The sequence below is a fragment of the Mobula birostris genome, chromosome 5, assembly GCF_030028105.1.
Source record: "Mobula birostris isolate sMobBir1 chromosome 5, sMobBir1.hap1, whole genome shotgun sequence".
NCBI lineage: Eukaryota > Metazoa > Chordata > Chondrichthyes > Myliobatiformes > Myliobatidae > Mobula > Mobula birostris.
This window is the reverse complement of record NC_092374.1, coordinates 93,231,688-93,342,854: the sequence shown is the minus strand read 5'-3', so window position 1 is coordinate 93,342,854 and position 111,167 is coordinate 93,231,688. Positions and strand designations below refer to the sequence as shown.

The following is a 111,167-nucleotide window of genomic DNA, read 5'->3' as shown; positions in this document are numbered from 1 at the left end:
GGACCTCCCCATCATCCAGGACATGCCTTTTTTCATTGTTAGCATCAGGGAGGAGGTACAGGAGCCTGAAGGCACACACTCAGCGATTCAGGAACAGCTTCTTCTCCTCAGCCATCAGATTTCTGAATGGACATTGAACCCATGAACACTACCTGACTACTATTTTTCTCTTTTTACATTGTTTATTTGATTTAACTTTTGAAATATGCATACCTAATGTAATTTACAGTTTTTTATTATCTATTGCAATGTACTGCTGCCACATAACAACAAATTTCATGACACATGCCAGTGATATTAAACCTGATTCTGATTTAATGTAAAACTACACACAAAGATTGTCAAACGACGTCTGTGAAAAAGATGAGAAACTGTGCAAATACTAAATAATAATAAATAAAGAAAGAATACTGAGTTGCTTTTGATTTCCAGCATCTGCAGACTTTCTCATGCTTGAAACATGGCCAGATAAAAATCAACTCTAAACCATTTGATGAGATATTCAGGAAATAAGAGAGACTTACAGATGTGGGAATCTATAACAAAAAAAAATCAGCAGGTCAAGCAGCAAAAGGCACTACATGATACCCCTTCCCTATCCCCTCTCCATCCATCTCCACAACCCCTCTCCCTGTCCTTTACTTACCTGATCTCACTCAGAACCATGATCTTGTCCAGACTGCTCTTCTATGGAAGGACACGTTGGCATTGCAGAGGAGGAGGTTTACAGAATGATCCCAGGAATAAAAGCGTTAACATACGAGGAGTGTTTGATGGCCCTGGACCTGTACTCACTGGCATTTAGAAGAATGAGGAGGGATCTCATTGAAACTTACTGAATATTGAAAGGCCTGGACAGAGTGGACAGAGAGAGGATTTTTCCTATAGAGGGGGAGTCTAGGACCAGAGAGCACAACCTCAGAATGGAAAGATGTCCTTTTAGAGCAGAGATGAGGAGACATTTCTTTAGCTAGAGGGTAGTGAATCTGTGGAATTCATTGCTTCAGGTAGCTATGGAGGCCATGTCATTGGGGACATTTGAAGCAGAGGTTGATAGGTTTGTAATGAATAAGGGCATCAAAAGTTTACAGGAGGAAGGCAGGAGAATGGGGTTGAGAAGGATAATAATGAATTGGAGGAAAATTGCAGGAAAAATGTCCTAGGGTTGGATGTTGAGTCACGTTTTTCTCAACCCCGCCCTTTCACAATGACTGTTCTCTTTAACACTTTCCATTCTGCTCATCTCCACACCTACCCATCCCACCCTGTCCCCTGCAACTGAAGGAGACAGTGTAACACCTGTTCCTTCACCTTCCCCTCACCGTCACCCCTTCCAAGAGAAGTTCATCTGCACCGTTTCCAGTCTGGTCTGTTCATTGTCTGTAGATTAATTGCTCAGATGGGTGTGATTGGGCTGGAAAAGACTGTGGCAATCCAGTATTCTCAACAAAATACTGCGGGAGGAGAAGATGGCAGCGCGAGGCAGTGCGCGCGGCTCTCCGGTGAAATGATATCGTATCCGTTAAATAGGGGCCGTGGACAATTCTGATTTGATGGAGACAGACATGAAAGCACAGAGGAACATCTGGAGAAATTTCTGAAATGCCGGTTCGCTGCCGCTGTTACTGTGTGATCGAGAATCTCCGGAGGGAAGGCCCCAAAATCCCCGGCTTTGCCTGCTGCTGGCGACCGAGGCCGAGGTCGAAGCGTTTGGATAGAGATGGTGCTCAGTACTCGGTGTCGGAGGGCTGATCAGAGCTCGAAGTTTTTGGACGACTCAGAGTCGGACTGTGGTCGGGCATGGCAGGAAGAGTTTTCTTCCTTCTCCCGTCTGCATGAAATGTGGGACTTTTGAGAGACTTTGAACTTTTGTTACCGTGCCCATGGCCTGTTCTTCATCAAGTTATGGTATTGTTTGCACTGTTGTAACTATATGTTATAATTATGTGGTTTTTGTCAGTTTTTCAGTCTTGGTCTGTCCTGTGTTTCTGTGATATCACACCGGAGGAATATTGTATCATTTCTTAATGCATGCATTACTAAATGACAATAAAAGAGGACTGCGTGTCCTCAGTCTAAAAAAAATCTAATCTAATCTAATCTAAAAATAAAGATTGCCAGTGTATAGTAGTATGTTGGAGCACTCATAAGGATTACTCCTTAGTAATAATGATCAGAGGGGCACAGAGATAATCTGTATTTACCAACAAGTACTTTATTGTCTACACTAACCAGCACATGAATTCATATACTAAGTACCTGTGTACTCAGCCACAAGATTTCCTGACCCTCCTGAACAATCAAAGAATAGAAAAGGTAATACCCAGGCAAAGGATTCTACACTGGCTTGGCGTTCTCATAGTCCTGTTCTACGTAGGATTGCTCACACTTGTATCTCCGATGCTCATTCTCCGGAACCTTCGCTGCTTTGCACTTGAAGCCTTCGCTTTTATATTCTTTCCTTACCACTTCAAATATTACAGGAAACTCTAGATCTAGATTTGAAAGACCTCCGCCTATCAGAAATCTGTACTGGGAACAAACTGCCGCTGTAAGAATAGATGGAGAAGTGAGTCAGTTTATGAAAATCAAGAGAGGTGTTAGACAAGGGTGTGTTTTCTCCCCTGATTTGTTTAATGTATACAGTGAAACAATATTACTAAAAAATAAGAGACATCTTGGGAATCAAAGTTGCCAGTGAAAACATCAATAATTTCAGATATGCAGACGACACTGTGTTAATTGCAAGGACGGAGGAAGAACTACAAAACTTAATTGATATAGTTGTTGAAGAAAGTGCAAAAATGAGTCTATCTATCAATTGCAAAAAGACAGAATGTATGGTGATATCCAAAAATAAGGAGAATCCTATCTGCAGGCTGAAAATAAATGGGGAAGACATAAAACAAGTACAGAACTTTGGCTGCTTAGGAAGCTGGGTGACATCAGATGGCAGGTGTGACATGGACATCAAAAGGAAAATAGGGATGGCAAAAGACACCTTTACGAGAATGAAGAATATACTGACCAACACTAAACTAGGCATGACAACCCGCCTCAGAGTACTGAAACGTTACGTTTATCCAGTTCAGTTATAGGGATCAGAATGTTGGACAATATCTAGTAACATGAGGAAATGAATTGAAGCAGCAGAGATGTGGGTTTTGAGGAGGATGCAAATAATATCATGGATGAAACGAATATCTAACAAGGATGTCATGAACAGAGCAAGCACAAAAAGAGAAATAATGTATGAGATCATGAAAAGGCAACGTAACTTCATTGGATATGTGATTAGGAAAGAGGAGTTAGAATGCACGGTAATTATGAGAAAGATTGAAGGGAAGAAAGCAAGAGGAAGGCAAAAATAAATGATGATGGAGACAGCAGCCAGAGAACTGGAAATAAATACCAGTGAGTTGATCCATTTGACCCGAAACAGGAGTGTTTGGGCCATGGCAGTCAAAGCTCAAACTGGGCATGGCACCTGATGATGATGATGACCACTTCAAATATTGCATTTCAGTGTTATTGGCTAGGGGTCATCTGACTGACCTACAACCCCTGCCCAAGGGCTACACAATTTCATGCCTTAGGTGACCTCTTTTGTTCTCTTCGACTCTGGGTCAAACAAGCTAAACCAGGTCACCAAGACACTGGGCTGAGATAACGAGATTACTTCTGCAACCTGTCGTGGTACACAATACAGAGTTTATCTGAGAATGATCTCAGGCTTAGCAGATGAATAGCAGAAACTCCTGGTGTCCATGTTCAATTGCTCTGATTAGATTATTCCAGAGCAAGAATCCATTCTCAAACAGTTCCCAAGATGGAGGTTACAGAGCAGCTTCACAAAATGGCAACCTCTATTTCTTCAAGCACATGGCTTTCTTGTGGCAGCGCTTTATGCTTTGGCTCTTAGTAGGGTACCCTATGCCAAACCCGTCAAAGGGTAGAGGCCAGACTAAGGGTGGTCCACCAATTCTCCAGGTTTGGGGGTTCAGCTCAAGACTGGTAAAACACAATTGTTACAGAAACACCAGTGAAGGATCCTTCTACCTCTGTGCAATGGTATTCCTGAGTCTCCACCAGGGACTTGCATGACCGACAGTAGTGAAAACCAAGGGGAAGCTACTGACACAATGAAAGAAGCCCTGAACATCACCAGAGATGGAGGACCTTCATTGCTGCCCTAAACACCAGTGGCGAAATGGGCAGAGGGTAATTATGAATCAAGATTGATTCTAGTGTCACATGTAAACACGATAAGGTAGAGGAAGCAGATTTTATTCAAGAACACAAGTGAACTATGTGGAATTTTACAAACTTCCGATAGTTTATTTATTATTTAGAGATCAGCATGTTACCAGGCACTTCCAGCCCAATGAACCAGCACCGCCCAATTACACACGTGACCAATTAACCTGGAGACCCGTACGTCTTTGAAACATGGGAGGAAACAGGAGCACACGGAGGGAACCCATGTGAAAACGTACAAACTCCTTAAAGACAGTGATGGGACTGAACACGAGTCTCTGGCACTGTAATAGCATTACGCTGATCGCTATGTTACCATGTCACACCAAAGAGAGGAGAGAAATACTACCTTTATTTGTCTCAGGTACAGTGAAATGCGTCATTTTTCATCAAATCAGCCCGCGAGTGTCACCGCGCATCCAGTGCCAACTCACTGATGCCCACAGCTTACTAATCCTAACTGTGTATCTTTGGCATGTGGGAGGAGACCGAGCCCAGGGAGGAAACCCACATGGTCACAGGGAGAACATACAAACTCCATACAGGCAGCATCTGTAATCAAGCCCCACTCACTGATCGCTGTAAGACAATCAGAATCAGGTTTAACATCACTGTCAGATGTCATGAAATGTGTTGTTCTGCAGCAGCAGTACATTGCAATGCTATAAATATATCCTAGACTCTGAGGGTAGTAGTAAGAAGAGAGCCCGTCCAGGGTGCTGGGGGTCTTTAATGATGGATGCTGCCTTTCTGAGGCATGGCCATTTGATGGTGCCGCAACCTTCGGTCTTGGGCAAGGTTTAATTGGTGTGGTTAGTGAATTTGACTGTAGTTTACATTATGTGTTTCTGGTTTCAGATTCCTCCTTTTTTATTGCAATTTTGTGTGATTTTGATTGGAGCTCTGTGGCCTGCAGTCAACAAACAACACAGCTAAATTGAGCTGAACGGAACTGAACCCAACATTCCGAGACCGTTTCAACGACCCTGTGGTTTGTTTTTTCTTGGGTTTTGCTGTTTGCACAATTTGTTCTTCTTTTGCACATTGGGTGCTTGATGTTTTCTTGGCCTGGGTTCCTTGGTGCTTCTTTGTTTCGTGGCCATCTGCGAGAAGAAGATCTTAAGGTCTATACTCGGTCCATACTTTGATAATAAATGTACTTTGAATCTTTGGAATTAGTAGACTAACATAAAATATTATGGGCAGCATGGTCGTGTAGTGGTTTGCATAACGTTACACAGTGCTAGCTGTAAGATAGGGTTCGATTGCAACACTGTCTGTGAGGAGTTTCTATGTTCCCCCGTGACCATGTGGGTTTCCTCTGGATGCTCCGGTTTCCTCCCACATTCCAATGACGTACACATTAGGGTTAGACTGTTGTAGGCCTGCCGTATTGGTGCTGGAAGCGAGGTGACGCTTGCAGGCTGCCCCCCACCCCCCGCACATTTTCTTGGACTGTGTTGGTTGTTGGAGCAAGTGACACATTCGCTGTATGTTTCAACGTTCACGTGACAAATAAAGTTAATCTTTATGTAGCCCAGGTTAATTAAACCCAAAGATGTAATATTAGAAAGCTCCATTTGTGAAGGAATGAAAACAAGGGTTACCGATTAAAAATAAGAGAGAATTTGAAAAAAAAATGCGCTCTGCAAGAAGAGGCGTGACTGACACAGGCCGGACAAGGAGAGAAACGCAGCAATGATTAGGAGTTGAAGACATGAACTGTTCAGAGTGGAATTAGCAGTGAGTATCTTTACACTACTAACTTGAAAACCCAGGAAGAAACCCCTGGAGAGAGACAATACTGTAATGATAAAAGCTACGGCTATGACACACAGCTGCTTTAACAAGACAATATCGGCAGAGATGAGTGTCCAAGTTCCCTACCGTGTAGTCAGGAATTAGTTCTCTATCAATCATACCAAAGGCAACACACATCAAAGTTGCTGGTGAACGCAGCAGGCCAGGCAGCATCTCTAGGAAGAGGTACAGTCGACGTTTCAGGCCGAGACCCTTCGTCAGGACTAACTGAAGGAAGAGTTAGTAAGAGATTTACTAACTTCCTAGAGGTGCTGCCTGGCCTGCTGCGTTCACCAGCAACTTTGATGTGTGTTACTTGAATTTCCAGCATCTGCAGAATTCCTGTTGTTTGCGTTTTTAAAAATCATACCAAAGGATTTGTTTAAGTTGTTTGTACAAGTTTGTGTATTGACTTGCCATGGATGATAAACTACTTCATTCCAATAAACCAAAGAAGATGGCAAGCTACCCAAGGTTTGACGAACCAGTGCGGGAACGAAATGTGTAATGACGCAGAGGATTTAATACGGCTGGCTGTAAAAGTTGATTTTCATTCAAAGAATCTGAATTTGAATTTTCTGCAAGAACTGATTATTTTTCCAAAGACTTTGATAAGTTTCTGAATGAGATTTACTTTGTTTAAAAGTGGTGATGTTGGAGAATCATCATGAAAGGAGTTATACTGTGTATATATAATTTTTGAATTTAAACTTGTAGGTATACTGCCTGGATCTGAAACTGAAGTTAACTATAATACTTAAGAATAGGAGTTATATTTGGTTTTCCAACTATCTGGGGAAAAGTGAAAAGGAAAGTTTAGTCTGTAAGTTTTTAAATAGCGAATAACACTAGATCTAATTAATTAGAGAGATTAGAGTAATAAAGGGATCTCACTGATTCTAATTAAGAAGGAATTTGCTTTGTTTTGATATCTAAGATTTGGAACCTAAACAGAATGTTGGAATTTTGAATTGTTCTTGATCATGTAAATATTTTCTACATATTGTTTTTTTCTTATAAACAAACGTTATCTCCTGAAGTGTGAGGTTTCTATTCACTGCCTCCTTCCAATATCTCAAATCTTCTGGTGGCCTATCAGCACTTAGTGTCATTTGATTTTCTCAAAGAGACTAATCATATGCAATAAAACTGGTGCTACACAGGTGTTACATTTATCTTCCTTATCTTTAATCCAGTAATTTAACCAGTGCCCTTCCTTACACTTTAGAAATAAACATAGTCCGTGGATGGATTACAATAAAGATCATTATCATCATTATATGCCAGGTCATATGATGTGTGCAATCACGATCTTCCACCTGTCTTTAATCTGAGTTTATGCTTTTCTCCTTCTATGACCTTGATTGTTCTTAGCAATTTTTTCTGCAGAAGCGGTTTGCCATTGCTTCCTTCTGGGCAGTGTCTTTACAAGACGGGTGACCCCAGCCATTACCAATACTTTTCAGGGATTGTCTGCCTGGGATCAGTGGTTGCATAACCGGGACTTGTGAAATGCACCAGCTGCTCCTATGGCTTCGCGTGACCCTGACCAGTGTATGTAGGGTGGGTGGGGCTAAGCAGGTGTTACACTTTGCCCAAGGGTGACCTGTAGGCTAGCGGAGGGAAAGAGTGTATCATCCTGTATCATGTGCAATCCAATTAACAAGGTCCCAAGGTTGATGAGCATGTTCGATCTTTTAAGAAACTAGCAGAACAAACAATCTTGAAGTGATAAAATCTATCAAAACCAAAACTAGTGATATAACAAAATAAACAGTCTGAGCGTATTAAACGTACTTAAGTCTTTTCAACGTAAATAAGCTAACCTAGGCAATTTTAAATGTAATTATGCATCGGTAGATGAAGTTAGAATCAGATTTATTATCACCAGCATGAAATTTGTTAGCTTAGCAGCAGCAGTTCAATGCTATATAGAAGGGGGAAAAATAAAGTATAAATAAATAAATTTCAGTACATGGATATTGAATAGATTAAAAATCATGCAAAAACGAAATAATAAAAAACTGAGATAGTGTTAATGGATTCAACGTCCATTTAGGAATCGGATGGCAGAGGGGAAGAAGCTGTTCCTGAATCGCTGAGTGTGTGCCTTCAGGCTTCTGTACCTCCTACCTGATGGTAACAGTGAGAAGAGGGCATGCCCTGGGTGCTGGAGGTCCTTAATAATGGACACTGCCTTTCTGAGACACCGCTTCCCTAAAGATGCCCTGGGTACCTTGTAGGCTAGTACCCAAGATGAAGCCGACTAAATTTACAACCCTCTGCAACTTATATCGGTCCTGTGCAATAACACCCCCACCCCAACCATACCAGTGATGCAGCCTGTTAGTATGCTCTCCACGGTACATTGATAGAAGTCTTTGAGAGTTTTTGTTGACATACTAAATCTCTTCAAACTCCTAATGATGTATAGTCGCTGTCTTGCCTTCTTTATAGCTGCATCGATATGTTGGGACCAGATTAGGTCCTCAGAGATCTTAACACCCAGGAACTTGAAGCTGCTCACTCTCTACACTTCTGATCATTCTATGAGGATTGGTATGTTTTCCTTCATCCCACCCTTCCTGAGGTCCACAATCAGCTCTTTTATCTTACTGATGCTGAGTGCCAGGTTGTTGCACCACTCCACTAGTTGGCATATCTCACTCCTGTACGCCTTTTCGTCACCAGCTGAGATTCTACCAACAATGATTGTATCATCAGCAAATTATATATTTGAGCTGTGCCTAGCCACAATCATGGGTATAGAGAGAGTAGAGCAGTGGGCTAAGCACACACCCCTGAGGTGCACCAGTTAAGCAGACAACAAAAAAAGATCCCACCCCCTTAGCTCGCAACCCAAGAACTAAACTGACACCCAAAGACAAAGCACGAATGCGTAACTAAACTCTTGGCTTCTACCACACCCCCACCCATGTGACTAACTACCGTAATAACAAGCAACAGAAAATCCAATGCAGATAGAAAATGGATAGATGCACAGCTCTGACAACTGAGGTCAAATGCACAAACATATAGAAATCAGAAGCAGTAGTAATAGAGAATTTTTCCTTACACTGCTGGGTTAATGTTGGAAGTTTCTCCTCATACAGCCAGTTCCAAAAGTTGGGCAGATCTTTCAGCGTCTGGTTAATCTCTGCGGAGAATGGGGAAAATGGGGTTACTGTCACCAGCGCAATTCCCTATACGCATGCGCAGGTGCAATGAAAGGCTTACTTGCAGCAGCACTACAGACAGAGCGTCAGATAAGCATCCATCGCATCAATGCATTTGTTGCAACAAAGAACACTACTAAAACAAAACTAAGTCCTCGAGAGTGGAAGAAGTGCCACACCTGCCCCCACACCTCTCCCCTCACTACCATTCAGGGCCTCAAACAGCTTTTCCAGGCGAGGCGACTCTTCACCTGCAAGTCATTTACTGTATCCGGTGTTCCTGATGTGGCCTCCTTTATATCAGTGAGACCCGAAGTAGATTGGGAGGCTGCTTCACCGAGCACCTTTGCTCTGTCCGCCACAAAAAGTGGGATCTCCCAGTGGCCACCCACTGCTTCCCATTCCTATTTCAACCTGTCAGTCCGTGACCTTCTCTATTGCCACAATGAAGCCACACTGAAGTTGGAGGATCAGCAGCTTATTTGGGTAGCCTCCAACTTGATGGCATGAACACTGATTTCTCGAACTTCCAGTAATTCACACCCCCTATCACCATTCCCCATTCCAGCTTCCCTCTCTCACCTCATCTCCTTTTCCACCCATCACCTCCCTCTAGTGCTCCTCCCCATTCAATTTCTTCCATGGTCTTCTGTCCTCTATCAGATTTCCCCTCCTCCAGCCCTTTATCTCTTTGAACAATCAACTTCCCAGCTCTTCACTTCACCCCATCCCCCTATGCCAGTTTCACCTCTCACCTGCTGCCTTGTACATCTTCCTCCCTTCCCTCACCACCTTCTTCTGACTTTTCCCTTTCCTTTCCAGTCCTGGTGAAAGGTCTCGGCTTGAAACGTCAGCTGTGTACTACTTTCCATAGGTGCTGCCTGGCCTGATGAGTTCCTCCAGCATTTTGTGTGTGTTGCTCTGGATTTCCAGCATCTGCAGACTTTCTTGTGTTTCTAACTCCATAGAGTTGGTCATAGTGTTGCTATAGTAGTGATTAGGTTGGTTCAAGAATTAAATGGTTTAATTCTTATTCAACCATACATCAATACCCATGAATACAGCCAAACAAAACAGCATCTCTCAAAACACAGTGCCAACAGTCACACACAGCATAAAGCACATATAGCACATATAAGACAGCAGTAAGCATACATGACATCTTTAAAAATAGATTCATGCAAAAAAAAGGGAAGTAATCGCTCGCTAGTGAGAGAGCGTTTGTTTGAGATGTCGAAGTGTTGGGATGGACAGTAGATTCTGATGGACTCTAGATCATGGCCTCTGGGGCTTGGCTGTTGCTTGCAAGGTGGGCGGTGATGTTGGTGGGGGGGGTGTTGATACTTTTCATGGAGCAAGTGGGAGGAGGGGGATGGGGGTGGATTGATGTTTTGGTGCTGCCTGTGCGTGGGAGGGAAGGGAGGTTTTGGAGCTCTAACATTTTCTATCATTCATTCTCTGGAGTTTTTTGTTTCAAGGATGTCTGTGAAGGGCAAGAATTTTAGGCTGTATACCATACACGTTCTCTGATATTAAATTGATCCATTGAACTATTGAATTGAACCATTAATTGAAGAGACAGTTACACAAATAATGGTCATCATCTTAACTAACATCTGTTAAAAATAGATGAAGGAATTGCTGGAAGAACCAATACCTATAACACGAAGGATCCGATGCACCTTCTCTGTGATCATATTAGCAGATAGTTCATCTAGAAAGAAAATGACAGTCTTAGGAGTGAATGCAAATCCGAATCCTGCCACTACATGCCATTTTACATTACAGTAAATATCATTACCATCATCGTTATGTGCCATGTCGTATGACATGGTTGATCATGGTCTCATGATCATGATTGGTCTTGGCAAATTTTTCAACAGAAGTGGTTTGCCATTGCCTTCTTCTGGGCAGTGTCTTTAGAAGATGGGTGACCCCAGCCATTATCAACACTCTTCAGAGATTGTCTGCCTGGTGTCAGTGGTCACATAACTAGGAGTTTTGATCTGCACCAGCTGTGCATACCTTTGCAGTTTTAAAGAACATCACCTTCTTCTGCATTTAGACTATGGAGTCACAGGGAAAACGTAGAAACTCCTTACAGACAGTGGCAGGAATTGTCCATCGATCAGGTTCAATTCTCCGCTGTCTTTAAAGACTTTGTTCGTGCTCCACCTGACTGTGTGGGTTTCCTCTGGGTGCTCCAGTGTCCACCCACGTTCCAAAGACATACGGCTAAGGGTCATAAACACAAGAGATTCTGCAGATGCAGCAAATCTGGAGCAACACACACAAATGGTGGAGGGACTCAGCAGGTCAGGCAGTATCCATGGAGGGGAATCAACAGTCAATGTTTTGGGCTGAGACCTTTCATCAGGACTGGAAAGGAAGGGGCAGAAGCAAGAATAAGAAGGTGAGGCGGTGAAGACGTACAAGCTGGTGTTGAGGGCATGCTACGTTGGCACAGGACACACGGTAACACTTGCAGGCAACCCCCAGCACGATCCTCAGACTGTGTTGACTGTTGACACAAATGACACATTTCACTGTATGTTTCAATGTACAGTGACAAGTCTTTCACCTTTAGGCATTTGCCTGTTCTGCCCCCTTGTAGACAGAACCCCATCTGTTTCACTCCCCAGGACCAAACCTGGAAGTTCAGAGATCAAAGTATATCTATGAAGTACATATATCTTACCATATACCACCTTGAGATTCATTTTCTTGTGGGCATTCACAGTAAATATAAAGGAAGAAGATAGAATTCATGGAAAACCGGAAAAACAACCAGTGTGCAAAAGAAAATGAACTGTGCAAGTACAAAAATATGAGATGAAAAGTCCTTGAAAGTGAGTCCATAAGTTGTTGAAGTTATCCCCTCTGGTGCAAGAGTCTAATGGTTGAGGGGTAATAACTGTTCCCGAACCTGGTGGTGTGGGTCCTGAGGCTCCTGTACCTCCTTCCTGATGACAGCAGTGAGAAGAAAGCATATCCTGGGTGGTTGGTATCCTTGACGATGGATGCTGTTTTCCCGCAACAGCACTCCATGTAGATGTGCTCAGTGGTTGGGGGGGCTTTACCCATGATAGACTGAGCTGAATCCACTACTTTTTGTACAATTTTCTCTTCAAGGGTATCGGTGTTTCCATACTGTGATGCAACCAATCAGTATACTCTCCACTATACATCTCTATAGTTGTCAACCTTGCGAAATTCGAAGAACGTAGAGGCACTGTCATGCCTTCTTTGTAATGGCACGTATGTGCTGGACCCACGACAGGTCCTCTGAAATGATATCGCCAAGGAATTTCAAGTTGCTGACCCTCTCCACCTCTGATTCCCTGATGAGGACTGGCTCATAGACCTCTGGCTTCCTGCCCTGTAGTCAATAATCAGCTCTTTGGTTTTGCTGACGTTGAGTGAGAGGTTGATGTGGCACCACTCAGCCAGATTTTCAATTTCCCTCCTTACTGCTGATTCGTCACCACCTTTGATTCAGCCACCTACAAATCTTCATCTCTGTAGGAGATGAAAGGAACTTTTCAGTTGCTTTATATAGAATTTTCAGGAGGATATAGCCTTTCCCATTATACTGATAGGCAATATTAATGTCCTTTCCCATTCTCCTTCATCGTCTGAAGGATGAATCAAGTAAACAAATGATTGGGGTGGACATCCTGGATCTGAAAGAGACAGTGTCATCGACATGATTTAAAGAAAAAGAGGACATCATCTTAGAGAAATGAATGGAAACATAGGAGGAGGTAGCTGTCTGTTTTCTCTCTCCCTCTCTCTCATTGGTTTTCCTTCTTCCATAACAAAGAAAGAAAGGAAAGAATAAAGGAAAAAGGTAAAGGAAGAAAGGTAGACAGATTGAAAGAAGGAAAGAGAGAGAGAGAGAGAGAGAGGAAAGAAAAACATAAAACGAGACAGAAGGACAGAAAGAAAGACAAACAGAAAGAAGGAAAGACAGACAAAGTAAGACAAAGATAGAAAAGAAAAAAGAAAGGTAAGAAAGGAGGGAAGCAAAGAAGGAAAAAAGAAAGAAAGAAAGCCTTGTACATTGAAACATACAGTGAAATGCGTTGTTTGCCTCAAATCAACGCAATGAGGATGGCGCTGAGCAGTCCACCAGTGTCGCCATGCTTCTGGTGCCAGCTTAGCGTGCCCACAACCCACTCACCCGAACCAGTCATTTTTGGACTGTGAGCAGAATCCAGAGCAGCTAGAGGAAATCCATGTGGTCACATGGAGAACGTACAAACTCATTACAGGGAATTGAATCACAGTCACTGATCATTGGCACTGTAAAGCAATGTGCTTCCACGCTGTCATTAATTAGCTAGTTGTAGCTGGAGGACCATCAATGGTTTCTCATTCTATTCCCAGTCCTTTTTCTCTGGTGTTATGCCAAGCCCTTCCTATTTCACATCACATGCTGCCCATGTGGTGACATTACACACCTCAGTACAGATCCTTTGACCTTTTAACCTACATTAAGGTCAGTATAATGTTTCCCTCCTCTGTTTTCCTAACATCCATGTACCTATCTTAAATGCCCCTAATGTTTCTGCCTCCAATCCTAGGACAACTGTGTTAAAAAAAATACTTACCTCTGACATCCCCCTATACTTTCCTTCAATCACTTTAAAATTATATCCTCTTGTATTAGCCATTTCCACCCTGGGGGGAAAACGCACTGGCTGTCCACTTGATCTATGCCTCTTATACACCTCTATCAAGTGGCTTCTCATGCTCTTTCACTCCAAAGAGAAAAGCCCTAGCTCACTCAACCTTTCCTCATAAAACATACTCTATTCCAGGCAGCATCCTGGTAAATCTCTTCTGCACCTTCTCTAAAGCTTCCACTTCAGTCCTGTAAACAATCAACTAGAACTGAGCACAATCTCCAAAAGTGCTGAAGAAGGGTCTTGGTTTGAAACATTGACTGTTTATACATAGATGCTCCCTATCCTGCTGCATTCCTTTAGCATTTTGTGTGTGTTGCTTTGGATTTCCAGTATCTGCAGAATCTTATGTGTAGAATCTAAAAATATCATCCAACTAGAGTTTTATAGAACTGCTACATTGCCTTCAATCCCCCAACTAATGAAGGCCAACTCACCATCCACTTCCTCAACCACCCTATCAATTTGTGTGATAATTTTGAGGGAATGCTTTTGGATGTTGTCCCAAGATCCCTCTGTTCCATACTGTTAAGAATCCTGCCATTAACCTTACAATCTTCCTTCAAGTTTGACCTTCCGAAGTATATCCCTTCACACTTCATCTGCCGCTGCTCACCAGCCCTCCATCCTGTCAATGTCCTGTTGAAACCGAGGGGAACATTCCAGACTATCCACAATACCACCAACCTTGTGTCATCTGCAAACTTACTAACCCACCCTTCCACTTCCTCATCCAAGTCATCTATAAAAATTACAAAAAGCAACAGTCACAGAACAGACTCCTTTGGAACACTGCTGGTCCAGGCAGGATATGCTCCATCTACTACCACCCTCTGTCTTCTGTGAGCAAGCCAGTTCAGAATGCATGCAGTCAGGTTTCCCTAGACCCATGCCTCCTGACCTTCTCAATCAGCCTACCATGGGAAACCTCATTCAACCCCTTACTAAAATCCATACACACCACAACTTGCATCTCTGATTCTATTCTAATATAGATAGCCTCACCTAACTGAAACTTGACCAGGTTTGCCTCTGTGTACTTGGTGCAGTTTGCAGACCCTGTCAGATTCATGTATTCTCCACACAGCCTTTCGAACCTGTCCCGTATTCTCTTGTGGGGCAAAGCACAGAACATGCAGCCCTCAGACTCAATGAGGAGACCCAGCCAGAAGCCAGTAATCATCACAGCACCGGCTCCCTTCTTCAACAACATCTCAGTGAAGAACAAGAATTAAACACTGGCTTTCTGTCTGAATGAAAACAGAAAAGCTCAGCTTTACCCAGCAGCCTAGAGAATTCTGCTCTTTTATGCAGTCATAAGACTATGATGTCGGTAATCATGAACACTCAAGATTCTGCAGACGCTGGAAATCCACAGCACACACACAAAACGCTGCAGGAACTCAGCAAGCCAGGCAGCATCTATGGAGAACAATAAACTGTCGACATTTTGGGCATTTTGACTGTTTACTTCTCTCCGTTGAAGTCCTGATGAAAAGTCTCGGCCCAAAAGGCCGACTGTTTATTCCCCTCCATTGATGCAGCTAGCATTTTGTGTGTGTGACATTTTTTAAACTTTTAATTAAAGATACAGCACGGTAACTAGTCCTTCTGGCACCCCCAATTACACACATTTAACAAATTAACCCACTCATCTTTAGAAATGTGGGAAGGAACCGGAGCACCTGGTGGAAACCCACGCAATCGTGGGGAGAATATATAGCAGTGGACCAATCGATTCACAGAGAGAGAGTGAGAGAGAACAAGCTTTGCACAGGTCGGGGAGAAGAATTTTTAAAAGGAGTGTTTCATGGGGCTTGGCGTATTAGTGGCAGACCAATCAATTCACAATTCATTAGCAGGAGCAAATAAAAGTAAAGCAGGGTCAAAGAAGAGCAGCCACTGTGTGAGTGGACCAGTGTAGGGGTGGGAACTTGAGGCTTTGGGAGGAGGCACAGGTAAGTAGCAAGCAAGGCTTTTGTAGTGGTTGAATAAAAAGTCTCTAAATTACAGCTAATTAAATAAAGGGGTGATGCAGGATCAGGTGATGTGGTGTAGCTGCATGATGTGGGAGCTGGTGGACCCCATTGTGGTTCCTGGTGACCACATCTGCAGCAAGTGTTGGCTGCTCGAGGAACTCAGGCTCAAAGTTGATGACCTGCAATCTGAGCTTCAAACACTGTGACAGGGGGACAGTTACCTGGATCCTCTGTTTCAGGAGGGAGTCTGCCTCAAATTCAGTCTGGGACAAGAGGGTGTGACAACTAAGTGAGGCGGGTAGTGGGATTCAAGAAACAGTGCTGGAGGAGCCTCAGCCCTTGAGCTTGTCTAACAGGTCAGAGATTCTTACTCCCTGTGTGGATGAGAGTGGGGCTGTAGAACAGATGAGCAACCTGTATTTCAGGGAGCCATTCAAAAGTGGGAGGAATAAGAGAAATGTAGTGGTAATTGTGAATAGTATAGTCAGGGGAATAGACAGAATTCTCTGTCACAAGGATAGAGCGTTCCAAAGGCTGTGTTGCCTGCCTGGTACCCAGGTTCAGGACACCTTCTGTCATAAGGTGGGCGTTGATGGCGGACCCAAATGCAAGACACAGACACTGAAGTACTGGGAACTGGACTGGACTAGAGTTAGAGATGGGACTGGACACAGACTAGGAGCTGGGACAGGAACACAGACTTGGGCTAGGACTTAGACTGGGAAAGCAGGACTAGGACAAAGAACTGAGAACTAGGAGCCTGGGTTTAGACTCCAAGCCAGAGACTGGACAAGGACCCAGAACCTGGGTCTTGACTGGGGCTTGGACCCCGGAACTAGGCAAGGACATGACGTGGCTACAGGACTGGACATAGTTTGGGTTCTTCAAGGCTTGGGTTCTTTGAGACAGAGACTAGGCAAGGACCCAGAACCTGAGTTTTGACTCAGGCTCAGACTCCAGAACTAGGTGAGGACATGACATGGCTACAGGACTGGGCAAGGCTTGGATTCTTAGAGGCTTTCCTGGGTAGGGCAAGGTACTCCTTCTTGGAATGCAGGGCCAGGACTCTTCCTTGGATGCCAGGCCGGGATGCTTACTAGGACGCGGGGTCAGGATGACTGCCAAGGAAACTGTCAGGGATTCAGATAGAGAGGGAAAGAGAACAGTCCTGCCTCAGGGTAATGGCAAAGAAGGCCTGACTTAACCTACAGAGGCAAGGATGGGAAGGGACAGATCCAACCACAGGGTAACAGCAAGGATGGCATGACTTACCCCACGGAGGCGAGGACAGGAAGGGTGCTCAATCCAGGGTGGCTCCAAGTCTCAGGGCAGCCAGTAACCTTGGCTGGCTACGGAAACAACCAAATCCATATCTAGCTCAGAGTGGCAGACGGCCACTCAGCTGGCCCCAGAAACAGCCGAATCCATACCACAGTGACTGCTCCGACTAGAGACAACAAGGCTCCATGAAGCAGTGGTCCTCCAACCAAGCCTAGAGATCACGAATGGCTGCTCTAGCCTTCTACTAGCAGGTTGCTCCACGGGGATACTGACAAGACAAACCAACACCCACACTCGAACCCAGCGCCACTTATATTCCCAGCCCCAAGATGAGCATCAGGTGATTAAGATTAAGCCCAACTGAAACAAGGGACAGCCAGAAGACCCGGAGTCCAGAATTCACTGACTGGACTGTGAATCGGAACACGGACATCACGGACCGGACCGGACCATAACACCTTATCTGACCTGCATAGGAATTTGCAGTGGGAGGGAAAAGATCCAGTTGTCATGGTCCATGTGGGTACCAATGACATAGGTAGAATGAAGAAAGAGACTCTGCTAAGGGAATTTGAGCAGCTAGGGACTAAATTGAAAAGCAGGACCAAAAAGATGGTAATCTCTGGCAAAGGGTCAAGAAGATTAGAGGGTTAAGTATGTGGCTCAAGGATTGGTGGGGGAGAAGTGGGTTTGAATTCATGGGAAATTGGCATCAGTACTGGGGAAGAAGGGAGCTGAACTGTGATGGGACCTGGATCCTAGCGAATGGCATAACTAGGGCTGTGGATAGGGCTTTAAAATAAATAGTAGAGGGGTGGGTTCAACAGATTGGAGAAGTTAAAAAAGAAAACTGTAGATAGAGAAAAAGGAAAAGATAAAAAAAGAAAAAGGAAAAGTGGAGTGAAGAAAAGTCAAGTGCAAAGGAGTAAAAGATTAAGCACAGTGAGTGTAAGGGCACTTTACTTCAATGTCCGTAGTATTCCAAACAAGGTCAGTGAACTTGTGGCACAAATCAGTACACGGGGGTATAATTTAGTGGCCATTACAGAAACATGGTTACAGGGTGGAGAGGATTAGGAATTAAATATCCAAGGATATCAGGTAATATGGAAGAAAGGTAAGGTAAGGAAGATAGGGTTGTGCTCTTATTAAAAGATGAGATCAGGGCGATAGCGAGAGACAAATTGAATTGAATTGACTTTATTACTTACATCCTTTATACACTGGAGGAGTAAAATTCTTTATGTTACTTCTCCGTCTAAATGCGCAATGTGCAATTTATAGTAATTTAGTGACTGTACAACAGGACAGTCAATATAACATAAATACAAATGTATCAGCATGAATTAATCAGTCTGATGGCCTGGTGGAAGAAGCTGTCCCGGAGCCTGTTGGTCCTGGCTTTTATGCTGTGGCACTGTTTCCCGGATGGTAGCAGCTGGAACAGTTTGTACTTGGGGTGACTGAGGTCCCCAATGATCCTTTGGGCCCTTTTTACACATTTGTAAATGTCCTGAATAGTGGGAAGTTCACATCTACAGATGCGTTGGGCTGTCCGCACCACTCTCTGCAGAGTCCTGCGATTGAGAAGTACAGTTCCCAAACCAAGCAGTGATGCAGCCGGTCAGGATGTTCTCAATTGTGCTCTTGTAGAAAGTTCTTCAGATATGGAGCCCATACCAAACTTCTTCAACCGACTGAGGTGAAAAAGGCGCTGTTGTACCTTTTCAATCACACAACCGGTACATACAGACCATGTGAGATCCTTGGTGATGTATTTGCCGAGGAACTTAAAGCTGTTCACCCTCTCAATCCCAGATCCATTGATGTCAAAAGGGGCCTGTCTCCATTCCTCCTGTAGTCCACAAACAGCTACTTCGTTTTTGCAACATTGAGGGAGAGGGAGAGATTTTCTTGACACCACTGTGTCGGGGTAATGACCTCTTCTCTGTAAACTGCCTCATTATTATTTCGGAAAAGGTCAATCAGTGTAGTGCAGTCAGAAAATTTAATTAAGGAGCAGAATGTTGAATCCATCTGGGTAGAGATTAGGGATAGCAAAGGGAAAAAGAATCACTGGTGGGAGTTGTCTATCGGCCACCGAGTAATAACATTACAGTGGCACAGGCAATAAACAGAGAAATATCTGAGGCATGTAAGAATGGAACAGCAGTCATCATGGAGGACATTAACTTGCACATAGATTGGGTGAATCAAGTTGATTCATAGAATGCATCCATGATGGCTTTCTTGAACTGCATGTTACTGAACCTACAAGGGAATATGTTGTCTTAGATCTGGTCCTGTGCAACGAGACAGGTAAAATTAGTGATCTTGTAGTTAGAGATCCTCTTGGAAAGAGTGATCACAACATGATTGAGTTTCTCATACAAATGGAGGATGCAATAGTTTGATCTAAAACCAGTGTATTATGCCCAAACAATGGAGACTACAATGGGGTGAGGGAGGTTTTGGCTAGTGTAGACTGGGAACACAAGCTATTTAGAGGGATGGATGAGGAATGGTGGAAGACTTTCAAAGAGATTTTTCACAGTGCTCAACAAAAGTATATTCCAGTTGAAAGCAAGGACAGTAAGGGTGGGGACAGCCAGACTTGGGTAACTAAGGAAATTAAAGAAGGCATCAAACTAAAAGCTCGTGCATACAAAGTCACCAATAGTAGTGGGAAACTGGAAGATTGGGAAAACTTTAAAGAGCCACAAAGAACCACTAATCGAGCAATAAAGAAAGGGATGCTAAATTATGAAAATAAACTAGCACAAAATATAAAAATGGATAGTAAAAGTTTTTATAATAATATAAAGTGGAAAAGAGTGGCTAAAGTGAACGTAGGTTCCCTGAAGGACGAGAAGAGGGGGGTTTGATGTTGGGTAATAAGGAAATGGCAGAGGCTTTGAAGGATTATTTTGTGTGGTTTTCATGATGGAGAACACGCCTAACATGCCAAAGAGAGATGATTTGTATGCGATGGGAGGTGAGGACCTCGATACAATAGCTATCACTAAAGAGGTAGTACTGAGCAAACTAGTGGGCCTAAAGATAAACAAGTCCCCTGGTCCTGATGGAACGCCTCCCAGGGTACGGAAAGAAAGGGCAGAAGTTATAGTTCAGGCTTTAGTGATAATTTACCAAAATTCTCCAGACTCTGGGCAGGTCCCAGCAGATTGGAAGACAGTGAATGTCTCACCACTGTTCAAAAAAGGATGTAGGCAAAAGACAAGTAACTATAGGCCAGAGTTTAACATCTGTAGTTGGGAAAGTGCTTGAAGCTATCATTAAAGAAGAAATAGCAAGGCATCTGGAAAGAAATGGATCCATCAGGCAGATGCAGCATGGATTCAGCAAAGGCAGGTCCTGTTTGACACACTTACTGGAGTTCTTTGAATAGCAAGTGGATAGAGAAGAACAGATGGACCTTATTTACTTGGATTTCCAGGAGGTGTTCAATAAGGTGTTGCATAAAAGACTTATCCATAAGGATGCATAGATTTGGGGCTGATGTATTACCATGGATAAAGGATTGGTTAATTAATAGAAGGCAGAGAGTTGGGATACATGGGTGTTGCTCTGGTTGGCAGAGTCTGCAGAGAGATATAAATAGGTTAAGTGAGTGGGCAAGGGTCTGGCTCTGGCAGATGGAGTACAATGTTGGTAAATGCGAGGTCATCCACTTTGGAAGGAAAAATGGAAGATCAGATTATTATTTAAATGGTAAAGTATTGCAGCTTGCTGCTGTGCAGAGGGACTTGGGAGTGCTTGTGCATGAATCACAATAGGTTGGTTTGCAGGTGCAGCAGAATATCAAGAAGGCAAATGGAATGTTGGCCTTCATTGTGTGACAACAGACCAAGTTATCAGAAGATTGATGCCGATAAGAGAGATAAGAGAGAGACAATGGGGAAACATTCAAAATGCTAATAAATGAGAGATGAGAGAGATTAACGAAAAGAGACACAGTTCCGAGTATCGTCAGACCGGTTGCTTTGAACCTGAACTGTTTGAAGTTTGATGGACAGGCGATACCCCAGCAGGGGGATAAAAGGAACAGGTTCACTAAGGCAAGCGACACACCATGACACCACGAGATAATGAGACCCTGGAAGTGCGTTGTGCCCCCCCACAAGTTGGTGGGAGTTTGGAGGTCTGGTCGCGGGACCAACCATAGACTCACAGGGTGGAAAGGTACGATCGGCGGGAACCTGGTGTGTGTGTCCGCCCTTGCCTGGGTGCCAGGTTCACCACAGAAGAACGATCGTATCCGGAATGGAGGGGTCACAGTCGGTGACCTCAGAAGACACTACAAAGGGCTCACCCGAAAGCTAACTGCAAGGAATATCAAAGGTCTGTTTGAATCCGATTTGAATATCATCATTCGCTCGCTCTCTCTCTCCCCCCAACAGCACAACAGCAATTATTGCGAACTGAACTCTGTGTCATTTGAGACTGATCATTTTACCCCTAGACTGCAACAGAGCTTGATTGATCCTATTATCCTAGTTCTGTGTACATGCGTGTTTTATCATTGCTAATCTGTTGCATTCATATCCTTACGATTAGAGTACTGTGTTACTTATTTCTTTAATAAAACTTTCTTAGTTCCAGTAATCCAGACTCCAATTAAGTGGTCCATTTCTGCTGGTTTGGCAACCCAGTTACGGGGTACGTAACAATTGCTAGAAGGATTGAATTTAAGAGCAGGAGGTTATGCTGCAACTATACAGCGTACTGGTGAGACCGTACCTGGTGTACTGCATGCAGTTCTGGTCTCCTTACTTAAGGAAGGATATACTGGCTTTGGAGGCTGTGCAGAGGAGGATTACCAGTTGGTTCCAGGAATGAAGGGGTTAGACTATGCGGAGAGATTGAGTCCCCTGGGACAGTACTCACTGGAATTCAGAAGGAAAAGAAATCTTATAGAAACATATAAAATTATGAAAGAGATAGTGTCATAAGCTGGGCACTGGGAGCGGACCCAAGTGCAAGACACAGACACTGAAGTACTAGGAACAGGACTTGACTAGAGAGCTGGGTTAGGGACGTGACTGGATGCAGACTAGGAGCTGGGATAAGAACACAGACCTGGGCTAGGACATTGGCAAGGCAATCGGGACCAGGACGAGGAACTGGGAACTAGGAGCCTGGACTTGGACTCCGAGCTGGAGACTGGATAAGGACCCAGAACCTGGGTCTTGACTCGGGTTTGGACCCCAGAACTAGGCAAGGACATGACGTAGCTACAGGACTGGGCATGGCTTGGGTTCTTCGTGGCGAGGCTTGGGTCCTTCGAGGCGAGGACATGGCGAGGCTTGGTTTTGGACTCCGAGCCAGAGAATGGACGTGGACCCAGAACCTGAGTCTTGACTCGGGCTCGGACTCCGGAACTAGGCAAAGACATGACGTGGTCTTGGGAGACAGGACTGGACCAGGCTATAGGACAGAACGAGAGATTCCTGGGCAAGATGAGGGAAGTCCAGCACAGGACGAAGCACATCACCAAGAACATGAAGCCTTGACTTGGTCGAGGGAGACAGGAATGCAGAGCCTTGGTCGAGGGAGACAGGAACACAGAGCCTTGGTCGAGGGAGAACAGGAATGCAGAGACATGGAACATAGAGCCAGGACCACTCCTTGGGAACAGGACTTGGGGCCGGGGCTCTACACAGAGTCAGGACCCCTCCTAGGGAGCAGGACGTAGGGTCAGGACTCCTACACAGAACACAGTGAGAGACAGTTCCCAACACAAGGTAGTGGCAAACGGCCAGACCTACCTAGTGAAGGCGTGGACATGAGATGGATCCCAACACTAGGTAGCAGCCGGACCTACCTAGCGAAGGCATGAACACAGAGACAGTTCAAAACAACAACAGACGCTTCCTTTTCTTGCTCTGGCAATTGAACTTGACAGCAGTGCAGGCGAAGCAAGGCTCCAGATACTGGTTGCAGGGCAAGACTTCAGGAGGAAGGGGCAGAGAAGGGATTCAGACGGGGGATTGAACGGGAACAATCCAGCAACTGAAGCTGAACCAAGGAGCTATTTACGTAGCCAGCCCAAAATGTTAATCAGCTGCCTCAATTAGAGCACCCAACAGAAAAAGGGAAAACCAGAAAACCTGGAATAAGGAACGATGGACCAGACCGTGAACCGGAATCTGGACTTCATGGACCAGACCATGACAGATAGATAAGATAGAGACAAGAAAGTTGTTTCCACTGGTAGGTAAGACTGGAACTAGGACATAGCCTCAAGATTCGGGGAATAGATTTAGGGCAGAGATGAGGAGGAACTGCTTTTTCCCAAAGGGTGGTGAATCTGTGGAATTATCTGCCCAATGAAACAGTGGAAGCTACCTCAGTAAGTATACTTAAGACAAGGTTGGATAGATGTTTGCACAGTAGGGGAATTAAGGGTTCTGGGGAAAAGGCAAGTAGGTGGAGAAGAGTCCATGGTCAGATCAGCCAAGATCTTATTGAATGGCAGAGCAGGCTCAACAGGCCAGATGGCCTACTCCTGCTCCTATTTTTTATGTTCTAACCTCCTTACACATATCAGCGGGAACAGAACATCTGATGCTGACACTGTAAAGCGTTACGCTAACTGCTGCAGTATCATGTCACACCATTTTCTTAAAAGGCCCCCTTTATTCTCACTTTTTGCTTTCTACCATTCAGCTCATTTTATTTTTATTTTAAACAGTTTTAATATGGTGGATGTTGGTTAATTAGGACACATCGGACCAGTTCATTTTGACCCAATTAAGTGGCTGCCCCAATTAGTCAAAGTTTTACGGAAATAATTTAAAAGGTATAAAAAAAGGCAAACTACTATTGAACTGAGTAACAAATCATGTACTTAAATGAAATACAGAAAAAATTAGAACACTATCAACACTCTTACAGCACTATAAAACTGTACATTAATTCCTATCAGTTATCGACAGAGGAATTCATCCAGTGTGTTGATTTTGTATGTTCTTTTGATTGACTGTAAAATGAACAAAATCAGTGCAGACACCTGGTGTAGATAATGGACTGCCTTCATATAATGCTCAATGATTGCATCATCCAAATCTTCATTTTCATTGTAACATTCAAGATGATGTCAATACCTTCAAATTCTTTGTAGTTCCTAACATGTTGAAGTAGAGAAATAGTTCCATTTTCACTCCTTGAGCATTTCTGGCATCTCTAAGCCTGAATGCTTGAAACCGCAGAAAGCGAAACAGTTTTGAGTTGTCTTACTACGTATTTCTCACCAACTATCAGTGACAAAAATCACTGCTTTTTGAACACAAACACATGCAATTGATGCTATTTAAAAACTTTTCTAGCATAGTGTAGTGTAAGGGGGACACAAGTGCATGTCTGACACTAGTTAGAAACTGTTGGTAGTAGTCTCCTGTCCAATTACGGAGCATAGTGTCCCAAATAAATAAAGGGAATCCTAGATACTTTCTCAATTAGTTTTTCTTAAAGAGATTTCCAAAATAACTGGCTATCGCAATTAACCAGAATCCCCTGTATACAATACTGAGCTTAGGAGGGTTTGTCTTCTCACCCCTGTGCGGCATGAAGAGAAATGATCAGTTGATGAAGTTTATTAGCTCAGTTTATGATTTAGCACCTTGTACTGAGTGGAATCATACTGTGTATTTAAAAGTAATCCTGAGATTGATTTGAAATCTCTGCATTTTATTAGTCTGTGGACAGGTGTCAGTAAAGTATGTTGTGAAACTTCGCTGGAAGGAAAGTAGTTATTCTTTGCCAGAGCATTGCCTTCCACAGTATTTTGGTTTACAAAGTAGGGTAAATTGTTGATTGTCCTCTAAAGTCTTACTACTTATTTCTCACCAACTACCAGTGACAAAAATCACTGTTTTTCTTTTACACAAACACACAGAACTGATGTTATTTAAAAACTTTCACTCTAAGCATGGTGTAGCGTCACTGCCACAAAAGTGCACATCTGACGCTAGTTAGAAACTGGCCGGCAGCAGTCTTCTGATCCAATTAACCAGCATAGTCTCCCAAATAAATGAAGAGAGTCCCAGCTACTTTTGCAATTAGCTTCTATTCTTTGAGAGTTGGCCCAAAAAAGCAGCTGCCCCGAATAGCTGATGGCCCAATTAACAGGAATCCACAGTACTTTTTTTACCTAATATTTTATGTTATGTTATTTAATTTATTTTTATTCTTAATATTTTTTCTAAAATTAATAATGTTTTTGTATATAAACTATAAGGGTTACACTTGTTTTGGGATTTTCCAAAGGGAATTGGAATTTGTTTATTATTATTAGATGTTTCAAGGTACAGTAGAAAAACAGTTTTCCACGCCATCCACATATAAATCATTTCATTACAACAGTGCTTTGAGAAAGTACGAGGGAAAACAATAACAGAATGCAGAAAAAGTGTTCCAGTTACAGAGAAAATGCAGTGTGGGAGACAATAAGGTACAAGGCAGATTGTGTCGTCAAGCTAGTGAACATAAATGGTGATTCTTTGCATGCAGCTCCAATGGGAATCATCAAATATTCCTGTTTGGGACTACTGCAGCTGAGATCCACAGTCACAGCCATGGGTACTTCAGTAAGCAACATCATTTTCAAATGTTTAAAAAAAATCTATCGATACTCAAATCTAGAGATATTGGCTGATACCAGACAGCAGACTTTTGAGATTTCTTTGGGAAAATGGAAGCACGGAAGATGAGCTGGTCTGCATGTACAATTGAAACGCAGAGACCTTAGACCCCCCTCCCAACTATCCTGCTGGCAAATGTACCGTCTCTGGAAAAACTGGAGATCTCAAAGCAAGATTTGCGGTACCAGAGGGACATCAGAGACTGCTGTGCACTTTGCTTTACAAAAACGTGGCTCACACCCATGCACAGTGCTGTAGCCTGATGGCTTCACCATTCTCCACAAAGACAGGACAGCTCAGTCTTTTAAAGGTAGAGGAGGTGGAGTAGGCTTTACGATTAACTCATTGTGGTTCACAGATTTGGCAGTTCTGTCTAGGTCCTGCTCACACGACATGTAAAATCTAGTGGTCAAATGTCGTAAATTTTACCTGCCAAGGGAGTTTTCCACCACCATCCAGGTAGCAGTGTACATTCCCCCTCAGGCCAATGCCAAGCAGGCACTGGAGGAGCGGAGTACTGTGATCAGCAGCCATGAAACAGCACACCCGGATGCCTTCCCTGTCATTGTAGGGGATTTGAAGAAGTCTCTGAAGAACTATCACCAACATATCACCCGTGGAATCAGGGGAGCCAACACCCTTGACCACTGTTATATACCACCATCAAGAATGCTTACAGTGCCATCCCATGCCTTCACTTTGGAAAGTCTGATCACCTGGCTGTACTTCTACTCTGGGAGTATAGGCAGAGACTAAAGACCGCAGCACCAGTGGTGAGGACCAAGGAGGCATGATCGGGGGAGAGGTGGGGTGGAGGAGTGCTTATAGGACTGCTATGAGTCAGTGGACTGGATAATATCCAGGAACTCATCTTCGAATCTGAATGAATATGCCACAGTTGTCACCAACTTCATCAAGACCTGTGTGGGTGAGTGTGTGCCTTTGAGAACATACCAGACATACTCAAACCAAAAGCTGTGGATTTACCAAGAGATTCATAGTCTGCTGAGGGCCAAATCTGTGGCATTCATGATTCAGAACTATACAAGGATTCCAGACCTTAAGAGCGAAAAAATGCCAATTGAAGTTAGAGACGAAATCAGATGCATGTCAGGTATAGCAGGGTTTGCGGGCCATTACTTCCTACAAGGAGAAACCTATCATCATGATGGCTGTGATGCTTCACTCCCAGATGAGCTTAACAGTTTTTATGCACACTAAAACGACACCCGTGTGAATCCCTGCAGCAAATGGTGACCATGTGATCTCTGTTTCAGAGTCCTACGTCAGAACAACTTCCAAGGCGTCAGGCAGGGCACTGAAAAGTTGTGCCAACCAACTGGCAGGAGTGTACAAGGACAACTTCAATCTCTCATTTCTACAATCGGGGTTCCCATCTGCTTCAAAAGGGCGACAATCATGCCAGTGCCCAGTTGCACTCACATCTACTGTGATAAAGTGCTTTCAGAGGATGTTCACATCCAGAGTCAACTCCTGCCTCAGCAAGGAACCAGACCTGCTGCAACGTGCCTACCGTCACAATAGATTCCATCTCACTGGCTCTTCACTCGGCCTTGGCTTACCTAGGAAGTAGAAATACCTACATCAGGCTGCTGTTTATTGGTTATAGCTCAGCATTCATACCATCAGTTCCAATCCGGTACACCAGCCCCATTGATTAAGGTTGCATCCTAGCTATCTGTGCTGTTGGTGCAGCACCGTCTGTGCCTGACGAGACCAACACGGGCATGGCAGTCTCTGTTACAAAAGTCGCATCTAGAAATGCTCTCAGCCGTGCTGGAGATGCAGCGCTCCTTCCGTTTATCTTCTGCCCCTTTCAGAAACTTTTCCTTGCCTGACTTGTTTCGGGGTCTTCTCCAACTGGTGCGGTCGGCTGCAAGTTCCTCCCAGGGCTCAATGTTGGTGTCCAGCAGCTCCACATCCCGCTTGCCGACATCCTTGTAGCGTAGTTGCGTACGGCCAGTGATTTGCTTGCCTGGAGCCAGCTCGCCATGGAGGATGTCCTTTGGGGCACAGCCGCCCTGCACGTGGCAGACATGGCCCACCAGCACAGCCTACTCTGCCTGAGCAGGGTGTACACGTTCCGGAGGCTGGCACAAGACAGCACCTCAGTATGGAGTACTGTTGCTCCAGGAGAAGCCCAAGATGTGACAAAGGCACTTTAAATGGAAGGTGTTGAGCCTTCGCCCCTGCTTAGCATATGTTGTCCATTTCTTGCTGCTGTACAGCACTGTGCTGGTGACACAAGTGTTGTACACTGCCATCTTTGCTTTGACTGTGAGCTTGGAGTTCTCCCAGACTCGTGTGGTGAGGCAGCAAGAGTTGTTACAGCCTTCCCGATGTGCTTGTGGATTTCTGCCTCCAAGGAGAGGTTGTCACTGATAATAGACCCCAGGTATGTGAACGGATAAACAACATACAGTTTGTAGTTATCAATGGGAATGACTGGTGGTGCTTCCACATCTAGTCCCAAGAGGTTTGTCTTTTTCAGGCTGACGGTCAGAGCAAATCCTTGCAGGCCTCGGAGAAGTGATCCATTAAGCTCTGGGGGTTCTGTGGAGGGTGAGTTGTCACCGCTGCATCATCAGCAGACAGGATGTCTCTGATCCTAGCCTTGTACATTTTGGTTTTGGCTCTTAGGTGGGCGAGGTTGAAAAGCCTGCCATCTGTTCCAGTGTGGAGTAGATTGCCTCTGTTGCAGTGGCAAATGCGTGTCTCAGGAGAAGGGCAGAGAAGATCCCAAAGAGTGTTGGGGTGAGAACACAGCCTCGTTTATTATTGCTGCTTAAGCCAAAGGGCTCTGGAGAGCTGCCATCGTACTACACAGCCCCCTTCTGGTTGCTGTGGAAGGATTTGATCATGCTTTGTAGACTTGGCAGGAGCCTACCTTAGAGAGGATGTGAAAGAGCACGTCTCTGCTGACTGAGTCAAATGCCTTGATGAGATCAATAAATACAACGTAGAGGGGGTTTTGTTCTCTGCACTTCTCCTGCAGTTGGCAGAGGGAGAAAATCTCTGTGGACCTTCCAGCACAGAAGCCACTCCGTGACTCCAGTGATATTAAACCCAATCCTGATTCAAGAGTCCATCTTATCTTTGTCGTATGACAGCGGGCTAGAAGCTGCCACACACAAAATGCTGGAGGAACTCAGCTAGTCAGGCAGCACAATTGGAGGCGAATAAACATTTCAGACCGAGATTCTTCATCTGTCATAAACAACCTTGGCCTTCATGGGCATTGACTTTACACAAAGGATGGTATGAATGTGGAATGAGTAGCCAGAGGAAGTTGTTGAGGCAGGTACAACAGCAACAATACTTAGAAGGATGTGGGCCAAACGCCTTAGATGGGCATCCTTGGTTGTGATGGCTTCTATGCTGTATCATTCTGTGACTCAAAGTTCAAAGTAAATTTATTGTCAAAATATGTATATGTCACCATATACAACCCTAGGATTCTTTTTTCTTGTGAGCACACTCAGTGTCTCTCTATGTCTTCTCAACTGGAGTGCAGAAGACAACAAATTGTGCAAATATAAAAAGAAGAAATAATAATAAATAAATAAACAATAAATATCTAGAACATGCGATGGAGTCCATGGGCTGTGGGAACATTTCAATGATAGGGCAAGTGCAGTTATCCCCTTTGGTTCAAGAGCCTGGAGGTTGAGGCTCCTCGATATTGCACAAGGAGAATTATATGGGATCTGGAGGATGATATTTTAACTCACAACGACGCTGCCAGTGCAACATCAGATAACCGAGATCCATTCATTCACATCAGACAATGCCAATCTTGGCTATTGCAAGAGCTCAGTTGGCCACGGTGTCATTGCGCTTCCGTCAGAAGCGACGTGATGACGAAACAGCGGGGCACGCAGGCCGCTTTAACCCGCACCAAGATGGCGCAGGACGGGTTGCCTGGTGGCTGTCTCGGGCCTATGCTCCACGATCTGGCTGTCGGCACCGCCTGCCGGTGGCTGGCATGCGCGGGTCCAATAGCCGTGCTCTCGGTGGAGAGATACCGGCGGGACCCAGGGAGCGGCGGGAGCTTGCTGGAGGGCGCAGGTCCCGACATGTACGACGTGAGCCTGAGCGACGGCCACAACCGTCTCCGAGCCACCCTGCGGCCCACTCTCAACTACCTGGTCCGCCGCAACCAGCTGCACAGCGGCTGCGAACTGCGCGGGCTCCGCTTCGCGGTAGAGTACGACGAGAGGCGGGCCGGGGCGGGTGGCAGGAACTTCGTTGTTATGGAGGCCCAGGTGGTAGTCACTGCTAATGGCGCTCCCTCGCCCCTCGTAAAGGGAGCGCGCCGCATGCAGCTGCCAATGCTGGGGGAGGGCGCCGAACGTCGGGCGGGGCCAGAGCTGCCACTCAAAGCCCGGAGACGCTGCTATCTGCCCCTGTGGGACTCCCTCGACTACTATGGAGATGTTTGGCACCTACGGCCTGCTGACCATCCTATGGAAACTTCGCAAAGACGCCGAGGTGAAGCGGTCCCTTCCCTATTTACTGAGATCTTCACTGTAATTTACTTTTAATCAGGCTTGCCAAGTTCAAAGTAGACTTTATTATCGAAGTACACATATGTCATCACATACAACCCCGAGGTTCATTTTCCTGTGGGCATACTCAGCATATCTATAAAATAGTAACTGTATCAGGATCAATGAAAGATCACCCAGAGTGCAGTAGACAACAAAGTCCAGATGCAAATATAAATAAATAGCAATAAATAACAAGAACATGAGATAAAGAGTTGTTAAAAGTTGGTCTTGGGAACATCTCAATGGATGGGTAGGTGAGTGTAGTTACACCCTTTTGTTCAAAACCTGATGGTTGAGGGGTAGTAATTGTTCCTGAACCTGGTAGTGTCAGTCCTGAGGCTCTTGTACATTCTACCTGATGGCAGCAGTGAGAAAAGAGCATGGTCTGGTGGTGAGGATCTTTGGTGATGGATGCAGCTTTCCTACAACAGCATTTCATGGAGATGTGCTCAGTGGTTGGGAGGGCTTTGCCTGTGATGTACTGGGCCAAATCCACTACCTTTTGTAGGATTTTCCATTCAAGGGCATTAATGTTCTTGATGCAGCTGATTAATACACTCTTCACTACACATCTATAGAAGTTTGTCAAAGTTTTAGATGAAAGAAAAGCCACCATGTCATCCTGAAGCACCTTGCGGCTGGTGATATAACGTTTGGCTGCATTAGTTGATGTAAAATGTACCCAATAAGATTTGTTGACTCTTGTGGCCCCCATGTCGCTGGGAAGAAATGTCTTGCCCTCCTTTGAAAATTTATCTCAAGTCTTTTACATCCAGTTTCAACAATATGTTGATCTTCTATCTATCCAAAATGTGGCACTGCCAAAATTACTGTACTCTGTTCCGTATTGGGAATATCATTATGGATTTTGTGCATTCAAAAGCGGCATTTGAAAAGACAAGGCATTGAATGTAATGCTTGAATGAAATGGACAGAAACTCCAATTTGATAATATAATTTATTGAAGTCCCAGTTGGGACAACTTAAATTTCATTTAAAAATAGAGCCTCTCAGTAGCCCCAAAACTTTTAAGGAATAGATCTAGACATTTAAATGTGGTGTACACAACTTTGCTCTTTAAAGTGGATATTAAAGAAAAAGTAACTGATTGCCGTACTAACAATTTGGCAGAGTAGATGATCAAGCAAGAACAGTGGATTCCAGTTAATTGGGAAACATCAGACCAAGTGCATTTTACCCAATTAAGTGATTGCCCAATTAGCTGAAGTTTCATGGAAATAGTTAAAAATATATTTTAAAAAAAGACTAGCTGAGTAACAAATGATTTACTTAAATAAAATACAGAACAAATTAGAACACTAACAGTGCTATAAAACTGTGTATTAGTTCCTAGTGGTTATCAACAGAGGAATTCATCCAGTGTACGCAATGAACAAAATCAGTGCAGACACCTAGTGCTGATAACCAGCTGCCTTCATACAATGCTGTTGATGATTGTATCCTCCAAATCTTCATTATCATTGTAATATTCAAGATGATTGTTGAAACCTTCAAATTCTTCATAGTTCTTAACATGTTGAAGTAGAGAAATCGTTTCATTTAACTCCTGGGCATTTCAGGCATCTCCAAGTCTGAATCTTTGAAACTGCAGGAAGCAAAACAGTTTTGAATTGTCTTACTGCTTATTTCTCACCAACTATTAGTGACAAAAATCACTGCTTTTTGAACATAAACATATGCAACTGATGCTATTTAAAAACTTTTCTAGCGCAGTGTAGTGTAAGGGGACACAAGTGCATGTCTGACACTAGTTAGAAACTGTTGCTAGTAGTCTCCTGTCCAATTAAAGAGCATAGTGTTCCAAATAAATAAGGGGAATCCTAGATACTTTCTCCATTAGTTTTTGTTCTTAAAGAGTTGTCCAAAATAAGCGGCTGTCGCAATTAACCAGAATCCCCTGTATACAATACTGAGCTTAGTAGGGGTTTGTCTTCTCACCCCTGTGCGGCATGAAGAGAAATAATCAGTTGATGAAGTTTATTAGCTCAGTTTATGATTTACCACCTTGTACTGAGTGGAATTATACTGTGTATTTAAAAGTAATCCTGAGATTGATTTTAAATCTCTGCATTTTAATAGTCTGTGACAGGTGTCAGAAAAGTGTATTGTAAAGATTCACTGGCTTCCTTTAGGAAGGAAAGTAGTCATTCTTTGCCAGAGCATTGCCTTCCATAGTATTTTGGTTTACAAAGTATAGTAAACTGTTTATTGTCCTCTAAAGTCTGTTTATGGACGTTTCTATTAGAAAAACAATAGCATCTTAATCAGGACAAAAAAAAAGGCAATAAATGTGCCGGTATTGAATTACCTATAATACATTAACAATAAGTTGTATTTCCATAAGTGTTCATGAAAGTTGCTGATTGCAGAGTCACACAATCAGGATGCTGGATGAATGTTAATCTTTCTAGTTGAGAGATTATTTTCTTTAGGCCTGAGTTGCCTAAAAGAAAATGTAATACAGATGTTCAAAATCTGTAGGTTTGATAAAGTAAGAAAACTAACAATAGCAGTGAATGGAGTCATACAGCACAGAAACAGGCCCTTCAGCCCGTCTAATTATGTCAAACTGTTGCTCTGCCTAGACCCATCGACCTGCAATTAGACCATAGCTCTCCATACCACTCCCGTCCATGTGCATATCCAAACTTCCAGTCAATGTTGCAATTGAACCTTCATCCACCACTTCCACTGGGAGCTCGTTCCACACTTGCACAATCCTCTGAGGGAAGTTTTGCCTCATGATCCCTTAAACACTTCATCTTTCACCCTTAACCTAATGACCTCTTATTCTTCTCGCACCCAACTTCAGTGGAAAAGGCCTGCTTACATTCACCCTATCAATGCCCCTCCTAATTTTATTTCTCTATAAATTTATAATCTCTTCTCAGTCTCCTATATTCCAGGAAATAAAGTCCAAACCTATTTAACCTTTCCCTAGAACATACTTGTAACTTTTCTCTGTAGTCTTTCTAACTTATTGATATTTTTCCTATAGATCAGTGACCAGAATTACACACAATACTCCAAATTCGGCCTCACCAATATCTTACACAACTTCAACATAACATCCCAACTGCTGTACTTAAAACTTTGATTTTTGAAGGCCAATTTGCAAAAAGGTCTTTTTATACCCCTATCTACCTGTGACGCCACTTTCAAGGAAGATTGGATCTGTATTCCCAAATCCCTCTGCCCTACAGTACAATTTGAAGTGAAATATCATGTGAACTATGGAGAAGGAGAACTGAACAAGCATAGCAAGAAGAGAGGAGGAGCCAGGGGGTCCAGAGGAAAGGATTTATTAGCAAAAAAAAATCATCTACTCAGTGTGGGAAATTGGAGGAATTTAGAATATACTGCATGAAAAAATAATTATAAAAGGGATACGTACTTTTAAAAAAATGAATTGCAGGCCAGTGGAGAATACAAAAGTGAATACTTTTTCAAAGATCTGACATGTCCTTGATGGGCTGAGTGGATTCTATTGAGCATGTGATGAAGGAGGGGCTAGGTGAAGCAAGGGGACGTCGGTTGTAGTAAATGGATATCCACCTGACGTGACTTGTTTTTCTTGGATATTCACAGGATCTGGGAGCATTTTACTGAGCCAACTAGAGGACTCTATCTTACAAAAGAGAAAAGACAACCCACCGGTGGTCGTTCGTATCCTTCGCAAGTGCCGGCTTTATCATTTTGGACGACCTGACAGATATGCAGAATGCCCGTTCCAAGTAAGTAACGAATGATTGTTCCCTGTTCACTCTTGTGGGAATGTGATTTGGTATGCATGCACAGGACTTGATATTTTGACCTAATGGTTATAATTGTGTGGATGCCTGGATAATGTGACAACAGACGAGGTGACAGAGGAGCTACAGTGCAGAAACCCATTCTACTACCTCAAGCTCAATCAAATGCTTCACTGGTGGATTTTTGCATCTTTCTACTTGCTGCCATCACATTTTCCCTTCATTTCTAGCTGACTTTCACCATTTTCTCTTGATCTCTAGCAATTTGCTTTCAAATCCTTGATCCCCTTTAAAAGCCAGTTCATGGCTTCCCTCTGTTCTGCTTCAGCAGCCACCAACCCCATCCCCGTAATGCCTGATTTAATGTGCCTCACTTCCACCTTTAATTCTCTGCTCTTTTCCCTCCATCCTGATAACATATGGTTTATAAGTTTCTGCTCCATTAAATGTCCTGCTCAAATTGTTCCAGTGTACTTACTTAACTTCCCACTAGACAAAATATCTAGTAAGTTATGGGCATGCTGTGTTGCTGTCGGAAGCATGCTGGCACTTGTGGGCTTCCCCCAGCATGTCCTCAATGCATTTCACCATCCATGTTGATAGACATGTGACAAGTATAGGTGTTCTTTATGAGTAAATCATAATACATAGCAGAATTAGGCCACATGGCCCATTAATATGAAGGACTGTATTAATGAGGCATCACAGTAGTGTAGCAGTTAGCACAACACTATTATAGCTCGGGGTGAGTTCAGTTCCAACACCATTTGTAAGGAGTCTGTACATCCTTCCTGTAGAATGTTTGGGTTTTCTCCGAGTCCTGCAGTTTCCTCCCACAGTCCGAAGACGTACCAGTTAGTAGGTTGATTAGTCACTGTAGATTGTTCTGTGTCCCTAGCCATTAGGCTAGGGTTAAATGAGTGGTTCCTGGGCAGTGTGGCTCAAAGGGCCAGAAGGGCCTGTTTCCACGCTGAATGAAGTCTGCTCCACCATTTGAATATGGGCTGATTTATCTTCCCTGTCAAGTCCTTTCTCCTGCCTTTTCCCCATAATGTTGCCCTGACTAATCAAGAACCTATCAACCACCGCTTGAAGTATACCCAATCACTTGGCCTCCACAGTAGTCTGTGGCAATGAATTCCACAGATTCACACCCTCTTGTTAAAAGAAATTCCTCCTCATCTCTGTTCTAAAGGGACATCCTTGTATTAATTGTGACTCAGTGTCACAGTTGCTGTGTTTTGCATCTTTAACAGCTATTTGATATTTGTTCTTTAACTGTTTCTGGGCTTGACTCTTCGACTAGTGCTTGGCTTCAGGCTTTTACCCACAGTTTGATACTGCCCTGTAAAACCCCATTCATTGTGATCTTTCAGTCGCTAATGGCCTTCTCTCTGGCTCAGCATTCTAGTTCGGCAGTAACCCCATTGCCCTCTATGTGCTTTAAGAGATCAGCAGTGCCCAGTGCATATTAGAACAGTACAGCACAGGAACAGACCCTTTGGCCCACAATATTGTGCCAGACTAAATGAATTAGTTATCAAGTGCCCAACGAAACTAACCTCATCTGCTTAGTTAATGTCCATACCCTTCCATTGTCTGCACATTCATGTGCCTATCTAAATGCCTGTGTGTTACTACCACATTCCAGGCACCCACCATTCTTTGTGTAAAAAAACAACTTGCCCTGCTAATCTCCTTTGAATTTTTACCCCCTTTCATCCTAAATTGCATGCCATCTAGTTTTAGACATTTCAACATTGGGAAAAAATAGTGTATCTCTATCTGTGCCTCTCATAATATTAGAAACCTCTGTCAGAGCTCCCCAGCCACTGTCAGTCCAGAAAGAACAACTCATGTTTGTCCAATTTCTCCTTATAGCACGTGCTCTCTCAACCAGACAGCATTCTCCCTCCCAAAAGCTTCCACATCCTTCCTATAGAGGGGTGACCAAAATGAATGCAATACTCCAGCTGTGGCCTAACCGGTTTTATAAAGCTGCAGTGTAACTTCTTAAGTCCTTGACCAATACAGGCAAGCATGCCATATGCCTCCTTAACCACTCTATCAGCCTGTGTAGCCACTTTTGGTGAGCTAAGAACTCAGACCCTAGGATCCTATACACATCACCGTTGACCAGGTTAAACTCCATCTGCCATTTTTCTACCCATATTCCCTGCTGAATCTTTGCCAATCATCTGTGCTGTTACAGCACCACAAATCCTTGTATCGTCTGCAAACATAATTACTACACATCCACGTTTTCATCCAGGTTATATATCCCAAACAGCAGAAATCCCAGTCATGTTCTCTGTGGTACCCAGTGGTCACAGACTTCTAACCAGAATAAGTCCAATCAGCCACGGCTGTCAGTGTTCTATGGGCAAACTAATTCTGAATCCAAACGACCAAGTTACCGTGGATTCCTTGCATCTTAATCTTCTGGATGAGCCTCCCAGGAAGGGCCTTGTCAAGCACCTTACTTACATCCATGCAGACACAGCTCTACCTTCATCAATCACCCTTGTCACCTCCTCAAAAAATTCTACCTAGTTAGTAAGATTAGATTGCCCCAAATAAAGCCATGCTGATTGTCCATAATTAGGCCATGGTTTTTCAAATGCTCATACATCCTATCCCCAAGGATGTTCTGTAGCATCTTCCCTACCACTGACATGAGATTCCCCACTTTACAGATTACAGTATAATTCCTATTTTCCTTTTGTTGTTCCTTGGGGGCAATTATTTGATGAAACTGAGCCAGAATTCGTAGCTGAAGGTCTTAAGAGAGAAGAGTAGGGGGATTATAACCTGAAGTCATCAGATTTCTCTGCAGTACTTTAAACTTGAACAGCATTTTTTGAGATCATGGAATATGCTGCTAGGGGTGGTTGGTAGAGGCCGATACATTAAGGACTTTTAAGAGACTCTTAGATAAATGGATGAAAGAAAACTGGAGAGTTGTGTGGGAGGGAAGGGTTCAGAGGTTCCCAACCATCTTTTTGTCTTGGCCCCTTACCTTAAACTAAGGGGCCCATGGACCCCAAGTTGGGAACCCTTGGGTTAAGTTGATCTTAGACTAGGTTAGTGGGTCAGCATGACATTGTGGGCCACAGGGCCTGTGCTGTGCTGTACTGTTTTATGTTCTAATTTTGTTTGTGATTTCTTCCCATAGGCCAAATTCCTAGCAGCTGATAAATCAGGCTTAGTCACGTTAGTGTTGTGGAACTCCCTGTGCATGGATTGGTACAGATATCTGGAACCAGGGATGGTGATCCAACTGCGCAACTATGTTGTGAAGGAAAGTTATGCCACACGAATGGGGCTAGATCCTGGAGTTTCAAAGGAACCAGCCCTAGGTACCATAATGATGCAGTAAGGCACCTCAGTGAGGATTTGCACGCTGTTTTTCCTTTTAGGTATAGATTGGGTGAATGCATGCAGGCTTTCTCCCTTCAGGGTGGGTGAGACAAGAACAGGAAATCATAGGTTTAGAGTGAAAGGTGAAAATTTTAAAGGGAATCTGAGGAGGAACTTCTTCACTCAGAAGGTGGAGCGAGTGTGGAACGAGCTACCAGTGGAAGTGGAAGATGTGGGTTCAGTTGTAACATTTAAGAGAAGGTTGGTACATTGATGAGAGGAGTATGGGGGGAGGGAGCTGAGGTCCAAGTTCCAGTAGATGAGTCTAGGTAGAAAAGCAGGCCAGCACTGATTAGATGTGCAGAGGACCTGTTACGTGCTGTGACTAAAGCTCCTTCTGCACAAATACAGAGACAACATATGTTCAATTCAGAGTTAAGTTCCCTCTATCAGGGGTTCCCAACCTCTTTTATACCATGGACCAATACCAGTAACAGTGGACCTCAGGTTGGGAACCCCTGCATGGTCTCTTCACGCACTCCTGGGGAAGGATTATTTTCCTTGGTATCCTATCAGAGAGAGCCCACTCTGGATATAGATTAAGGCTCTGCTTTCTCCAACAATTTTGCCTCAATGCTCTCCTCAAAAAAAGTGCAAAAATGCTCATAATTTTGGTTTAATCCTTTGTTTCTGCCATCTTTGTGAACATTCAGGTTGAGAATGGTATTTAGTCCTGAATCTTGGAGAATTTATACCATGAATTTGCATTGCTTGGGCTCTGAAACTCAGCCAGAGTGTCTCAAACTCATCCTGGATATCAAATTAAATGCTATTGACATTAATTTGGACTTGATTTGATTCTAATCCATTATATCTTGTCACTGCAGTCAGGATGCTGCCATGGAGTGTTCTCTACCAGAAAACATGAGTGTAGAGTCATAGAAACAGAGCGTATAGCACAGAAACAGGTCATTCAGCCCATCCAGTCCATGCCAAACCATTTAAACTGCCTACATCAGTGGTCCCCAACCTCCGGGCCACGGACCGATACGTTGCCGCAAAGAATGCAGTGGTGCAGCAGTAGTCGGAACGCACCCAGCACATCTTTAAGAAAGAAGCCGAAATAAACAAGCTAATTAATTAGGTGCTGCCCGGCATGTAAATGTCAGCCCAGATCAGAGGCGACACAATTGGCAATCGCCTCTGACCTGGGCTGACATTTACGTGCCGGGCGGCAGCTAATTAATTAGCTTGTTTATTTCGGCTTTTTTTCTTAAAGATGTGCTGGGTGCATTCCAACTACCGCTGCATTCTTCGCGGCAATGTATCGGTCCGCACCTGGGGTTTGGGGACCACTGGCCTACATCCATTGACCTGAACCAGGACCGTAGCCCTCCATACTCCTCCCATCCACGTACCTAACCAAACTTCTCTTAAACGTTGAAATCGAGCTCACATGCACCACTTGTGCTGCCTGATCATTCCATATTGTCATGATCCTATGAGTGAAGAAGTTTCCCCTAATGTTCCCCTTAAACTTTCACCTTTCACCCTTAACCCATGACCTCTAATTGTAGTCCCACCCAACCTCAGCGGAAGAAGCCTGCTTGCATTTACCCTAGTGTAGCTTGTGATGTGAATTTGCTTTGCTCATGATACTTCTACAGTCAATCAGTCTATGTGTTTACGAGTCTCTATGACTCATGAGCAAATAATGCTCATATCAGCAAGGAACCAGTGAGTAAGCTAAACCATAACTGCTGTAGGTAGATTAAAAGTTGTACGTCTGCCCTTTCCACTAACATTTTGGCAGAGTGTTTTTTATTATAATTTCTGTAGCGTTTATTTGAAAACAGACCAGAACTGCTGAGAGACAAAGCCATGGTAAATAACACTGTATGACAAGCTTCCAAATAATGAATTTCCAAATCAAGAAAGCTACATTCGATCCTTTATTATGAAACAAGCAAAGATGAACAAGGGCAACACAGCGTAGTGGTTAGCACAGTGCTTTGCAGTGCAGGTGACCTGGGTTTAATTCCGCTGCAACTGCCTGTAAGGAATTTGTACACTCTCCCCATGACTGTGTGGGTTTCCTCTGGTGCCCTGGTTTCTTCCCACAACCCAAAGACGTGTAGGTTGGTAGGTTAATTGGTCATTGTAAATTGTCGCATGATTAAGCTAGGGTTACATCGTCAGTTGCTGGACAGTGCGGCTCAAAGGCTGGAAGGGCCTGTTCATGCTATATCTCAATAAATAAAAATAAATCTTGTAGTGATAATAAATTAATGAAACTAAGTTAGTGATTTAGCTTTCTTAGTGTTCGTATCAGCGTAACTAAGCGCTTTAATTAGCAATATAACTAAGCAATACTAAGCATAATTAGCAGCCAAACTAAATTCAATAGGTTTCAATAGGTACATTTAATGTCAGAGAAATGTATATAATGTGCATCCTGAAATTCTTTTTCTTCACATTCCAATTAGCGGTTAGCATATTCGACAAACAAATATCATTCCCTGTGGCTCACTTCCTCTGGCTAACAACTAACTAAAACAAAGCATGAATATGAAACTATACTCGTTTGCTTCAACCACACCCCAACCCACATGACAGATTACTGTAATACACATGCCACAATATATAATACAGACAGAAAATAGATATCTGGCTCCCACAGTCCAAAACTAGATACAATTTCATTGATAAATTTCTGTATTTACATAAGAAGTGGATTTTTAATTGTTGACTACATTTCACTTCTTCTGGTTTTGAACTATGAACTATGGTAATGTGGTTATGGTATACACAGCAAATCTGACAAGATATCTGAACGGTGTTAGCTTGCACCCTTGGGAGAACATCTCTGTTCTGTGAAAGATGGCCAGTGAACCTCTTCTATCCAGCTGATGATTTGTTCAAGTCTCACCCGGCAGGTGGTGCCCTTGCTGAAGCTATTTATGTCAATGTACACTCTCTGTCTGGAGTCCTGCCTCAGTTTTTACATATTTTCCTTGTTGGTATCCTAAATTGTATAATAATTGTGGCAATATAAACAAGAGCACACTGTCCTGAAGAGCTACAAGAACAGAGGTTATATTTCCATTGTTCATTAGGGGAGGCTGAGAAAGTGATTTTTAAAAATGAATCTTGGGCTTTATAAATGGAGTCAGAGAGCATAATGCTGAATCTTAAGAGAATACTGGTTCAGCCATAACTGGAGTATTTTGTCCAGTTCTGGGTACTCTACTTCAAGACAGATATGAAGACATTGGTGAGGATGTAGAATATATCTACCATTATGATTCCAAGCTTAAAGGTCTCAGTTATATGGAGAGCTTAAAGGTTGGAGTTGTTCTTTCAACAAAGAAGGTCACAAAGCATTCTGTAAAATCATGAAAGATACACACAGAATAGATGGAGGGAAGCAACACACACATTTGCCGGAGGAACTCAGCAGGTCAAGCAGCATCTATGGAAATGAATAAGCAGTTGACATTTTGGGCTGACACCCTTAATCAGGACTGAGAAGGAAGGGGAAGACAACAGAATAAAAAAGAGGGGAAGGAGGATAGCTAGGTGATCGGTGAAGTTGGGTGAGTGGGAAAGGTCAAGGGACAGAGAGGAAAGAATCTGGTAGGAAAGGAGAATGGACCATAAGAGAAAAGGAAGGAGGAGGGGACCCGGGGGAGATATTAGGAATTTAAGAAGAGGTAAAGTTCAGAGTGGGGAATAGAGGAAGGGACTGGGGGAAAATTCATTTACTGGAAGGAGAAGTCGATATTCATGCCATCAGCTTGGAGGCTACCCAAACAGAATGTAAAGTGTTGCTCCTCTACTCCGAGGATGGCCTCATCTTGGCACAAGAAGAGGCCATGGGCCGACATGTTGGAATGGGAATCGGAATTATAATGTTTGGCCACCGGGAATTTCCACTTTTGGCGGATGGAGTGGAAGTGCTCAATGAAGCAGTCCCCCAATTTACAATGGATCTTACCAACATAAAGGGGAGCTGCACTGGACACAATAGACTATCCCAGCAGATTCACAGGTCAAGTGTTGCCTCACCTGGAAAGACTGTTTGGAGCCCTGAATGGACGTGAGGAAGGAGGTGAATGGTCAGGTTTGTCACTTTGGTTGCTGGCAGGAATGAATGCTGGGAAGGTGGGACGAGTGACAAGGGAATCATGGAGAGAGCGATCCCTGCAGAAAGTGGAGAGGTGGGGAGATAAAGATATGTTTGGTGGTAGGATCCCTGAGCTATTTTCTATGTCAGACGGATCAAGAACCTAGGGACGAAAGAGATATGAAGAGAAATCTTTTTTTCCCTCAATAAGTGATTAAGATCTGCAATGCCATCAGGGTAAATGATCGGAATAGATTGCATTATTTAAAGTTCAAAGTAAATTTATTATCAAATTGCATATATATCGCCATATACCACCCTGAGATTCATTTTCTTGCAGGCACTCACAATTGAACAATGTTATAATACTGAAATAAGACTATCAAGGCTGTGGGGAAAGAAGGGGATGGCAGGAATCACTAGATTACTAAGTTGGTACCATTGCAATTGTTCCCTTCCATGCTGTAACCACCCATTTACTCTTAATCTTAAATAGTAATGTAATGTTCAAAGTAAAATTTATTATCAAAGTACATACATATCACCACATACAGCCCTGAGATTCTTTTTTTTGCAGGCATTTTTTCTATAGAATAGTAACTGTAAACAGTGTAAATGCAGATAATAAATAACAAGCATGAAAATAACAAGATAAAAGAGTCCTTAAATTAGTGTGGTTATCCCCTTTTGTTCTAGAGCCTAATGGTTAAGGGGTGTAACTGTTCTTGAACCTGGTGATGTGAGTCCTGAGGCACTTGAACCTTCTACCTGATGGCAGCAGTGAGAAAGAGCATGGCCTGGGTGGTTAAGATCTCTGATAATGTTTTAATAAAGTAAATGGAACATTAAAATCACCACCCAATCACATCATCTGTGGCCCAGTTATATTTTTATCCTGTTCTGTCTGAAGAGTATCCTTGTTGTTGACTCTCCCTTTTCTATTTATGGGGGATAAAACCATAAAATAGCTGACCAGTCAGTCAGTTAGCATTTGTTAAAAGAGAATTAACGCAAATGTTTCTCAGATCACAGATGCTGCCAAGTATTTGCACCAGTTCCTTTGCAATTTAGGTTCTAGAGTCTAGTATTTTGCTTTTCTGCCTTCAGAAGGGATAGCTTATACTTTAGAGTCAACCCGAAGCATCATCTTTTATTCATTCCATAGATGCTGAGTTCCTGCAGCATTTTGTGTGTATTGCTCTGGATTTCCAGCTTCTGCAGAATCTCTTGTGTTTATAGTTTATATTTCTGTTGTTTTTAAAAGGGATTAAAAAAATGGCATGTATTGTGTTGCATTTTGATCTTTGCTTTTTAACCATTATACTTTGCAGAGTTGAATTTAAACCCAAGGAATCCGGCAGCTGAAATCACTGTGGTCAGTGCCGGGTCTATGAGTGAAGAGTGGCAGGTACCACCACTGCAGTACTCCTTTGCCACCAGGTAGCTCCCACTTCTGCTCTTCTGCATGTACATCGTCCTTCCCCAGCTTCCAACAACTGGCAAGCATTTTGATCTTGTTCGATAAACCTACACGATTCAATTATAACATTCACTGAAGCAGCTTTAGTGCGATATGTGTAATGCCCCCAGTTGCCGTTTCACAGTGTGCTGGGAAATCACTGAAGGGATCGCTACAGCCACCCTCCAGTTTTCAGACAGGATTGAGATAGCGATGGGTATGGTGAAATCCTAGTCATGATCAAATGGCCGGTAGCACAGTGAAACAACTCGTGCAGCTGCTGTCTTTTAGCTCCAGAGACCTGCGTTCAATACTGACCTTGACCTTGGGGGGGGGGGGGTGTGTATGTGTGTATGCACACACAATTCTTGCAACTGTGTTGTCTCTGAACCAAATCACCAGAGAGACACTGAAGCTAGTAGATATCGAAGTCTTATTATCAGCCAACATACGGGAGACACTTTAGGAAGAAGAGGCCTCCAGACCCAATATTATATGACATATGCTAAAGATCAAAGGTAACAGCAGCACAATTCTATAGTTGCAATGTATCTACATTGCTTCCTTTGAATTACATATAGTTTTCAAACACCGAGATCTTCACATCCACCCACCAGGCACCCAAAATGGATGTTAATCACCACTGACTGGGCTGCATTCACACATATGCAGACATCTCAGGACAATGAGTGTTTTCTGGTTTGCAATCGACCCTAGTCTACAGCTCCAGGGAGCAACATTGTTTTCAACTCAATGTACAATCGATATTCAGAGTTGGACTGTTGTTGAAATTGATATTTGCTATATTTCACAACCCCAGAATACACCCTAACAGCAACCATGGGGGTTTCCTCCGAGTGCTCCAGTTTCCAGGCAGACTGGTGGGCTAATTGACTGCTGTGAAATGCCACCAGCGTGTGGGCATGTGGTAGTATCTGTGGGGCAGCTGATGGAAGTATGGGTTGTAGGGGTATAAGTTTACACTGTGAGCCAACATAGACTGGATGGGCCACACTGGCCACCTGTGTCACAAAGACATACGAAACACAGATGCAGTGGATGCAGTTGCTGTTGATGCTCGGTGAAAGTAGTTTGTTAGATAATTAATTTTATTTTTATTAACGTTAGGATTAGCCTAATGCATGATAACAGGCTCTTTCAGCTCAATGAGCCTGTGCTGCCCAATTACACCCAGGGGGCCAATTAACCGTATGCCTTTGGGATGTGTGAGGAAACCCACATGTTCATGGTGAGAATGTACAGACAGCAGCAGAATGGAACCCACGTCACCGGTGATGTAATAGCATCACACTAACTGCTACATTACTGTGCTACCCTTTCCTGCTACCTACCCTCTACCTGGATCCACCTCTCACCTGCTAGTTCTTGCTCCAGCCCTTCTCTTTACTTTTACACTTGCTTTTATCCTCTCTATCCCTCAGTCCATTCAATGGTCTCAGCCCTAAACATTGACTGTCCATTTCCTTCCACAGATTCTGTCTGACCCACTGATTTCCTCCATCATTTTGTTCTTTCTGCAGCTGAGTGTTTTAAGCTTTATTGCAGTCTTCCAGCTTCTACAGTATTTAATCTAAATAGTTAAATAACGTGAGAGGTGAAGCTTGGATTTAGACAACTCACCCATGCCCTCCTAACGCTAATAAAAGTAAAATTAATTATCTCACAAACTACCTTCGCCAAGCATCAACAGCAACTGCATCCACTGTGTCTGTGGTTAAAGTACCCTGTACTTTACCCTAACGATGTGCCTTGATCCTAACTTTTCTGTTCTACTCTGATGGGAATATAAAATGAGAATTGCTAAAAACTGACAGAAACAAGTGTTGACACAGACAGCAAATTGTTCTTGCCATAAGCGAACTCAAGTATGACTTAGAATATAGAACAGTGGGGCGTAGACTTTGGCCATGATATTGTGCCGACCTTTTAACCTACTCAAAAATCAATCAAGCCCTTCCCTCTCACATAGTCCTTCATATTCCTTCCATCCTTGTGCCCATCCAAGAGTCTCTTAAATGTCCCTAATTAACTGCCTTTATCACCACCCCTGGCAGCATGTTCCAAGCGCTCACCACTCTCTGTGTTAAAAAAAATACCTCTGATATCCCCTCTATAAATTCCTCCAATCATCTGAAATTTATGCCATCTCGTATTAGTCATTTCCACCCTGCGAAAAGTTCTCTAACTCAATCCACTCAATCTATGCCTCGTATCACCTTGTACACCTCTTATCAAGTCCCCTCTCATCCTCCTTTTCCCTATCAACCTCCAACTACCTGATAAACTTGTGTGGCAACTTTGAGGGATCTGTTGACGTGGATCTATGTTGTCAGGGAAAGTAAACTGAAAATCTGGAGCTGTCAGGGCTGGGGTAATGGTGAGGTATGAGGTCAGTTGAAAATTGAAAACTGAGGTTTAATTTTTTTTCAGAAGCAAAATACTGCATATACTGGAAGCCTGAAATAAAACAAAAAGTAGGCAGCAGCAAAAAGAACAAAATGCTGGAAGAACTCATTGGGTCAGGCTGGATATGTGGAGAGAAGCGTGCAGTCGATGTTTAGGGCCGAGACCCAGACAGTTGGGTTTCTTGATCTGAACTGAGAGATAGAGGGGAGAAAGAAGGGTAAAGAGGTGACGGAATGGGCAAGAGCGAGATATGTTAGGTGATTGGAACCAGGTAAGGGATGACAGACAAATGGAGGGAGAGAGAGTAGAAATGGTGACAGACACTGGGAGGTGAGAGGTGGAGGTAGCAAAGGGCCTGCCGATGGCGGAATCTAACCAGAATCAAGTTTAATATCACCGGCATATGTCATGAAATTTGTCTTTGCAGCAGCAGTACAATGTAATACCTAATAATAAATTACAGCAAGCGTGTGTGTGTGTGTATGTATATGTGTGTATATATATAAAAAAAAAGTAGATAAATAACTATGCACAAATTTTAAAAAGTAGAGAGGTAGTGTTTATGGGTTCATTGTCCAGTCAGAAATCGGATGGCAGAGGGTAAGAAGCTGTTCCTGAATCGTTGAATGTGTGCCTTCAGGCTTCTGTACTTCCTGATGGTAACAAATCAGAACAAGGCATTTTTAATGATAGATACCACCTTTCTGAGGCATCACTCATTGAAGATGTCCTGGATACTATGGAGACTAGTCATGATGAGCTGACTAAGTTTATAACTCTTTTGATCCTGTGCAGTAGCACCCACTCACCCACCCCATACCAGGAGAGGAAGGTGCAGAATGGCACTAAATAAGAGAGGTGGTGGGGAGGATAGATTGGAGCAGTGGGGAGGAGTGTGTGGGTGATGGAAAGATGCAGTGGGTGGAGGAGGGGAAAGAAGGGAAATTTGTCCAGTTTGCATTTAACCTCACCAGCAGTCAGCATCCATGAAAGGAGAGAGAGTATTCCAGGATGATAACCTTTCATCAGTACAGTATTGATGCACAGTAACGTTACAATTAGTTCAACACTTTACGGCTCTTAACATCACCAATCAGAGTTCAATTCCTGCTGCTCTGTAAGGAATCTGCCCATGACTGTGTGCATTTCCTTCAGGCGCTCCTGTTTCCTCCCACATTCCAAAGACGTACGGGTTAGGGTTAGTGAGTTGTGGGCATGCTAGGTTGACGCAGGAAGTGTGCCAGCACTTGGTGCCTGTCCTATAACACCGCAGGACTGTGTCATTGGCGCATTTCACTGTATGTCTCAATGTCTCTGTGACAAAGCTAATCTTTGATCTTTAGTGCACGAAGGTACAACTACAATTAAAGCTGTCAACAATCAAGAAGTTAGAATAGGAGTGTAGGACTTGAAGAAGTTGCAGATAGACTGGGACAAGCCTGAGAGGAGGGAATTTTTTAAAAATTCTTGGCATATTATCCAAAATCCAGAGGAAGGCATAGAGCACACTGGTGTTGGGTGAACAGGTTTTATCCCTTGAGTGTACTGAGGGAGTCTGACCGGGAGGCTGTTGGAGTAGAGGTAACAAAGACGTGGCTGGTGGTTTCAGAAACAGATAGTTTGCAGCAACACTCCAACTCTCATTCACACAGCCTCTTTCCTGAGTGCATCAAAACAGCATGTTTTGGAGGGTTAATTGGCCAATGTACAAGTATCAGGGTCAAGTCTGAGCCTGTAGTAACCCGGCACTTGGTGACCACCATCCTGTGCTTCTACCCCATGAACTACATCCGCCACGATTCAATGCTTGCTGTAGTCTGGAGCTGGAGCCCTGGCTCATTTTAATCTTCCTTCAGTCCTTCCCTAGTGAAGGGTTGATAAAACTACTGAATGCAAAAACTAGAGTCGATATCCAGATCTCCCAGTTTGAAACGTAAAACCATAGAATTCTTTATACACAACCTCATTAGTTCTTACTGGTCGGTTTGTAATTGGATCCTGTTTGATTGTTGGAACAGGAAGGAATTGTCGAACCTTCGCCCCGGAGATCAATGTGATATTATCGGCCTCGTTACATTTGTTGGGAGACAAGAACGCATTCGAAGCAAAGGTACATAATCCTGATTCTTCCACACACTTTCATCCACAGATACCTCCAGTTCCTGTACGTCGCTCCCTGTAACAGTCAGGCCTAGTACCTGTCCATCCCAGTACCTGTCACACCAAATATGTGTCACTTCCTGTAGCTGTCATATCCTATTCCTGTCACTCTCAGTACCTGTCATTCCCTTTGCCTTATGCTCAGTACTGGTCACTCACAGTACCTCACCCCAAGTTCCTGTCAATCCCTGTACCCGTCACTCCCAGTACCCGTCATTCCCAGCACCTCTCATTCCCAGCACCCGTCAGGCTCACCACGGGTCACTCTCAGTACCCTACCCCCAAGTACATGTCAACCCCTGTACCTATCACTCCATGTGCCTATTACTCACAGTACCTGTCACTCTCTGTCCCTGTTGTTCCCTGTACATGTCACTTCTTGTATCTGTCACTCCCCGTATCTGTCACTCCCAGCACACTGTCTATCCCAGTACTTGTCACTCCCACTGCCTTTATTCCTAATACCTGTCACTCTTTGTGCTTCACTCCCAGTACCTGAGTGTCCTTGTGCCTCATTCCCTGTACCTATCTCGCCCAGTACCTCACTCCCAGTAACTTTCCCTCCCTGTCCGTCACTGCCAGAACATATCACTCCCTGTACCTATCACTTTCAATACCTAATACTCACTGTATCTCACTCCCATTACCTGTCACTGTCACCTACATGTCACTCTCTGCATCTTTTATCTAGATGTCTGGGACTGCATTTTAATCCTGAATAGGATATCATTTTCCAGACTTTCTGTACCTCATTCCAGCCTCTTGTCATTTCCTGTGCACTTCTGCCAGAGACCTGCTATTCACCTTATCCGACTCCCTCTGAGACACAATGACTAACTAACCTTACGTTGATGAAGGCCTCAGACCAAAACCTCAACTGTTTTTCCCCTCTAAAGATACTGCCTGACTTGGTGAGTTCTTCCAGCATTTTGTGTCCAGTATCTGCAGAGTCTCTTGTGTTTCTAACTTCAAGCTAATTGGCAAAAGCTCTCTGGAATCTGGTGATTTTTCACAGATTCGTTTAGGAGTCCTGGAATGAATGAAAACTTGTAGCTTTGTGATTATTTATTTCAAGTTTAAACAAAGTAACAGATAAAGAGCATATGAAACTGAAGGAAAGAACCTCAGGAAAAGATAAAGACAAGAACTAAGAACGAGATGGTGATTTTTGCAGAGACTGACACTTTTGTACTGAAATGAGGCCATATAGTTAAAAATACAAATTTTGTGTGAGTAAAAACTACTAATTCAACCTTCCAAAAAACCTTATTAAAGCATTAAAAAAAAACAATCGATTCCAACAGCTTCAAGGGAGGAGGATGAGATATTTTTATGCAGCGAGTAGCTATGACTGGTGTGAACTGCTTGAAGAGAAGGTGGAAGCAGATTCCATAGGAGTTTTACAGTGATGAAGTGGGCCTGTTCCTGCATTTCATTGGATCCTGGATAAGCTTTATGACCTTACTCTGTAGGCCTTATGCCTTTAGCTGATGGAGCCCAAAGTATAAGAGGAAGTGTGTTTGCGTGAATTGAAAAATTGAAAACGGAGTTAGAATAAATGGGCCATATTCAGGCTAGAGGCATGTAACAGAGATCGCTTCTGAGTCCTGAATCATTTACTTTTTACATTAATGATCTGGAATAGGGAGGAAAATACAAGTAATCAGCCAACATCTCTATTGTTTCTTTAATTGAATTTACAAACTCAGATTTCAAAAGGGAATTTAATGAATATGAGCAATAAAAATAAATTGCAGAGCTATGGAGTAAGTACAGAGTTAGGTAGCTCAAAGAGATTTTGTAGATTAAATCAAAGTAACCGGATGCTATAATGATTGCTTGCATTGTTAACGTGACAAAGGGAAAGGGTCTGATCTTCCTCTTAAAGTAGTTTAACTTATACTTGCTTGCATGTTTGTATAATCACCCTTTTGTAAATGTTCAGTGGATTTTCAGTCATTTTTAGATCTACAGAAGTTTTTTGTCTGCAAGTGTTGTAGGGGAAAGAATAGTGAAGGCTAATAATGGAATTTGATAAATTGATAAGTAAGGGCATGAAAGGTTACGAGGAGAAGGCAGGAGAAGGAAAATAAATCAGCCATGATGGAGTGGCAGCAAAGACTCAGTGAGCTGAATAGCCTAATTCTGCTCCTGTGTCATATGGTCTTATGGTCTAAGAGCTTGCCTTGGAGTCGGAGAAACTAATTCTTAATAAAAGTGTGAATCACCAAATCATCATAAGCAAATCAAGAAGAAAGTAAGGGCAGATGCTTTCTGTCCTTAAGACTTTAAAGCAAGTAGATTACTGCATTATAGATTAGTGTTTCTACAAAGTTGTCTTGAGCTTGGAACTACACCTACCACTCTGCTGTTGGTCATTTCTCAAACCTCATTTGTTGCAATGATGCACTTACTTGTCCATTTCATCTTACAGAGCATGCTGACGAATTTTTGGTTTACCGCTGGGTCCACCTGATTGATGGGACAGCTTGTGAGCCTTTTGTGTTGAAGCTTTTCTCCACTTGCCAACCAGAGATCCAGACTCGAGTTTATCCATGCAGCATTTTGGATAATGCCGGTGAGAGATTTCACATCTTCCTGCTGTTTGCGTCTTTTTTCTTCTAAGCATAGGTGTCTCTTGTTTGTTCTGTTCCTGGAAAGAAGACTTGCATATATTGCAACACTTTTACTGACACCTGAACTTTGATTGCCAACAAAGGAAAATCTCCACTGAAGCCACTGCTGTAGTATACAAAATGTGGACAGTACAATCCTGTAATAACAAGATGATTTGGTTTTTATTTTGTGATGTTGCTTAGGGGTTTGAATTCATAATGATTTAAGAAATAGGATTAGGAGTAGCCAGCTACACCATTCAACAAGATCACGGTTGATCTACTGCCTCAGATTATTTTCCTGTCCTGTATCCATATTCCTTGATTTTTCTTAAATATCCAGAAATCCTATCTGGATACATCACGGTTTGGTATAGCAACTGCTTTGCCCATAACGGCAAGGAATTGTAGTGAGGTGTGGACACATCTCAACACATGTTGGAAACCAGCCTCCCTTCTATGGATTCTGTCTATGACTCTTCCTGCCTCTCAGTAAAGCAGCCAAACATAATCAAGTACGCCCCCCGGAGATTCTCTCATCTCCCCTCATTTCATCGGCAGAAGATTAAAAGCCTGAAAACACATACCACCGGGCTCAGGAACAGCTGTTTCAAGACTATTTGAATAGTTTCCTAGTATGATCAAATGGACTGTTGACCTCACAGTATACTTTGCTATGATCTTGCTCTTTATTGTCTACATACACTGCACTTGTTCTGTAGCTGTTTACACTTTCTTCTGCATTCTGTTATCTTACCTGGTACCACCTCGATGCACTGTGTAATGATCTGTATGAACAGTACATAAGACAAGCTTTTCACTGTATCTCACTACATGTGACAATAATAAACCAATTCCAATTCTAAATCTCATAAATGGGAATTTCAGGAAGCTGGTCACACCACAGCTTCAGCGAGGTAGTTGGGTGACTGTCAGGAGGGTAGCAGGAGATGCAGGAGTCCCCTGTGGCTGTTCCTCTCTCTATACTGTTGGGGAGAATAGCCTCTCAGAATACAGCCAAATCAATAGCAACTGATCTCAGATGTACAGTAGAGAAGGTCAAAGTCCAAGCAGGCAGTGGTGATACAGGGCACATTCAGGTGATCCTATGGTCACAACCAAAACTCTGGGATGTCTACCTGGTGCCAGAGAATGTGTCTGAATGGTGCAGGATATTCTAAAAGGAGAGAGTGAGTCCCTATTAGTACTAACGACAAGGAAAGGAGAGAGATGAAGCCCTGCATAAAGCTCTAGGGAATGAAGTAGGAAGTTAAAAAGAAGCCCTGGTGTTGGGTGGGGGAGCACTTTAGATACATGGATCATTAGGGTCCCTTCCACAGTACAAGAAGTATGGATGCAACTAAAGTGGAGGATCACAAATATCCTTGCAGGAAAGTTTGATAGCAATACTTGGGAGGGTTTACATACTGTGGTGACGGGAAAATCAAATTGCTAGGTTGGCAAGTAAGTGATTGAGGAGAAGATAGAGGTTAAATTATGGGTAATAGTAAGACTGGTCCTCAGGTGAAAGCACTAAATTGGGTAAACTAATTACAAACAAATTGTCTTGAACTGGAGGAAATAGATTAGGGGCAGCTCTTAGAGGGTAAATCCACATTTGACATATGGGAGTCTTTTAGAAACCAGCATGCTCCTTTTTGGATGAAATTTTCCAGATGGCAAGAGTTCAGAAACCTTGGATGACAAGAGATTTATAAACTTAGGCAAACAGGAAAAGGAAGCATATGAAGTTGGAGAGGGAAAGGAATATTTGGGAGATAGTGCAGGATATCCTAAAGTATCTTTAGCCAGAGAGTGGTGAACCTGTGGAATTTGTTGCCACAGGCAGCTGTGGAGACCAAGTCATGGAGCATATCTAAGGCAGAACTTGATAGATTACTGAGGCAAAATGGACTAATTCTGCTCCTATATCATGATCTTATAGTTGTAACTGTATTAACTTGCAGGTTGAGTTGGTAGTAGGGAAAGCAAATTAAATGTTAGCATTCATTTCCAAGAGGACTAAAATGTAAAAGCAGGAATGTAATGCTGAGGCTTTATAAGGCGTCAGAGCAATTTTGAGTCTTATATCAGAAAGGATCTACTGGCATTGGAAAGGATCCAGAGGAGCTTACAAAGCTCCCTTTTGCCCAGTTTTTGGAAAATCAGATCACTCTTCGATCCTGCTTTTGCCGATGTACAGGCAGAAACTGAAACAAGAGGCGACCATAGTTAAAACCGTCCATTGTTGGTCTGACCGATCGGTCTCCGTGCTGCAGGACTGCTTTGATGACGTCGACTGGAATGTCTGCCATGATGAAGATGTCTCCGAGTTCGCAGATGGAGTCATGTGCTTCATCCAGAAGTGCATCAGCAATGTTGTCCCCCAGAGGTCAGTCAGGGTCTTCCTGAACCAGAAACCCTGGATCAATAGTTCTGTGCGAGCAGCACTTACTGCACGGCACAGAGCTTACGCTGCCGGCAATCAGCAAGAGCTCAAGAAAAGCAGCTACAGTCTGCACAAAATTATCACGGCTGCAAAACAACAAAACAGGGACAAGATTGAGTCAAGATTCACAACGAATAGCACATGTGACTTATGGCGAGGGTTGCATACCATCGCAGACTTCAAAGCTAAACATAGTGGCGCTGCCAACATTGCACCCTTTCTCCTAGATGAACTCAATGGCTTTTACGCTCGGTTCGATGTCGCTAACTCTGCGCCTCCGAGGAAAGCCACTGCTACAACCTGCAACCTGGCCATCTCTGAGGCTGAGGTATGCAGCTGTTTCCAATGACAGTCACAAAGCTGCAGAACCGGACGGCATCTCAGGGCGAGTACTCAGGATGTGTGCGGCCCAACTGGCAGGTGTGTTTACTGACATTTTTAATCTCTCCCTCTCCCAGTGTTGAGTGCCCTCCTGCTTCAAATTATCCACTATTGTCCCTGTACCAAAAAAGACCAAGGTAACATGTCTGAATGACTGGCGTCCTGTAGCACTCACCTCAATAATAAGCAAATGCTTTGAGAGGCTGGTCAAGGACTACATCTGCAGCATGCTACCACCCAAACTGGACCCCCCCGCTACAATTTGCCTACCAACGCAAACCAATCCACAGACGACACAATAGCCAGTGCTCTACATACCGTCCTTACACATCTGAAGAAAAAGATGTTGTGTGAGAATGCTGTTCTTGGATTACAGTTCAGCATTCAACACCATAATTCCATCCGAGCTCGACAGGAAGCTCAGAGACCTCAGCCTTGACCCTGCCTTGTGCAGCTGTATCCTGGACTTCCTGTCAGATCGCTGGCAGGTGGTAAGAGTGGGCTTCCTCACCTCCAACCCTCTGACTCTCAGCACAGGAGTCCTTCAGGGCTGTGTACTAAATCGCCTCCTTTAATCCCTGTATATCCATGACTATGTCACCACCCACAGCTCTAATCTGCTAATTAAATTTGCGGACAACCAGCTTAATCTCAAACAATAACGAGGTGACCTACAGGGAAGAAGTAATCTCCCTGACAGAGTGGTGTCAAGAAAACAACCTCTCCCTCAATGTCACAAAAACAAAGGAGCTGAGGTGGAATGGAGACGAACTAACCCCTATTGATGTCAATAGATCTGGGGTTGAGAGGGTAAACAGCTTTAAGTTCCTTAGCATCCACATCATCGAGGACCTCGCGTGGTGTGTACACACCAGCTGTGTGGTGAAAAAGGCACAACAGCACCTCTTTCACCTCAGACAGCTGAAGTTTGGAATGGGCCCCTAAACCCTAAGAACTTTCTACAGGGGCACAGTTGAGAGCATCCTGACTGGCTGCATCACTGCCTGGTATGGGAACTGTACCTCCCTTAATTGCAGGACTCTGCAGAGAGTGGTGCGGACAGCCCAGCGCATCTGTAGTTGTGAACTTCCCATGATTCAGGACATTTACAAAGAAGAATATGAAAAAACGACCCAAAGAATCATTGGGGACCCGAGTCACCCCAACCACAATCTATTCTAGCTGCTGCCATCTGGGAAACAGTACCACTGCATAAAAGCCGGGACCAACAGGCTCCGGGACAGCTTCTTCCACCAGACCATCAGACTGATTAGCTCATGCTGATCTGAGTGTATTTCTATGTTACATTGTTCAATTTATTATAAATTACTATGATTACATATTATGCATTTAGATGGAGATGTAACGTAAAGATTTTTATTCCTCATATATGTGAAGAATGTAAGAAATTAAGTCAATTCATTCAATTCAATGACAATTAACCCAGGAATAAAAGGGTTAATGTATGAGGAGCATTCAGTGGCTCTGGGCATCTACTCACTGGTGTTTGGAAGAATGAGGGGGATCTTATTGAAGCCTCCCGATTATAAAGTGGACATGGAGAGGATGTTTCCAATAGTGGGAGAGTTTAGGATCAGACCAGTTTAGGGACAGCCTCAAGCAAAGTATCTCCCTTCAGAACAGAGGTGAGGAGGAAATTCTTTAGCCAGGGAGTTGTGAATCTGTGGAATTCATTGCCATGGACAGTGGTGGAGGCCAAGTATTTAAAGCAGAGTTGTTAAGCTTTTGATTAGTAAAGGTGTCAAAGGTTACAGGGAGAAGGCAGGAGAATGGGGTTGAGAGAGAAAATAAATCAGCCATGATGGAATGGTATAAGAATAGAAGAATTAGAAAGGCTAAAAGGGACCCCCCAGTTGTCCTTGGCAAGAAGGATTAAAGAGAATCCTGTAGCATTTTATACATAAACTTTTAATCTTCGCACTTTTCTACATTATACTCCATCTACCTTGTTGCATACTTAGCTAGTTTGTTTGTGATCCTCATTTATTTTTTCATTAGGACTCCCACTTTCTTCTCTCACCAGCAAACTTAAAACTATTACCTTGGCCTGCTCAGAGAAGTAATTCAGCATAAGTTTTTATATTTACAGTATCCCATTACTCTGCAAACCTGACCTGTTTATTCCTACTTTATTTGTCTTTTCTATCTGTTAGCCAACTCTCAATCCACAGTTGTGTGTTGCCCTCAATTCTGTGTATTTAACCTTATTCACAACCGTCTGTGTGGGACCTTATTGGAAGCCGCCTGAAAATGCCAATATGCCACATTCACTGCTTATCTCTCATCAGCTAGGCTAAATGTATACTCAAAGACGTCCAGCAGGCCAGACAAGTAGGGTTTCCCTATTATAAATCTCTGTGAACTATGCTCAATCACTATTACTTTTTAAGCCTCTAGATACTAAATATTCAAAGGTACATTTAATATCAGAGAATGTATGCAGTGTACAATCTGAAATTTGTCCTCTTCACAGACATCCACGAAACAAAGAAACCGCGTAGAACGTTAGAAACATCAGAGCTCCGAAGCCCCTGCCCCCTTTCTTTGCACAAGCACGAGCAAAACTATCAACCCCATCTGCGCCAGCAGAAGCACTAACCTCACTCCACCCTCCTACCATGCGAGCAACAGCAGAGTCCTTGATCCAGAGTCCATCAAAACTACAGTCCACATACCAACAGTTTGGTATCTCAGACAGGCTCTCTCCATCCAGTGAGGGAGAGAGAGAGAGAGATCGCTCCTGCAACAACGAGAGCAGAGACCAACAACTCGCTGCTCCAATGTTACAAACTTCCGCATTGCTTCTCCAAGCCTCCACCCGTCTCAGGGTCCTCCAGGCTCTCCATTGAAAGAGAGAGAAAGATAGGGATCACTCCGAAGACAGCTGGCAATTAGCAAGCACATACCTGCTGTCTCAGTGTTCCAGTTTCAATGTGTCGGTCTCCCACCATGCTCCAGTTGGCAGAACCACTCCCTGACTTCTACCCTCTCAGCCCCAAGGGTGCACATCTTTCACTCCATTCCTGGAGATAGCAAAGCGCTTATCTGAACAATTGGTCTGAAAACCCACCACTTATAAAGAACTGTAGATCACAACAGAACCACCACCACCTTGAAAAGAGAAGAAAGACATAAGAGAAAAGAGATTATTACAGGTTCCTGCATTTACTCAATTACTGATGTAAGGCTAACAAATTGGTAGTTCCTTGTTCTTCAAAAACTAGTCATGAAATCATTTGCATCCACCCAAAAGACTTAAGATTAAATCTATTCCTCTGCCTCAGCCAAGATCATATTAAATGGTGGGAAGGGTTTGCCTTTTACTCTAGTGCCTGCTTTCTTCATTTCAGCTTCCCAGTTCTAGAACATAGAAGAGTGCAGCACAGTACAGGCCCTTTGGTGCATGATGTTGTGTCGACCTTTTAACCTACCGTAAGATCAATCTAACCCTTCCCTCACACATTGCCCTCCATTTCCCAGTTCTTTTGAAGGGTCTCTGACCTGAAAAAGTCAGCTCTATCTCTGCCGCCTGCCCCCTCCAGTACTGCCTGGCCTGTTAAGTGCTTCAACTAGTGGTTTTGAAACTTCTTTTTATCTGGTACAAGGTAATACCATGGGGCATAGTATTAAAGTGATTGGTGGAAGTATAGTGGGATGTCAGGGGTAAGTTTTTTTTATATAGGGAGTGGTGGGTCGGTTGAAAGCTCTGCTCCAGGGGTGCTGATAGAGGTAGATGCATTAGGGGCATTTAAGAACATCTTGGATAAGCACGTGGATGAAAGAGAAAAACGGAAGGCTATGTGGGAAGGAAGGGGTAGATTGATCATAAGGTCAGCACAACATTGTGAGTCGAAGGGTTGAACTATGCTATAATGTTGTATAAGGTCTGTGAATACTTAATGTTTGTTACGCCACTGGTGTTTAGGGCAGCAATGAAAATCCTCTTTATCTCTGGTGGTGTTTCGGGCTTCCTTCATTGTGTTAGTAGCTTCCTCTTGGTTCTCACTATTGTCACTCATGCAAGTCCCAGATGGAGACTTGGGAATCCCATCACACTCAGATGTTGAAGGATTCTTCTTTGCTGTTTCTGTAACAAATTTGTTTGACCAGTCAGGGTTATTAACCCTGAGCTGAACCCCCGAACCTGGAAGACCGGTGGACCACTCTTAGTCTGGCCTCTACCCTTTGATCTGTTTGGCATGGGTGACCCTACCAAGAGCCAAAGCATAAAGCCCTGACTGCAGCCAGCATAGCTCTCTGGGTCATTGAGGCACATGAGCCTTCAAACCACAGCAAGGTTGTGGTCCTCTTGGAGGAAGGTGTGCGAATATTTTTGTTATCTGCAATAATGTATTGAACTAATGCAATTCCACACTAGCACACATATGTACATTTTTACTGAATGATATCTCTGTATTTTGAACCAACGTCACAGCTGCTGTGATGTTTGATGGAGAGGTATTATCTAAAGCTTTGCAATACCACCCCTTGTTTTTGAGCTAAGGCATGGGTTTATGACTGATGAGGTCTCAGTTTAGCACACTATCAGAGTCCTAACCGTAAAACTGCAGAGTTAAACCCGATCTAGCTTCAGCAGTTAGTTACAAACTCAACTCAGCCAAAGGACTGTTTCATACATGACAGACTGTGAACTGTGGGAATGGTTATGAGAGTGGTTATGTTACTGGACTAGTGTTCTTAAAGATCAGCTTTACTTATTTGGCACATGTACATTGAAATAGGCAGTGAAATGTGTCGTTTGCTTCAAAGACCAACACAGTCTGAGGATTGTGCTGGGGGCAGCCCGCAAGTGTCACCAAGTTTCTGGTGGCAACGTAGCATTCCCACAGCTTACTAACCCTAACCTGTATGTCTTTGGAATGTGGGAGAAAACCCTTGTGGTCACAGGCAGAATGTACAAACTCCTTGCAGACAGCAGCGGGAATGGGGCCCTAACTGGTGATCCCTGGTGCTGTGAAGTGTTGTGCTACTGCTGTGCTACTGTGCCATCCCTTGAGCACGCATCAAAGGTACAGAGGTTGAAATCCCACAACAGCAGCTGGGTAATTTAAATTCAGACACTTTTAAAATGTAGAGTTATACTGCTCCTCCAGCAGTACATTGTTCTCTCAGTAGTGTAACACTGTCTCAGTACTGTCCTCTACAACAATACTATGTCCATTCTGTACAGCCCTCCCTGCCAGTACTGTCCGTCCAACAAGACCAACTCAGTCCAGTTGATGTGTGAATCTGGATCTCCAACAATGTGCTTATCTCAATAATCCTCTGAGATATCCCAGCAAAATGGAGAAACGTATATGTGGGGTGTCAGAGGTTAAGTTTTTTTCTTACACAGAGATATGTGCGTGGATTTTTTCAATTTTTTTTATTGAGGTACAGCACAGAATAGGCCCTTCCAGCCATGCCGCCCAGCAATCCCCCAATTTAATCCGAGCCTAACCATGGGACAATTGACAATGACTAATTAACCTACCAACTGGTACGTCTTTGGACTGTGGAAGGAAACCGGAGCACCCGGAGGAAGTCCATGTGTCACAGAGAGTATGTACAAACACCTTACATGCAGCAGCGGGAATTGAACCCGGATCACCTGTACTGTAAAGCGCTATGCTAACCACTACGCTGCTGTACAGACCCAGGAATGCACTGCCAGGGTTAGTGGTAGAGGCAGATACATTAGGAACATCAGGAGACTCGTAGGTAGGCACTTGGGTGAGAGAAAAATGGATATCTAAGTGGGGAAGAAGGATTAGATTGATCTTAGAATAGGTTAAAATGTCAGCACAACATTGTGAGCTGATTGTTCCATGTTCTATGTAAATCATGTAGTTTAAGGGTGGTTGAATGTGGTTAACAGCTGATCTCACTACACTCCACACCACTTGGCATGAAGACTTGTCATCAGGACCAGAAAACACCCTCCTTGCCTGACATACATGAGAACTGCCGAGCCAGCTTGCAAATAGGTTTAGGCAGTCCTAGGTGACTGGAAGTCATGGTCATTAGAGATATTTTCCAGCTGATTCCACGCATTGCAGGTGGTAGCAAAATTACCGGGATTTGCTTTCTCTCAATGCTCACCCTTCATGGAATGGTTGCGTGCGTTCTTAAAGGGACAGGACCAGCTTATCGCTGAACATCTCAGACCTGCTGTTGGTCCCAAACCAGCCAACATGTATGTTCTCAACTTTACAGCCAGCTAAGATTGAGATAGTGATTAAACTAAAATGTAGAGAAATGCCTCTCAAGTGTTCCTTTCTTTTTCATTTAAGTGACCTTCCTCGTGTGTACCCATGTCAGGGTGGAAGGCAAAGTGACTGATCCCAATGGACCGACAACATTCCCTTACCTCCTCACCACCGAATACACTCAGGTGTATGTAAACGGTATGTATATGGAACAGCTAGTTATGTGTGCTGAGGCAGCAACTAAATCAAAGTTCAAAGTAAATTTATTACTAAAGTACCTATGTGTCGCCATACACAACCCTGAGATTCATTTTCTAGCAGTTGTTTGCAATAGAACAAAGAAATACAGAAGAATCAATGATAATCTTCTATAGATGTCTAGTGGAGAGCATATTGACTGGCTGCTTCATGCCCTGGTATGAAAACACCAATGCCTTTGAATGGAAAGCCCTACAAAAGGAAGGGGATTCATCCCAGTCCATTATGGGTAAAGCTCTTCCAACCACAGAGATTGTCTACATGTTGTAGGAAAGCAGCATCCCCAACAGAGATTTCCACCACCCAGGATGTGCTCTCTTCTTCCTGCTGCCATTGGGTAAAAGATACAAGAGCCTCAGGACTCATACCACCAGGTTCAAGGACAGTACTTCCCCTCAACCATCAGGCTTTTGAATAAAGGACGATAACTACACTCTCTTGCCCCATCATTGAAATGTTCCCACAACCAACTCACTTTAAGGACTCTTTATCTGATTGTCTCATGTTCTTGTTATTTATTGCTATTTACTTACATCTGCATTTGCACAGTTTGTTGTCTTACGCATTCTGGTTGATCTTTCATTGATCCTGTTATAGTTGCTATTCAATAGATTTGCTGATTACGCCCACAGAAAAATGAATCTCAGGGTTATATATGGTAACATGTATGTACTTCAATAATAAAATTAACTTTGAACACAGACTGAGAAGCAATCCATGTGCAAACAAGACAAACTGTGCAAATCCAAAAAAATTATAATTAAATAAGTATTACCGAGAGCATGAGTTGTACAGGGTCGTGGGGGGTGCAACATGAGCTGTTTAAAGAATGCCTACCTGACCCAGTCAGAGGTAATGGTACTGGTTGGTTCCAGCAAAAGAAAAGTACTGTACATAAAAATATAAAAAGCCAAAAAACTGACAGATTTTTGAAGGGTGAGGAATATGGGTTAGGTAGATGAATTGGTCAAACTGAATACTGGAACAAGTTTAAGTGACGGAATGACTTTCTGCTTTTCCTGTGTCACCATTCCTTCACCGTAACTCATCAGGGGTGATTGATAAGTTTGTGGCCTACGGTAGACGGAGATGAGTTATTAACTTCAAACTTTCTGAATAATCACTCAAAGGGTTGAACTGCATGTGCATGTAACGAGAGCCGTATAACTCATCTCCTTCTACCTTAGGCGACGAACCTATCAATCACCCCTGCTGTGGAAACTTTCTGGAGGTCCAAGATCCGCATGCTCTCCAACTGCTGTACTAAGTGTGTACATGTAGGAGGGGACTATGTTGAAAAATAAATGTGCTAGGTTTTCTAAAATTGACTCCTTCTACCTTAGGCCACGAACTTATCAAGCACCCCTCATATGCACTTTGAACTTTGAGATGGGTCCATTTTCCAAACTGAAGACAAGGAATTATGGATGCTGGAATTCTGGATCCACCAGCTCCTTTGCCTGTTGTCCCAGTTTCCCATTTGTCTCCATGTTCTTTTTCAGGTGGGTTTACAGTCAACCTCCCAGTGAACCTGCAGTGTAGAGGAATGGGAACCAGATTAGGCAGTATCGTTCTCAATGCAGCCACTGGGGGGAGCTACTGGATGTGCGTCAATGTTTATGAATGATACTCCAGGCAAGCAGAGATCATTCACACCTGCAGTAACAATTGTGTGTGTGTTGCTCTGAATTTCCAACATTTGCAGAATTTTTTTTAATAACTTTCCGGCCTGCTGTTTTTAACCTTCTGTTTCTCCTTTAGGCTACCATCGAGGAAAACCGTACGTGAAGAACCCCAAAGTGAAGGAGTTTATTCATTGGGTACAAACTGCCAAGGATAAGTACAGGGAGAGGCTGAGTCATTCTCGAATTGGCGGGTATTACACCTTTCCTCCCCTGCCCTGCAGCGAGCGGGATTATCGGCAAGAAGTGCTCGGTGAGCCACACTCTTTCGTAACTTCTGTTGTGCATGCATTCTTCCTTACCATGGTCACATTGCAGGGTTGTGAGCATGGCATCCAGACTAACAGTAGTGAGAGCTCACTGTACAGTCAGAGGTAACAGAAAGAGAGAGTGTCTAGGCAACACCCAGGGAGCACTGAGGACACACTAGAGTATCAGAGAAGCAGTGTTGAAGGTATTGCTGTATAGTCGAGGACCATACTGAGAGAACTTTGTACTGTTGGAGGGTGCAGTACTGAGAGAGTGCAGTACGGTCAAGAGCATGAGGGTGGTTTGTACTATTTGAACTATACTGAGGGAACTCTGAACAGTTACAGTACCAGAGGAACAATGCTGAGGGGGCAGTTAGATAGAACAGTACTGCTGGGACCAGGACTGAAGGAAGACCGTGCTTTGGGGTGGAAGCGTGTTCAATGATACTGTAATGCTGGAAGGAATTGTACTGAGAGAGCTCTTTTTCTATTAAGATACAACAGACTGCACATGTTGGAATCCAGAATGCCAACAATCTGCTGATGGAAGTTAGAAGGTCAAGAGGCATCTGTAGGGGGAGAGGAACTGTTGACATTTCAGGTCATTCTGCTGAGTTCCTGCTGTAGACAGTCTGTTGCTCCAGAAACTCTGATGTGGGCTTTCGATCTGAAACAATAACCATTCCTATCCACTGTTCCCGAAGGACAATGCTGAATTCACTGAGTTCCTCCAGTAGATTTTTGCTCCTTATCTTTCAGAAGGCCAATGCAGTGAGAGTGCAACAGTTTTAAAGGAGGTGGCACTAAGAGAGTGCCATTTTGTCAGGACTATTCTGTGGGAATGCTGCACTACATAGGGCAGAGTTGAGGGAGTCCATTCTGACAGGGAGGTGGATGGATAACCTCTTGCATCTAGGTCTTGCCCCCTTAGAACATAAGAACATAAGAAATAGGAGCAGGAGTCGGCCATCTGGCCTGTCGGGCCTGCTCTGCCATTCAATAAGATCATGGCTGATCTGGTCAGGGGCTCATCTCCATCTACCTGCCTTTTCCCCATAACCTTTAATTCCCTTACTATGCAAAAATAGATCTAGCCTTGTCTTAAACGTGTTTACTGAGGTAGCTTCCACTGCTTCGTTGGCAGAGAATTCCACAGATTCACCACTCTCTGGGAAAATCTTCCTCTTCATCTCCATCCTAAATCTACACCCCTAAATTTTGAGGCTATGTCCCCTAGTTCTAGTCTGACCTACCAGTGGAAACAACTTTCCTGCCTCTATCTTATCTATCCCTTTCATAATTTTATATGTTTCTATAAGATCTCCTCTCATTCTTCCGAATTCCAGCATGTATAGTCCCAGACAACTCAATCTCTCCTCATACTCTAACTTCCTCATCTCTACAATCAACCTGGTGAACCTCCTCTGCACCACCTCCAAAGCCAGTATATCCTTCCTCAAGTAAGGAGACCAGAACTGCATGCAGTACTCCAGGTGTGGCCTCACCAGTACCCTGCACAGTTGCAGCATAACCTCCCTGCTCTTTCCCTCTAGTAATGAAGGCCAACATTCTATTTGTCTTCTTGATAGCCTGCTGCACCTGCAAACCAACCTTCTGTGATTCATGCACAAGCACTTCCAAGTCCACCTGCACAGTTCTTCGATTTTTCCTTCCAAAGTGGATGACCTCACATTTGCCATCATTGTTCTCCATCTGCCAGACCCTTGCCCACTCACTTAACCTATCCTTATCTCTCTGCAAACTCTCCATATCTTCTGCACAACTTATTTTTCCACTCAATTTAGTATCAGCAAACTTAGATACACTACACTTGGTCTCCTCTTCCAGATTGTTAATGTATTATCATGAACATTTTGTGGATCCAGCACTGACCCCTGCGGCACACCGCGCACCACTGATTGCCAACCAGAGTAACAGCCATGTATACTAACTCTCTGCTTTCTATTAGTTAACCAATCCTCTATCCATTGTAATACATCACCCCCGACTCTATGCATCCTTATCTTATGGAGAAGTCTTTTATGTGGCACCTTATTGAATGCCTTCTGGAAATCTAGGTAAATAATGTTCATCTATTCCCCTCTATCCACTGCGCTTCTTATATCCTCAAAGAACTCTCTTCTCATTGCTACCGTCAGGGAAGAGGTACAGGAGCCTGAAAGCACACACTCAACATTTTAGGAACAGCTTCTTCCCCTCCCTTCCAAGAGGACCACAACCTTGACGTAGGGTTTAGAGGCTTGCATGCCTCAATGACCTGGAGAGCTAGGGTCAGGGCCTTGTGCCTTAGCTCTTGGAAGGGTCACCTGCATGCCAAATTGGTCAAAGGGTAGAGGCCAGAAAAGAATGGTCTACCAGTCCTTCCGCTTCAGGGTTCAGTTCAGGGTCATCAACCCTGACTCGTTAACAAAATCGTTACAGAAACAGTAATGAAGAATCCTTCCATACAGAGAGATGGAGGGCCTTCATTGTGCCCTAAGCACCAGCGGCGTTTATATATATCTGTGTGTGTGTGTGTGTGTGTGTGTATATGTATTTGTGGGTGTGTGTACATATATACACATAAATATTTCTTATCATAACTTAATAGTATTTATATATTTGCACTGTACTGCTGCTGCAAAACAACAAATTTCATGACATGCCAGTGATATGTGATATTAAACCTAATTCTGATTCTATCCTGACCAATCTTTTATCTGCCAAGTACTCTCAGGAGACCAAGTAATCATATTTAGATCACAGGCAAAACTCAACATCTGTTTGGAATGGCTGATTAAATAAACTTACTTCCCGTTTGTTCTGTGAATAAATCAATTCCATCTGGCTGTCTCTGTGTCAGCTGCTCTACGTGTAGCACGTTCACTGAGTGCAAGGATTTATTCTCATCTGATGTAGTCTGTGGCAGCTGTACCGAAGGAACAGCTCTGCCTGCAGTGCGCTACTGAGGAAATTTCAGGGGGTGAAGTACTCTGCTACAAGCAACCTCAGGAAGTTCATGAATTTTTTCCTCAGGTGGATCAGCCTTGACCACCATGTCAGAACTGAAACAGCTCCTGGATCAGCTGGAGTACAGAGAATACAGGAGGGTCACTGTCCAAGGGCACATCAGCGCTGTGAAGTACAAGCCACTGAACGCCGAAGATGGAGAGGTAATGAAGCTGGGCAAATCGCTCCTTGGCACCGGAGTTAGTGTTGGGGACAGTGAATGGTATCGGTGCAGAACCCGGTAGCTCGTTCAGGGTGATTGTGCACATCTGTGTGTCCATGTATGTCTGAACAGTTATGTCAGTGTGTGCATGTATCTCTCAACATATGAGTGTGTGTGAGAGAGTAAAAGTATATACTTTATAGTCGCCAAACAATACGTACAATCATCACAGCGATATTTGAATCTGCGCTTCACACTCCCTGGATTACAAATATTAAATATTAAGAATATTAAAAATAGTTAAAATTAGTAAATATTAAAAATTTAAGTTATAAATCATAAATAGAAAGTAGAAAAATGGGAAATAGGGTAGTGCAAAAAAACCGAGAGGCAGGTCCGGATATTTGGAGGGTACGGCTCAGATCCGTACTTCGAGAAAATAGTGGTATCGTTAGGAAGGAAATGCACAGCGTCCTCTCCCAGGCTGTAAAGTTGCGATTCTTTCCACCCCTTGAGTCTGAATGGTTAGCATCTAATTCCCCTTCAGGTTCCTTAAGGTCGTTATAGCCAGGGAACAAGCTCCAGCTACCTATTAAGTGTTCTCAATGGCATGCGTCTCAGAGAGCCTCTGATGACCGTCTAGCTTCTGGCCTTCACGTGTCTTAGCTACTAAGCCTAGTGCAACCAATTCTATTGACAGGATTAGGAGCAAAGGCAGGTTATTGGCACCTTAAAACCCATTGCTTCAGGCAGATAGGGCTCCTCAGCTGTAGTCAGCAGCTCACCTCGGAGAAGGAAAACTGATCTCAAACCTCTGCTGCCTTGCAGCTATACCCACTCATGGGGAAGGCTTCGGGAGTGAACCCCGAGGGAAAAATCCAGAGATGGAATCCCTGTGGCAGTCCTACATTGTGATCAACGCTGACTGGCAACTCCTGGGACGCTGCTGGTGCCAGACTTTATTGGTCTCTGCCATTCCTTTGGGTTCATCAGATGTGTGGAGAGGGGGAGCTTGCTACATGGGCAAGAGCTTGCTCTCCATATTGTACTGCCCTGGCTTGCATGTCTAGACAGCTAGGGTGCAACATTCATAATCGACCCTGACCCCGGAGGCCTCAGTTGCCCTTTAGACCTTTTTAGCCTGTAATCTGGTGCTGAGAAGTGGGCTGTACTTCCACAGGTGCCATATTTCAGGCAAGACTTTAAACCCAGCTGTCCTCTGCTCCCTAAGCATTGGTAAGACCCCAGAGAAATAATTCATCCTAGAGCTCAGACTAATTTTTATTGTTTGCCAACGTCATTGGAGACCCAATGACTTTGTTGTTTAAGGGATTTGCCTGTGCATTCATTGTCTGCCATGTTTCAGTAACTGGATTTTGGTCATAAAACTCTTCACAGTTTACCCCGAAAGGATTGTCTGTTTCTTCTAACAGTACGTGCAGAGAGGTCCTCTCACACACGGTGACAGATAGGGCAGAACAGTAGCATAGCAGTTAGCTTAATGCTATTACAGAACCAGCGACACAGGTTCAGTTCCTGCCACTGTCTGTAAAGAGTTCATAGGTTCTCCCTGCGACCCCGTAGGATTCCTCCGGGTTTCCTCCCATATTCCAGCACATACAGATTAATTGGTTAACTGGGTTAATCAAGTGGTGTGCGCTCATTGGGACAGAAGGGCCTGTTACTGTCTGTGTCTCTAAATCAGTTTTTAGCCACACCCTCTAAAGCACTTTCATATTTGCCAACGCCCCCTAAAACACCTTCATACTTGCCAACACCCCCCAAAACACCTTCACACTTGCCAACGCCCCCTAAAACACCTTCATACTTGCCAACACCCCCTAAAAACACCTTCACACTTTCCAACACCCCCCTAAAGCACATTCACACTTGCCAACACCCCCTAAAGCACCTTCACACTTGCCAACACCCCCTAAAGCACCTTCACACTTGCCAATGCCCCCTAAAACACAGTCATACTTGCCAACACCCCCAAAACACCTCCATACTTGCCAACACCCCCCCAAAACACATTCATACTTGCCAACACCCCCACAAAGCACCTTCATACTTGCCAACACCCCCTAAAACACCTTCACACTTGCCAACGCCCCCTAAAACACCTTCACACTTGCCAACACCCCCCTAAAACACCTTCATACTTGCCAACACCCCCTAAAGCACCTTCATACTTGCCAACACCCCCCAAAGCACCTTCATACTTGCCAACACCCACTAAAGCACATTCACACTTGCCAACACCCCCTAAAGCACCTTCATACTTGCCAACACCCCCCAAAGCACTTTCATACTTGCCAACACCCCCCAAAGCACATTCGTACTTGCCAACACCCCCCCAAAGCACCTTCACACTTGCCAACACCCCCTAAAACACCTTCACACTTGCCAACACCCCCTAAAACACCTTCACACTTGCCAACACCCCCCAAAGCACCTTCATACTTGCCAACACCCACTAAAGCACATTCACACTTGCCAACACCCCCTAAAGCACCTTCATACTTGCCAACACCCCCCAAAGCACTTTCATACTTGCCAACACCCCCCAAAGCACATTCGTACTTGCCAACACCCCCCCAAAGCACCTTCACACTTGCCAACACCCCCTAAAACACCTTCACACTTGCCAACACCCCCTAAAACACCTTCACACTTGCCAACACCCCCTAAACCACCTTCATACTTGCCAATCCCCTCTAAATCACCTTCATACTTGCCAACACCCCCTAAAGCACATTCATACTTGCCAACGTCCTCTAACCCACATTCATACTTGCCAACACCCTCCCAAAGCACCTCCATACTTGCCAATGCCCTCTAAAGCACATTCATACTTGCCAACACCCCCCCAAAGCACATTCACATTTGCCAACACCCCTCTTAGGCACAATATGCTTTCCGTAGTGTAAAAATATGTCTACCATATGCTAACATAAGAAAAGTGATTCTGCTTTCAATTTTCATTTGTCTTTAAGCCTAGCTTGCTCACTGTACTGCAGCTTTGATATCAACGTAATGTTTGAACTTGATGGTTTTTGGCAAGAGTTGAAGTATCTGGTTCACATTGTGATGGCAAAAGCCTCAATTCCTCATGCGTAACAATGTCTAAGTGGTTTCTGTTTTTTGTGGGTATGTGGTTCTCTGCACTGAAGCCTCTTTCAACAAGGTAGGAGGATGGAAGTACAATGAAGAGCAGTTTGGCTCTTCTACAAAGACCAGGTTTTTGGCTGCAAAATGTTGATGATGAATTACACAATGGATGCAAACAGACTTGGAATTTCTTTTTCATAAATGCATCTAAACCAGTATGGCGACCTGTCATATATGGTGCTCCATCTGTTGCGCAAGAAACCATGTTCCTAATCGCAATACTTTTATCTTCAATATGTATTTTGAATTCGTCATTGATTGATTCTCCATTGGCTTTTGTTTTTAACATTTTACAAAAGAGAATCTTTTCATAAACATTTCCATTTTTGCTAAACCATACATATTCCATTAGCAGTGCCTTGTTGTCTCTCACAGTTGACTCATCCAGTTGTATCCCAAATTCTGTTTTTTGTAGCTCTGTGCATAGTCGATAGTCATTGTCTTCACTCATTTCGTCAAGTTGATGATCTACAAAGTTATTACCAGAGGAATTAATTTTAAAGTACCTGGTATCCATTTTGAGAGCAGTGGTGAGCACTTCTGAAACAGCAGGCATTATTAATCTTTCATGAATTGAATGAGATTTTCCATACTTTGCTATCATTTTGGAAATGTTATAGGAAGCAATGAGACTACTATCAAGGTCTGATCAGGGACAGTCAGCATGGCTTTGTGAACGGCAGATCGTGTCTAACAAGCCTGATAGAGTTCTTTGAGGAGGTGACCAGGCATATAGATGAGGGTAGTGCAGTGGATGTGACCTATATGGATTTTAGTAAGGCATTTGACAAGGTTCCACACGGTAGGCTTATTCAGAAAGTTAGAAGGCATGGGATCCAGGGAAGTTTGGCCAGGTGGATTCAGAATTGGCTTGCCTGCAGAAGGCAGAGGGTGGTGGTGGAGGGAGTACATTCAGATTGAGGATTGTGACCAGTGGTGTCCCACAAGGATCTGTTCTGGGACCTCTACTTTTTGTGATTTTTATTAACGACCTGGATGTGGGGGTAGAAGGGTGGGTTGGCAAGTTTGCAGATGACACAAAGGTTGGTGGTGTTGTAGATAGTGTAGAGGATTGTCAAAGATTGCAGAGAGACATTGATAGGATGCAGAAGTGGGCTGAGAAGTGGCAGATGGAGTTCAACCCGGAGAAGTGTGAGGTGGTACACTTTGGAAGGACAGACTCCAAGGCAGAGTACAAAGTAAATGGCAGGATACTTGGTAATGTGGAGGAGCAGAGGGATCTCGGGGTACATGTCCACAGATCCCTGAAAGTTGCCTCACAGGTGGATAGGGTAGTTAAGAAAGCTTATGGGGTGTTAGCTTTCATAAGTCGAGGGATAGAGTTTAAGAGTTGCGATGTAATGATGCAGCTCTATAAAACTCTGGTTAGGCCACACTTGGAGTATTGTGTCCAGTTTGGTCACCTCACTATGGGAAGGATGTGGAAGCATTGGAAAGGCTACAGAGGAGATTTACCAGGATGCTGCCTGGTTTAGAAAGTATGGATTATGATCAGAGATTAAGGGAGCTAGGGCTTTACTCTTTGGAGAGAAGGAGGAGGAGAGGAGACATGATAGAGGTGTACAAGATAATAAGAGGAATAGATAGAGTGGATAGCCAGTGCCTCTTCCCCAGGGCACCACTGCTCAATACAAGAAGACATGGCTTTAAGGTAAGGGGTGGGAGGTTCAAGGGGGATATTAGAGGAAGGTTTTTTACTCAGAGAGTGGTTGGTGCGTGGAATGCACTGCCTGAGTCAGTGGTGGAGGCAGATACACTAGTGAAGTTTAAGAGACTACTGGACAGGTATATGGAGGAATCTAAGGTGGGGGCTTATATGGGAGGCAGGGTTTGAGGGTCGGCACAACATTGTGGGCCGAAGGGCCTGTACTGTGCTGTACTATTCTATGTTCTATGTCATTTTTAGCTTTCCTGGCAAATGACTGGAGTGTGCTACGCTTTTCAAATGCTTCTTTCATCTTCTGGAACCGAGTAATACCATAAGTAGCCTTTTCAGAGTGGATTTTACTGAAGTGTTCCTGCAATTCTGATGGTTTCATGGCTTCATTAGACAGTACAGTATTACAGATAAGACACAATGTGTATCGATGATCTAACGCGAACAGAATAAAACCGTACCCCAGATGTGTAACATTGTATTGACACACTTTTTGTAGTTTCTTAGCAGGATTAGAATTCAAGGCTTCACTGCCTTTCGGACTCATAGAGATCACGCCATCATTAACGTGGCTAAATTAAAATAAAAAATTAACATAAACTGGGATAGCCTAACAGATGTTGATGGCAGCAGCAAGTTGACATAGATGCAACAATGGTAGTGGCATGCAAAGGAACACCGATGCGAAGATGAAGACCATCACAACAGCGAAATTGACGTTGACAGTGATTCAGATTGGAATTTGAATATTAGTCAGGTGTTCAGCAAGCTACCTTTATACTATTCCAGTTGGTGCAATTGACCAATCACGTAAGATCTCATTGTCCCCAAAGATGGTTCTTGATCGCAGATATAAAGCCAAGGTCACTTTGAACACCTCAAAAGGTATCCTTGGGGTCGGCAGGTTCACTGATTGGCTTTATTTCACTGTTTGGTTTCGGCCATTGCTGTATCATTGCACAACCTGTTTTCCATGGATCTGTAGAGAAAGTTGAGAGGGTGTACTTGACTTGCCAACTATTAAACTGCACAAACTTGTTCCGTACCACAAGTCAAGGGGAACTGTTGGGCACCCCGGTTGCTAATTTATGCATCCCGAATGTCTGTTGGTTGGTAAGGTCGGATGAGATTGCCGAGTTTCAGACGCATTGTGACGATGAGTGCTCACCAACTGCAGAGCTATGGTTCTTCCTGTCTTCCAGCGCCTCATCCTTTTTTTTGGACTGCCTGCTCTACTAACAATCAGGTTTCATGCCTCAAGTTAGAGTGCCCCCACCCACCCTACAAAGGACCTTGAACACCCCCCCAATGACTTCTATTTCCCCTAATGCCCCCATTCATAATCACTGCTCTAAAGAAATGAAAATGAAAGATCTAGAAACTCCAAATTGTCGAGATGTGGTGTGGCTCACGAGCTCATTCCAGGTACGTGTTTGTGAAGTTTGACTGTAACTGCCAGCTTGTCTGGTTCTTGCTTTCAGGAGGTTCTTGTCTTCAACCCCAATGAAACCAGCAGTACAAGAGAGAGGGCCTATACTGGCAATTCACTCGAAGGCAACCTTTCCTTCCAGGGCACTGGAAGGAGCCGCAGCCCTGTGATCCCTGTCATTAGGTGAGCTTTCATTTCTGGAGAGATGCCTAAAGAGAGTCAGTGTTACTTTTATAAAGAAGAGATTCTGCAGATGCTGGAAATCTTGAGTGATGCACGGAAAGTGCTGGAGGAACTTGGCAAGTCAGGCAGTATCTCACATAAACTTGCAGCACAGTTAGAGATTGGCATGTATGTGTTATAGGCATCACTGAATCATGGCTGAAAGATTATAACTGGGACCTTAATATCCAAGGATACACATATCAAAAGGACAGGCAGGAAGGCAGAGGGGGCAGCGTTGCTCTGTTGGTAAAAAATGAAATCAAATCATTAGAAAGAGGTGACATAAGGCTGGAAGGTGTTGAATCATTGTGGATAGAGTTAAGGAAATGCAAGGTTAAAAAGACCCTGATGGGAGTTGTATACAGACCCCAAACAGTAGTAAGGATGTGGCCTACAGATTACAACAGGAGATAGAAAATGCATCAGAAAGGGCAGTGTTACAGTAGTCATGGGGGATTTCAATATGCAAGTAAAATCAGGTTGATGCTGGGTTCCAGGAGGGATTTCCAAAGGACCTATGAGATGGCTTTTTAGAGCAGCTAGGGGATCAGCTATTCTGGATTGGATGTTGTGCAATGAACAAGAATTGATTAGAGTCTTTGAGGTAAGGAACCGTTTGGGGCAAGTGATCATGATATGATCAAATTCATGTGGAAAGTTGAGAAGGAGAAGCTAAAGCTGGATATATCAGTGTTACAGTGGACTAAAGGGAATTACAGAGGCAAGAGAGAGGAGTTGGCCAGCATTGATTGGAAAAGAACATTGGCAGGCATGACAGCAGAGCAGCAATAGCTGGAATTTATGGAAGCAGTTCGGAAGGCACAGGATATATACGTACATCCCAAAAAGGAAGAAGTATTCTAAAGGAAAGATGACGCAACTGTGGCTAACAAGAGGTCAAAGCCAATATAAAAACCAAAGAGAGGGCATATAATAGAACAAATATTAGTGGGAAGTTAAGAGGATTGGGAAGCTTTTAAAAGACAACAGAAGGCAACTAAAAATGTCATTAAGAAGTTATAGATGGAATACAAAAGTAAGCTAGCCAGTGATATTAAAGAGGATACCAAAAGTTTCTTCAGACATTTAATGTGTAAAAGAGGGGCGAGAGTGGGTATCGGACCGCTGGTAAATGATGCTGGAGAGGTAGTAATGGGAGACAATGAAATTGTGGACAAATTGAATAAGTATTTTGCATCAGTCTTCACTGTGGATAACACGCAGTATGGTGGGAGTTCCTGGTGTCAGACATCATGAATTGTGTGAAGTTACCATATCTAGAGAGAAGGTTCTTGGGAAACTGAAAGGTCTGAAGATAGATAAGTCAGCTGGGCCAGATGGTGTATTCCCCTGGGTTCTAAAAGAGGTAGCTGAAGAGATTGTGGAGGTATTAGTAATGATCTTTCAAGAATCAATAGATTCTGGAATGGTTCCAGAAGATAGGAGAATTGCAGATATCATTCCACTCTTCAAGAAGGGAGAGGGGCAGAAGAAAGGAAGCTATAGGCCATTTAGTTTGACCTCAGTGGTTAGGAAGATGTTGGAGTCGATTACTAAGGATAATGTCTCAGGGTACTTGGAGGCACATGATGAAATAGGCTGTAGTCAGCGTGGTTTCCTTAAGGAAAAATCTTGCCAAACAAATCTCTTGAAATTCTTTGAAGAAATAGCAATCAGGATAGACAAAGAAGTCTTGATATTGTGGATTTTCGGAATGAGGCTGCTTAACAAGCTATGAGCCTATGGTATTGCAGAAAAGATTCTAGCATGGATAAAACAGTGGCTGATTGGCAGGAGGAAAAGGGTGGGAAGAACAGGAGCCTTTTCTGGTTGGCTGCTAGTGACTAGTGGAGTTCCACTGGAGTGTGTGTTGGGACCTATTCTTTTTACGTTATATGTCAATGATTTGGATGATGTAATTGATGGCTTCATTGCAAAGTTTGCAGACGACATGAAGATAGGTGGAGGGACAGGTAGTTTTGAGGAAGTAGAGAGGGTACAGAAGGACTTAGAAGAATGGGCAAAGAAATGGCAGATGGAATACAGTGTCAGGAAGTGTACGGTCATGCACTTTGGTAGAAGAAATGAAAGGGTTGACTATTTTCTACATGGAGAGAAAATTTTCTAAAAACTGAGGTGCAAAGGGACTTAGGAGTCCTTATGCAGGATTCCCTAAACGTTAATTTACAGGTTGAGTCTATGGTGAGGAAGGCAAATGCAATGTTAGCATTCATTTCAAGAGGACTAGGATATAAGAGCGAGGATGTAATGTTGAGACCTTATAACTCACTGGTGAGGCCTCACTTGGAGTACTGTGTGCAGCTTTGGGCCCCTTATCTTAGAAAGTATGTGCTAAAACTGGAGAGGGTTCAAAGGAGGTTCACAAAAATGATTCCAGGATTGAATAGCTTGTCATATGAAGAGTGTTTGTTGGCTCTGGGACCTGTATTCACTGGAATTCAGAAGAATCAGATGACCTCATTGAAACATATCAAATAGTGAAAGGCTTTGATAGAGTGGATCTGCAGAGGATGTTTCCTTTGGTGTTATAGTCCAAGACCAGAGTAGAGAGGCATCCTTTTAGAACGGAAATGAGGAGGAATTTCTTTAGCCAGAGAGTGGTGAATCTGTGGAATTCTTTGCCACAGACAGCTGTGGAGGCCAAGTCTTTACATATATTTAAGGTAGAGGTTGAAAGGTTCTTGATTGGTCAGTGCATGAAGGGATTTATGGGAGGAGAAAGCAGGAGTTTGGGGCTGAGAGGGAAATGGATCTGTCATGATGAAATGATGGAGCAGACTCTATGGGCCAAATGACCTAATTCTGCCCCAATGTCTTATGTTCTTATTATCCACCTTCCCCGTCACATCTCACCTGCCAGGTTGTACTCCTTCCCTCATCATCCTATTCTGGCTTTTGCCCCCTTCCTTTCCAGTCCTAACGTAGGGTCTTGGCTTAAAACATAAACTGTTTTACTTCCTCCACAGATGCTGCCTGGTCTGCTGAGCTCCTCCAGCATTTTGTGCGTGTTGCTGAATATTACAAGTTAGACGTCAGTGCCTGTTTTTACTCATAAAGTCATAGGAGTCCACATCAACCCACTTACACTAATCTTACATTAATGATGTTGCCTATTAGAACACAGCACAGGAACAAGCACTTCGGTCCTCATTGTCATGTCAAACTATTCAAATTAGTAATCAAATACCCAACTAAGCTGATCCCTTCTGTCTACTCAATGTTCGTATCCTTCTATTTACCTCATGTTCATGTATCTACTAAGAGCCTTTTAAACACCCCAATTGAATTTGCCTTTGCCACTGCCCCAGGCAGCACATTCCACAGACCCACCACTAAAAAAAAACTTACCCCCTCTCTCATATTAAATGCCCTCTGGCATTTAAACCTTGGGATAAAAGGCACTACTCTGTCTCCGTCTTATAAACCTCTAGCAGTTCTCCTCTCAGCCACTGCTGCTCCAGAGAAAACAAACCAAGTTTTGTCCAAATTTTCCTTACAGCACACAGCCTGTAATCCAGGAGCATCCAGGTAAACCTCCTCTGTGTCCTCTCCAAAGCCTCGACAGCTATCTTATTATTCTCTCCACATTTCCCACCAACTCCACACAGGTCCTACCCCTCACCCACACAATAGGGGCAATTTGCCCTCTGACCTCACACATCTTTGGAGTTTGAAAAGAGTCTAGAGCTTCCAGAGGAAAGCCATGGGAGGTGCTGGGAGATTTTTCACTCAACATCCATATAAGGTCCAATTGTCAGTTAGAGGAGCAGCTTCTCACTCTGTCATTGGGATCCCACCACCAAGCACATTTTTTCCTCTCCCTGCCCCCACTCTGCTTTCCGCAGGGATTGCTCCCTACGCAACTCCCTTATCCATTCGTTCCTCCACACTGATCTCCCTCCTGCCACTTATTCTTGTAAGCAGAACAAGTGCTACACCTGCCCCTACACCTCTTCCCTCACTACCATTCAGGGCCCCAAACAGTCCTTCAGGTGAGGTGGCACTGTATTCAGTGCTCTCGGTGTGGCCTCCTGTATATTGGTGAGACCTGAGGTAGACCCAAGCACCTACACTCCATCCGCCAGAAAAAGCACGATCTCCTAGTGACTACCCATTTTAATTCTACTTCCCATTCCCTTTCCTACCCATCACTTCCCTCTGGTGCTTCTCCTCCTCCACTTCTTCCATGGTCTTCTGTCCTCTCCTAGCAGATTCCCCCTTCTCCAGCCCTTTATCTTTTTCACCAATTAACTTCCTTGCTCTTCACTTCACCCCTCTCCCTCTCCCCCTCCCAGTTTCACCTTCACCTACAACCTTGTATTTCTTCCTCCCCTCCCTTCACCTTCTTACTCTGACTTCTCATCTTTTTTTCTCCAGTTCTAATGAAGGGTCTCAGCTCGAAACGTCGACTGTTTTACTCTTTTCCACAGATGCTGTCTGGTCTGCTGAGCTCCTCCAGCATTTTGTGTGTGTTGTCGGGAGACCTTCTGTGTTTTCTTGGGATCAGCTCACCTGATGACAGCAGGTCATTTCTTATGTTTGAGAGTTGAAAGCCTGTTTGCCTGTAGCAGACATCTCAGCCTAGGCTGACATGAACCCCTTGGGACAGAGTGGGAGATGGTAATCACTGGAGAAGATTGGGGTGTAAAATGTCCACCATCTGCCCTGAGCCCTTCACTTAGCCAGGCCTAATACCATTGACAAACAAGGGATTAGATCCTAGGAGCCCCCTTGTTCCCTAAGCAACTGTGCTGTCACAGAACAACTGTTCACCGGCATTTTTCCGACAAACCTTGGATAGGGAGTGTTATCGGTGACATCAAGCCTCTGGGAAGATAAAGCTTTGCATGGTTTTGGGTGGCGGGAGATGCATGAACAGAGAAGGGGCAGATATCTGAGGTACTGAGTGGGAATGTATTGCAGTATAATGAAGTAGGGAGGATTGTCCAGTCAAGTTTTGTAAGTGAAACCACATTAACAGTCTGAAGTTTTTGTTTAACCAGAACTTCGCAGAGAAAAAGAGTGGCCTCGCCACTGCGAGAAAGAAAAACAAGGAAAAGAGTAACCCGCAGGAGAAGACAAGCTCGACCGAGGTAACATCAACTTCCCCACAGCTTCATTCTTTGTATCGGCCTCCAGGGTATCCACTTCCCCTCTTAGCTGTCACTCTCTGTCACTGCCCTGGGGAGATGAACTCCCATTTCCCTAGAGCAGAGCTAAAAGAACCAATACCATTGAGCAAGGGGTCTATGGTCCCCAGCTGTAGAGGGTGTAGAATCTTTGCTAAGGTAAAAATATCCTAGGCCAAGTCAGCCAAGCATTCGATGGATTAGATACCTACTTGTAATGGAAAATTTTAGTAATAGGTTTATTATTGTCACTGATAAGGAAGCATAGTGAAAAACTTTTGTTTGCGTGCCATCCAACAGATTATAAGTTCATAAGACATTGGAGTAGAATTAGACCGTTTGTGTCTGCTCTGTCATTTAATCATGGTTGATCCTTTTTCCCTCCTCAGCCCCACTCCCTGGCCTTCTCCCGTAATCTTTGATGCCGTGTCCAATCAAGAATCTATCAAGCTCTGCCTTAAATACACCCAACAACCTGGTCTTCACAACTGCCTGCAGTAATAAATTCCACAAACTCACCACCCTACTGCTCAAGAAATTTTTCCTCGTCTCTGTTTTAAATGAGGCTGTGCCCTCTTGCTCTAGACTCCACCACCAGGGGAAACATCCTTCCCACATCTACTCTGTCTAGGCCTTTCAACATTTGAAAGGCTTCAATGAGATCCCGCCTCGTCCTTCTAAATTTCAAATGTAGACCCAGAGTACAGACCCAGAGCTATCAAATGTATGATAACCCTTTCATTTCCGGAATCATCCTGTGAACCTCCTCTGAACCCTCTCCAATGCCAGCACATCTCTTCTTAGATGAGGAGCCTAGAAATGTTCACAATATTCAAGATGAGGCCTCACTAGTGCCTCAGCATCAACATCCCTGCTCTTGTACTCTAGACCTCTTGAAATGAATGCTAACATTGCATTTGCCTTCCTCACCACTGAATCAACCTGCAAGTTAACCTTTAGGGTGCGTTACCTACCCTGTAACGGGTTAAAAGATCCAGCAGAAATGGAACACACCTGGAGTCTGGTATTGCTGTTAACAAAGGCTATTTTATTAGTAACTACAGAATAATAGTATAAAACCAGATAAATCAAACAGGTTAGCAGAGTTTATGCATATATAGGTGTGGAAATATAAAAGCCAAACTTCTTCAAGCTTAAGGAGTAAATGATACAGTCTTACGATGGTAGGTAAACGAAATCAGTTCAGTTCGTGTTACTGAGTTGAGTAGAATTGAGGGGAGAGACAGAGGTTTGATGTCCACATAAGCCAATGCTGTCGATTCTTCCTGTTGTCCTCCGAAACTTCCAAGTTAGCCAAACTTGACCAACTTCAGAACACCGTCTTCAAGTGATGGTCTACCAACCGAGGCAAGGGTTAGACACACTGGTAGACTCCACAGGGTCACTCTGTCACGCACTCATAATCACAGATCGATTCCTCTTAATCAATCCTCAGTTCCACACTTGTGGACACCTAAAAGTGTAGTGGTAACTTCACCACACCTTAGTGCATCTGCTTGTCCCTTCCTTCTGTGCGTCCTTCTATATTCAAAACAAGCTGCAGAGAAACCATAACATCGATTGTCCATCAAATAACTTCACCTCCCTCTCTCCCTCCCTCCCTCATAGCTCAAACAGTGTCCAAAAGTCAGCCTCATTCTCCCGATGTTTTAACGTCACAGCCCACAGAAAATATGAACCCTAAGGCTACATAACAGCTGTTCTGCACAAGGACTCTCAAGCCCCTTTGCATCTCAGTATTTTTGGATTTTCTTCCCATTTAGAAAATAGTCTGCACATTTATTTCTTCTACCAAAGTGCATTTTCCAACATTATATTTCATTCGTGCCTATTCTCCTAATCTGTCTTAAGTCCTACTGCATCCTATTTGTTTCCTCAACAATAGAAAAACCATAGAAACTACAGCACAGAAACAGGCCTTTTGGCCCTTCTTGGCTGTGCCGAACCATTTTCTGCCTAGTCCCACTGACCTGCACACGGACCATATCCCTCCATACACCACCTATCCATGTACCTGTCCAATTTATTCTTAAATGTTAAAAAAGAACTCACATTTACCACCTCATCTGGCAGCTCATTCCATACTCCCACCACTCTCTGTGTGAAGAAGCCCCCCCTAATGTTCCCCTTAAACTTATCCCCCCTCACCCTTAACCCATGTCCTCTGGTTTTTTTTCTCCCCTTGCCTCAGTGGAAAAAGTCTGCTTGCATTCACTCTATCTATACCCATCATAATTTTATATACCTCTATCAAATCTCCCCGCATCCTTCTACGCTCCAAGGAATAAAGTCCTAATCTATTCAACCTTTCTCTGTAACTGAGTTTCTCAAGTCCCGGCAACATCCTTGTAAACCTTCTCTGCACTCTTTCAACCTTATTTATATCCTTCCTGTAATTTGGCGACCAAAACTGAACACAATACTCCAGATTTGGCCTCACCAATGCCTTATACAACCTCATCATAACATTCCAGCTCTTATACTCAATACTTTGATTAATAAAGGCCAATGTACCAAAAGCTGTCTTTACGACCCTATCTACCTGTGACGCCACTTCTAGGGAATTTTGTATCTGTATTCCCAGATCCCTCTGTTCTACTGCACTCCTCAGTGCCTTACCATTAACCCTGTATGTTCTACCTTGGTTTGTCCTTCCAACGTGCAGTACCTCACACTTGTCTGTATTAAACTCCATCTGCCATTTTTCAGCCCATTTTTCCAGCTGGTCCAAGTCCCTCTGCAGGCTCTGAAAACCATCCTCACTGTCTACTACACCTCCAATCTTTGTATCATCAGCAAATTTGCTGATCCAATTTACCGCATTATCATCCAGATCATTGATATAGATGACAAATAACAATGGACCCAGCACTGATCCCTGTGGCACACCACTAGTCACAGGCCTCCACTCAGAGAAGCAATTCTCTACTACCACTCTTTGGCTTCTTCCATTGAGCCAATGTCTAATCCAATTTACCACCTCTCCATGTATACCTAGCCACTGAATTTTCCTAACTAACCTCCCATGCGGGACCTTGTTAAAGGCCTTACTGAAGTCCGTGTAGACAATATCCACTGCCTTCCCTTCATCCACTTTCCTGGTAACCTCCTCGAAAAACTCCAATAGATTGGTCAAACATGACCTACCATGCACAAAGCCATGTTGACTCTCCCTAATAAGTCCCTGTCTATCCAAATGCTTGTAGATTCTGTCTCTTAGTACTCCCTCCAATAACTTACCTACTACCGACGTTAAACTTACCGGCCTATAATTTCCCGGATTAATTTATGATCCTTTTTTAAACAACGGAACAACATGAGTCACTCTCCAATCCTCCGGCATCTCACCCGTAGATAGCGACATTTTAAATATTTCTGCCAGGGCCCCCGCAATTTCAACACTAGTCTCCTTCAAGGTTCAAGGGAATACCCTGTCAGGTCCCGGGGATTTATCCACTTTAATTTTCGTCAGGACAGCAAGCACCTCCTCCCTTTCAATCTGTACAGTTTCCATGATCTCACTACTTGATTCCCTTAATTCCATAGACTTCATACTTGCCCCTCCACCAATCTTTGCATCTTCTGCAAAGTTGGCAACAGTTCATCTGTTCCATTATCTAAATCATTGATATACAGTATAAAAAGAAGCAGTCCCAAAATTGATCCCTGCAGAACACCACTAGTCACTGGCAGCCAACCAGAAAGGGATCCTTTTATTGCCTTACATACATCCATTGAGGTCATAAAGAAAGAATATAGTGTTACAGAGAAAGTGCAGTTCAGGGGCCATATGGTGTTTGATTCCTCGTTGTAGGAGTCGGAATTCTTGGAGCGGCTGTGGGTTGGCGATCAACCGATTGTCTTGGTGCATGTAGGTACCCGTGACGTAGGAAAAAACCAGGATGAGTTTCTGTAAGCAGACTTTAGAGAGGTAGGAGATAAATTGACCTGAAAGGTAATAATCTTGAGATTGTTACCTTTACCATGTGCTAGTCAGAGTAGGAATAGCAGCATAGTTAGCGTTCAAAGTTTAAATTAAATTTTATTATCAAAGTACAAAGTTGCAAGATGTTGCCAGTGTGCATCAGCGCCTTTCTGTGGGCCACAAGAAATTGTATCAGTTTTCCTCTTTTCCTAAATATACACACCTTTTGAATTACTTTCACTGCAGTCTGTAGCATGTAAATTTCCTCTTAACAATGGACTATGAATTTACATCACTGATCTTCAGATCTTACGTTCGACAGTTAACTGCCGAGCAGTTAAGCATGCCAGCTTTAAGGGTCAATGCCACGGCCGAAAACACAGCAGAGGCAGAATTCAAACCAAGCTGAAGCGCAGAGGGATGAGGCCTCCCTTACTTAGTATCCTGTTGGTGAATATGTAGTCGCTAGAAAATAAGATTGATGATCTCGGGGCAAGGCTGCTGTATTTGAGGCAGATGAAACAAATCTCAATTGCTTGTTGCACTGAAGCTTGGTTAAATGCAGGTACACTGGAAGCAGTGATACAGCCAAAAGGTTTTACGATTTTCAGGATGGATTCACCCATGATCTCTGGTAAGGAAAGAGTGGCAGCGTATGCTTTTTAGTCAATTCTCGTCGGTGCCCAGACATTGGGGTTCTGTCAACTTCTTGTTCCCTGACTTAGAACAACTACTGATTAAATGTAGACCATTCTACTTGCCACAGGAGTTCCCATCCATGTTCCTGACTGCAGTTTACTTACCACCAGCTGCCGATTATAAGCAAGCACTCATGAAAGTGCACGATGTTGTCATAAACAAGAAACACCTCATCCCAACGCATTTCAAATTATATTCAAATTTAACCAGACCTGTCTGAAAACAACCGGACACAATTATCACCATCTGTTGCACCAGAGGTCCCAACACTCTAGTGCACTGCTACACCATGATAAGGAATGCCTATCATTCCTTCTCGAAACCACATGTTGGTAAGTGGGATCATTTGTCTGTATTCCTACTACCTGCATACAGACAGCCTAAATATCAAGGCTCCAGAGATGAGGACAGCTCAGAGGTGGTCACGGGAGGCAGAGGAATGGTTACAGGATTGCCTTGAGTCAGTGGACGGAGCTGTGTTCAAGAAGTCATCTGAGGACCTGAATGACCACACCAGGATCATTGCAGACTTTATTAGAACAGCTGTGGATGAGTGTGTTCCTTTGAAATTGTTCAGAGATTTCCCCCATCAGGAGCCCTGGATGAACAGTGAAATCTGGAACCTGCTGAGAGCTAGATCAGAGGCATTGAAACCTAGAGATCAAGAATGTTACAAGAGGTGCAGGTATAATCTCCAGAAAGCCATTTCACAGGCGAGGTAGAGATCCTGGACTAGACTAGAATCAACGAGGGATACTCAGCAGCTGTGGTAGGGTTTGAATGCCTTAACTAAGTTAAATTTTGTGATATGGGGGCAGCAGAGCTTCACTTCCTGATGAGCTCAATTCCTTCTATGCTCACTTTGATCACTAGAACGGGGGGAACCATCGCGTACTCCCATGTCTCCCAATGTTCAATTGGTCTCAGTATCTGAAGATGACCTGCAGGCTGCCTTCAAGAGAGTGAATGCAAGGAAAGCTACGAGTCCGGACAGAGTACCTGGCCGAGTACTGAAGGCCTGTGCCAACCAACTGGCTGGTGTATTCACAGATATCTCCTTAAAAGAGAGATCATTGGTTGTAGGGACATTTCAATGATGGGGCAAGTGACTGCAGTTATCCCCTTTTGATTAAGAGCCTGATGGTTGGGAGATAATAACAATTGTTGTACTTGGTGGCGAGTCCTGAGGCTCTTGTACCTTCTACCTGATGGGAGCAGCAAGAAGAGATGTGGCCTGGGTGATGAGGGTCTCTGGTGATGGGTGCTGCCTTCCTGCAACAGCATTTCATGTAAATGTGCTCAATGGTTGGAAGGGCTTTACTGAATCCCATAAATATGTGCGTTGAGCAGTGGTGCAAGAGGGACGGTTTCAGATTGTTGGGACATTAGAACCGGTTCTGGGGGAGGTGGGACCAATACAAACTAGATAGTCTACACCTGGGGCAGGACTAGGAGTTTGCTTGCTCATGCTGTTGGGGAGGGTTTAAACTAATATGACAGGGGAATGGGAATCTAGGCAAAAAGGAAGAGAGAAGCAATGCAGAGACCAAAGCAAAAGTTAGAAAAAAAGAGCACAGAAAAGTCAAATGCAAAGGACACAAATATTACTAGATTTTAAAGGGACAATGAGTGTAAGTGCACTTTATCCGAAGGTCCATTAAATCTGAAATAAGCTCAGTAAACTTGTGGCATAAATCTGTGCAGAGGGTATGATTTAGTGCTCATTACAGAAACATTGCTGGTGGGGATGATTGGGAGTTAAATATCCAAGTGTATCAGATAATATGGGATATCACATAGGCAGGAAGATTAGAGAGATGGGGGTAGTGCTCTTAAAGATTGAATCAGGGCAATTGTGAGATGATATAAGATCTAAGGAGCAGAATGCTGAATCCATCTGGGTAGAGATTAGGAATAGTAAAGTAAAAAAGATTGTTGGGAGTTCTCTATAAGCCACAGGTAACAAACCAAGAATTTAGGAGTCTGAAGACACAAACTCAGTATTTCAGGAATAGCTTCTTCCTCTCTGCCACCTGATTTCTGAATGGACAAATGAACCCATGAACACTACCTCAGTCTTTTTTTCTCCTCTCTTTTGCACTACTTATTTAATTTAATTGTATTTTATTATATGTATTTATTGTAATTTATAGTTTTTATTATCATGTGCTGCCACAGAAAGCAAATTTCACGACATTATGTCAGTGATAGTAAACCTGATTCTGATGCACATAAAAATGAATCAGCAATTGTCGTGGGGACTTTAACTTGCACATAGATTGGGTGAATCAAATTGGTCGAGGCAGTCTCAAGGAAGACTTCATAGAATGTATCTGTGATAGCTTTCTTGAACAGCATATTAGTGAATCTGCAAGGGAAAATGCTACCTTAGGTCTGGTCCTGCGCAATGAGACAGTTTAAATAAATAATCTTGTAGAGTGATCATGGTATGATTGAACTTCTCATAGAAATGGAGGGTCCACCGGTTCAATCTAAAACCAGTGCATTATGCCTAAATAAGGGAGACTACAATGGGATGAGGGAGAAGCTGGCCAGTGCAGACTGGGAACACAGGCTATATGGTGAGATATTTGAGGAGCAGTGGAAGACTTTCAAAGACATTTTTCACACTGCTCAGCAAAAGTATATTCCAGTTAAAAGCAAAAGGCAGCAGGGATGGGGAGAGAAGTCTTGAATAACGGAGGAAATGAAGGAATCAAACCAAAAGCACATGTTGCCAGGAGCAGTGGGAAACTGGAAGATTAGGATAACTTTAAAAAGCAAGCAATATGGAAAGGGAAGATAGATTATGAAAGTAGGCCAACACGAAGTATAAAATCAGATAATGAAACTTCTTGTAATAATATTAAGAGGAGAAACATGACTAAAGTGGATGTAGTTTTCTTGGAAGATGAGAAGGGGTCATGTGGAAATGGCTGAGGCTTTGAACGACTATTTCGCATCAGTTTCCCTGTTGAGGACACGTCTAACATGCCAAAGAATGATGTTAATGGATCTGTTACGAGAGGTGAGGACCTCGATACATTCACTAACATGAAAGAGGCAGTGAATGCATTCCAGGGTACTGAAAGAAATGGCAGAAGTTATAGTAGAGAGATTTATGATAAATTTACCAAAATTCTCTGGATTCTGGGCAGGTCCCTGCAGATTCAAAGACGGTGAATGTTACATCACTGTTGAAAAAAAGATGTAGGCAAAAAGTTAATTTACTGTTAGTAGTTGCAAAAATGCTTGAAGGAAGGAATAGGCATCTGGATAGGAGTGGTTTCATCAAGTAGGGACGGCATGAATTCAGAAAGGGCAGGTCCTGCTTGACAAACTTGCTGGAGTTACTTGAGGATATAGTGAGCGCAGTGGGTAGATAATATATACTTGGATTTTCAGAAAGCTTTCAATAACATGCTACATAAAAGACTTATCCATAAGATTAGGACAGCATGGATAGAGGATTGGTTAACCAATTAGAAGACAGAGTGTGAGATAAATGTATGTTTCTCTGGTTGGCTGTCAGTAGTGAACGGAGTGCTGCAGGGGTTAGTGCTGAGCCCACAACTGTTTACTTTAATGATTTGGAAGAGGTGACCAAGTGTAGCATATCTAAGTTTGATGTTGAATTTAAATTCAAAGATTCAGAAGTTTATTTTATTGTCAAAGTATCAAAGTATGCATGTACAATACAACTCTGATATTCATCTTCTGCAGGTAGCCATGAAATACAAAAGGACCATGGGAGTTGTTGAAAGAAAAGACATCAACTCCCACCCCTCCCCCACTCCCGCATGAAAAAGAAAAAGAAACAAAACTCACAAGCCTCAAAACCGCCCCATCCTTCCCTACAGAAAAAACAGTGACAATAACATCAAATCACAACCCCGTCCCCCACAGAAAAAAATAGCGACAATAGCATTAAATCCCAAAACCCTCCCCACAGAAAAGGACTGTGTCAAAAGCATCAAAACCCCAACTCCCCCCCCCACACACACACAAAGAAATAACTGATCACCCATACAGAATAACACCAACAAGAACAGACCCCAAATCTTCAGCCTCTCCTTCTCACAAAAACTAAGGTATCAACCACAAGAAAGAAAATGCCAAAAGAATGAGGGGACCAATATAAAGTATGGTGCAGTGATCACAATAATCACATAGATCTCAGAATATTGAAAACATCTTCCCGTCAGCATTCGAGGACAGCAGCTGCACAAACTCAGTCCTTCCATGAAGAGCAACCACCAAACTCGGTCTGAACACTGCTGACCCAGTTACTAACTGTGGCCTCCATTGAGAGCGATCGCTGACCCTGCCCCCTCTGCATCCTTCGATGCTTCAAAATAGAGTTGTTCATGACCCCGCATCCCATCTCTGGTCTTCTCCACGAGGCAGCTCTCTGGACACTGTAGAGTGCTAGATCATTTTCCGTAACACAATCAAGACAAAAAGAACAATCAGAAAGCATAGAGAGGAATGGTAGATTGTGCAGAGCATGAGGAGACATAGATAGTTTAAGTGAGTGGGCAAGGGTCTGGCAGATGGACTACAATGTTGGTAAATGTGAGGTTATCCACTTTGGAAGGAAAAGTAGTTCAGATTATTATGTAAACGGTAAAAAAATTGTCACATGCTGTTGTGCAGAGGGACTTGGGAGTGTTTGTGCATGAATCACAAAAGGCTGGTTTGCAGGTACAACAAGTTATCAGTAAGGGAAACTGGAACGTTGGCCGTCATTGCTAGAGGGATTGATTATAAGAGTTGGGGGATTGTGCTTCAGCTGTACAAGTTGTGGTGAGGCTACACCTGGAGTACTCTGTGCAGTTCTGGTTTCCTTATTTGAGAAAAGATAAACTGGCTTTGGAGGCACTGCAGAGTAGGTTTATGAGATTGATTCCAAGAATGAGGGAGATATTGAGTCATCTGGGACTATACTTGCTGGAATGCAGAAGAATGAGAGGGATCTTATAGAAATATTTTAAATTATGAAAGGAATTAAAAAGACATAGGCAGGAAAGTTTTTTCCTCTGATAGGTAAGACCAGAATTTGGGGACATAACCTCAAGATTCAAGGGAGTAGATATAGGATGGAGATGAGGAACTGTTTTTCCCACAGAGTAATGGATCAGTGGAATTCTCTGCCCAGGGAAGCAGTAAAGAGCTAAGACACAGATAGATTTTTGCATAGCAAGGGAATTAAGGGTTATGGGGAAAAGTCAGGTAGGTGAAACTGAGTCCACGATGAGATCAGCCACGATCTTATTGAATGGCAAACAGGTATCAGACTTTTGCATCTTCTGCCCGATGGGAGGGGGAAGAAGAGAGAATGTCCAGTGTGGGAGGGGCCCTTGTTTATGTTGGCTGCTTTCCAGAGGCAGTGAGATGTGTAGATGGAATCGAAGGATGGGAGGCTGGTTTGTGTAACACACAGAAAGTACTGGAGGTACTCAGCAAGTCAAGCAGTATCTAAGGAGGGGAGTAAAGAGTTTATGTTTTGGGAAGAGACCATTCATCCGTAATCAGGACTGGTTTGTGTGATGTGCTGGGGAGGTCAGTAGGGATTGGGTGGGATAGTGGGAGACATAACAGGTTAAAGGCCTCCTCCTGTGATGTATTGTTCCCTGGAAGCCTTGCCACGTGATTCAGGTCCCTGCACCCCTCCCTGTGAACAATCGGAGTCTGGTCTCATGTAATTGTTCTGCTTTTAATCTAGGCTCGTAAAAGGCACGGAATCGAGCAGCGAAGAAGAGCCTGCTTCTCGAACATGCACAGACGTGAAAATCACAGAAGGCCGTGTGAGCCCTGACCAAGGTTTGTTTACACACAGCTACCTGGTCACCATTCCCAGTGACAGTACAGTGCAGGAATAGGTCCCTTGGCACGCTGTGTCTCTGCCAGCCCTTATACCAAATCAAGCTAATCCCCTCTGACTGTAGCTACTCTGTAGCCCCACCCTTCACCATATGTAGAGGTGGTTACAAGTACACAGAATTAGCTAGAGGGCAAATGAGATTGGCTCAAACAGATTACATGGGCCCTAGGGCATGTTTCTGTGCAGCCTAACTCTATGACTCTGTGTAGCATTTTACTTCAGTCAATTACACAGGCCCCAGGACTTCTCATTTGTTAAATCTTGAACACAAAAAGGCCAGAAAATTCTAGAAACTGTGAGGCAGGGAGGGGCTTAGCCTGAAATATCTCTCCATATATGCTGCTTGACCTGTTGAGTTCCTCCAGCGGTTTATGTGTGTTATGGAGATTTGGCTACCATTGCAGAGTAAATGGCTGTGTTCTCCAAAGCAATCACCTAATCATTGTGGAGAAGACCACGTCATAAGTACATTAAACCTTTCCACTGTCTGTTTAGAACTTAGAACAGTACATTCGGCCCAGGATGTTATGCTGACCCTTTAACCCAGTCCAAGTTCAATTACCCCTTCCCTCCTACATAGCCCTCCATTTTTCTTTCAAAGATTGCAAGGTTCAATTTGACATGGAGAGCATTTTCCTGTTCAACTGTGTGGCATTCCTTCCAGTTGGAGATTAATGAGACCTTTACTTTGGTGCTACAAGGAATGATTGTTCATACCACAATAACTGTGGTGCCAAGGACATGCTAGCTCCCTAATGTGATTCCAACACTCTTCCCCACCCCAACCCCCGCCCTGTACTAATGCTGGGGAAATTCTGCAGGAGCTGTGATATCCTAGCTGCAACATCACCCCAATGGTTTCTTCATCGTTGCTGATGACTTCAGTCATGTCAGCTTAAAAACAGCATGCCAACTTTGTAACCAGAGGAGAGAATATATTAGACCTGGTGGAGCCCACAAGGCTGCCCGGACTTTCACCTGGGATACGCAGACCACTTGTCCATCTTGCTAATCCCTGCATACAGACCACGTTTACAGTGAGCTCAGGACCCAGCAGCAGATGCCACCTCAGCTCTGCAGGACTTGTTTCAAAAGCAGGAACTGGAGCATATTTAGGGAAGCAGCCACCTACTCTCGTTACATCAGCAATGATGAAAATATCGGGAAGTGTAGTAAGGACATTACTGTGATTAAACACAACACTGCCAGGGCAAATCAGAAACCATGGCTGACTGTAGAGTTCCATGCATTGCTTAAGGATTGGATTCTGATCGGGGGTAAGATGACTTAGGTCAACGAGCTGCACTCTCCTGTGCCATCAGGAAGGCAAAGCGAAAGTGCTTACAGAAAATTCACAAACGTCTTTGTGCCACCAGAGACACATGGCACAGGTTACAAAGCATACAAACCATACCGATTACAAGTCCACCCTGTGTGGCAACGACAGTGCTACCTCCTTTCCTGATAGGCTGAATGCTTTCTGTGATTTGACCACTTGAATGATGTGACATCAAGGAAAGCTCCCTCTCCTCCTGAGGAACAGGAACCTTGTCTGGCCACAGCTGAGGTGGGGAGGCTCCCAGCCAGGGTAAACCCACATAAATATGTGGGTCTGGTCAGATGCTGAGGGGTTGTACGGCCCAGCTAACAGAGGTCTTAACGGACATCTTCAGTATCTCTTTGGAACAGTCCACAGTCCCTGCAGCCTTCAAGGCGGCCATCATCATTCTGGTGCCCAAGAGAGCAACAATAACTGGCCTAAATGATTACTGCTTAGAGGCACTGACATCAACAATCATGATGTGCTTTCAACAGCTGATAATGGATTGTGTAAAATCCCACCTTCCAGCTACATTGGACTCTTTCCAGTTTGCCTACTGCTCAAGCCACTGATGATGCCCTCGCCTCAGCCTCATTCTGTCCTGTCCCACCTAGAAAACGATGCCTCATACACCAGGATTTAACACAATCATCCCTCAGAGGCTGGTGGGTAAACTGGGACAATAACCCTTTCTGTAACTGGACTTTGGACTTACAGAAAGACTCCAGTCAGTCCAAGTTGGCAGCAACATCTGAAGCTCCATCACACTGAGCACTGTGGCCCCAGGGTCACTGCTGGCTCATGACTGCACTGCCAGATCCAGCTCAAAGTGCATCAAGTTCACTGATGATACGACAGTGGTTGGCCTCATCACCAACAATAATGAGTCAGCATACAAAGAGGAGGTAGAGAGGCTTGTCAGATGGTGCAGAAACAACCACCTAAGTCTCAGTGTGGACAAGACGAGAGATAATTGTGGACTTCAGAAAGGCACAGGCTGACCGCTCTCCATTTAACATCAATAGTAATTATTATTTATTTATAGAGCATTTTCATACAAACTATCACTCACAACACACTGGAGGAACTCAGCAGGTCGGGCAGCATCCGTGGAAACGATCAGTCAACGTTTCAGTCCTGACGAAGGGTTCCAGCCCGAAACATTGACTGATCGTTTCCACGGATGCTGCCCGACCTGCTGAGTTCCTCCAGCATGTTGTGAGTGTTGCTTTGACGCCAGCATCTGCAGATTATTTTGTGTTCGTACAAACTATATAGTGCAGATTGCTTTACAATGGGATAAAGTGCAAACATGAAAATAACAGACAAAAAAGATATTAGTTAAAAGCAAGGTTAAATTGGTTTTGTGTAGTATTTAGAAGTGTCAAACTGTCCTGTTCTCCCCCCCCCCCCCCGATTCCTGTTCACACTGAACACCTCAGACCTTCAGTACAAATCTGAGTCTTGTCACTTGCAGAAGTTCTCTGAAGACTCTGCGGTGGGTGGGTGTAACAGAGATGGGTGGAGTTGAGTACGGAGGACTGGTGGACAAGTTTGTGGAGTGGTACAGGAGGCATCACCTGCTCCTGAAAGTGGCCAAAACCAGGGAGATAGTGATTGATTTTAGGAGGATGAGGACTGTGACATTCTGGGAGAAGCGGTTGTGGTGGTGGAGGAGTACAGATACTTGGGTGTTCACCTCGACAACAGACTTGACTGGAAAACCAACACCAACACCAAGGCTGTTTAGTAGAAGGGGATGAGCAGACTCTATTTTCTAAGGAAGATGAGATCCTTCAATGTGTGCAGCGGGATGCTGGAGATTTTCTCCCAGTCTGATGTAGCGAGTGCAGTCTTCTTTACGGCTTTATGTTGGGGGAGTAGCATTTGTGCTGGTGAAGTAAAAAGTGCAAAATAAACTCATCAAAAAGGCTGGATACGTCCTTGGCTACAACCTGGACTCTTTTGAGTTAGTGGTGGAGAGAAGGTCACTATACACACTGTTATCCATTATGGACAACCTGGCACATCCTCTCCACGACCTACTGAATAAGCAGCAGAGCCCCCTTTCGAACAGACTCATTCAACTCTGCTGTCACAAGGATCATTACAGAAAATCTTTCCTGCCAAGTGTAATAAGCATCTCTGTGTGGCAGAACACACATCATAGTACAATAGTCTCTGCTTTATTATTTTGTGAAATTACTGTGTATATTATTATTCTGTACTTTATTTTTCATTAAGTCTGCACACTTCTTAGTGTGTTTTTAAATGTGTTTTTAAATGTTGCTGCCATAACAAAATAATTTCCCACTTGGGATCAATAAAGTACTTATTAGTATTATTATTATATTATAGTTTTAGGTATTGAGTTCCATAATTTAGGAGCAAAGTTCAGTGAAGCTGACCTGACAGTTATCTTTTGAGGAAACACACAAAATGCTTGAGGAACTCAGCATGCCAGGCAGCATCTATGGAAAAGAGCACAGTCGACATTTCAGACAGAGACCCTTCAGCAGGGTTGGAGAGAAAGCTGAGTGAGAATAAGAATGTGGGGGGAGGGGAAGAAGTACCACGAGGTGATGGGAGATGGGGAAGAGTGAAGTAAAAGCTGGGAAGTTGAATTATGAAAGAGATACAGGGCTGGAGAAGGGGGAATCTGATAGGAGAGGACAGAAGGCCATGGAAGAAAGTAAAGGGGGAAGAGCACCAGAGGGAGGAAGTGGGAGGTAAGGAGATAAGGTGAAAAAGGGGAATGGGAGGTGGGGTGGGCATTACTGGAAGTTTGAGAAGTGTCACCATATCTCCTTACCTATCTGTCATCTCCCTCTGGTGCTCTTCCCCCTTTTCTTTTTCCCATGGCCTTGTGCCTTCTCCTATCAGATTCCCACTTCTCCAGTTCTATCTCTTTCACTAATGGACTTCCCAGCTCTTTACTTCACCCTCCCCCCGTCACTCTGACTCCTCATCTTTCTCTTCCAGACCTGATGAAAGGTCTCGGCCTGAATTGACTGTTTACTATTTTCCATAGATACTTCCTGGCCTGCTGAGTCCTCGAGCACTTTGTGTGTGTTGCTTGGACTTCCAGCATCTGCATATTTTCTCTTGTTTGTGATCTTTTGAGAATGATTGTTTAAAAGACTGGCAGAAGAAGACCTGCGAGCTTGAGCAGGATTATAAAACAACAGTGATTCTGTGTTGTACTTCAGTCCCAAACCATTGAGAACTTTAAAAACAAGTAAGAGAACTTTAAAATCAATTCTAAAAGATACAGGAAGCAAATGTAGAGTACTGGGAAAGGATTGATATGCTTCCTCACCTTGGATTTAGTTAAAAGAATGAGTTAAAGTTTGACAATAGATTGCTTTGGAAGGCCAGCAAAAAAAGTGCATTGCAGTAATCTAGTCTATTCGATGTAAAGGTGTGAACAATGACTCTGTCATGGAGAGAGAGAGAAGAGCACAACGTTCCTTAGTATGCATGTAACAGATGATCTAACCTTATTAACCTGGCCCACAACACCTTATTAGTCTGGAATGCACAGCAGTGTCGATACTTTCTGAGGAGATTAAGGCATACAAGGCTCTCCAGTCCCATTATAACGACTTTCTATAGGAGCATCATCAAAAGTGTCCCGTCTGGCTGCAAGACCCAACAGAGTATAGTAAAAGCTGCCGAGAAGATCACCAAGATCTCCCTCTCCCCTACCTCTATTTGTGATAGTTACTGGGACTGTTGCAGATGAAAGGCCTGAAGCCTTGTTGAGGATCCCTACCACCCATCCCATAATCTCTTTGACCCACTACCATGAGGAAGCAGGTAGAGAGGGATCAGGACTGGGACAACCAGACTTCCCTCAGGTTGTGAGACTAACAAATACCTTGCCACCACCAAGGTCTCTTCACTAGGAAAGTGAGCTATTTGAGTTATATTTTATTACTTATTTGTGGTAATATTGTATTTTATGTGCTGTGTGTGATACATGTATTGTGGGTGCACTGTGGTCGGAAAGAACGTATATATCTATAATCAGCTGACAGTATTCTTGAACTTGAAATGAACAACACCAACATAATTACTATCTGCTTTCCTTTCTTACAGAAGTTAGTTTTGTCAGGGCTTGCCAGGAGTTCTACACAGACTCCGATGAGATAGGGGTGACGTCTAGAGATGCAGTGCCCAGCTCGTCTCAGATTGGTGGTCCATGGACTGACCGCCCATGGCAACTGGAGCATCTTGCCCACGCCGGGGATGTCACACAGATGGTGGCTCGAAACTTCCGCCTCAGGGACAAGGCCGTGCTTCTGCATACCTTTGCTCTTCAGCCAGCCAAATTCACTGGAGTGCAGGCTAATCTTGGAAAGAAGCTGGCACAATGTGAGCTGGCGTGTTGTCATGGTTACTACACTGTGACCATTTTAGGTAAAGGATCTTGGGAGACGACAGCTGGAAAACTTTGGGGTTTGTCTGACAATATTTTGTGAGCATAAACCATAAGATACTGGAGCAGAATTAGACCATCAAGTCAGCTCTGCCATTTCATCATGACTGATCCATTTAACTCTCAGCCCCAATCTCCTGCCTCCTCCCTGACTAATCAAGAATCTATCAACCTCTGCCTTAAATATACCCAATAATTTGGCTTCTGTAGCCATCTGTGGTAACAAGTTCCACAAATTAGCACTAAAAAATTGCTCCTCATCTCCATTCTAAACGAGCATCTCTCTATTATGAGGCTGTGTCCTCTAGCCTTAGACTCCCACACGATAAGAAACAGCTTCTCCGCATTCTTTCGGGGCCTTTCAACATTTGATAGGTTTCAATTAGATCCCCCCTCATTCTTCCAAATTCCATTCACTACAGGTCCAGAGCCGTTGAATGCTGCTCACATGATAAGCCTACCATTCCCGGAATCCTTTGAACCCTCTCCAATGTCAGCACATCCTTCCTTAGATAAGGGGCCCAAAACTGCTTACTGTACTACCATCGAGGCCTCACCAGTGCCTTATAAAGCTTCATTGCTAATGCTAACAAGTCCACAGTCAGAATCAGTTTTTTTTATCACTGGCATATATCATAAATTCTGTTGTTTTGCTGCAGCAGTACAGTGCAAGACATAATTTTTTTAACTAGTGTGAAAAGAGAGAACAATAATGAGATAATGCTAATGGGTTCATAGAGTGTATAGAAATCTGAGAGAGAGGAAGCACCTGTTCCTAAAATGTTGAGTGTGGACTCCTCCCTGGTACAGTAGTGGTAATGAGACGAGAACATGTCCCAGATGTGCATAAGGGTTAGGAAAGGTGCAGGCAGCACTATACTGAAAGAGCATGCAGAGGTGGTGTTTTGGGCTGCATCGGGATCAGTCTGCGATTGGGGACATAAGTTGCTAGAATCTGGAGCAACAGACTATCTCCTGAAGGAACTCAGCGTGCTGAGTAGCGTCTGTAGACAGAAAGGAGCTGCCAGTGTTGTGTGTTGAAACCCTGCCTCAGTCCCAAAACATCAAGAGTTCTTTGGTCTAGATTGGTACAGGGAATGAGAGGACCAAGAGTAGTGCCTATTTGAGAGTGCAGGTTGTGGCAGGGAAAATGAGGCCGTTGGTCATTGTGAGCCTTTGTGAAAAGTAGAACAATGCAATCAGAGTGGGATTTTCATAGGATCATGAGGAATAGGGCAGTGGATTATAATCAGCTGGATGGGGCAGAAATGAGTAGTAGTGATGTTAAATGGATTTTCAGAAGGCATTAGATAACGTGCCCCACAACAAAATGCTAGTGCACAGGACAAGACGGCCTCCTTGGTTGAGAGAGTTATGCTATTAAGGAACAACTGGAAGAAATTGGATTTGTATTCTTTGGAGTTTAGAAGAATGATGGACAATTGTATTGCAACATTCATGATCCTTAGGGGAAGCATGGCAGGATAGTTCCACTAGTTGGAAACTCTCAGACAAGGAGGCATAAAGAAATACACCAAAGAAATATGGATGTTTAGGGAACACTCGCATGGGGTTCTGGATAGGTTTGTTCTGTTGAACAGAGAAGGATGAAAGAACCGTGATTGACGAGAGAAAGAAGAAGCAATCACACTTAAGGTTTAGAAGCTTAAAAATCAGACAAGGTTCTTGAGCATTATAAGGTAGCCAGGAAGGAACTTAAGGAGAACTGGAAGAGACATGAAAAGGCCTTGGCAAGTGGGATTAAGGAAACCTCCAAGATATTCTACACATACAGGAAGGTGACTAGAGTGAGGGTAGGACTGATCAGGGATAAAAGGGTCAAAGGAGGTAGGGAAGGTCCTAGTGAATACTTTGCATCAGTATTCACCAGGGAGTGGGACTTTGGTGAATGTGAGCTCAGCAAAGAAAAGGCTAACATGCTAAAGCATGTGGAGGTTATGAAAGAACCAGTGTTAAAGCTTCTGAAAAAAACATCAGGATAGATAAGTCCCTGGAACTAGGCAGAATATACATCAGGTTACAACGGGAAACAAGAGAAGCGGTCATGGCGGCATTGACAATAACCTTTGTATCATCCCTGGCCACAGTAGTAGTACCAAAGGACTGGAGGTTAGCAAATGTTGTTCTGTTATTCAAGAAAGATAAATAAAGATAATCCTAGGAAGTATAGACTAATGAGTCTTACATCAGTGGGGGCAAACTAACGGAGAAGATTCTTAGAGACAGGATTTATGAGCATTTGAAGAAGCATAGTCTGAAAGGCTCTTTGAGGGGTAGGTCGTGCCTCACGAGCCTAATTGAGTTTTTTGAGGAAGTGACAAAACAAGTTGATGTATTCATCAGAAAGTCAGGAGGCCTGGGATCCATGGAAACTGTGTGGATTCAGAATTGACTTGCTCACAGAAGGTAGAAGGTGGTACTAGATGGAGCATACTTTGCTTGGCAGTCAGTGAATAAAGGTGTTCTGCAGAGATCTGTTCTGGGACCCTACTTTTTGTGATTTGTATAAATGACTTGGATGGGGAAGTAGAGGATGGGTTAGATGTTTAGAGATGACACAAAGGTTGGTGGGGTTGTGGATATTGTAGAAGTTTGTCACAGGATGTAGAAAGCAGAGTTGGGCAGAGAAGTGTGATGTGATATAATTGAGAAGATTGAACTTGAAGACAGAGTACAAGGTTAATCACAGGATTCTTAGTGTGGAGGAACAGAGAGACATTGGGGTCCACGTCCATAGATCCCTCAAATTGCTACACAAGTTGTACTTAATGAGTGTTGGCCTTCATTAGTTGGGGGGGGATGAATGAAATGACTTTGTTTCTTACAACCTTCACATACATGAGGAGTAAAAATCTTTACGTTACGTCTCGGTCTAAATGTGCAATGTGCAGTCATAGTAATTTATAATAAATTGAACAGTCAGTGTAACATAGAAATACACTCAAATCAGCGTGAGTTAATCAGTCTGATGGCCTGATGGAAGAAGCTGTCCCGGAGCCTGTTAGTCTTGGCTTTTATGCTGTGATACCGTTTCCCAGATGGTAGCAGCTGGAATAGATTGTGGTTGGGGTGACTCAGGTCCCTAATAATCCTTTGGGCCCTTTTTTCACACCTGTCTTTGTAAATGTCCTGAATCATGGAAAGTTCACAACTACTGTACAGATGCGCTGGTCTGTCTGCACCACTCTCTGCAAAGTCCTGTGAATAAGGGAGGTACAATTCTCATATAAGGCAGTGATGCAGCTAGTCAGAATACTCTCAATTGTGCCCCTATAGAAAGTTCTTAGGACTTGGGGACTCATACCAAATGAGGTAAAAGAGGCGCTGTTGTGTCTTTTTCACTACACAACTGGTGTGTACAGATCTTGTGAGGTCCTAGGTGATGCGGATGCCGAGGAACTTAAAGCTGTTTACCCTCTCAACCCCAGGTCCATTGATATCAATAGAGGCTAGCCTGTCTCCTTTCCTCCTGCAATCCACAACCAGCTACTTTGTTTTTGCAATATTGAGGGGGAGGATTGAGTTCAGCAGGCACGAGGTAATGTTGCAGATCTATAAAACTTTGGTTGGACCTTATTTAGAGTATTGTGCTAAGTTCTATTGCCTCATAATAGGAAGGATGTGGAAGCTCTAAAGTTTCTAAAGATGGTGCTTAAGAGATTTTCAAAGGTTGCTTCCTGAATTAGAGAACATGTCTTATAAGTAAAAGTTGAGTGAGCTAGGGATTTTTGGAGTGAAGGAGGCTGGTAGGAAACTTAATAGAGGTGTACAGTATAAGATTAGGAGAGGCATAGATAGAATGGACAGCCAGCACCATTTTCCCAGGGTGCAAAGGCTAATTCCAGAGGATATCTTATTAAGGTATATGGAAGTCAGGTGGGGAAACGTCAGAGAGGTTTTTTTTTAGAGTGGTGGGTGCCTGGATCACACTGCTAGGGCTGATTGTAGAGGCTATAACATTAAGAGTCTTTTAGATAGGCACAGGGATATAAGAAAATGGAGGGTTATGGTCTTTGTAGGAGAGAAGGTTTAGATTGATTATACCGAAGGGCCTTTGCTGTGCTGTTCATTGTTCTATGAGATTAGGAGGTGCACAGGATCATCTTGCAGAAGCTGGTGAATCCGTAGAATTCTCTGTCGCAGACGGTTGCAGAAGCTGGACCTTTCGGGTATTTAAAGGAAAAGTTATTTTGAAAGAATGGGGAATTGAGGACTATAGCAACTGGCACATAAGCCATGGTCTTGAATACCTCAGCTATGATGGTACTGAATGGCAGGCAGGCTTCATGGACCAAGAGGCCTATACACAATGGCTTTTCTATGAAATCCCCAGCACTAAGTACTCTGAAGTGAAGTCATTCATTTCAAGGTAGCTCACTTCCCCTCGGTTCACATCATCAGATAGTGTCTATCTGAATAGTTCAGTTGTTGAACAAGTGAGTCAGGTGTATTTGTCAAACTGTTTGGACAGGCAGTTAACTTGTTCTAGTACCTTAGAGCAACTCTACAGGTTTCTCTCACAGGGTATGTGCTGGAAGACATTTTAACTGTAGGGACGCAGTCACCATCCCAACAGTTCCTGATACTCTCACTGAAGGATTGGGAAAACAGTAACTGAACCAATCTCTGTATCTTTCCCCTGGGGAGTCCTACTCAGATCCTCTGTGGAATCTGTCAACAGGCAGATTCTTATCTTAAGGCAAAATAAAATGAGGAATTGGAAATCTCACATTTGTTTTTCTTTCTCCTATCACCTTCCAGGACTAAATCGAGAGCTGTCTTTAGACGCGGTCTTTCTCTCCACCGTTCCCAGATTAGACGACCAAGACATGTGCAGTGCCAAGCATGACAGAACTCTTATCTCTGCTTTAGCTCATGGAGGGCTACCATCTGGATGGGCCTCTTGTTTTGACGCAGATAATGAAGAGAGCTCCTCGCAGCCTCCGGGTAAATTTTTCCTCCAGCTCTCATCTTCCTTTCAGAAAGCACTTATCCTTCTTAAATACAACCCCAACTACTCACCAACACCTTGTCCCAGTCCCTACATTTGGGAGCCAAGAATATTAAGAGAATTAACCACACAGAAATGGGACATCCAACTGAACTAGTTTGCATGGAGTTTCTGCTCTGTGAGTCTCCTCCTTCTTTTCATCTTTCTCCATCACTGTGTCCTCCTACTGTCCTGTCCCTTCCCCTGAAATCCCCCTCTGATATTTGCCTCAAAAATCCTGTGCAACTAAACTCTTCATTTCTTCCTCCTCATGTTTATGAATTTGCCAAATTTGTTTGCCATTTTTAGTTACTGGTCCTGACTTTCAGATGCGCCTGCAGATGCAAAATTCTTCTGTGCATCAATCTGGGCAACTGAATAATCTTGTAGTTTTCTGTGGTGTTAGTAATGAGTTTTTTTTTGTGTGCCATACTCTGCCAGAGCCTCGGCGAGCACTTTTTCAAGTGGTTGTCTTGGAGGAAAGACTCTGTGAGTGGTCCCCAACACAGTTTTTTTTTATGAGGCTAAGTTGCGTGCTCAACTCTCAACCCAGCACAGATGGAAAGCGTGCCCAAGAGCGGCCCAACTGGGTTCGAACTCGGGAACCTTCACTCCAGAGTACAGCGCTGATGTCGCTGCGCCACCAGCCGGCTAAAGTCTAACAATTACAATTTGGAAAGCAGCAGGGGGTCTGACATTTGCCACTGTACTTTGTGACCAGACGAGGGCAGCCTTGCACTGCTTGTTGCATTGACTTGCCAAGCAGACAGCAGTTCAGTTTAAGCAACACACACAAAATGCCGGAGGGACTCAGCATCTATTAAAAAGAGTATAGTCGACATTTCAAGCCGAGACCTTTCAGCAGGACTGGAAAAAAAAAAGATGAGGAGTCAGACTTAGAAAGTGGGTGGAGGGGAGGAAAAAGCATGAGGTGATGGGTGAAACCTAGATGGGCAAAGGATGAAGAGCTGGGAAATTGATTGGTGGAGAGATACAGGGCTGAGAAAGGTGGAATCCAGTTGGAGAGGACAGAAGGCCATGAAAGAAAGAAAGGGGTGAGGAGCACCAGAGGGAGGCAGTGGGCAAGCAAGGAGATAAAGTGAGTGAGGGAGAAGGGGATGGAGTACAGTGAAGGGGCAGGGGGGAGGCATACCAGAGGTTTGATGAATCCATATTTATGCCATCAGGTTGGAGGCAACCCAGACGGAATATAAGGTGTTGCTCCTCCAAACTGAGTGTGGCCTCACCGTGACGGTAGAGGAAGCCACAGACTGACATGTCTGTATGGGAATGAGAAGTGGAATTAAAATGGGTGGCCACTGGGAGATCTTGCTTTTTCTGGCAAATGGAGCAAAGGTGCTTGGTGAAATAGTCTCCCAATGTACAAACATTTGTATGTCAGGTCTCACCAATTCACAGGAGATCACACCAATTCACAGGAGATCACACCAGGAGCACCGGATACAGTAGATAATCCCAGTCGACTCTCAAGTGAAGTGTCGCCTCACCTGGAAGGACTGTCTGGGGCCCTGAATGGTAGTGAGGGAGGAGGTGTAGGGGGCAGATGTAGCACTTGTTCCACTTGCAAGGGTAAGTGTCAGGAGGGAGATCAGTGGGGAGGGACGAATAGACGTGGGAGTCACTTAGGGAGCGACCCCTGTGGAATGCTGAAAGTGGGAGGAAGGGAAAAATGTCTTTGGAGGTGCGATCCCGTTAGAGGTGGCGGAAGTTATGGAGATTTATGTGCTGGACACGAAGGCTGGTAGGGTGGTAGGTGAGGACAAGAGGAACCCTATCCCTGGTGGAGTGGCGGGAGGATGGGATGAGGGCAGACATGTATGAAATGGAAGAAATGTAGTTGAGGGCAGCATTGATGGTGGAGGAAGGGGAGCCCCTTTCTTTGAAGGAGAAGGTCATCTCCATTCTAGAATGAAAAGCCTCATCCTGAGAGCGAATGTGGCAGAGACAGAGGAATTGAGAGAAGGGGAAGGCGTTTTTACAAGCAACAGGGTGGGAAGAGATATAATCCAGGTAGCTGTATGAGTCAGTGGTTTTAAAATAGACATCAGTAGATAAACTGTCTCTAGAGATAGAAGGAGAGAGAGCGATTGAGAAGGGGGAGGGAGGTGTCAGAAATGGACCAGGTAAATTTGAGGCAGGGTGGAAGTTGGAGGCAAACTCGATGAAGTTGAAGAGCTCGGGATGGGTACAAGAAGCAACACCAAAGCAGTTGTCGATGTAGCGTAGGAAAAGTGGGGGAGTGACACCGGTGTAGGATTGGAAAGTAGACTGTTCCACATAGCCGACAAACAGGCAGGCATAGCTGGGATCCATGCAAATGTCCACGGCTACCCCTTTTGTTTGAAGGAAGTGTGAGGAACCAAAGGAGAAATGATTAAGAGTTGAGGACAAGTTCCACCAGACGGAGGAGAGTGGTGGTGGAGGGGAACTGGTTGGATCTGGTGTCCAGAAAGGAACCTGGGAACTGGAAATCATTGAAAAGATCAAGAGTGACTGAACCGGGGGCTGGGGTGGGGGGAATAAAACTGAGTCAAAGTATGCAGATGTGAGTTCAGTGGGGCAGGAACAAGCTGAAACAATGAGTCTACCTGGACAGGCAGGTTTGTGGATCTTGGGCAGGGGGTAGAAACAAGGGGTGTGGGGTGTGGGAACTGTGAAGTTGGTAGCAGTAGATGGGAGATCCCCAGAGGTAATAAGGTTGGTGATGGTGTGGGAGACAATGGCCTGGTGCTTTTTAGTGGGAACCTGTTTGAGGGATTAGTAAGAGGTGTCATCTGACAGTTGTCACTGGGCCTCAGCAAGGTAGAGGTCAGTCCGCCAGACCACTGCACCACCACCCCTCCCCCCCCCTATCTGCGGGTTTGATGGTGAGGTTAGGATCAGTGCAGAGGGAGTGAAATTGGAATTAGAGAGAGGAGTGGTGAAGTCGAGGTTTGATGCCTTGTTGGCAGTTGGCAATGGAAAGATCCAGAGCAGGCAGAAGACCAGAGCAGGATGTCCAGGAAGGTTGGGGGAGTGGGTATTGAAGACTAGAGAAGGGGTCATTGGTGCCACCATTTCAGCTCAACAGAGTCATGGTTCCCTTGCTCCCTGTCTATTCACATTCTGAGGCCCCAGTTCAGCTTGAAGTGTTACTATAATATTGACTTAAATGTTATTAGATGCAGGGCAAAGTGTACTAATAGGGAGTACTGTCCAATGGTCTGGCACCAAAGTCCCAAGCATGCTAGATGTTTTACTTTACTGGCTGTATTGACTAATTTGTACTGTCTCCCATTCCAGAAAGGTAAAAAAATTAAAATAAAGAAATCTCTAGTTCTTAATTTCACTAGGAATCCCCCATTTTCTAATTCCAACACCACTCCAGTGCTGGCTTCTCAACCGCCCCCAAGTTTAACAATCCCAGGATTGTTAGCCTAGCCACAAGATGTCTCAACCCTGGTGATCCCTCCCTAATTGTCTGCACCTTCTCCTCCTTTGGGATGATCCGTTAAACCTAATCACTTGCCGTACTATTTCCTTGTCTGGATCTGTATCATATTTTGTTTAATATAGCAAAGCTTTCAAACAGAGTAGAGACTCTGTATAAAATACAGGTTATTGTTGCCAGAGTGTACATTTGGTGAGTAGCAGACATCAACAGAATCAACAAACTCATTCGTAAGGCTAGTGATGTTGTGGGGATGGAACTGGACTCTCTCACGGTGGTGTCTGAAAAGAGGATGCTGTCCAAGTTGCATGCCATCTTGGACAATGTCTCCCATCCACTACATAATGTACTGGTTGGGCACAGGAATACATTCAGCCAGAGACTCATTCCACAGAGATGCAACACAGAGCGTCATAGGAAGTCATTCCTGCCTGTGGCCATCAAACTTTACAACTCCTCCCTTGGAGGGTCAGACACCCTGAGCCAATAGGCTGGTCCTGGACTTATTTCCTGGCATAATTTACATATTATTGTTTAATTATTTATGGTGCAACTGTAACGAAAACCAATTTCTCTAGGGATCAATAAAGTACGACTATGACTATGACTACCCAGGTAGACAACCAAGTAATTTGCGGGAAAGCAAGACCGGCTAAATTGCCGTAGCATAGTATGTGAAGTTTCTGGTGAGAGTCTTGAAGTTCTTAACTCAGGGAACACTTTGTGAAAAATAAAACCAAATGACACATCAAATGTAAAGGAGTCTTGACAGTTTTTATTTGAAGTCCAATTTTTTCATTTGCCCTTTGACAGATGACATTCTCAGACCTGTGGCCGGCCTGGAGAAGATGCTTTTCATCTTTGTCCTCGATATCTGCAGCCAAGGAGGCGTCCGAGTTGAAGTCGCTCTCAATCGTGCCTATGTCCAACACCACGCTCTCTGACCAGTTGGGTCTTTTCTATTTTTTCCCCCTCCTTAATGCCAGCGGTATCACTCAGAGTGGGGTGAATACATTTATGAAACTACATTATTTAAAATTCTTTTATGCACCTTGAGTTCTGCTTTTATGAAAAGAGAAAATTTGTTCCTGTGGAACTGTACCACTCTGTCATCATTAAAGATGCTTTTTTTTGTTACAGAGGTTGTGCTCAGGAAAAAAGCAAGCAAGCAAGCTGTGGTGGGTCCTACTGTATGGATGAATCAGCACCATTAGCCGTAAAGGGAGATGTGGCTGAGGTCACCATTGCAGAGTCAGTGCAGGTTACCCTTGCTATGTTTGCCCACGGGAGCATTACACAGGGATGGGCACACCTGCTCCCATCACAGTGTTGCATTAGTACTGAGAGGGGGACCATCACAGCGTTGCATTAGAACCACAATTGTGTAATGATACAGAAAGATTTTTCTGTATCTAATCAGTTTTTGACCTTTATTCCAAGCCTTCTGTTTTGTGTGGGTTTTGTTTTAAGGGCAAGATAATCAAAAATAAAGTTAAAATGACTGTAGTAACCTGGACATAGCACAGCCTCTGCAGTGCCCACTGATCACAATAGATGGTTCTGTTCCTCTCTAATCTGCAGAGAGGTAAACAAGTAGGAGGACAGGAATCCCCACTATCTCCTGTACCAGTGAATACCTACTTTCCCCGGCCCAGTTGTTGACTGACTTGGGGTGGGGGGTGGTGGGCATTGTTCTTGACCAGGTCTTCCCCTTCCACACTCCCAAAAATGAGGAGTGCAGCTGGAAGTTGAGTATCCCATTGCAATACCAGACCCTCCTCATTCCACCCATGCACAGTATACAAACTTGTCAGGACTGCTGGAAATAGAGATGAGGAGGGAATCCCCATCCACATACTGACCTGACTGTTCTCAGCCTCCTCCACTGCCAGGGTGAGCATTAAAGGAACAGCACCTCAGATTCCATCTGGATATTGTACAACCAAACACTAAATTCTCCAATTTCAGGTAACCCACTCTACCTCTTTCCCTTTTGTCTCCTTTTTCTCGACCTAGTTCCACCTACATCTGCCTCTCCCCCAAGCCAACATTACCTCATTTCTTTCCCTCCTTCACCCACTTCATCTGCCCTCCCCATCTCCCGCACTTGGTTGCTTGCCTCAGCTTCCTCTCCTGTCAGATTCTACCATTTACAACATTGTGATTTTTACCTTTCACCTCCCAACCTCTTCTGCTATTCCCATCCTCTCTTCCTCACATAGATCCACTTATCAACTGCCAATTTTTACTACACCCTTTCCCTTCACCTCTTTATATATTTTTATATCTCTGAAGGGGCGTTACCTGAAATTTCAACTGTAGAATTCCTTCCACAGATGCTGCCTAACTTGCTAAGTTCCTCTAGTATTTTTTTCTGCTTGGGAGTCTGTGAACCTAAGGCTGCTGTAAGGCTACTGTGCACAACACATCCTTACCAAGTTCCCTATGGTAAACTGGGAAGACACACGTAGACTAGAATTATATGGCCAACCAATGTCCCCTCCTGAGCCAGTCCCATTTGCCTGTATTTGGTCCATATACCTGGGAAAATAGTCCCGGTTTATTCAGCTTTTCCTTATGACACAAGCCTTTCAGTCCCAGCAACATTTTTGTGAACACAAGAGATTCTGCAGATGCTGGAAGTCGTGGAGGATCTCAGCAGATCAGGCATCATCTATGGCAATGTAAACAGTCAATGTTTCAGGCTGGAAAGGAAGGGGGGAAATGCCAGAATAAGAAGATGGAGGGTAGGGGAAAGAGGACAAGTTGGAAGGTGATAGGTGAAGCCAGGTGGGTATGGGGATGAAATAAGAAGCTGGAGAGTGACGGATGGAAAAGGCAAAGGGCTGAAGAAAGAGGAATCTGATAGGAGAGAGTGGACCTTGGGAGAAAGGAGAAGGAGACGGATCAGGGGAAAGAGGTAGGAAGCTAGAGTGAGGGATTGAAGAGGGAAGGGAAGGGGAAAAAATTACTAGAAGTTGGAGAAATTGATGATTATGCCATCAGGTTTGGAGGTTACCCAGTGGTAATATGAGGTGTTGCTCTCCCAACCTGAGGTTAGCCTTACAGTGGCAGAAGAGGTGGTTATGGGCCAACATGTTGAAATGGGACTGGGGATAGGAATTAAAATGGTTGGCCACTGGAAAGTTCCGCTTTTTGCGGGAGCAGCTGAGCTACTTGACAAAAATCGAGCTATAATCAGGTGGTAGCAACTCAATGCATTAAAGCATGCAGACATGGTCAAGAGGTTCACTTGTTCAGACCAAATATCAGAATGGGGAAGAAATGTGATCTGTGTGATTTTGACCATGAAATAATTGTTGGTGCCAGTCAGGGTGGTTTGAGTATCTCAGAAACAGTCAGAAAATCCTGGGGTTTTCATGCACAACAGTCTCTGAAGTTTATCAGCAATGATACAAGAAACAAAAAAAAAAACATCTAGTTAGCTGCAGTTCTGTGGACAAAAAAAGCCTTGTTAATTAGAGAAGTCAGATGAGAATGGCCAGACTGGTTCAAGGTGATAGTAACTCAAGTAACTATTTGTTGCAACAGTGGTGTGTAGAAGAGCATCTCTGAATAGACAACCTTGAATGTGGATGGCCACAGCAGCAAAAACCATGAACATACTTTCATGGCAACTTCTTTTGAGGTACATGAGGTGCCTAATAAAGTGGACACTGTATATATTTGAATTTGCCTTCATAGAGAAGTTTAGGAATTTGATGGTAAATATGAACTTGATTCTTATCTATTTATTCTTTGTATTCTGGAAACAATTTAGGAAAGGAAAATTATATGAAAAGAAAGTTTAATCTGTCTGAAGTTTGGCAGGGAGCAGGAATGGAACAGAACAGTTGTGTATTAAAACATGTTTAGTTCAAATTTAAGAAATTTGGACGAACAATCTCCCACTGAGTAAGAACCCACTTCTCAACATTAGCTGTAGATCACAACTCAAATACTTACAGTGCCTATAAAAAGTATTCACTCCTCCCATTGTAAGTTTTCATGTTTTACAACATTGAATCACAGTGGATTTAATTTGGCCTTTTTTTAAAACACTGATTAACTGAAAAATTTCTACAAATTGGTCTAAATTTATTACAATTATTAAACACAAAATGACTGCATAACTACTTACCTCTTCAAGTCAGTATTTAGTAGGTGCACTTTTTGTGGCAATTACAGCCTTGAGTCTGTGTGGATAGGTCTCTATCAGCTTTGCTCATTTGGACACTGCAGTTTTTCTGTTCTTTACAAAACTGTTCAAGCTCTGTCAGATTGCATGGGGATCATGAGTGAGCCACAAATTCTCAATTGGATTGAGGTCTGGACTCTGACTTGGCCATTCCAGTACATTAACTTTGTTGATTTTATTCCTGTGTAGCTTTGGCTTTATGCTTGGGGTCATTATCTTGCTGGAAAACAAATCTTCTTCGAAGGTGCAGATCTCTTGCAGACTGCATCAAGTTTTCCTCCAAGATTTCCCTGTATTTTGCTGCATTCATTTTACTCTCTACCTTCACAAGTCTCCCAGGGCCTGCTGCATCCCCACAGCACGATTCAGCTGCCACCATGCTTCATGGTAGGGATGGTGTGTTTTTGATGATGTGCAGTGTTTGGCATATTCCAAACATAGTGTTTAGTCTGATGGCCAAAAGGCTCAATTTTGGTTTTATTAGACCATAGAACCTTCTTCCAGCCGACTTCAGAGCCTCCCACACGCCTTCTGGCAAACTCTAGCCGAGATTTCATGTGCGTTTTTTTTTCCAACAGTGGCTTTCTCTTAGCCACTCTCCTATAAAGCTGCCACTGATGAAAACACCCGGGTAACAGTTGTTGTACTTCAGTCTCTCCCATCTCAGCCACTGAAGCTTTTAACTCCTCCACAGTTGTCATAGGTCTGTCTCTTGGTGACCTCCCTCACTAGTCACCATCTTGCATGCCCACTCAGTTTTTGAGGACAGCCTGCTCTAGGCAGATTTACAGCTGTACCGTTTTTTTTCCATTTCTTGATTGATTTAACAAGGGATAAGGGATATTCAGTGACCTGGAAATTTTCTTGTATCATCTCCTGACTTATGCTTTTCAGTAATCTTTTTGCAGAGTTGCTTGGAGTGTTCTTTCGTCTTCATGGTGTAGTTTTTGCATACTGACTCACCAGCAGTTGGACTTTCCAGATACAGGTATATCTTTAATAGAATGACTTGAAGCACCTTGTCAGCACACAGGTCTCCAAAAACAGATCTCCATTTAACTAATTATGTGACTTCTAAAACCAATTACATGTATCAGTGATGGTTTGGTGTGTCATGAGACAGGGTGAATACTTATACAATCAATTATTTTGTATTTTATATTTATAATTAATTTAGATAACTTGAGTTTATTACTTTGACACGAAAGGGTCTTTTTCTGTTGATCAATATCTAAAAAAGCCAAATTAGATCCACTGTGATTCAATGTTGTAAAACAATAAAACATGAAAACTTGCAAGGGGAGTGGATACTTTTTATAGGCACTGTATATATGGGGATTTTTTTTTAAAGTGTTAGGCTTTCTGTCAGACCCCACTACTCATTGGGTGAAAAAAAATGTTAATTTCCCCTTAATCATTCTCTAAGTTACTTCCTCAAGGTCACTGGCCTCCCTTTTCTCAATTTCATGAGTTAGGCATCAAGATTAAATCTCTTCTTTGTCTCCTAAGTTTCAGAAACAATTGAACTAAAGTTTTTCCTCAATTCTAACTCTCCATCTGTAACATCTCTTATCAATACTCCCTCTCTATTGATGTTACATATTGCAGTTCCCACAGTGCAGGAACTGCGGTCAGACATCCTTTTTTTTTGCTGGTTTTATTGTCTCCAATTGAATGTTAAGATCATTTTTGGAGAGCTCAGGCTTGCAGCAAATGTATTGCAGATGTGCATATTGGGGAGATGTCACCCAGGTAATTTTACTGATTAGTGCCAGATTTACAGCATGGAAGCAGAGGCCACATCAAGAACCCATTTACACAAATATCCTTTTACTGTTACCATATTCCTATCAATTATCATGTATCTCAACACTAGAGGCAATTAACAATGACTACGTTATCTGGAAGCCCATGTATTTCAATGTTTTGCTGTCCTAGGACTCGCCAACTCAGTCACACAGAAGCCATTTCAAACACTAAAGTGTACACCACCCAGTGTACAATTCTCTCTCTCTCTCACACACACACACACACACAGCTGAGTTCCTCCAATATTTTGTGTGTATACTAGCTTAAGCATCTTGTTCAGTCTGTTTGCTCTTTATTTGGCTTTTTGAGGGGAGCTCAACAGGAACACCCACATGAATATTGAGCCTACGACAACAGGTAAATGTTTGTTACTTTGGTGTTCCTAACCCTAGCACAACCATAAAACCAGACAAAAAGGGAATTAGGCCACAACTCCATATTGCCTTCTCAGCATATCCTTTAATGCCTTGACCAATCATTAAAGTATCAACATCCGCCTTAAGTATACCCCACAGACTTGTCTGTGACAGAGCACTTCACAGATTTACTGTGCTCTGGCTAAAAAAAAAAATTCCTCCTTACCTCTGTTCTGAAGGGTTGTCCCTCAATTTTGAGGCTGTGCCCTCTAGTTCTGGATACCCCCACCATAGGAAATATCCCCTCTATAGCCACCTTATCTAGTCCTTTCAACATTCAGTAGGTTTCAATGAGATCCCCACACATTCTTCTAAATTCCAGCGTGTATAGGTCCAAAGCTGCCAAACACTCCTCGTGTGTTAACCCGTTCATTCCCAAAATCATCCTCGTGAACCTCATCTGGACTGACTCCAATGACAACACATCCAAAACTTGACAATACTCTTAAGTGTGGCCTGACTATGGTCTTAGAAAGGCTCAGCATTATCTCCTTGTTTTCATATACAATTCCTCTTGAAATAAATGCCAACATTGCATTTGCCTTCTTTACCAGACACAACCTGTAAATTAACCTTCTGGGAGTCTTGCACGACAACTCCCAAGTCCCTCTGCATCTTTGATGTTTGAACCTTCTCCCCATTTAGATAATAGTGCACACTATTGCTCTTTTTACCAAAATGAATTATTATACATTTTCCAACACTGTATTCCATCTGCCACTTTTTTGCCCATTCTTCCAATTTGTCTTAGTCCTGCTGCAATCGCATTGTTTCCTCAGTATTACCTACCCCTCCACCTATCTTTGTATCATCTGCAAACTTTGACACAGCCATCAATTCCATTATCTAAATCATTGACAAAGAATGTGAAAAGCAGCGGTCCCAATACTGATCCCTGAGGAACACCACTAGTCACCAGCAGTCAACCAGAAAAGTCCCCTTTTATTCCCACTTGCTGCCTCCTGTCAGCTATTCCCCTATCCATGCCAGTATCCTGTAACTTCATAGGATTTTATTTAGTCAAGCAGCCTTATGTGGCACCTTTATCAAAAGCCTTCTGAAACTCCCAAGTAAATGACATCTACTACCTCTGCTTTGTCCACCCTGCTTGTTGCTTCCTCAACTCCAACAGATTTGTCAGGCAAGATTTCCCTTTATAAAAACAATGCTGACTTTGACATGTTTTATCATTAGTCTCCAAGTACCCCGAAACCTCCTCTTGAATAATAGACTCCAGCACTTTCCCAACCACTTGAGGTTAGGCTAACTGGCCTATAATTTCCTTTCTTTTATTTTCCTCCCTTCTTAAAGAGTGGAGTGACATTTGCAATCTTCCAGTCCTCTGGGACCATACCAGAATCAAGTGATTCTTTAAAGGTCATGACCAGTGCATCGTTATCTCTTCAGCAACCTCTCTCAGGACTGCACTTATCTTGCACTTTAGAGAAGATGCCAAGAGTAGATCAGTTGAAAATCTCAGGGTACAATAGGTCTGTGCTATGGATTCAATGTTATGATTTTCCATAGCACCAGTGCTGCCTGATCAATAACTGTTTCATCATTAAGCATTCACTCTGCAGTACATCACAGAGCTGAAAATAAGCACAAGTTTCAACAGAAACCACGAGAATAGAAATCACCATGGTCATCTGTCATTCTCTTGCCTGCTTTCCAACACCAAAGGAGTTGTCTACAAGGCAGAAAGTGATGATGGTTGTTTCTTTAGATCAAGAAGAACAAACACAATGTGTACCTCAGAAGTCACTTTCTTATTCAGGTTTTCAAATTATAGCGGTGATACTGAAATGCGGGCAAGGTAAGTGAGGTGATTGGATAACACTGAAGAAATGTGAACTAAATGTGTTTGGTGGGTGAGTCTAGCGTACAGCCTCAAAATAGAGGCTTTACTCTATATGTACAGTTTTGAAAGTGTTGCAGGAAAGGATGTGGGCTAGGGGTTCCCAACCTTTTATATTTCATGGAGCCTTAGTATTAACCAAGGGGTCTGTGGACCCAGATTGGGAACCCCTGGTCTACACAGATGGGTCTTAAAATACCAGAGCAAAGCAGAGCAGAATTCCAGATAGGCTGAATGCCTTCTTTGCATGAATTGACACATTGAATGATGTGACGTTGAGGAAAGCCCCTTCACCCCCTGAGGAACAGGCACTCTGAAGCCAAGGTGGAGGACCCTAGCTGGGATAAATCCACGTAAAGCTGCGGGGCCACACAACATACCTGATCAGGTGCTGAGGGATTGTACAACCCAGCCAACTGAGGTTTTAATGAACATCTTTAACATGAAACAATCCATTGTTAGAGAGCTATGGTAACTGGCCTAAACGATTACTGCCCAGCAGCATTGACTACAACATTCATAAAGTGCTTTGAGTGGCTGGTAATGGATTGTATAAAATCCTACCTTCCAGCTACACTAGACTCTTTACTATTCACCTATCTCTCAAACTCGTCCACTGATGCCATAGCCTCAACCTTCCATTCCGTCCTGTCCCACATGGAAATCAATGCCTCATATACCAGGCTTCAGTTGGGCATTTAATACAATCATCCCTCAGGGGCCATTGGGTAAACTGTCCTTATTGGGACTCAACAACCTTCTCTGTAACTGGATCTTGGACTTCTTGACGGCAAGACCCCATTTAGACTGAGTTGGCAGCAACGTTTCAAGCTTCATCACACCGAATACCTGGTAGCCCCCAGGGCTGTGTGCTCAGACCGCTGCCAACTCAGAACTGTATGCCAGATTCAATTAAAGCCACCATCAGGTTCTTTAATGATACAACAGTGATGGGCATCGTCAGCAACAAGGAGTCAGCATAGAGAGAGGAGGTAGAGAGGCTTGTCAAATGGTTTGCGAACAACAACCCAAAAGAGATCATTGTGAATTTCAGAAAGGCTCAGGTTGACCACTCCACTTCTCATCAATGGCTCTGCCATGAAGAGCAAGTTACCTGGTGTGGACCTGGACCCACAACTCCTCACTACTTGAGAAGGCACTGCAGCATCTACACTTTGAGAAGATTGGGGCTTGCAAGTCTCATTGCTCCCGTTCTATCAATTCAGGAGCACCATCGCAGCATGCCCAATATGGCTGCAGCATTGTGTGGTACAGAGGATGCAAAACAATACCTTACAGGGGATGGATAGTAAAACTAGCTGAAAGGATCATTGGGGTCTCTCTCTCCTCTATGCTTATTTATGATGTTCACCATGAGTGTTGCAAAGAGCCTGAAACATCTTTGAGGATCCCTACCACCCATCCCATAATTTCTTTGACCCATTACCTTAGGAAGGAGATATAAAAGCATCAGGACTAGGGCTGCCAGACTGGTTAACAGTTTGTCCCTCAGCCTGTGAGATTAATGAATACCCTGCCACCACTGAGGGCTCGTCACTAGGACAGCAAGCTATTTGCCTGTGCTGTGCACTACATGCATTTTGAGTTATATTTTATTAATTCATTTGTGGTAATATTTTGGTTTATGTGCTATGCATGGTATGTTTTATAATTTGGAAGAATATATTTTTGTTTGGTTGTATACAGTCAGAGGCTAATATT

The 111,167-nt window shown here is 43.7% G+C and overlaps 1 protein-coding gene across 2 annotated transcripts; it reads left to right on the top strand.

The window, feature by feature from the left end:
- Positions 1-29,722: 29,722 nt before the first annotated feature.
- Positions 29,723-102,301, top strand: LOC140197887 (RPA-related protein RADX-like). 2 transcript variants are annotated; one of them, XM_072258451.1, is made up of 15 exons: positions 29,723-30,356; positions 34,025-34,170; positions 37,364-37,547; positions 43,006-43,114; positions 47,579-47,670; positions 50,155-50,298; positions 59,480-59,593; positions 61,415-61,588; positions 64,623-64,759; positions 71,089-71,219; positions 76,286-76,375; positions 86,782-86,879; positions 92,363-92,683; positions 97,485-97,670; positions 101,978-102,301. In XM_072258451.1, the coding sequence occupies exons 1-15, from the start codon at positions 29,723-29,725 to the stop codon at positions 102,106-102,108; spliced, it is 2,691 nt and encodes an 896-aa protein (XP_072114552.1). In that variant the 3' UTR covers positions 102,109-102,301. The 2 variants fall into 2 exon arrangements, with proteins under 2 accessions (XP_072114552.1, XP_072114553.1); XM_072258452.1 differs by lacking the exon at positions 101,978-102,301 and having other exon boundaries at positions 92,363-92,638; positions 97,485-97,574.
- Positions 102,302-111,167: the final 8,866 nt, after the last annotated feature.

Coding starts and splice junctions, on each gene's coding strand:
- LOC140197887 (XM_072258451.1), top strand. CDS start 29,723: ATGACGAAACAGCGGGGCACGCAGGCCGCTTTAACCCGCACCAAGATG. Junction 50,299..59,479: donor CAGCATTTTGGATAATGCCG/GTGAGAGATTTC, acceptor TTTTCATTTAAG/TGACCTTCCTCGTGTGTACC. Junction 97,671..101,977: donor GAGCTCCTCGCAGCCTCCGG/GTAAATTTTTCC, acceptor GCCCTTTGACAG/ATGACATTCTCAGACCTGTG.